We start from the raw sequence: 130,928 nt of genomic DNA, 5'->3' as shown, positions 1-130,928 counted from the left end.
CTGTGTACATTAATGTGATCACAGGGCACCATACACTAGTCTCATAGACCGTTTGACACATTTTCATCACACTGGTTAGCATTGCCTTCCTGGCATTTTCTTAGTTATTGTGCTAAGACATTTACATTCCACGTTTACTAAGTTTCACATATACCCTTGTAAGATGCACCAAGCAAACACTAGTGTAAAAGTTCTGGAGACCAAAGTATTATATAAAATCTTGCCCTGAAGGAGCATACTAACATCATAAAGATAAAACTCAAAAGGCAGTAAATAGGCAAAGATGTATGTAATAAAATAGAATTTCAGAAAAGTTTCTTCAGAGATTGTCTTTTCCTCACTCTCAGAAATAGGCAGGTTCCTTAGAAGCTCTTAGACAGAACCATGATCTTATTTTAAAATCACAGCACTCTATTTTATAAAGTTAACTGCATAAATGTATAATTAATCAGACAGATGGAAATTTTGAAAATCAAAGATTGATCTTAGAATATTGAGTGCAGAAGAATTTTTATTACTCTCAGCTAGTGATTTTAGTATTTTGTTAATGTGATTCTTTGTTTTAGGTGAGTGTTTTCTTATGGTTTCTCTTACCCAAAGTCTAATGTCTCGGTGTTTAAAGTGTGATCCAGAGACCAGCGGTGGCAGCATTCCCTGAGAACTTATCTGATAGGCAGACTCTCAAGCCCCAGCTCAGACCTACTGAGGGCAAAAAGACCTCAGTGATGTGTTTGCATAGTAGTTTGAAAACCTCTATTGTAATGGTTAGTATTTGTATCATTTATGGAGTATTACCTCAGGGAAGAACTCAATTAATGTTTGTGTTATTTTGTTTTTAAAATTCTCTGGAGTAATTTCTGTAATCCTTTCCAAAGGGTCGGGTTGAGCCACATGAAATTGCTATTTTTGTAAGTCAAAAATATCTCCACATGGTTCAACTTAATATCATATAAAATCTTATTTCAGAAGTATTGAGCTTTCTTGAAATGTTGGTGAAAGAAATGGCACCCTTTCCAACATTATGCCAGCCATAACTGCTGTGGAGCTTGGGGTCTGAAGATTTGGGGTTCCAGAAGACAGCTATTTCCACAGGGTGGAAGGTGCACCTCTGCTCTCACGTCCAGAGGGATGCGTAGAATTCAGAAAGGGAGCCAGGTATGCTTGGCCACAGAATAAAGGACAAGTCCCCAAGCCCAGGCTGGGTGGCCTTCTAGGGAGTGAGGTCTGTAAGAGCTATGCCTAGGGCCAACAGAAAGGTTGACAGTAACTGGTGCGCTAACCTGGCTGTGCGCCATAGACCCCAGACACGGGAACCAGAACGTGAGTGCCCTGGGTGTTTGTGGACACTTGGAGGTAAGAGTCACTAGATTCACTCAAGAAGGGACTGACCACGTGCCACACTGAGGGGTTGAGGTTTTATTGACAGTTGAGGGAGAAATACTGAAGAATACCTGCTGGAGAATGCTGTGAGGACATTAATGTTTTAAAAAGATCCCTTTGGCTACAGCAAAGTGGACTAACTGAAGGACTAGGGGAGCAGTCTGGGTGTGGGGCAGTAAAGCAGATGGGCCCTGAGGGAGAGGCCGATGCTATGGTGGGGAAAGCAGGTAGAGGTAATGGCCTTCAGGGTGATTGTAGGAGGGGTTGTGAGTGAGCCCAGGTGTCTGGTCTGGTCAGAGCTCCAGGAAAGCTTAGATAAGTCAGGTGACAAGAGTGGAATTGGGGTCTTTTCCTGAGGACACTTCTATAAGATATTTAGAAATCTATTAGAAGGTGATTCTCTACACAGTCTTCCCCCCGAAACTAACTTCACAATAGCCTGTAAGAAGTCTCTGAAATAGGGTTACCACCCGTCTAGCCAGGATAAGGTATAATGTAGCTCTTGGAACAGCTTGATAAATTAAAAAACTTTTCTTCAGCCCTATAATATTTTTTCCTTGAAAAACTTGCCAGTCACAATAAGTTTTTTTAATAATAAAATTCTTTATAATTGTAATGAAGTACTGTTATTTATTCTAATAAATTGTATTTTTAGAACCTCTTGTATCTTGCTGATTATTTGAATTCAGTATCTTCAGTATGCTAGTATAGTTCTAGTAAGAACAGCCCGTGGCTTTTAAAACCATTAACCAATCTGTTCATACCAGATACATACATTACCTGAAATTTATTGTGTACTGATAGCCAGTAAGTAGACCCTTGAACAATGTGGGACTGAGGCATTCCAACCCCTCACACAGTTGAAAATCCACGTGTAACTTGACTTCCCCCAAATTTAACTACTAATAGCCTACTACTGACTAGATGCTTTGGTGATACATAAACAGCCCATAGAAACTCTTAGGGTGGGAACTCGTAGCAGCAAGCTGAGAAAGAATTCTTGATACAAATCATTAGGATAGATTTAAAGAAAAAGTTTGTTTTACTTTCCAAGGAGGAAAGGTCATGACATGAAAGAAAGAAGAATTACTGGCTCTGAGGGTAAAAGTTTGGGTTTTGTTTGTTTGTTTGTTTCCCCTGTGTGAGGCTGGCTTTTATTAGACCTCTTGGAATGTGGTTCAAGCAGATGTATGGGAGGATCACGTGACTTCTGTGCTTCTCAAGTGCTGTAAGAACACTTACAGTCAATGAGTAGAGCCACAGCTAGTTCATCTCAAAGTCAAGTTAAGCCATGGATGGTTAATCAAACAAAGGGGCAGTCATGCGCTGTGATTTTTCTTTTTTTTTTCCTTTAGTTTGATTATTAACAATGCCATCCTTTCATTATGCCCTCTCTTTGGTTAGAATGGATATTCTTATCAACAGACTCCAGAATGGGTGTTTGGATGGTTGTCTGTTCTTCTGTAATTGCTTATGGCTATTGCTGAGGTGTCTCCACCTGAGAGTCCAGCTGGGTGTCATTAAAGGGAGCAGATTAAATCAGTCGTCTTAAAAGCCAGAGCAGAGGCAGGATGGGTTTTGTTGGAAGGAAACAGCAAGAGTGTGGATTTGATTTTGTATAAATGTTATTAAATAGCAAAAAACACAGGGTCTAAAAATGAGTGCTAAAAATAGAACTATTAGGGGTCCTAAGAGAGGTGTTAACCAAGAGAACAATGGCCACACACAGTTTGAAATCCCACGTGTCAAATCCACCAGAAGTTCTCTGTTCTGAAGTGCATTAGCCTTTTGCAAAATGTCTTGAAGTTTAGTTTGTGTTTTCTCTTGTTAATAAACAACAATCTTCTTTTAATATGGCACATGTGCCTCCTCTGCTAGCAGATACAGGATCAAAAACTCTTCGTCTATTCTGTAACACAACTCCCTCCAAGGAATTTGTTTGTTATTATAGAATAGTAATTTCTCGGGCTGATTCCATAGCTAATTGACTTGTTTCTAAAGACAGTCTTTGCACAAAAAAGATTAAGTAAGTGAAAACCAACATCCAAGCTATAAGTGTTGAGGTCCTTTTCTATTAAGGAGTTGTTGAGCCAGCTGACTGCTGGTAAGTGCCCAGTGGGAGTGGAGGGCCTGAGGTGAAAGACAGACAACAGAATAGAACACCTATGCATACATTCAAAAACGCAAAGACATAAAGGCCCTCTAGAAGAAATCCAAGTCTGCAGACAGCCTAGGGAAGGAGGTTTACCCAGCTCTGTCCAGTTCTAAGGAAAGCTTTGTAAGCTGAGTGAGCTTTTTCTAGTTTTGTGGAAGAAGGGGGCAATAGGCTGAGTGTAATTTTTAAGAGATACTTAAGGCTTCCAAGACATGAGTGATTTGAGATGTAAAAGTGGTGCTATTATCACTTTGGAGAGAAATTGGAAGTCTAAACTGGAGAATTGTTTCCTGGAGAACTCAGGTGATGTCAGAGGCCCATTCTGTCTTAGGAGGGAAAGGTTCTAAACTTAAAAATATATTTGTTAGGGTTAAAAGTTATTTGTATCTCTTGTGCCTATGTGTAAAGGATAACTGGCAATCTTTTCTAGGGAGATGACCTCAGAGCTGATCAGTAGGAAGAGAAGACGGAGGTTTAAGGTGGATCTGTAGACAAATGGAAGAGTCCTTTTAATTTTTCTTCTAAGTTCTATTAGTAAAGGAGCAAAGACATGAAGGTTTTCAAGGATCAACTTCCTACATGAATTAAGTTATGACTGTAGTGAAGGATGGAGTTTTCATGTTGGGAAGGCAAAATACATTTACCTTTGTAGAAAAGCCAGCGTCTGTTCCAAATAGCCCCTGCTCGTATAAATCGTGTGGTTCCTTTAGCTGAGTGGTTTGGGGACAGTGTTTGAAAGAAACGGGCTTGAGTAGCGGGAAAAGGAGGCAGTGCTGCCTGTTCAGCCTCTTCATCTGCTCTGTTATTTCCTTGGGCACCCAGAGGGCTACTGTGCCTGGCTGTGGACAACAGCTATCTGGGTAATTGAGCTGCCTATGCGCATTGCTTGATGAAGTTGGCAAGTTTGACAGAAGTAACTTGAGCAGTGAGAAGTCCCCACTCTTTTCAAATAGTTGCATGAGAGTATAGGACATGATAGGCATACTGATAGACGCTATAAAAGCTGTGTCTTTGATCTTTAGCTAGGTGTAAGGCCCTAATGAGAGTGATTAGCTCTGCCTTTTGAGTGGAGCTGTCAGATGACAAAGGATTATTCTTAATTGTATAAGTATTTGTAACGATGGAATAATCCTGCTTTTTGGTGGCCACCTCAGATGTAGCTGCTTCCATCAATGTTCCAGTTGTGATCTGAAGGTGATAGGAGAGAATCAAAAAGGTCTGGCCTAACTGCACTGGACTCTTCCAAAATCTCTAAGCAGGAATGTTCTGGGGGTTCAAGAGGAATGGGAAGCTGGGTAGCAGGGTAGCAGGGTTTAAGGCTGAACACGGGCTAAGGGTAATAGATGAGTTATTTATAAGTAAGGTTTGGTTCTGAGTAATTTGGCTGAAAGTTAGGAAGTGATAAGCTCTATTGTTAAAAATGTCAAGAACATCATGAGAGGCTGGCACCTGTGGTATAAAGGAATAGGGCACCAGCCCCATATACCAGAGGTGGTGGGTTCAAACCCGGCCCTGGCCAAAAATTGCAAAAAAAAAAAAAAGAACTTCATGAGAGGTATAAACCTGACTCGGCTGTCCACCAGTTGGTCTGTTAGCTTCTTGGACAAGGAAGGGCTGTAGCTGCAAGGGCTTTTAAACAAGAAGTCTATCCCTTAGCAATGTTATCTAAATGTTTAGAAAAATAATTGACAGCCTTAAAATTGGGGGCTTAATTTTGTCCTAATACTCTAACAGCAACTGTTCCCCATTTGTGAATATGTAAATGGAAAGATTTGTTAAGATTAGGAAGGGTTAGAGCAGGAGCTTCTACTAGTACTGTTTTTAGTAAGAAACCTTGTTAAGAGTGGATTTCTAATCTCAAGGTTCTTGCTCTGGGCCCTCTAGGGCTTCATACAGAGGTTTGTCAATGAACCCATATTGGGGACTCCATATATGGAAGTAGCCTGTCAACCCAATAAGGCTGTATGTTCTTCTTTGGTTGTTGGAGGTTCCATAAAAGAGATTAGTTGTTTGCACTGGATGGTGATCACTTTTCAGGAGACAACAGGAATCTTAGGTAAGTAACTGAGGGTTTATTAATCTGAGTTTTTCCTGGTGAAACCCATATTCCTTATGTGCCAAATGTTTGAGAAGAGTGATAGTGTTGTCGAGTAAAGTAGGATGATCAGGACTGGAGAAGGAAATGCCAGGCAGAGAAAGTGGCAGAAGGTGAGTCCTGTGTTAAAGCCATCCAATGTGACAGGTGCTATCTTGGAACCCCGGGCCAAAAAAGTCCACGCAAGTTGTGAATGATTCATGTTGGGGTTCCTCCAGATAAAAACAAAAAGGTATAGGGAGTCAGGAGAGAAATATGGCCAAGGCATCTTTGAGGTCAAGAACAATGAAACTGTGTATTGGGTGGTATAGTAGTAAACAGAGTATAAGGGTTGGGGACTACTGGATGGAAGGGCCTAAGGGCTTCAGAACCCTTTGACTGCAAAGAGGTCAGAAACCAAAGTTGTTTGCACCAAATGAACAACTTATATGGAAGAACTAAAGGCATCATTTACACCAAACATCTTGTTTGAAGGCCTATAGATGTTGTTTATAGTCAAAAGATTAATAATACATAGGTGTTAGACTAGGCTATAGGAAGTATCAGGAATCCTAACTGGGAGAATGGGGGTGTTATAGGGAGACTTGGTGGGTAAAATATAGTAATGAGGGGCTTGAGTCCCCTTAGTCATCAAGCTTAAGAGAGTATTGAGTTTTTCAAGGAAAATGAATAAGATCTTCACAGGAAATAGAAATGGAGTATATATGTTGTGTTTTTCCTATAGTGCTAGTATCCCCTACCTAAGGGAGTAGCTGCTGAGATACCACAGTAAGAACAGAAATGGGGAGGTCCTGAGAGGGTCCAATAACACCTTTCCTACAAACCAGGGAAGGGAACTTGAGAAGTTAGAGGAAATTGTGTGCTGATCTGACCATAAAGATCTCTTCCCAACAGTGGGAAGGGCAACTGGGAGGCATTAAAAAGGAATGAGCAAAGACCTGATCTCTCAGTGAGCAGAGGATGTGCAGAGTACACGGGAGATCTTGTATTTTTCCTTCCACTACGACAGTGGAGATAGGGGATGGAAGTAGAGGTTTGAAAATTCAGGAAGAACAGAGTAAGTGGCTCCCATCTATTAAAAATCTATTTGCTTACCTGGGACAGAGAGTTACTTTAGGCTTGGCTGTATCAGTGAAGTAAACTGGAGCCAGTTCCGAAGCTGGGGTCTGTCCGTCAGACTGAAGCGGTCTCAGAAGACCTGTGGGCATGGAGAATCCAGCTCAGGGAGGCCCACCAGTTCTGGAAGGTAAATGCAGTCTCCTGTCTTAAAGAGAGGGCAATCCCATTCCAGGGCCCATCCCTTTTGCATGCCTATCCTCCTGGGGCATGTCTTACTCCAGTGACCCACCTGGAAGCAGTGGAGGCAGGGTTGGTTTCCCAGAGAAGAGCATGGTCCTAGTGCCTTCTGCCTGGGCCTTGTGGGTAGCTCTCTCCCTGAAAAGTTCTTCCAATAGCAGTAGCCACCACTGGGAAAACTGTCATGACCACATAAATGATTATGCAAGACATGGATTGAGAGTATAAGCTGCAAGAGCTGGGCTTCCCATAGATGCAGGGTGAGCCCTGAGCACTGCTTACAGAGTCCTTTTATTGAGAAGATACATAATGGGTGGAAAGATTACTAAGCAAAGACATGCAGGGGCTATGTGCTCAGAGAAATGATCTCATAGGTGCCAAGAGAGTATATACTTAAGAATCTCCAAAAAGACTATATGCAATTTTTCTCCACTAATCCTTCAAGGAACTGCCATAAAATGTTTAATGTTTAACATAGGCCTTACCACCACAAGACTGATATTTGCTCCTCTGGGATTGCTGAGTTACTTGGTGGCTTGCCTTCCAAGTGATAAGAGATTTCCAGGCTTGCCAGGAAAGTGTCTTATTCTGAGAAATTCCTCAGATGAGTTATGATTTTGTTACTGTTATAGTAAGTATGAAGTTTAATTCTCTATAGAAACTTTTTTTTTTTTTTTTGCTCCTGGGCCCACTGCAGGTCCCATTCCCTCCTTTCACTCTCCTTTCCCCATTTCAGTTCTTAAAGAACTTGAAGACTAGGTTCAAAGGTTCTACTTGTGGAATCTAAGGCCCCTTTTTTAGTTTTTGGAGTTTATGCTGAATATCAGGAGCTGACTGGGAGATCAAGTGCATTGCAAAGATGGTTTGTTCCTCCTTTGTATCAGGATCCAAATTAGTAAAGAGGCAAATGACTTCAGATAGTCATGAAAGAAAAGACTTGATTTTTTTATCCTGGCTCTGAGTAATTTCTTTAGCTCTATCACAATTAACAGGCCCTTTTCATCCTTTCTGTGAGATGGGAAAGCATATGGTCTCACCACCCCCTGTGAGCAGATCCTTGCTGATAATCCCAATTCAGGTCCTGTTCTGGGACCCCTGTGGAGCCAGCAGCATAAGTGTCAGGTTGTCTTTGATGAGATCATCTGCATATTCCCTAGCCTTGGACCAAATATCGCTCCTCTCCTCAGAAGTAGCACAAGTGGAGAAAATTACATAGATATCTCTCCAACGCAGGACATGGGAGAGAGTGAGATATCAAATTTCTTAGAAAACGTTGAAGGTTCAGCTGAGAAGATTCCCAGGTTAGCTTCTCTTTGAGGTATATCAAACATGGAAAAAGTAACTTGAACTCAGACAATGCCTTCCAAGCCAGAATCCACTGGAATAGGGAGCCAGCGTACAGGTAGGAGGGATTTTGGAATGGCTGGCCAGAGCGGGCGTGGTCAGGCAAGAGGGTTGGAGATGGAGGAGCAGAAGGAGGAGAAAGTGAGCCAGAGAAGATGCAGAGAGGGAACAGGGAGAGCCAAAAGAAAAACGCCATCTGGAAAGTGAAGTCAATGGAAAAGATGCAGCAGTACGAAGCTCCACAAAGCAGCAGAGCAAAGATCATGGTGCTGAGCACATTCAAAGAAAGCCTGAACGGAGAGGAGGACTTGAGATCACTTGCCATGCCAGGGCTGATAAAGGTCAAGTTGTAGAATGGTGCTGTGATTAAGAGATCCATTCTCAAGCCAAGCTTCCCAGTCATCTGATTTATCTGCGGTGGCTGTGTTGCAATAGAAGACTACACTTTTAGGCTAAAGGTTAATAAGTCCCAAAGTTGTTAAATTCTTAAGGAGACATCCCCATGGGCAGTCTTTAGGTGGGGAAAGCTAAAGGATTCCCATGACAATAACTAAGAGAAAGAACAGGAAAGGACTTTCAGAGACTCATACATCAAAACACGCAGAGTCTGAGAGGGGTATCCCAAACTAGATGACCTTCAGAGTGCTATTTGGACATCCAGTATCCCCAAGTTCTGACCCAGGATGAAAACTAGAGATCTTCCTCAAAGCTGGGCATCCCTGGGCCTGGGTGAAAACTGGGAGGGGGTGGTTAGGAGGCATCCCTCCAAGGCACCCCTCTGAAAGTGGCAGCCCCACACCAGGGTTTCCACACTAGACCGAGCCACAAGGTGACCACTCTTTCCTGAATATGTGATCGTATCCAAAACCCTAGAGCAGCGGTTCTCAACCTGTGGCTTGCAACCCCTTTGTAACAATGAAAACACATCTTGCATATCAGATATTTACATTACGATTTGTAACAGTAGCAAAATTACAGTTATGATGTAGCAACGAAAATAATTTCATGATTGGGGGTCACCACAACATGAGGAACTGTATTAAAGGGTCACGGCATTAGGAAGGTTGAGAACCACTGCCCTAGACACTTACTGAGTTCTCAGTAATACAGAGGGCACCAAGAAGGGTGTCCTGAGAGTTGCACAGTATAGGAGGGAGCAGTCTTGAGACAGTGGTAGAAAAGTGAGGTCCCCATAGGGACCATCAAATGTTAGGGTAGGAACTCACAGTGCAGGCTGAGAAGTAATTCTTGACATGAAGATTAGGATAGGTTTAGAGAAAAGGTTTATTTTACTTTCTAAGGAAGAAAGGGCATGGCAGTAATGAAAGAAGTGCCTGCTGAAGGTTTGGGCTTTTTATTGGGGGTTATAAAGGGGAAAAAAAGTTACTGCAGCAAACTGATAACAGGAGGCAGCTGCAAAATGGCTGGGTTTCTTTTTTTCCTCTCTGAGGCTTTATCAGACCCATTGGAAAGTGGTTCAGGCAGATTTGGGGAAGGTCACATTCCTTCTATCTGTTCAATGGTTTTGAAGTGCTATAAAGACAAACTCTTAGAGACAAGGAGTTAAGCCACAGGTAGTTAATCAAACAAAGGGGCAGCTGTGTGCTATGACCTTTCTTTTTTTCTTTCTTCTGTTTGATAGTTTATTAGCAATGTCATCCTTTCTGAGACATTTTCTGTAACATGTATTATATATTATACTGCTGTAATAAAGAAGGCTAGATAAAACATGTTAAGAAAATCACAAGGATTGTACCCTCAATGAATCCCCAACAATAAAAAAAAAGAAAATTATGAATAGAAAAAAAAAAAAAGAAAATCACAAGGAAGAAAAATATGTTGACTACAAAGTGGAAGTAGATCATCATAAATGCCTTTATCTTATTCATGTTCATGTTGAGTGAGCTGAGGAGGAGAAGAAGGAGGAGGGAATGGTCTTGCTGTCCCAGGGGTGCAGAGGCAGATAAGTATAAGTTGATTCAGGTAATTCAAACTGTGTTTTTCAAGGGTCAACTGCAGTTTTAAGATAACATCACAGGGGCGGCACCTGTGCCTCAAAGGAGTAGGGCGCTGGCCCCATATGCTGGAGGTGGTGGGTTCAAACCCAGCCCTGGCCAAAAAAACTGCAAAAGAAAAATAAAAGATAACATCACAGTAGGACTTAATTCTAAATAAGCAGATGCACAAATATTAACATATTTTAATACATTTTTTTTTACTTTAGATCTCTTTTTCCCAAACAGGTCATCTCAACTCACCATTATATATAATAGTTCTCTATTAAAACAATAAAAACAAAAGTTCTGTTTTCCAAATTTAATACATTTTAAGAAATAGTGCTGATTCTTATTTTGTAAAGAGACTTGAAAGCATTTTGGCTGCTTCCTGAGGGGAGAAGATAATTACCAACATTGAAGAGGAAGTGTTAATTATTACTTATAACTTACAAGGCATTATAGTGAACTATAGGATCTTATTTTAACAAGGAATTAAATTTTTACCAGTCTTCATTTAAACTATACTAAATCTTAATAGATAAAAATCTTTTTTTCCAACACACACACTGTGGAGGAAAAAAATGATTGCAATTTACAACATAGATTAGAGATAACCTTTCTTTGGACTTATCAAAGAATCTCTTCTCTATTTTGAATGGTTGATTCTCAGGCTCTCATCCAGACTGAGAATTACTTTTTGGTGTGACAGTGTACTTACCTAAACCTGTCCAGAGTTTATTTAATGAAATTGAAGTCAAACGAAATATCCAAAATAAATCTAATGTAATAAAGATGTTCTGTTGCTGACTCCAGGGCCTGGCCCTTGTGGTCTATATTCATGTGACTGGTACATGTTTTCCTTGAAAGTCTGTACCGTATGACTGATGAACAGGTCTGAGTATGAACGTCCTGGCAAGGCCAGTCTCTGACAGTGGTGAGAATTTTCTTCAGTTACCTTCGAAGTACCTTCACCACGCCGTCTCTTTTGAATCAGTAACACGCTGGACATAAGTGCCATTCAAAATAACTTTCTAGTTAAAGAAAAAGACTTAAACTATTAATAGATGGCTGATAGGAAGAGGCAATTAAGGTGACAAACATAGCAAATGTTTATTAATCAGGTGCAAACTATGTATTGGTAGAAGTCTAAAATTTGATTTTGTGTTAATACACATCTCTGCATAATCTTTAAAAATCATTTGGTAAGACAATGATTGGTGATTAGCATTAACTACTTTTGTTTGGGTTGGCTTAGAAAGGCAGTATTTAATATTTTTAGAGCATACATTATTTTTAAACCCTTTACATGTTTGTTTATACATAGAAAATGAACCAATTAAAACATTTATTCCTCTAATCAAGTCTGTTACACAGTAATACAGTTAGCCTACTTTAAGATATGTGTACTTGAAACTAACAGAATTGAAATTTTTAATACTCTAAAATTTTTAACTTTTCAAGAATCCAGCTATCATAACCCTATTTAGTATAAATGAGTACGGTGACATATAAATATAAAACTTGGAAGTTCTGGAACTTTTCCGTTTTCATGTGATATAGAATTTTCTCCATAAGTGATTAAATAACATGTTTTCATGTGATTTAATATTTAAACTTCTGTAAGAGTTTTCATAGAAATAAGGAAACATTTCCTTTGTTGTTACATATATATACAAAATTTGTTAGCAAGCAGAGTTACCTTGACTGGATGCAAAGGGCCTCATTTAAATTAGAAATTTAGTTACTAGTCATACTTATGTTTCAATAGGAGCCAATGAAATAAAAAGGGGGAAAAACATTTGTATTTTTAATTCAAGATATTTTGTTACAGAAGTGACAATCAGAAAAATCACCATTACTGTGGCCTTCTGTACACTGGTCATATCATTCAGGTGGAATGAGATTTCTGTACCCTACAGTAGGAGGAAATGGATTCCCATGAAACCTCTAAGACACACTGAAAGGTTCTGCAGTCGGTCCTGAATCATTCAAAATAATCCATATGCTGTGTGGACTGAAAATTTGATGATAATCCATTGACAGTAGACAGGTTAACTCTGTACCTAGAAAAACTCATTCCTTGACCATACAGTGAGGAGAATGGACTCCCGGTTCATTGGCTATACTTAGAGGTAGTAAAATAAAATTTTATCTGAAAAATTGCAAAAACAAACAAGAAAGAAAGAAAAACAAAAGGGATCAAAAACAATGTGCCAGCACAACATTAAAGTCTTTGGAAACATCCCATCTGGGTGTTTCACCTGCACATTCCTGTAGTAACTAACCACATCTGAGGGAGTTGGCTAGGTGTGGCATGGGTGACACTGGAGGAATTCAGAAGAAAACTGTCATCTGTCAGGGACAAAGAGCCCTGGGCAGTGCCATACAGCCCAGTGCCGAAACGGGTCTTCTGCTTTCCTTAGCAGGGAGTTGAAGAAAGGGCCTGGTTGAAAAGTGGAATATAACGTAGCAGTTAGAACTTTGCTCTAAAAGTGAAGAACACAAAACAAAGCCCAGATGGCAGTCTGCTCAGAGTCACGAGCTTTCTTGTTCAGGTGCATGAAGGATCAGAACGTGGTGTTCAGGCCTCAGCAGGTAATGCCAACAACAGCTTCTTCATCTGGACAAAGCAATCTCTTTAATCACTCTTTGAAGAATAAAATTTGGTAAGCACTTTGAACTAACAAAATATTATAGTTCTCATAGTTGATTATGAGATGCCAGTTTTAACATAAACATGAGTCCTGGGGCAACCAATGCAAAATGTGCTGAGACATTTTCTATGCTTTTTATATAATTGAACACCCGTGCTCCCAAGTAAAACAGTACACCCCACTATGAAGCTTAGCAAAAGCTGAAAGTTCATCAGGGACATTTGGGGTCATATAGACAAAACACATGCCTTTGAAAGTATCAGACTTTCAAGCCAATTTGTAATTTACTACTTGGCATAACTGTCTGCCACAATCAGCCCTTAGCATTATATATAAAGTAATCAACAAGCCCTGACTCTTATAGGTGGTCCAAATTAAATTTTATTACAACCAACACTGAAGACCTGACCTATCCAAATTCTATAGCCATGTTGGAACTCTGGTTGGATCAAATGTTTGAACAAAGGGAGTCATTTACCAAAGGCTGTGGCTTTCTGTACCACAGAAATTCAGATGTTTATGGAATTTAAAGGGTTTCACCTTCATACCTTCTCCTTCTATGGTAACTAGAATTTAATAATTATAAAAAGAAGAAAGTATAAAAAGTTAAATGATGTCAAATTTATTTTGATTGCCTTTGTCATTCAACAAATAAGAAAAATTTTAAACTGACAATAATTAAGATCAAGTGACTTAGGTGTTGCTTTTCAGAAATTTACACACTGTCATACAATTTCTTTTTGCGACTTTTAATGACTGAAAGCTGAATTTGGTCTACCTAGAAGCGACATAGAATTTTTCACGTTTTCTCCTTCAGTTCCAGAAAGTTAGACTTCTTAAAAATAGTTATTAATATAGGAAACTAGGAAAAAAAATGAGAAAATTTGTTAAGTTCATTTTCAATTTGTATCTTTTCAGATTTCATAAACCATAACTATTCTGAAAATCGACTCAGCATTCTCAAAAATACACATCACATCTCGTAATGAATCATATTTTCATAATAAAACTCTATGTCAGTTTTAATTTACCTTCAGAAGAAATATATATTTTCTATAAACATTTTCATTTATATAAATACTTTCATTTAATTCAAAATTAAGATTTTTGGCACAGAGTCCTAAGCTTGCAGTTTCCAAATTGCATTCTACGCTACTCTCCAAGGATTAAGAAACTGTTCTGAATATGTACCTTATGTAATAGGTCTGTTTTTTGCTCTGTCTCATGCCCAACAATCTAGCAGTAGTCTAATATTTTAGAACTTGAGGAAAAAAGGGTAGGTTTACTTCTCCATGTTGGTGGGGGTGGAGAACCACAGCTGAGGATTTTGTCTTTTTGTTTAATTTATTCATTTTCTCCCAATACTACAGTAGGCAGTTGTAGCCTCTGCTTTATCTCCAATGTGAAACCAAGGCAACTACACGAGAGGCTTCATTTAACATCTATACCTAGAAATTTTGAGTCTTGTTCCAAGGAAATTTTAAGGAGGAATTATTTAGGGGGGAAAATAAAGTCAATAAAATCTACAGTTTCGGAGACAGAGATTCAAATACTAATCTTTACTGATTATGCTCTACTTCTTTCTTTCTGCTGTACTCTGAAAAAATATTCCAATGAGTAGACTCCAATTGTGTAAGAAAATCTGAGTTACTAAATAATTGAAAGAGGAGAGGTAACAAATTATAGACTAGTGCAAAAATAAACAAAAAAAAAATAGGACTCCCACATTCTCCAAAGTGCTTCCTGAATAAAATTCAAAACCTAAAATCGCACCAATTTGTTACACATTGTAATGTTGTTTGTAGAAACTTTCATCTTTGCCTGGAGCCTCTGACCTGGAGCCTCACAGGTCAAAGAATGTTCTACAGAAAGATTCTATCAGAGCAGGTGCACGAAAGGAATCACCTGCACCCTCCTCCAAGTATTGCACAACAGAAAACCCACCAACAAGCTGCAAGCAGGCGCTGCCCCAACTCCCACTCGTGACCTGGGTCCTCACGGGTGGAACTACAACAAAAGCTTCTACCAGGTCTGTGAAACACATGAATCTGGTTTCACCCGAGCAGCATTGGCCTTTGCACCATTTAAACAAGAAGGGGAGATGGAACTTACAGGTCATTCCAAAACACACAGCAGACAGAGGAACAAATTACAAACCAGCTGACTCTCATTATCTCACAGGAGTCCTGGGACCTCCGATCTGGGCTCTGGGAGCCCGGCCACTCTGTGTGCAGAGGTACGCTCACTGTTCCCCCAGTTCCAGTCAGGAGATGTCTCTACTTTGGGCCATCTCTTTACCATCTGGTTCCTCAGCTCAGCACAGGGAAAGGCGCCTGCCCTGAGCGTAGGACCTACCCTCCAGCAACTGGTCTCTACCCCAGACAGATATCCTCCCTCCATTTAATGCCATTCACTTAAAATCTGATTACACATATACATATTTTTTTATAAATAAAATTTAAGACATATATGTAATATATTAAAATTTTTACCAACAAGGATGCATTAAAAATTTCAAGTTCTGTCGTTCAAGTTCAATAAAGGCACACTTTTTTTTTTCTTTACGCCTGCAAAGAATACTATTGCTGGCCACGAGTCACAAAAGACATTTCGTGGGACATTTTTCATTGATTTTCCTTTTCTTAAGATAAGCACGCATGCCACTCATCAGCGGCATGACTCTACCACCCAGGGAAAGTACTTAGATGCACAGAGTTTTAAGTGGATTCCAGGGCTGTGTCAGGCACTGTGCTGGGCCAGTCCATCAGGTCAGCTTCGGTCACTTCCACTAAGGTTTCTCGCTCCCAAATCGGCCTTTGTGGTTTCCAGGTTCCGATGCCCTCCGGACCAGCCTTGGGGGTGGCTTGGGTGGGCTGCCTTCAGTCAAACTGTCTTCCCTTCCAGGGCCAAACTTGTCTTTAGAGAGAAGGGGCTGCCGTAGTACACCTGGCATCTGGCTGCCCCCGTGAGGTGCTTGGGGGGTACAGGGTTGTCCTCGGCTGGAATCAACATCTACTTCATTCTTCCATTCCATTTTATAAGATGGGGGTGCTTTCTTGGAGAACTGTTCTGGCAAAAAGCGTCTGGTTCGGGGCTGCAAATTGAGCACAGTGGTGCCGGCCTCTGCGTCTGAGTCACTGCTATTGCCATCTGTCACGGAGCAAAAAAGAGTAGGTGGGCAAGCATTTTAGAGAAAAGGCATTCCAAGGACTTCCGCACCTTAGTGGGCTAAGCACCCACTATGTCTGTCCTGAGGCAGGGGGCAGAGGGGAGGTCAGAGGACTCGAAGGGGACCATGAGCATCTTGAATAACCTCTGAGAGCATCAAGAGTATGCCCACAAGTGTATATTCGTGATAACTCTGAAGAGCTTACTGTGGGCCAGGCCCTTTCAAATGTATTAGCCTATTTAATCTCCACAGTCACCCATTTTATAGACAGGGTAAGTAGGTTCAGGAGTAAGTGGCAGAGCTGAAGTTTCATCTGAGACCCTCTGGCAGCAGCAGCAGCCATGCTCATCTGCCCCAGAGGAATGAGGCTAGCAGGGCTCAGCTCAGTATCTGGCCCACAGTGAGCATCTGATAATTACCTGCTACAGTCAAGATTCTCACCTTGACCAGAAATCTCATAAGCAGCTTTGCTGACTTCGTCTATATTTTCACAAAAGGGCCAAAACACTTTGCAACAAAGGAAAGAGGCAGGATTAGAACCAGCTTCAGGTGCTGGAGTTCTGTGAGTGGGGCAGGTGGTGGTGTGCTAGCCCAGGAGTTGAGATTCGGGGGGAAATGAGAATGTGTTTGCTGGGTACATGCAATGGTACTATGGACCAATGTTCTAAAGACCCAGTGCTGCCTGGTCTTCCTGTCTTGTTCTCACCTCACCCTGCAATTACCAGCCCCCATTGCACTTCCCTCTTCTCCGTTAATTAAATAAATAAGCGGGAAAAACAAGTGAAGAGAAGGTAAACTATTGGTACATCACACATTCAAATAACATGAAATCCTAACATAGTTCTTCTGGGGTTCACAGAAAATGGCTTGGGTGTCTACATAGATTACCATGATACAAAGAGATATTAGACTTTAGGACAAATCTTTATACATACAGCCAGAAGTAAAATATACATTACTTTTATGAAAATACATTAGAATTATTGTAAAAACTTACACATTTAGAGACTTACAGCTTTCTATTTAATGGCACACTAACCCCATGGTGACAATATTTACTACTGCAATATCAAATAGAATCATTATGGAAAATAATAGATTAGATTATTTATAAGCTGCAGGGAGTGCCATTCTAAAGGGTTGTGGTGCTTAGATCACCCACATATATTTTAGATATGCCAACTACTGAACTTGTCCTTAATGAAGAAAAATATTAGGGTAAATTTTCTATTGTATAAACATTAGTAAAGTTTTCCTGCTCCAGGAGTATTTATTACCTGTATTAGAAATATTCTTTTTCTTTTGTAGCTTTTCTGGAAGCTTTGTATTTTTAGGTAAGGATAAATATCGGGAGGTTGAAGTTGAAGCCTGCAAAAGAAACAGAGAACTGTACATAGACTGCACAAATTGCATTTATTATATAGTAGCGGTTCAACGTTTTATAGCAAAACTTGGTGTCAAAAATCAGAATTTTTAGTTCTTGATTGCAAAATTAATTGTGAGGGGCTATAACTATTAAATTTTAAATAACTAAATCCCTTCCAGAATATAATTGAGATAGGTACCAAGGAAAATCGAAATAAATGGGGCCATTAGAAATAAGATGTGAGAACCACTGGGCCTTCTTAAATAAATAAAATCTAATGAAACATCTATTTGTAAAAGTAGAAAGACTTAGCACCCATATGTATCGGAAAAGAAGACATAAAAAATGTAGCATATTTAACTTTTATTTACTTCAACAAATCTGAAAAATGATAGAGCAGAAAGTGTCATTATAGCTACTTTGCTGACATAGCAAATGCCACAGTCGCTGATGTTTTAAATAAATTTTTAATTGATACTGCTATATTGTACACATAAAAAAGATAATTTCCCTCACACATGACCATTTGATCTCAGATTACCCAATACAGAATATTAGAATGCAGTGTCTGCTTCATGGAATCAATAAATAATAGCATCTTAAGATGGCTCTCTTTGTCTAGTGACCAACTGAAATGCTGACCAAACTGCACTAACATTCACCTTCCCAGCCACTCTGGACTTGCAGTTGCCTTGGCATTGGCTACAACCCCTTCCTGAAAAGGCTTGAATATTCTTTCCAAATGAAGCTTGGCCCAGACATTCAGCTGAAAATTATAACTTGACTGTCTCTCCCCGGTGTTCCCAACCTCCTTCTTTAGCTCTGCTTTTGTTTGTTTTTCTCCACAGCACTTCCTGCCTCCTAACATAACAGATAATTTACATATTCTGCCTATTGCAGATAGCTTTCTCCTCCTAAAGGGTACGAATCCTACAAATATAGGCATCTTTGCCAATCCTGTTCACCAGTGTATTGCAAGTCCTAGAACAGTGCCTGGAACACAGTAGGTGTTCAAGTAACGTCTGATCAGACTTTATAATGAACTCCATCCCAGAAAGCCGGTTGCTCAACTCTCAACAGCTAGTCCATCCCCAGAGCTGATGATGCCATCAGCTGATCAACCCAACAGGTGTCGTCCACCCTCAGAAGCCTTCTGCATCCCTCAGGCACAACCTCCTGTTACCCTGTGCTCTCGGTTCAAGCTGTTGTCTTTCCTGATGCTTTCTCGCAAACTGTGCCGCCGGCGGATCAGAATCTCCTTGGCTTGTCTCTCACTCGTGTCGGCCGTCAAGTTGTGTCTATTGTAGGACAAAGTCTGAAATGAAAACAAGGAAGTGACATTTCGTAACAGGCTGATCATTTCCCCAGGAATTCCAAAATGTTACATTTCTTTGGATTTGTACTTCAGGTAAGCTCTTGTAACTTTTATGCAGACCAAAAAATTAAAAGTATAAAAGTTAATAGTCTTCAGATTTTGAAAGAATTCATCCTTTAATAAAGGTCAGTGCACGTTTTTGAATCAAAAAGTATGATCTTCATAAATGAGAAAACAATTTAACTTATCATGTTATCTGCCTTGAAGTAACTTAGATGTATTTGGCCATTATTTAATAGCTGGAAAGAAATACAAGCGATCTTCATGCCCTTCATTCCCTATTGAATAGAAATTACTAACATAGAAACAAATCACTTTGAGCCACTTGGTGGTGCCATGTCCTTTTGATTAACTTCAAGAACATTTTGTTTTTTCAACTGGGTCGTCACACTGAGAGAACTAGTGCCTACCAGCAGGAATGATCACATCCCAGTATTTGGAGGAGTAAAATTTCTAAACTAGGGCTGCACATGGCATCCATTTTTAATTTTGTAAGCTATGTAAAAATGTTTTTCCTAAAATAAATAATAAGTAATAATTAAGTTCCTTTTCTGATAGAAAAACATGTACCTCTTGGGAACATCCTATGTCCAAAACAATATTAGGCTCTGCAGAGAGATACAAGAGTAACACAGAACAAGGTTCAATTCCTGCCTCGAGGAGTTTACTATCTAGTTGGGCATCTATGGCTAACAGCTTAAGACAAGTTGAGCACACAAAATTGAGTGCTGAATCATATGGTACAGTACAAGTGCTATCCCCGGTAAGCAAAGGACTGAGAATAATGTAGTGGTGGGTGGAGGAACCTCAAAAATTGGAGGCTACGCACCAGCTGATAGGAAGCCAAGAGATGCACTGAAAGGAAAGATAGAGAGTCAACAGGCCAAGGAACAAAGAAACTCTCACTCCCCTAGTGTCGGGGGCCTGGGGGATGGTTAAGGGGAATGTGGAATGTGGTTGGATAAAGTGGAACTGAAACTATCCATATTCAAATAAGGTAGAAGGCCTGGTGGCTCACGCCTATAATCCTAGCACTCCAGGAGGCCTAGGCAAGTTGATTGCTTGAGCTCAGGAGTTCAAGACTGGTGTGAGCAAGAGTGAGACTCCGTCTCTAAAAATAGCCGGGCGTTGTGGTGGGTGTCTGTTGTTCCAGCTACTTGGGAAGCTGAGACAAGAGGATTGCTTGAACCCAAGAGTTTGAGGTTGCTGTGAGCTACAATGCCATGGCACTCTACTCCAGAGAAACTGAGTGAGACTCTGTCTCAAAAATAAATAAATAAATAAATAAGGTAGAGCCATAAGGTATTATAGTAATCAAAGTCTGATTTTGATGGAATTATAGACAGAGCCTTTGTCCTCTAATTACCTGCCATAACTGGTTACTGCTTAATGACACTATTCTCCCTGACAGACAAGATTTGTGACCCTCACCCCCGCCAGGATAGGTAACATTGTTATGGCAAATCCTAAGACTGGTCTTTGAGGTTTTTCAGACTCTGCATTCTGGGGGGACCTACTGACACCAACCAGACCCATAGACAGGCATGGGCATGGATCCATCAACCCTGAAACCCCCATGTCCCCAGGGAATCAACCAACTGAGAGGATAATTTCTGTATCCCGACCCTATGAGTTCATCCCCTGTGAATCGGCAGACCCAATTTCCTAGCCCTTTGTTCACTGAATCACCTTTAAAAACCTGAGCCCCCAAATTTTCAAGGAAACGGACTTGAAAAATTGCTCCCATTTCTTTGCCTGGTGCATTGAGAAATGAAACTCTTTCTCTCTGGGACCCCTGCCATTTCAGGGTAGTAGCCCTCACTGGGCGGTAGGCAAGGGACCTGGTTGGGCTGTAACAGAACTTGGAAATAGTGACCCCAATTCTCAAAGAATAGTTTAGTCTGTAAGCCACAACTCTTATTTTGTTTCATTTTATATCAGAGGATGCCTTCATTGAAAGGTACAGTACTTCAGGGGAAAGCATGGGGGTAAGAATAATGTGGATGGAACAGAGGCACCCTGTGGGGACAACAGCTAGGAAGCTAAGTACAGAAATAGCCCCTGCACAAGGGAGGGGGACTTCTGACCAGATGTGGCCGTGTCACCTTTCACTTCCCTGTGCCTCAATCCCTTCATCTGTGAAATGGAGACATGAGCAGCACGTCCCACTGTGGGAGGATTACATGAGTTAATATAAGCAACGCGGTAGGATTTAGCAAATGGAACACACTCGCTAATCACTAGCTGTATTGTTAGCAAGTTATTAGAGCAGGACGTTAACAATGGAAATGCCATGAAAGAAGTGACTCAGAAGGTACATTAAAAACTATAGCACTTTCTAAATAATAAAGAGGATCAGATCCATTTAAAAAGTCTAAGCTATAAACCTATTTCCTTTAAAAAATAAAATTAAAAATAGCACTCTATCTTCATTATTGGTCAACGTGTGTACTTTTTTATCTTCAAGCCCATAGCAGCAGAACTCCCAGGAGGATCTCAAGGCTTTAGTGTCGTGGTGTCTGGGAGGATGGTGGGGAGTACTGAGGAAGCAGAAAAGATGTCCACTGTGCACCTGCTGAGACCCCCATAATGGCAGTGCATCTAATCACAGCACAAAACCAGAAGGCATATTTTTAGCCACGGGTAAATAAATATTATATTATATTTTAATATAATAAATAAATTAATTATTCTCACTCGCTGCCGTATTTGATAGAGATTCCTTGATAATATTTCTCGAATTTCATCCATTTCACCAGGTGTGAGTTTCCTTATTTTCTCTTCACGACAATCACTGTAAAGGTTTTAAAAAAGAAAGTTTTACCTTTTGACAAGTATTAGAATCATAGGTTTTCTTCCTTAGATATAATACCATTATTTAAGAAGAATCTTCGATTTAAAAATAGCACTTAGAACTTCCTCGGTATTTTTAAATAATGCAAAATTCTAAAACTCTTTAGTTTCAAAATCAATCACAAGTTGAATAATGCACAGATTTTCAGGGTCTATTCGTGCCATTCTTCAAGGAAGAAAAACTATACAATGGCTTTTAATGATAATCATTTATTATGTCCAACACTCCATAAATGAATACAGAATGGTTTTCTTTCAGAGAAACTCAATTATCTATATACTACGATCAAGGCTGTGTTTTAAAGACCTCATTATAAATATCTGCAAACACACCACTGATATTCAGTCAATCCTCAGAATTTGTAGATTCTAAATTTATGAATTTACCTACTTCTAAAATTGACTTGTAAATCAAGTATCAATACTTCCAGCATTTTAATAATCATTCACAAACATGCCAAGAGTGGCAAAATATTCAAGTCGCTCAACTGATGATCCCAGAAGATGTTGAACAAGACGTTGATACTGTAAACAATGTTCCTTTCACAGTCTATTCAGTGACTTGTTTTTCACATTCTTTACTCTGTTGAAATGGCTTCCTAGCTTGGTGCTGAAGTGCTGTCTAGAGTTCTGTGTGCAAGAAGCTTCAATCTACCTTCTGGAGAAAATGCATTAGGTAAGCTTGACTCTCACATGAGACAAAGTGCTGTTAACCAGGAGTTCAATGTCAGTGATTCAATAAAATAAGGTGTCTTTAAACATAATCGTACATAAAACAAAGTTACATATTGATTAACTGAAAATTTTGTGACTAGAGGCTTGCAGGAACCCAAACCTGTATATCTCCTAGGAACAATGGTTTAATGTTTGTTAACTGGTGTTGGAGGCTACTTTACAGAACACAATGACTGCAAATGGTAAGAATTGACTATATGTATACATTTTTACTCTAACACTTTCCAAAAAAGGCCTACAAAAATATAGTATCTAGTACAATAAAATAAAATACATGAGAAAATAAAGTTAAGAAAGAAGATTAAAGCTAGGAAGGTTAATATGCATAAATGCTGATTTCACAGAGTATGCACCAAAGACAGGAATTGAAATGCTTATAGCGTTAAGTGGCCCTGTAGACTCAAAGGGCCATGGAGACATAAGATTAAAACATAAAATAAGGCCAGGTGGCTCACACCTGTAACCCTAGCATTCTGGGAGCCCGAGGCAGGTGGATTGCTTCAGCTTTGGAGTTCAAGATGAACCTGAACAAGAATGAGACCCCTTCTCTTCTAAAAAAACATAGAAAAATTAGCCGAGGGTCATGGCAGACAACTGTAATCCCACCTACTTGGGAGGCTGAGGCAAGAGAACTGCTTGAGCCCAAAAGTTTCAGGTTTCTGTGAGCTATGGTGCTACAGCACTCTACCCAGGGCTACAGAGTGAGACTCTCTCTCTCCAAAAAAAAAAAAAAAAGAATTTAAAGAGCACAATTCTCTTGTATTTTTTAAATGCAAATTTGCCATTACTATAAGTCAGTCAAAATAGTAATTACTGGGGTATGAAAACCTAGTGCCCAAGGGATTAAAAGAATGAACATAGAAATCAGCAAGATAAACTTTACTAGATTTAGATGATTCATGTTTGCTTTTATCTCAGTTGCTCAGATCATTTTCTTAAGAAACATCTTATTAGGAAGAGATCTTATCATTTAGGCAGATGTCCAGTTTTCTAGTCAGGTGTTTTTGATCACAAAATTAAATAACAGAATTTTAGAGTTAGAAGGAACAAGAAAGGTCAATTAAGTGACCTGTTTTGTTTTTCTTGTACAATGTTCCCACCAAGTTCTTACCAGCATACATTTGCATACCTTAAACGACAAGGGCACAACCACCTCCCTGTTTATACTCAAATAATTTTTATTGAAATATAGTACAAAGAAAGAAAAGGGCATGAATCTTATGTGTTCACAAAAGTGAAGACACTTATGCAACCATTGCTCAAGTCAAGGAACAGAATATGAACTAGAACTCCAGAAACCACTGCATGTCCTCTCCAACCAATCACTCCTTCTTTTCCTCCTTCTAATATCATAGATTAGCTGTGCATGAATTTGAACTTTATTTATGTGGAATAATGCAACATGCAGTATTTTGCATTTAGCTTTTTTTGCTTAGCATGATGCTGAAGATTTATCTGTTATTTGCATGTTGCTGTAATTCATTCATTTCCATTGTTATATAATATTCCATTGTATAAACATACTACATTTTATCTATTTTATTATTGATGAATATAGAACTTCATTACAACTTCTGGATGTTGCAGATGGTATTTCTATGAATGTTCTTATCTATGTTTTCTAGAACACATGTGATTATTTGCCATCTGGATATCCTGGTTTGTAAAGTACCTGCACTAGCCTCTTGTCTATTTTTTCACAGGATTATCTTCTTTCTGAACACTTTGTCAGTTTTTTTTTTCTTTCTTTTTTTTTTTTATTAAATCATAGCTGTGTACATTAATGTGATCATGGGGCACCATAGCCTAGTTTCATAGACCATTTGATACATTTTCATCACACTGGTTAGCATAGCCTTCCTGGCATTTTCTTAGTTATTGTGCTAAGACATTTACATTCTACATTTACTAACTTTCACATATACCCTTATAAGATGTACCACAGGTGTAATCTCCCTCCCTCTGCCCACCTCCCCCCTCCCTCCCCTCCCTTTCCCCCTTCCCCCTATTCTTAGGTTGTAACTGGGTTATAGCTTTCATGTGAAAGCCATAAATTAGTTTCATAGTAGGGCTGAGTACATTGGATAATTTTCTTCCATTCTTGAGATACTTTACTAAGAAGAATATGTTCCAGCTCCATCCATGTAAACATGAAAGAGGTAAAGTCTCCATCTTTCTTTAAGGCTGCATAATATTCCATGGTGTACATGTACCACAATTTATTAATCCATTCGTGGATCGATGGGCACTTGGGCTTTTTCCATGACTTAGCAATTATGAATAGGGCTGCAATAAACATTCTGGTACAAATATCTTTGTTATGGTGTGATTTTTGGTCTTCTGGGTATATGCCTAGTAGAGGAATTATAGGATTGAATGGCAGATCTATTTTTAGATCTCTAAGTATTCTCCGAACATCTTTCCAAAAGGGATGTATTAATTTGCATTCCCACCAGCAGTGTAGAAGTGTTCCCTTTTCTCCACATCCATGCCAACATCTCTGGTCTTGGGATTTTGTGATATGGGCTAATCTTACTGGAGTTAGATGATATCTCAAAGTAGTTTTGATTTGCATTTCTCTGATGATTAAAGCTGATGAGCATTTTTTCATATGTCTGTAGGCCGTGTGCCTGTGTTCTTCAGAGAAGTTTCTCTTCAAGTCCCTTGCCCAGCCTGCAATGGGATCACTTGTTCTTTTCTTGCTTATACTTTTGAGTTCTCTGTGGATTCTGGTTATTAAACCTTTGTCGGAGACATAACCTGCAAATATCTTCCCCATTCCGAGGGCTGTTTGCTTGCTTTACTTACTATGTTCTTGGCTGTGCAGAAGCTTTTTAGTTTGATCAGGTCCCAGTAGTGTATTACTTTGTCAGTTTTATATGAGGCAAGTATCTTCTAAAAGTCTGTGGTTTGCCTTTTCACTCTTTCAATGATGCACTAAGATTAAACAAAATCTCATGATTTTAATACAGTTCAATGTATCAATCTTTTCCTTTATGTTGAGTGCTTTGGGGGCTCATTTAAAAAAATCTTTCCCTTTAGGATACAGGATACTGCATCCTCATTAAATAAGTTAATTATGTTTGTAATTTCCCCTTTATAATAATATATATTTTTTAGTTTTAATATCAGGTGTATCCAGATTAAGTAGAATGATTTTTTTTTTTCGTGGTTTTTGGCTGGGGCTAGGTTTGAACCTGCCACCTCTGACATATGGGACCGGCGTCCTACTCCTTGAGCCACAGGCAGCACCCTACTCCTTGAGCCACAGGTGCTGCCCTAAGTAGAATGATTTTAAAGTATTTCTTCTTTTTCTATTGTGTGTAAGATTTGGCATGATCTATTTTTTGAAATTATCTTTTATCTTTATTTATAAATATTCGTTGTCTATTCTTTGATACTTTGGGAAAAAAAATAGTAAGAAGTAGTTAATTGATGACTCCATAGTGAACCTCAGAGTCAAAGCATTCTATAATAGACATACTCTTATTTGACAATGTGAATGTTACTTTCTTAATACTTCATTGCAGCAATCATCTGATTTCTTTTCTGAATGTATTGGTCTTTGTTCCTTCTTTGCGAGGTTTTTGTTTCTGGTCCCTATCTTAAACATTGTTATTGTTAGTAAGTTTTAAGCATTTTTAATTTTGTGAAGGCAAAAAGTGGAAGCCTAATGAATACATGTATATGTGAAAATAAAAATAAAAACAATAAAAAAAATCTTTCCCTATCACGACATTAAGAAGACAGTCTTTTAAAATCTTCAAAAGCCTATTGTTTCATTTCTCACCTTCAGGTCTACAACATAATGTGAGGTAGAGGTAAATCGCACATTATCTCTGTAAGATACCTCATTGACCACAACCATTTTTTCAAAGGTCATATTTTCTCCACTGCTCACATGGTAAACTCTGTCATTAATAAACTGCCCACAGGTGGGTGGGTCTGTGCCAACTTCTCTGTTTCATTTGACTGGTCCACCAGCCCTCGTTTCACAAGTGTTACTAATTGCATAGCTGTATAATAAGTCCTTCTATTTAATACTATAAATCTTCTAATCTTGTTCGTCTTCAAAATTATCTTGGTTGATTTCATTCATTTGCTTTCCATAAAAACTTTAGGACCAATTTGTCTAAACACACAGACACACTCATATACACAGAAACACACACACACATTTTGAATAGCACTGCTTTGAATCCATAAATCAACTTGTGGAGAATTGAAAATTTTACAATATTAAGTCTTTCTCTTCTATTAATATATCTTTATCGGTTTTGCACTGAATGTGTAACATTCTGTATAGATATTTAACCTAAATTTGATATTGTTAGGCATGTTGTTTGATGTTACTGTGTATGGTATTTCATGGTGCTATTCTAAATTAAGTAACTTTCTAAAATATCATCATAGGTTGACACTTATGAAAATACCAATTTTTTCCCTCTGTTTTACCATGTATTCTGAAACCTGGATGTATTTATTACTTAACCCTATTTAATTGTAGTTTCTCTTGGAGTTTCTATGAAACAATCAGGTTGTTTGAGAATAATGACAGCTTTATCTCTTCAACTGCTAGCCTTAATATACTTTACATTTTTCTTTTCTAGTACTTGTAAAATATTACACCTCCAAGGTTCTCTGTCAGATTCTTTTCCTTCTGTCTAAAACTTGTTAAACCAGGGGTGTCCAACCCATGGCCCACAGGCTGCATGCTGGTTTTGTGAGGACATGTTTTGCTTATCTGTGGTGTTGGATATCATGAAAAGTATGCACAGACCTTTTTTTGCTAATCAGTTTTTGTTAGTGTTTGTGTTTTTAAAGTGTGGCTCAAGACAACTCTTGTTCTTCCAATGTATAGCAGAGAGAGACAAAAAACAGGTGGACACTCCTCCTGCTTTAAAAGTTTACTGTGCTGTGGCGATTTTTTTTATTGAAAATCCTTTTAGTCTACTTTTTGAAAGATACTTTAGTAGGGTATGAAAACTCTAGGTTGCTGGTTATTTTCAAGATTTTGAAGACTTCCCCGGTTTCCATTACTTTTGTTGAAAGTTGTCAGGATTTTTATTTCATCTGTGAAAAAAATAGTATGTTTTTTCCTATGGATATGTTTAATACTTTCCCTTGAGGTTTGAATTTTTAGTAGTTTTACTAGTATATACCTGGATTTGGTTATCTTTTTAATGTAATCTCCTGGAGGTTTGCATACTTTTTATCTTTAATCTATTTTGTAAAATTCACAGCCATCATCTCTTAGAATATTACTTCTCCTAATTCATTTCTTTTTTTTTCTACTATGTCTGATATGGTTAGTATTTTCATTTCCATACATTTTTTTCCCTTATGCTTCATTCTAGTTATTTCCTCCTTCTAATTAATCAATTCTTTTTTCAACTGTGCCTAATCCACTGTTACACTATCAAATAATATCCTCCATTCAGTTACTTTATTTTTAGCTTAAGAATTTCCACTTAAATCTTTTTTATATAAATAATCTCCATGATAATGCAAAAATGCCAAAATATCAATATCATTTCCTTTTCTGAAATATGTGTGTGTGTGTGTGTGTGTATACACATGCACATATACATATATATGCAACTTTAAAGTCCCTATCTGGTAACTGGATTGTCTGAATCCCTTTCGTGTCTCTTACAGTAGTTTATTTCTCTTTTTCTCGACATTTTAAGTTGCATTTTCTCATCTCATGCATTTGGTTACCTTTGATTGGTTGCTAGACACTATTTATGTAAAATCATGGATGTAGTTTAAGGCTCTTTATAATTTTGTTTTGATTTAAGTTTGCTTCTCTCAAGCATCTGTGATAGCAGTAATATCAGTCTCAGATGATTTAAATAACCATGGAATGAGGTAATTAATTGGAGAGTGGACTTCTTTCTTTTGAGGGCTAGGGTGTAAGACTTTGAAGGAACAGCCAGCAGCTGGTTACAAGAGCTCCTCCATCCTGGTAGGTCCTGAATTCTAATTTTACTCTCTAAGACAAATTAGTCTGTCAAACATTAGTTCTAGACTCTCAGACACCTTCTCTGTAATTGGCAGATAGCTCTGGGGGGAACTGGCTTCAAATTGTCAGTTCCATATTTTTGGGCTTCCTTCTTCTCTTGTTTTGTAGACAAGCAATTCTTCACCTACTCTCTAGCTTTCAAGTACATTTTTAAAATAGATTTTGTCCTTTTTCTCTAGTTGTTCTCAGAATATGCATTGCTCTTGATATTCAGTCCATTATTGCCAGAAATACAACGTCCTATTAACACCCCATTCCTTCAATTTTCCTCTAGAGCAGTGATTTTCAACTGGTGTGCCATGGCACACTGGTGTGCTATGAGAGGATCTTACGTGCACAGCAAAAATTTTTAAAGAGCATTAATTAAATTATTTTCAAAGGAAGGTCAAAGCAAAGTATATTCTTTTTTTTTTTACGTTTTTTTTTGATCAACATAAAAAATTAAGTGTGCTACAGAAGTTTGGTGTGAGATAAAGTGTGCTGTGAGATTAAAAAAAAAAGGTTGAAAAACACTGCTGTAGAAAAAGCATTTCAGAAATTGAATGATCAGTATGGCACCCATCCATCCAATTTTGCAGGTAGGCATCTTCATCGCCTATGTCCCTAACCCGAAACCTTTGCATTTACTCTGCTTACTACCAGCTTCCAAATGAATGGTAAATAGAGTAAAATTGATGTTTTCCTCCTTGGAGATCACAAACTCAGTGGCTCCCCTTTGAGTAACTCGATAATTGAGTTATATCTTTTGCAACTGTAAACAGAATAGCATAAGAAAGACTATAACACTTTAAAGCTAGAGGGAAACTTAAAGATCACGTCTAGCCCCATTTTCTAGGTGAAGAACCTCAAGCACAGAGAGAGAGATATGGACGGACCAGCCCAGGTGGCACAGCAACTTCCATACAGAGCTGGAACTATAGGTCAGCCATGCTACTGCTCAGCCCACTGCTGTTTTTGCAGAAATATCAAAACACAGCCTGTACTTCTAAGCCATCCTCATCATACTCTTTTCATTCTGCATCCATAATTTTCACAGGACACTTAGAGTCCTAGTAAAAAAAAACTCACAGTTTCTATGGTTGGGTACAATGTGCAGTTAGTTCCCTCCCTCTCGCTTCAACCTTCCTGTAGGTAACACTTTAATTGGGTGACACTGAGTTTAGATGAGCGTCAAGCTCACTGGTGGAAGACAGAATCAGTGGGAACCTGTACTTTCTCTCACTTTTGTGATGGAGAAGGAGTGATGCTTACATGATAAAAATAACCCACATGCTAACCGAGTGTTATAGTACTGATGGTTCTGCTCCTGACCTGTTGTAAAACACTGGGTAAGTCATTTCACCATTCTGGGTCTTCATTTCCTTGTTTCTAAAATTAGGAAGACAGACTAGATCAGTGGATCTCAATCCTAACTGCATGTTAAAAACATCTCAAGAACTTTTAAATATACCTATGCCTGGGCCTCAACACCAGCGTTTCTGATTTAATTGGTCTCAAATGGGGCCTAGGTATCTGTATTATTTAAATGCTTTCAAGGTGTTTCTAATGGGCAGTCTGGGCTGAGAACCACTGCACTAGATGATCACCACTGTTCTTCCCAAGGCTTCAGCTATGATTCTGTGAATAATCTATGAGGAAACAGGTATATGATTACACGCATATTTACGGTACATTCAACACACCTTATAATATTCCATTTCACACTGCTTGCTAAGGGGACTGCAATCTACTTACAATAAGCATCAAATTTCCCAAAGAAAATATAATAAAGGCATAATCATCCTAAACATGACAGAGTATTTTCTGATTAGTCAATTCTAAAATAACATAAAACATAATGTAACGTAACGTGACATAACGTAACATAATATGCACATTTCTAGGCTTTCAAGTTTTAACTAGAATTTTATTCTGCTGTGAGATCATAAGGCATCTTAAGCTGGACACAGTGGTAGGCACCTGTAGTCCCACCTACTTGGGAGGCTGAGGCAGGAGAATTGTGTGAACCCAGGAGTTCAAGACATGCCTGAGCAACACAGACACCCCTCCAAATCTCAAAAAAATAAAATAAAACCTTAAGGCAACTCTCTAGGTCATAAGTCAAAATTTTATTATTATCACTGGTCCCAAAAAACTATCAATGCATATTTACTAATACTATCTTTTAGTATTAGTAAATTTAGTATTAGTGCAAAAGAGTACTTACTTTAAAGATGCAAAAGAAGGAACAGTACTTATCATTCCAGTCTCTGCCATCTCAATGGCATGTTTTATTTCAAGCTTTTTATATAATGATACAATGCTTGACTTGGGTTGGTTTTCCCGAATTAAAAGTTTTCGCAGGTATTTATCATCAAACTTCTTAAACCTGTAAATAAAGAATGCCAAACTTTCAATAAATTGGTATTGCACTGACTTTTAAAAAAGTTTTTTTTTTTTCTTTTTACCAATGAAATCATTTCCACTACTCCCAGGAAAATAACTTAGTAGCAGTATTTAGCTAGTCTGACCATTATATATATTTTATACGTTCATACCTGTGTATATGAACTATACATGCCACATATATGTATATATATGCACACACATATGCATATGTAATACATTCTGGTCCATTTCTGTATATCAGTAATTATAGATTAAAATACATTTATACAGAGGGTGCCAAAATATGTATACACATTTTAAGAAAGGAAAAAAAACTATTAAAATGGTTTTACTTAAGTCATGTTCAATTTCTACAATCACAACAAATACAAGATACAATATACAAGATGACAAACGTTATCAGTATATGTCGAGTGCTAAAGTTTTAAAACAGTTGGTCCATTTTGAAAATGTGTATCCATTTTTTTGGCACCCTCTGTATTTCTTCTTTTACTGTTTATCTAGTTTCCCTTTTGGCAAAATTACTCAGAGGTGTTGTCACTACTTGCAGTGTCCAGTTCCTCTCCTCTTGATGCTCTCTTGTATATTCACAACATTGCTTCCTATACTCCACTGAAGCTACTCTCGCTGAGGTCATCAGTGAACCCCACATCTTAAATCCAGAGGTCATTTAGTTACTAGCTCCAACCTATCCTGCCCTCACCTGCTTAAAACACTGTCTCCATTTGGCTCCCAGGACCCCATCCTCCCCTGAGGTTCTTCCTGGTTCTATCGTCAGCCTGCCTTGTCAGTTCTCTTCTTTCTTTCTTCCCTCTTCCTGTAGGAGTACCCTGGGGCTCAGTCCTAGCAGCTCCTCTTCGCTACCTCCGCACACTTCCCTGGCTGTCTTGCCCCGGCTCATGCTTGGTTTTCAGTAGCATCTCTGCCAATAACTCCCAAACTTGTGTCTCCCTCTCCAACCTCTCTTCCAACACTCACACATGAGTGTGTGGCTGCCCACCCAACATCTAATCTAATACTTGACTTGTTCAAACTGAACTGACCTTCTCCCAGAGCCCTTCCCGTCTTGGCTAATGATGAGTGCACCAGCTCAAAATCCTGGGTGTCATTCTTGATTCTTCTCATGTTCTACATTAGGGGATGAAATATTTCCCTCCTAAAATTCATCTGTTAATGTCCTCCTTCCTAATACGTCAGAGTGTGACCATATGTGGAGATATGGTCTTTGCAGAGTGATTAAGATGAGGTAATTAGGATGACCCTAATCCTAAGGGGCCATTGTGGAGGGTCCCAATCCACAATGACTCTTGTCCTTGTAAGGAGAGGAAATAAGAAGTCAGACACACCCAGAGAGAGGGAAAATGATGAGAAGAGACGGGGAGAAGATGGCTACAGTAGAACAGATCTTTCTCTTGGACCCTCAGAAGGAAACAATCACACTGACATACCTTGCTCTCTGAATTCTAGCCTGTAGAACTGTGAGGCGACCCACTCCTAGTGTCTAAGCCACTCCATCTAGGGCACTTTGTCATGGTACATCTACAGTCTAGCACTCCATACATGCTCCAACAGCAATTTCTGTTGGTTCCACCATCAAAATACATAGAAAATCATGACATACTTTATTGAGAAGAATATGCTCCAGCTCTATCCAGGTATCTCAAGTATCTCAAGAATGGAAGAAAAAGTATCTTTATGGCCAAAAGTATTATGAAACCAATATATAATCACCTACACTTTTATATGAATGATAAAACACAACTATAGTCCAGAAAGAGGGAGGGAAGAGGAGAGAGAATGGAGGGGGCGAGGGAAGCCGGGAGGAGGGAGGGTATTTGGTGAGACCTCACCTAATGTACACAATGGAAGGGTACATGTCAAAACTATTAATAATAAAGCAGAGTATAAATGTCTTATCACAACAAAGAAATAAGGGAGGTGAAGATTATGTTAACCAGTTTGATGTAAGAATTCCAAATTGTATATAAAATCAGCACATTGTACCCCATAAATACATTAATGTACACAGTTATGATTTAATTTAAAAAATCTTATAAACAAAAAACCCCAAAATATATATAAAATCCAGCTATTTATCACCACTTCTCAGGCTATCACCCTGGGCTGAGATGTCAGACTCTCTCACTGGATTCTCATACTGGGCACCTACCTGGTGGCCCTGCTTCCACCATTGTGCTCCTGAAGTCTATTCTCAACACAGAAGCTAAGCACTCCTGGTAAAATGTAAGTCTACTAATATGCGTGTTCTGCATCTCCCTTGAGTACGGTGGCCTATGCTGCCCTACACAGGCTGAGTCTGCACCCCTGAGGACTGTGCTCCTCTTCCAGGGGTGCAGCCTCACTTCCTGTCTTGTTACCATTCTTCCTTCTCCTAGGAATATCCTCCCCCTAGATACCTCCCTGTACGTCTTTCCTTGGCATTCTTTGAAAGGAGGAGTCATGCACTTCTGTTCAGTATTTCCTTGACAAGTTATTTTCTCAAATAACCTTTCCTATTTATCCTTTTAGAATTGCATGCCACTATCTTCCCGAGCACTCCCTATCTCATTTCCAAGACATATTTTTCTCCATAGCAATTATCACTTCCTAGCACGACATATAACTTATTCATTTATCTTACTTTCCGTCTCCTACATTAGAACATGACATCTTTAGGGCCAAAGGTTTCTTCCTGCATCACCAGTGCTTAGAACAATGCCTGGTACACTGAAAGCACGTGTGGCAGAATGGATCCTTTGATCTCAATTCCTCCAAGTATCCACGCCCTGTGACATATTACTTGGCAATGTCCTTTCACCATGGCCTGGGTGACCTGTCCTTCCCTGCTCCTTGCCACTGGGCTCAACAATGTCACTTGCATTGGTCAAATGGCTATCAGAAGACACAGTGATGGAAGAAGAGGCTTAACCTTGGCTTACATCTTGTGCCTCCACAATCACCACAAGGGAGATATCCATAGAGTGGCCCCTTAGTCCCAGGACAAAAGTGAATGTCCCGTGAAACAGAGTCAACTCACCCCAGCCATGCCAGATAAGGCCGGCTGGATTCAGCTGACAGCCAACCAACCCACTGAAGCACGAGCCAGGTCAGCCCAGATCAGCCACGCCCAATCCAGAGCAGCGGGCTCCCAGCCTCTTGACTCATGCACCTGCCTAATAAATGACTGCTGTTCTGAGCGCCTGAGTTTTGGGGGTGCTTTGTTGCACAATATTATTATGTCAATATATAAGTGAAACAATATGCAATAAACATTTATTGAGAAAGAAAGAAATGTACCACAGTGATCACCAAAGAGGTTTACAGGCACACCTGTGGCCATGAAAAGAGTCGATGTTAACCCACATTCTTGGTACAGGTCCTTTGTTCTACACACTGGAGGGCTCTGAATAATCACAGAAGAGCCATCCTGAATATGCTTTCCTAGTGACTGGCTACTAAAGACTGAGTCTACTTTTCTCTACCTTTATTTTGAATTTCATGTTAGGCCTATTGCGCTAGAACTCTTGACAGCAACACAACATCTTTTTAAACTTCTTTTATTAGTCGTACTATTGTTTTTCCTTTTCGCTAGAGATAAGTAAAAGGACGAACAAACACTAAGGACAATGGCAGGCACTATTTTGCATAGGGAATGTGCCTTTTCTCCCTTTGTTTTGTGTCCACGCCTTTCATTTCTCTGCCAAGCTACACATAGGTGTCCACTTTCACTATTATGAGACGGCTTTTGTCTGAGAAATGCTCCTACTGTATTGCCCTTTCATTTCATTCTCGAAGGATCAAATGCCTCAAGAATTCTCTGGCAGGACCACTGGAAATCCATAGCCTAAGGATTTTACAGAAAGGGAAAGACATCCAATATGCCTAAAGCAATCACTTCTTTTGTAACGCCATTTTTAGATGCATCAACAATTAGATGTGATCTGAGCAGAACTGATTTTACCAATGGCCTGTGTCGGCACCCAAGTCCCCCCACACCCACTCCCCTGCTCCACCTACAAACACAGTGCCTGTGACAATCCAGATGACTATATGAAATTTACCTGGCAAAATTTTTGCATGGAAATACATCAGTGCTTATGAAACTATTAAATAAGGCATATCTACCACAGGGAAGATAGTTAGACATATAACACCACTTTTCAGACATGACCCACAGCTGGTTCTGCCACCTTGAGCACTTACAGCCCAATTATCCTAGCAGCCATTACAAGCTTGCCTGGAGCAGATTCATGGACCCAGAGAGTGTCTGGGATGCAGCCAGACCTTCACTGACAATCCTTCACCATCCACACCAAGCCCATGTGACCCCAGTGTCTGCCTTTTCCTCCATATGAGAGTACCTGAACTCCAGGTGACCTGATGACAAGCCAACTCACATCTATTTGCCCCATTTGGGAGACAGGGAAGTGGTAGATCTTGAGCCTAATCCTCACTTTTGGAAGGGAATAAGCTGCTCTGGGTTACACTTCTTGCATATCACTTCAGGGAGGTACTGAGGGAATGCTAAAGAAGGGGAGAAAAGAGGCTGGGTTGAAAAAGAGAAGGCAGGCATTGCTACGACAACAATGGGGGGGACACCAAGATCCATCTCACAGACTTTGCTCAGACAAGGACCCATCTATGTTAGGAAGGTCCCAGGGTAGAGGGTCTTAAGAAAGACTCTCATAGAATTCCTGGTCTACCACTTATCTGCAGAAAAGTGAACACTTCCCAAAAGAAATAGCCATTTAAAAAAAAATTTTATAATGGAGATTTACTTAGCTTAATTTAATTAATTAATTTATTATTTTTTAGAGACAGGGTCTTGCTGTGTCATCCAGCTGAAATGCAGTAATGCAATCATAGTTCACTATAACCACTATCTCCTGGGCTCAAGTGACCTTCTAGCTCAGCCTCCTGGACAGCTAGGACTAAAGGTGTGCACCATACTGATTGTTTTTTTTTAATTTGTTTTTCAGAGACAGGGTCTTGCTATGTTGCCCAGTTTGGTTTCACACTCCTGGCCTCAAATGATCTTCCTATCTCAGCCTCACGAAGTACTGAGATTATAGGCCTGAGCCACCACGCCCAGCCTTTCTCAATTTGATTACCTTGTGCTCCCATGTGGCAGTCTCTCTATACACATAAAATATTTTTCCTTTAGTATGAAGTAAGGCTAAGTCCCAGAGGCTGTTTCTACATTGTAAAAGTTGTTCTACACACTCAAGTCTGAGTAACTCATTGTATACTAGTATTACTTAATGATACTTCCCATTCTCTCTCTCTCTCTCACACACACACAGCACAGTCTGTTCGCTATCTGACTGCTTTCCTGTCTCTATTATGTTGCAGAATTTCAAAGGCCTGAGTCTATGGCTTATGCAGCCCAATATTCTATGAGCATATACTATGGAGAAGCAAACAGGAAGCACTGAAAAATTCTCTTATGTTAACTTACGTAAATTGGTAGGTTGTTCAATTTCCTATAAATTAGCAGCAGAAGGGAAAAATAATCTGCTAGCAAGTTGGGGGGAAAAGTCAAGAGGGATACGCCAAGTATAGGGTAGAATGTGTTCTTCTGCGTTCAGGGAGCAGCTTAAAAGCTGCCTCCTTCCAAAGCCTTGCCCAGCCAGTGAAGCGCTGATAAATGTTTAACCAATTGCTCTAGGAACACAAAAGCCCTGGTTTGTAGCATTTGTCAGGTCTGTGGGATAAACACTCCCAACGTGGCTGATTAAAGTGGACGTCGTAGAAGGTGCCAAAGGTGCAGCCAGGAAGAGACGCACGTGGTCAGTCCCCACGGCTGCTGCCAGCTGGCGCCTGCACCCTGCTGCTCCTCCCTCTGCTGTCAGAATTAATCTGGACCTCTTGACCCCACAACTCTGTTTCTCTCTAGTTCTTCCTGCCTCGTCTACCTTTTCCACTTCAACTATAAGATCCTTGAAGATAGGTTTTGATTATATTTAGACACCACAATCTTTTTAACAGAAAGGTAAACTCTGTGTGTGCATGTGTGTGCTCTTAAATGAATGTATGGACTCTTTCCAATAATTTCAGCCTTCATAAATACATATTTATTTCTGGAGTCTTTTTACATCCTCATGTGCTCTAAATCTCTGATGCAGTGCCCACCACAGGTGCCAAAAGGGATGGTAATGGGATGCCCAGTTTTTAACCAAATAGACTGCATTCCTTGGCCTCCTATATTGTGAGGAATGGCCACATGATTGAGTCCTGGCCTATCCGGTCGAAGTGGAAGAATATTATGGCAGCTTCTGATAGCTTTAGTTAGAAGGTAGCTAGAATGTATCCTTCATATCTTCATTATCTTTCTTTCTCCATGCAGCCACGTGGTCCAAGAAGAAATGGAGTGGGCCCTGGGTGTGGGGGTTCTTGTGGAGCGCAGTTCATCGGTTAAATCTAAACCTCCTACCTCTGGCTACTCACTGAAGAGAGAAACAAACTCCCAGCTTGCTAAACCTTTCTGTTACAGTTGAACCTTATCTTAAAGGACATATTATGGCCCAACAAAGGAAAGATTTGCAACTCTGAAAAATAAGACAAGTCAGTACGCCCTGCTTCCAGAATGGCATAAGACCTTCTTACTTGTCTCTCCAAAAGTTGTGACCCCAATGTCCACAAACATCTTCAATCCCAGTCTTCACATGATCAAAAAACTGAAACAGAAAAAGGCCAATTGATTAGTTCTCACATGAAATCATTAATTTTCACTGTATTTATATTGTGCCTAAATCCTGAAGGCCCTACTAGTTTTTTTTTTTTTGTTTGTTTGTTTGTTTTTGGATTGTTAGTTTTACTAAAAGCAATAACACGATTCATCATCAAACAAATTAAGGAATGTTTGTCATAATAGTATTAGGCCATTTTTATATTATTTTCCTCATCTTAATAGTTTGTTTAGAATTTTGAAAAATATAGAAATATAGCAAGAATTCGCCAGTGGGAACATTTTCATGTTGAAGGAAATCAAAGGAGGAGATTCTTATCCCTCTGTTCATGCACAAGTTTAGCAAACTAACTTGGAGACATGACCCGACCCAGGGGCTGTGTCAGTTTTACACTCCTCTCCCGGCACCTTCCCCAGGCCTCCCTCCTTCCTCTGCCACTCCCCTTTCTTCAGGAAATGTACAACTTGGCATCAAGCTGCTTCATTGATTCAAATATTTTTTGCTTTCATCATTTAAATTGTTACGCTCTATTAATACCTACCCTACAGTGGATCTCTTCACTGACTGCTTGCTGTTTCTTATTAGACCTCTTTACATCGAGAAACTCCACCAGTGGGCGGATGGTTATTCCCTAGACAGGAAAAAAAATGAGTTAATTCTCTTATAAAACAAAATTAAAATAACTTCCCTTCTCCTATGCTTTGATAATCGACAACAAAAGATATTCTGCCCCCAAGATTCAGCATGGTAAATGTCACCTCTTGTTAATTTTTTCTTCTTTTCTAATAGCTGGCATGTTTTCAAAGGTCCATGTCTCAACACAAAACAATGAGAACAAATGAAAGAAATTGAGAAAGTAATTCGAAGAAATAATGAAGCATTACTAAGTTCAGAGAAATCACCTACTTATTGTATCATCCATAGAAAACTTGTCAATTATTCCTTCATTCATTCACTTACCAAAAACTATTTTAACTGAGTTTCTGTTACATACATGCCAGGGCCTTGGGCCTTTGGGATACACAGATGAATGGTTAAGGACCTCAGCTCTAGGACTTTGTAGTCTTGTAAGAAGTCAGATATATCCAGAAACAGTTACAAAGTGGAGCAGAAGAGGAGTGACAGGCATGGACACAGGAAGCAGGTCAAGGCCAGCTTCCTGCACAGCAGACCTGGATAGTGGTCTCCCAAGATGCTGGGAGCAGATTCCAGCAAAGCATCAGCACGAAGAAGGGCTCAGAGTCAGTTTGGGCCTCTTCATGGGTGCATTTGGGAAATGCAGGGTATTGTAAGCTATTCAGTAAAAGATGAAGGGAAAAAAAATCTTAATGTGTTAACAAATATCTACCAGAAATCTCCAGTGCACATCTATTTAATAATGAAACATGAAAGGAATTTCCATTAGACCCTGGAACAACAAAAGGATGCTCTCTATCTTTTATTTGGCACAGTTCTGTCTGTCCTGGTCAAATAAATATGAATAGACAAAGGAAAAGTAGAGGTATAAATACTGAAAGTAAAGGGACAAAATTTTTGTTGCTTATGGATGATCTGGGGTTTCTTTGTCCTCTAAGATAATCTTTTTCCATTTAAAAATAACAAGTTTAGTAAAGTAAGTAACATGAAAGAAACAAATAATTACTTTATTCATAAAGTAATTTAAAGGCTCAGAACCTGTAGTGGTTAGGGCATCAGCCACATACCCCAGACCTGGCGGGTTCAAATCCAGCCCAAGACTGCCAAACAGCAATGACAACTACAATAAAAAAATAGCCAGTGGGCAGCTCCTGTGGCTCAGGGAGTAGGGTGCCAGCCCCATATGCTGAGGGTGCCAGGTTCAAGTCCAGCCCCTGCCAAAGTGAAAAAAATAAAATAAAAATAGCTGGGTGTTGTGGTGGGTGCCTGTAGTCCCAGCTACTTGGGAGGCTGAGACAAGAGAATTGCTTAAGCCCAAAAGCTGGAGGTTGCTGTGAGCTGTGACGCCACAGTACTCTACCATGACATAGTGAGACTGTCTCAAAAAAAAATTAATTTAAAAATGTAACAGAATAAAGACCTACACAATGGCAATAAAAAAATATAAAGAGAGTATATATATATATACACACACACATATACACACTAACATGTTACATATGAATATTAGTTTACTATATATACTACATATTCTCTCTCTATATATATCATAAATGCATAAAACCTTTACAGAGAGAATTATAAAACTTAACTAAAGAACATAAAAATATCTGAGTTTTTAAAAGACACCTTCTATTCCTACATGGGATAACAACATTATTAATGATAATTTTCTCTCAACTAACATGTATATACGATACAATTCCAGTAAAATATCCCAAAAGATTTTTAACAGCACTTGACAGGCTAATTTTAAATTAACCCAGGAGACTAAATCTAACCAGAATATTTTAGAAAAAGAAGAGTGAGGGGAGAATTTATAGGTACAAACTATCAGCTAAGATGCTTCAAAGTACAGAATACCAGCACCAAAGCAGGGCAGGTGAGGAGGGATGCGTGTGAAGGGCGAGGGAAGAGTCCCATGTGTCTTCGTCACTGGGTTGATGGCCACTACTTCCTGGCAAGAGTTAATACATGGGAGGGCTGCTGGGTTTTTTGGGAGAAGGGAGTGGATATGTGGATGGATGTAATTATGTTTCCTGCCATGCATTTGATTTTCATCTCACTTTTCCCCATATCAGGAAGTCTTTAAGAATGTTTTCACACACACACACATACACCTATCAGTCCAACAGCTCTGACATTTTCTGGCTTACCTTTCATTTAAACTTTCTGACATGCAAACTGATTTGGGCCAAATTTGGATAAAACATACATCTTGTGTTCTATTTGTATTTCAGTCTATCACTTTGAAATAACATAGAAGGTAGTAACAGTTTTCCAATCAACACATGTTCTTTAATTTCTAGCTCATGTAAATGAAAATGGGTGTAGATATGTGGTTTTCAGAGATGGGACATTTTCACCGAGCTCCAGATTCTATGAAACTACTAGTTTAAGAATGGCTCAAGGAAAAGTCAACAAAAGCAATGCAACTTTTAAAACTATATACTATGTTCTAAAGATTGCTGTTTAACATGCTTTTTTCCTATCAGCATGCATTTGGTAAATAATAAATGAGCAGTGTTTGTAAATATGGGACATAAGAAAAAACAGGACACAGGGCCTGTCACCATGCCCATGTTGACTCCTTCCTCCTGACAGATAATCTAGAAATGAATGCACTACTACATAAATCATAAGTCATCCACTCCAGGAAGCAAGTACAGCCTACCACCAAGATCAACTCAAGTTTCTAAAAGTACAACACGCTCATGTTTAAAATAATTAAAACTTATAAAAATGTATGTTTTTAATAAGTTTATTTTAATAGTTGGCTCTTTTCTCTTTGAATTATTTACAGTGGTCATGCAGTACTCAACAGCTATTTAATAAAGGCTTCCTCCCTCCCTCCCTTCCTCCCTTCCTCTCTCTTCCTCCTTTCTTTCCTTTGCCAATCAATTATTTGGGGGACAGAACTCATGGTATTGGTGCAGCATTTACCATATTAAACTCTTCAACCTGGATGTTGTATCCGAGGAGTCTCTCTTACAGAGAGAAAGAAAGGAGGAAGGGAAGAGGAAGAGGAAGAAAAGGGAAAATAAATAAGAAGAAAAAAGAAAGAAGAAGGAAGACAAAAAAAGAAAGAGAGGGAAGGAAGGAGGTAGATCACTTTTGGAGAAGGGATCTTATTTTACCACATTGGAAATTTCTAATTTAGGTTACCTACAGAGCAACCTGATAAAGCTTTCTATACATGTGGGATTAAAAAAACAAAATCCTTAGTTTTCTATCAAACTACAGAAAATCATATTTGCAAAGCACAACTTAAATGTCCATCCATCCATGTGGCACCATAAACAGAATGCCTGAGTGTCAGGCCTGACTAAAGGCATCATTTAACAGCAGGTCCAGGAAGGAAAACAGGGACCTGTGATTTGTCTTCCACCTTGTTCCATCTCTGCTTTCCTCCCACTCTGCTCCCACTGCTTCCATTAACATGAAGAGGGTAAAAAATAACCAACTACTCTGGGATTACAAGGAGCATTTTCTTGGTCTGTTCCTTTGCAAGGCAATGAGTTCTTTTGTTTTTGGAATTAACATTTGCAAAGAAAAAAGAAAAGAGGAGAGAGAAACTTCCTAACTTCCTTGCTGTTTTAGCAGGCAATTTCCAGAAAAAAACATGAAGGAACCGTTTGCATTTATTAAAAAAAAAAATCACTGTCATTGCTATGTTGCTCAAGGCCTCACTCACATTACACACTCAATCACAGAGATGGTAAACTGGCTAATGTTCATCTCAGAATGGGGTAAGTGGAATGACAGCCCTAACAGTGTCCCGGGAGATGTCCTGGTCTTCGTCCGTCTTTCACCGCTCCCCAGACTGCACAGTGATGACTCCCTCTATGCTTGTTTCTACCCCTAAACCCGTGTTTTCAACCTTTTAATCTCATGGCACACTTGAATCTCTAATTAAACCTCCACGGCACACTTAAATTACGTTGATCGAAAAAAGGAGTAAAAATAAGAACATACTTGCTGTGTTTTGAACTTCTTTCCTAAATAAATGAATGAATCTCTAAAAGTTTTTGCGCACCCTGGTTGAGCATCACGGCTGACCCATGGCTTTCTCTGTCCTATACCACCAGTCCCCCACTCTTCTGTACCATGAGCGTTCCCCCATCTGCTATGGCTCCCATCTTTAAAAACCAGAAACAAAAGCTGACCTTTGGTACAGTAGGTGTGCTTGCCTGGCCACCAATCTCTTCTCTACCTGACCTCAAGGAATTGCCTGTATCTTCTCTCCCCAATTTCTCTCCTATCAATCAGAGTTCCATCCTCCCCCCGACCAACATGCCCTCATGAGGGGGCCACTCATCACCGTGTGGCTATGCCCAAGGCTCTGTTCTCCAAGTAAGCCTCTCCTGACCTTGCAGCTGCATTTGTCACAACCACTAGGACATGCTTCTTCCTGAATACTCTTCTCTTGACTGCTCCTTTACTATTCACCCTTGTCAGTTTCCAGGGCTGCTTCCTCAATATTTCATTTCTAAATATTGGTATGTTCCAGAGCTCAGTCCTTAGATGCCTTCTTTTCTATATTCTGTCTATACTCACTCTCTGGATAATTTCTCCCAGACTCAGGCCTTAAAAGTCATCTATATACTGATGAATCTCAAATTTATATCTTCTACTCTCACTTCTCCAAATTCTAGATTCAGATGTATATACGGTTGCCCATTCCATATCTCTACTTGGACATGTAACAGGCAAGTGTGTATGTCCAAAATGTGCACATTCAAAACCGTACACTTCATTTCCCACCCTTCAAACTCAATACTTCCTTCATACCCTCCACTAAGTTAAAGGTCACCCAGTTACTTTCACCTTGAAAGCTGGTTGCAAAACACTTAGAAATCTCCTTTACTATTCTTTCTTTCACATCCTACTCACCTACATTTTTCTATCTTGAAAAATTCTAATCATCTTGTTCATTTAGCAGTAGGTCAAGAATAAATTATTCTGTGTTCTATGGAATTCTGCCTAGTAATGGTAAGATGGTGCCGTTATTAAGCTACATAGATAGACAGACAAAACATATGACCATTTATTTGATAAATGAAAGCATATTTGAGGGTCCTCACAATGTCTATAAAATAGTGAGCAACATCCCTCCAGTTTGAGAGGCTAAATTATTGGTTTATTTAACTGTTGGGAAAGGTCGCCCCACCACGGGCCCTGAGTATCACACATGTTCTTGCAGAGGGTGCCAACAATGTAAGGCCTTAACTACCTGGGCCATTTCTCAGGCCTGCAGGCAATGAGGAATCTTCAGAGATGAAGTAACAGATCTCCAAGCTCAGTCTGTCCCTCCTGTAATGCAGTCCACACCATGTGCAGACCCTTGGTGTCACTCCCACAAGATGAGATGGTGTAGAAAACTTACACAAAGCTCTGCCTTTTGCTTTTACCAGGGGCAAGAATGTCCTCTGTTTCTGGCACAGGAGTCTTCTGCCAGCATCCATAAAATAATAACTTGTTAGCTTGCAAGTACAGAAAATCTCATATACTTCCAACTTCTGCACAGTAATTCACAATAAATTCCATCATTAATGTGCAACTGAACCCAAAAGATAAAGCCATCTCGAATCCAGTCAACCTAGCCAACTGATGGACTTCTAGGTGACCACTGAATGGTTTTACAGGATTCTCAGCCTCTGCCATAGAATTACAGGGACTAACTAAATAGCAATTATTATACTTGGACCACTTTTCCTCTCTCCTCTCCCCGCAAAGTATACTGAAAGAATTTAAATTCTTCTTTCGTCACCATTTTCTTAATGTTTTCTATTAAATCATTGACAATAATGAGGTTAAAAATATGCCTCAGGATTTTACTTTATATATCTATTTCCCTGCACTGCCTGAGAAAGGGATACCATTGCCAAGGTTTTAAAACCAAGTAAACTGAGACCTACAGAGGTTTCAAGACGTGTGCCCAGAACATCAGCCCAGAATAGCCTCACTCTAAAGTCTTTGCCTTATATTACCGCTGCTCTCTCTAATTTAGAATGTAAGTCCAATACACAATAAAATTTATATTTTATATAAATAACATAACCAATCTTAATGGAAAGAAAACGAACTCAAACATCCAAGAAATAAGAATTATTTTTCACTCAATATTCCATAACCAAGAATTTATTTTGATAACATATATTTCACAAAAAAAAACAACTTTCTCAAAATAGCAACCTGATCCAAGAAATGTTAAAATTTTCATTATAAGTTATGGTATCAAATAACATATCATGAGATTCTAGTTTTGAAAGTAGGGCTAACTCAAGATTATCATGTTGGAAGAGCTTATGTAGGAAATATTGACATAGGGAAGAAAAGTATATGTAAAGTTTAGTAACAGATCTATCAGCATAAAAGCTGTCGTTTGTAAAAAATACTTACAAGGAAAAACTTCATGCATGGATTTAGAATTAGTTATTCCCACTATATTTGTAGCCTAGTAAGTATTCAGGTTTTTTTCCCACTATATTCCTTAATTACTGATGTAGTCTGGAAAAGATATCCTTTCTGAAGTGAGTGTGCATGTATTCGTGTATGTGTGCATGTGTGTGATCATGGTCTCAAGAGCCAGTGGCAGGTAGGAGAATGGGAGGAAGAGCAAGTGGGCAGAGTCAGGGAACCAGGCAGTAGGTATGCACATCAGTCCCACGCTGTGTACATGGAAGGGCGGGGCAGAGAGCAGGAAAAGGAAGGCATCAGCAGGGCGCAGCTGCAGCGATGTCATCCCCATGGGCATCAAAGTGAACCTGGCCAGACTATCCTTAACCCTAATCAGAGGAAAGACTGCCATCACTACACATGTAGTGTCTGGGCTCTCATCCCCAAATCTCTCCCCCACTGGAGGGTTGGCTTGCTGTGTTCACGGTACAGATGTAGCCGCCATGGCTCACCTCTTCCCTTATGGTCCTTCCCCTCTTCCCTCAGGACCTTCACCCACCTTTACCTCTCTCCCTCCCTGTCAGAGAACAGGTGGAACTTCCTGACTTCCAGCTTCCCCACCACCCCACCTGTCACGAGTCCCTGACTTTCTGCACAACATAAGCCTCACAAGCTGTCCTTGGAGTCATGCTGGACTCTGCACCCCTGTATCCACCCTGGGTCTTGCTGAACTGTCCTCCCCAAAACAGGACTGCATCTACTTTTTTCCATCTCTGCTGTTACCACCCAGGGCTAAATCGCCATCATCTGTGGCCCATGCTACTATGGGAACACCCGAATCAGTCTTGCTGCTTCTATTTCTGTCTCCGATAACCCATTCTCTCACCCAGAAGTCAAAGAGATCTTTTGAAGACATGTCACTGCTTTGAAAATCCTTCTCATCACCCTCCAATTACTGATAAAACCAGGCTCTTTAAGTCATCAAAGCACAGCAATGGGTGGCTTCCTCTGTCTGTATTTCCATTCTCTCCTTACCCACCTAGTTCCTTACTTCTGCTCTGGGAGCTTCCCATGTTAGGACTTCTGCGTCAGTGCTCCCTTCTGTCTGGAATGGATTTTACTCAAATCCTAGCTGACTCCATGTCCTCCATATGTCAGATTAAACATCACCTTCATAGAAAGACCTTTGCTAACTTGACCTACATATGATGGCAATGTTTTCTATCCTCCAGAACAGGAACTCTGCATTTTTACTTACAGTATCATCAACCACTAGGCCCCCGTCCTATGGTCACCTTGTCTGCTGTTTCAGTGACCACTGCAGAGAACCAGCCTTAGAAAGGTGTCACTCACAAAAGCAATAACAAAAACAGTCACCTTAACTTAGCAAAGGGCCTCCCACAAGGTATCCTTCTCCAGGATCCCAGACAAACCGTTGCCCCTTGTGGGAGGCGTGGATGAGTAAAGGATGAACTAACATCTGGATAGCTGAGTAGAAGGAAGGAGAATCATGGTGCGTTACAATATTGAGCACTCACTACCCACCAGGCTCTCTGCCAGGCACCTAATTTAGGGTTAAGAACAAACAGGTTTTCACTACCAAAAGGTACAAAAAAGCTCTACCTTTTACTAGTTGTGTCAACACAGTACAATCATGTGACCTCAGTTTCAGTGCCTCACCTCCCTCCACAAATAGGGATCAAAAGCAGTGGCTCCGCTAAGAATTACGTACCATGGAATTGTTATGAGGGTTAAATGAATTAACATGCAAGGTGCTTAGATCTGAGTCAGGCACCTAGAAAGCATTCTGTGACTATTAAATAAATATGAAAGTTTTTTAGAAGACACACATCTCCTGGTTTTCCTCCTTCCTCACTGATCCCTTGATCTCAGTCTCCATGTCAGCATCCCTCTTCTTCCTAGTATCTTAAAGCTAGGCTGCCCCAGGGCTCAGTGCTTGGTCCTCCTTGTCGGTCTCCTCAGTATGTATTTTAATTCCCTTGACAATCACATCCAGTTTTGTGGCTTCTCCTGCCATCTGTCTGCTGATGACTGATTTCTTCCCTAAATTCCAGACTCCCAGCATCTGCCTATCCCACATCCCCACTGGAGGCAAACAGACACCTCTTACCCAGCACCCCACAACTGCACTGCCCGTCTCCCCCTCCTACCTCCTCCCTGCACAGACTTCCACTTCTCCCTTGAGGACAGGTCCATCCTTCCAGCTGCTCAGACCCAAACCCCTGAGGTCATCTGTGACTCCTCATTCTATACACCCACATCTAACCCACTGGGGACTCCTGTAGGTCCCAGCTCCAGAATATATTCTCTGGTCTTGCTACTTCTCACCAACTCCACTGCCACCAGCCTGGTCCTGCCCCATGACGGAGTGGCCTCTGCACTGAGTCCCCAGCTTCTGCCTTTCCTCCAACAGTCTATTCTCAACACAGCGGCCAGCAGGATCCTCTTACAGGGTAAGTCAGAACACATCACGCAGCTACACGAAACCTTCCGCTGGCCTGCATTCTGGCCTTGCATGACCTAGGGCTCCAGTTCCCCTTGACCCATTCTCCTTCCGCCACACTGGCCAAGAGCACACTGCCTTCAGGACACACTTGTCATTCAGCCACATGCCTGGAAGGTTCCTGGGCTTAGCTAATGCCTTACCTCCTGCAGTGCTCACTTGTCACTTTTCTCCATGTCCACTCTGTTCAGAATTGTAACCGCTCCCTAGCCCCCCCCCCACACACACACACACTACTTTCCCCTTTGTGCAGTTTCTTTCACCTTCAAACATGCTCTATAATTTACTTGTTCACAGTGTTTCTTCCTGGTGCCTGCCCCTCCAGTCCCCGTGAGGTGAGCTCTTCAGGGACAGGGATCTTCTTATGCTCTGTTCACTTATGGATCTTAAGGCTCCTGGAGCACTGCCTCACACATAGCAGGAGTCCAATAAACACTCAATAAATTAGTGTCAGCAAATATAATCTTCTGAGGGCTGGCATATTAACTTAAAAAGATTGATGAACTTCAAGGTGAAGATTTGGACACAGGTCCAGCCCACTTTGTCTCCCAGCATTAAGCTCGTGTTTACCCATTCCTTTGTTTCAGCGGGAGTCGCTGCTAAGCAGTCAACTCAGGTCAAATAGTGGCTGGAAGGTCATCGCACATGACTAGCATTCAACAAGTACACTTACTAGGTCAGAGAGCAAGACAAATGACGAGGATTAGCAACCATCGTTCACAATTTTCTGGTAGTAAGGTTAGATCACTTAGCTGAGCTTCCTTAAATAATAATTCCTCTGTGCAGACCACACGACCACAGTAGACTCTCTTAGGCCCCTGGACAATCATGGGACATGAACCTAGACAGGAAATATTTTCCCTAATAATATAACTACCAAAGCTTCAATAAACCGTTGCCACTTTGCATCCTGTAAATAGATTTCATTACCGCAGACTGAAAGATCTTGTTTCCTTCTGGTACAGAGAGAGACTTTTCTAGGAGAAAGAACTCTACTCACCAGAATGAAAACAGTAAAGAATATGACAACAATGGCAGCTGTAATGAAGAGCTTCTTCCGAGGGAACACGGCAGCGGGAAGCAGGAACACAAGTGCGAAGCAGATGGCGCCTCGGAGTCCTCCGTAGGCAATGATGAACTGATCCTTAAAGGTCAGGGGAATGGTCCGGAACCAGTTAATGACCTGAGTCAGGACAAAGACACCTGCAAAGAAAGATAATCCCCCCCATAAAAGAAACTGTGAGGTCAGAATGTGAAAACACAGGCTCACTTGCTGTGCTTCTGTGACAGGGCAAAGGCTTTAAGAATAAGCTCTGAAGTCTCCTCCTTTTCTGTCTTATTAGTACCAAAGCTCAGATCCTTTGATATTGCAGTTCCAGGATCCTGGGTGAAAACGTGTAATCAGGGGAGGTGAGATGGACTAATGTAACTTAGAGCAAAGGCTTGAAGATAGTCAAGGAAGAAAAAAAGTGCATCAGGAAGGATAGAAAGAGGTGATGAAGGGGAGGAAGAAGAGGAAAAAAAAGAGGAGGGTATGGAGGAGGAGGAGGAAGGAGAAGAGAAAGAAGAAGAAATAGGGTGGTGCTTGTGGCTCACAGGAGTAGGGTGCTGGCCTCATATGACGGAGGTGGTGGGTTCAAACCCAGCCCCGGCCACAAACTGCAAAAAAAGAAGAAGAAGAAGAAATAAAGATGTAAACAGATCCTCAGACAAAGCAAGGGATGGACCCAGGGAGGAAAGGCCCCTTTTGTCAGTGAGTGTCCCTGAATCTTCACGTAGCAAACATGGGCTCATTACCCAGTGCTCGCCAGATGAGGCAGAAGGCCAGTGTGAAGCAGACGAAGGCCCAGTTCCACTCATGGTTCTTCCCAACGGTGGACACGCCCATGAAGATGAAGATCAAGGTCTCGCTGACACTGCTCAGCATCTTCATGAAGTACTTGATGGTCGTGTAGGATTTCTGGGACACGTTTTCTTCCACGTACTTATTCATAGTCATTGCACAAGCAGTGATTCTGAAAAAGCAGATAAGGCTTCTATTTACAGATGACAAGGATCTCAGTCAGGATGCAGGAGTCAGCACTCAAGGGCTAAATTATAGCTCTACCTTTCTGCCCCTGGCCACATTATTATCAATTGATTTTTATAGGTAAGTGTGATTTGCACAGAAGCCTTAGATGAGGTGTAATCCTACCTTCTCATCTCTCAGAGGTTTTCATGCACACCTATGGCTCAAACTAGTCCACACTACCCAGTGTTCCAGTCCCTCAGTCCCTTTCGCCCAGATCTGTGCTCTCAAAGGCCTATAAACAAAAGCACCAGTATTGGCTCTCCTCAGTATTTCAAAAATAAACAAGTCCAAAATAAATTTCAAATTCATTATCTTCCTATAAAACTGATTCTTTCTCCCACATATACTCTAGTCCTCTATTACCTTAAAATCCTAAGCTATTACATAAAATCTTAAGCTTGAAACTAGGGTTGCGTTGAACTTCTCTTTCCATCACCTCTGCCCCTGTCCCACATCCTTGGTCACCAATTGTTTTAAATTCTCCATCTTGAATATCTCTTTGATCTATTGCTTAGTTCTGAGTCTCTTTTCTATTTGCGTGTAACAAATGCTGGGAAATTCAAAATAAGCTCTGAGCATTCCTAAAGGAAAGAAACTCTTTGGTTCATTTTCTGAAACTCTGAAACTACAAAGCCTTTATTTCCACTCCCATGGTATTTATTTTAATATAGCGCCTCTGGAAGAGGAAGGGCTCTGGGATCAAGTCCACACTCCCAAGGTGGAGACCCAGAGTTCTTCACACGAGTGCTTTGGACAATTCCAGCTTCACAGCCCACCCTCTCTCCACTCCGGCACACACCGTATATGCCTCCATGATCTGGAACTTGCCAGACACATGCTTGTTCTCTCCTATCTTCTTGCCTACTGCACACACAGGCTCCCTTCTGTCCGCCACCTCCGACCAACTCAAATGGGGAATTTAGGATGAACTAGGTGACAACCCATCTAAAGAGACACAATTACAATGAAATACCAAAGGACTTCATTACAAAAGGTGCTATAGAATGGAACAGGATGGTGAAATTCAAACAAGATGCCCTGCCTTCCACCCAGGGATAACCATGCTATAAACCAATTACCGGTCATGAGCTGTGAGGTCTCTCAAATTCTCATAACTCTGGCACTACAATGACCCTGCGTGCACACACATCCTCCTCTCCCTATGTGGTGCTCCTTACCCCCAGAAGATTTTTGCTGTCTCAAGAAAACCCTTCTACTGTGAGCACAGGGATTAAGTAGAAGAATGGAAACCTAAGGATACTCTGAGTTAAGACCTAAATATGTAATCACGAACATGCTTCAGTGCAAGAAACAGCCCTGTTCCTCACATAGAAAACATACAGAGGTATATTGATTTTTGAGTCCAATCTTAAAAAAGAACAAAGGCTCCACCAATTTAATGACCACATATTTAACCACAATGTCATTGTCCCACAAAATGAGTAGCAATTATTTTTTTTGTTTTTTAATGACTTTTTATATTTCAGATTAATATAAGGGTACATACATTTAGGTTCAATGTAAAGTACAAGTTGCAATTGAGCCCTTCACCTAGGAGGTGTGCCCCATACCCCTACATTGTGCCAGATAGGTGAAAGCTTATCACAAACCCTTCCTCCCTCTTTCTTGAATTTAAATGTGTTTTTCTCTCATGCAGGCATGTAGTTGTTCATCTATTAGTTTCATATTAATTTTGAGCACATTGGAGACTTGCTTTTCCATTCCTGTGATGGTTTACTTCAGAGGATGTTCTCCAAATCCTTCCAGGTAAATATAAGAGATGTGAAGTCTCCTTCTTTCTTTATGGCTGAACAGTAAGTATCCCATGGTATACATATACTACAGTTTATTTATCCATTCATGGGTTGATGGGCACTTGGGTTGTTTCCACATCTTTGCAATTGTGAACTGACCTGCTAGAAACATTTGAATGCAAACGTCCCTCTGGTAAATGTTTTTATTTTCTTCTGTGTGGATACCTAGTAATGGGATTGTGGGATCAAATAGAAGGTCTATTTTTAGCTTTTTGAGGATTCTCTATACTTCTTTCCAAAAAAGGATGTATTAGTTTTCAACCCCACTAAAACAGTATAGTGTTCCCTTCTTTCTGTACCCCAGCCAGCCTGATCAAGCTAAAAAGCTTCTGCATAGCTAAGGGCACAACAACTAGTAGCACGTTTACAAATCTGACAAAGGCCTAATGACCAGAATCTAATCAACTCAAGAGAACTCAAACTAATCAACAAGAAAAGAGCAAACAACCCTATTTATCATTGGACAAAAGACATGTACAGGACCTTCTCCCAAGAAGACAGATGAATGGCCAGTGCATGAAAAAATGCTGATTGTCCCTAATCATCAGAGAAATGCAAATCAAAACCACCTTGAGATATCACCTAACCCCAGTGAGAATAACCCACATCATAAAGTCCCAGAGCAGGTATTTCTTTTAGATTCATATGATGTGTAATTTTTGTGGTTTCCCAAAGTAAAGAATGGTCTTATTAAGTGTGCTAATAAAATTCAGCAGCCATCAACACATGGCAAGCCCTTTGACTAGCTAAGGGCTTATATTATAATAGCCAATGTTTATAGTCCCTTTACTTTGTGCCAGGTACTGTGCAAACACTTTGAATAGATGATGAAAGTTAAGCCTCATAACAAGTTTCTGAGGTAAGTTTTATTATCATTCCTGTTTTTATACAAGGGAGAACAAAGCCAGACAGAGGTTCAATTACTCAAGATTCCATTGCAAATAAATAGTGGTGCCAGGGTGTAAACTCAGGCACTCTGGCTCAAAGCAAGCACTGTTGAGTACTTAACCCTCACCTTTTCCAAGTTCTTCGTGAGCCCAGTGATCTCTGAAAGAGAGAGGTCTTTCCCTGCCTGCCATGCTGTTGCTCATCATTTCTCAAGCCAAGCCTCTTTGTATTCATTTCCTGGGGCTGCTATATGAAATAATCACAAATGTAGTGGCTTCAAACAATGCAAACTTACAAGCTTATACTTCCAGAGGTCATAAGTCCAATATCACTTTCAGTGGGCTACAATCCAGGTGTCAACAGGGCTCATTCATTCTGGAGGCTCCAGGGGATAAGTCGTTCCTTGCTTTTTCTGGTTCCTAGAAGCTGCTACATTCTTAGGCTTGTGGCCACATACACTCTGATCTCCGCTTCCCCAGTCCCATCTTCTCTGTGTCTAACAATCCTTCTCCCTCTTGTAAGGGTCCTTGTGATGACATCAAGCCCACACAGATAATCCAATGGGATCTCTCCATCTCAATGTCCTGACTTAATTACATCTACCAAGTCCCTTCTGCCATGGAAGGCAACATATTAGCTCATTCTAGGGATTAGAATGTGGATATCTCTGGAACTATTATTCAGCCCACTACCAGGTGCTTGCATTCCCCTCCATGGCGTGGTGTCCCAAACCAGGGGCATGCCCAAATAAACATGTTTTGTACCGCTCACATGCACTTGGCAACAAAAGCTAGTGGGAGCTCACTCACACTGGCTTGACATGAAATAGGAAAACCTCCTCCAGCAGGCAACAGAGACTCGGGAGAAGAGGCTGGTGAGTGGCATCCTCCTAGTGAGCCAACCTGGGCATCTTGCCAGTGCCCACCTGAATATAAACTATTTCTCAAAATATTCATCTTTCACATTTTGGCTTAATTTTTCTTACCAGACTTTAAACTGTAAGATTTACCCAATACAAAATAATGAAGGCAACAGCCAAATTATGCTAATTAAGAATCTGAATCATAACGCATCTTATAAAGACAAGACATACAGCAATATAATAAACTAATGAGCCTTTCGAAAATGTCACCAAGTGGAAAATTCATAATAAAAGTAACTTTAATGTCCATATTGTTTTCTGTAATTCTCAATTCCCATGCAGAAGATGATTCTAATGAGTCTATTATAAAGTATTTGAACTTAGGGATAATATGTTAAATAATGAACACCAAACTACCTGCTACCCAGCTTTTTATAGTCACTTTCACTTTTTCTTATAAAACATCAGCTATATAATCGAAACCTCACAGTTCCTCACAGTTCCTCACACTAACCCCACCTTCCTCTCCCTCACAGATTTGGATTTATTTTTATCATTCAGAACAAGATTTTTAGAAGAGTGAAGAATAGCTGTTTTTGTAAATGTTCTACACATTTCCCTCTGAAATCATATTCACATGATTCATTGGGCAAAAAGTAAACTATACAGGCAAAAAAAATAATCTTCAGTTCATTACTCAAGCAATTTAAAATTTTTTTCTATTGAGGAACAATTGAACATACAGCTTTGGATTAAAAATGAATTAACTTTACCTGAATTTTTACAGCATCATTTTCCTTAGCTTTATATTGCTTTATATCCTTAGCATGACACATGGCTGGACGTGTTACTGTAACTTCATGCAGTTTCTGGCAGCCTCAGTGAGACACTGAGTGTGGATGTGCACCCCAGGTGGGAACCGGAGTTCCCCGTGTCCAGTAGCGTCCTGTTTGGAAGTGTGTGCAAGTTTACCATACCGAGGCATTCTAGGGGCTGGGCGCGAATGTTCCAAATGTTCCCTTTCTGGTCTGTCACATACAACTGATGCACCTGGCCTCTCAAACAAAGCCAGGAGGTGTTTTCATTGCAAACAGATTTTTCTATTGACTATACTCTGACCTGAAGTCAAACCACCTCACCTTCAATAACATCATAAGTACACAAAATACGAGTCTCCCTCTCATTAGGGAGGTGCAGACAAAACAACCTTTCAGAAACAGAAAGAATAAAACCTTCTCTGTCCACTTCAGCAGGTCATCTTCTAGAGTTGGTAGTCATCACCATCACAGTAAATTTGAGTCTCCTTCTTTTTTATTAAATACACACACACACACACACAAGAAACTTATAAAGCTGGCAAATTGTGCAGGCTACTTCCAGACTGTCCTTGGCCTTGCTGAGTTTAGAGTATGGGACCTGGAGCATCCTTGGGTACAGTATCAAGTCACAGCATCTCCCAGTAGCATACATGCTATTGAAAGGGGAGATGTACTCCTCCATCATCATGTGAACACGGGAAGCTTTCATGCCTGAAGTCCACAGCCTTGTGGCATCATACTGTGACATCAATGTGACACTGTCTATATCAAAATAACAGACTAAATGTACTCTTTATATTATAGAAAATTCTGGTTAAATTTCTTAATTTCAAAGCTTCAAAATGAAAACTATTGGTCTTTAATATCCCAAGTACAATTTATTTTAATTGTTTCATGTCACTGAATTCCCCCCCCCATTTCCGTGCATGTCTCTCTTTCCTTATCTCCATATCTAGTTAGCACGATTGCAGAAAGCAATTAATTATCAACCAACGTGCTCTGAGCATGTACTCTGAGCCAAATTGTGTGCTGGGGTCTGGGAAGATGAAATCAAGTAAGACCCAATTTCTACCTTTAAGAATTCGTAGTCTAAGAGAAGAAACAGTCATCTAGGGATCACTACATCACAACACGGCAAATGCAAGAATTAAGGAAGGGGAAGATCCTTTGGAAATGCAGGAAACTAAATGGCTACGTCTGCCACAAAAGAGAACAAAGGAGGATATTTGAATAAAATCTTTATGGATAAGCTCACCAAGCAGGAAAAAGAGGAGGAGAATGCTTCAAGGAAAAGAAGCAGTCATGATAGAAATAAACAGGTGGCATATTCACAGAACTGCCAATGATTCTGTTAGCTGGAGAAGATGTGATCCTAAGGGATAAGGATAGAAAAAATTAGGGGTAGGACAATGACACCATTATACATAATGCTTAAAAGTTTAAATTTTATTCTATAGGTTAGGAAGAAAAGGGAGAAATTATATTTTTAATCATATAACTAATCTCTATCTCCCCAACTCAAGTAGAAAGTATGTGAATAAAGGTATCATCCATGCTTATCATAGCACCTGATGTGTCATTAACGTATTCTGAATCAATGACTACATGGATGAATCATTACTAGTAATGGTGGTGCAATACGAGCAGATTTATATGTTAAAAAGAAAACTCTGAAGGACATGGGGAGGATAGATTTGAAGGGGCATGAACCTGGAGATTGGAGACGATTCATTTCCTGCAATGGTCTGTCATTTTATCTTCAAACCCACTGCCTATATAACATCTCAAAACGTGCCCATGTTTTGACAGGTGTTAGGTTCCATTCTGTGGGACCACGTAGAGGTAAATCATGCCCAGAATTTCCTGGTGCATCCTGCTTTGTTATTATCTTGCTTCACTTCAACATAAATATATGGTGATTATCACTAATTTAGAGACATAAAAGTGAAAGCACTGTAATTAGTGGCTTTTTACCCACACCAGCAATTAAGGTTTTCTTCATCACTCTATCACTCAAAATACAGCATAGGCAAAATTCAAGCCAGCTAATATAAAACTACCTTAACAGAGCCTTTCAGGGGAAAAACAGACTGTCTTTTCTACTTTGATGATTTGTCATTTGACTATTTTCTGAATAGAAAATTCCAAAAAAATACTTTTTTCTATAATAGTCCATGACTCCCATTAGAGGATTCACTGAAGGCTACCTTTTACAGATATTCATTTCCTTTCTACCAGGATGTGTGCTTCGAGAGAACAGGGGTTAGCATTCACCTATACTTAGCATGAGTCTATGCCTGTAATGGTGCCAAGTACATACCCAATTACTGCTGGTTGAGTCTAGTTTAAAAATAAAATAAATTCAAACTATCCTAAATGATAGGTTAATCGTGTAGCCTTACCCATTTCATGGATTCTCCACAACTATTTTCTCCTTTATAAATGCTTTTAATTCAATTCAACTAATGTTTGTAGATCACTTACTGGCATCTAAACCAGCCATAGTTTTGTGGAGGGAGAACACACACATAATCTCAAAAGCATAATAAAGCACAAGTCATCAGAGCATGTGTCTACCCACTGTAGTTGGGGAATGTTGAGAAAGGCCTCAGAGAGGCAGGAAAATTTGACCAAGATTATGATGATGGAAGTAAGGTTTCACAAGTGAAAAATTCATGGGGTATGTTGAAGGCAGGTTACAAGTAGGACTTGGCAATGAGAAACGTCCATGCAACAACCCTGCATGAGATGTGTATGCAGTGTTATCTTCAGGGTCTCACATTAGCCTTGAGAACTGAGCAGGAGTCGATTCTCTGGAAGTTCTGGAAGTTCCCAGCAAGTATATTACAGCCATAGGTCTATAGGCCATATAATTACTTGAAATCCATAGAAAAATGTAAATGCCTGTGCCCCATCCAAGACCTGTGGAGAATCAGGATCTCCGGATGTGGCCTGTATATGCAACTATCTTTCCAGATGATTCCCAAACACATTGATGTTTGAGGAAGGAATGTGGGCGTGTCGGTAGAGGTCTCACAGAAGGAAGCAAAAATAAGAAAAAGAGTTAAAATGTGAATCATTTCATTTAAAAACATTCTGGAAGGTGAACATACTCATAAGAGCTAATGTGGCATTTGAGGACCGTGAGCATTTAATTACACTTAGCCAACTATTTTACCTTTACTCCTCTCAATTTTTATGACTTGGTTCTAGGTGTAGGTTTCTCTTCTCTGGCCTAAACAAGGTGGTGTGCAGGCATCTTCACACATTTCTGCCTGGCAAGAGTGTGCACCCTGCTGCCAGCAGCATTTCCTAATCCTCCTCCCCACTCAAGAATTCCTCAGCCTGAGGGCAGCCAGTCAAGGGCCAAGACTTATAGCTTTTGCTCAGGTACCAATAAGATGTATAAAAAAGTCAAGGAAGCTCTCTGATCACGTATTTACCATAAGACAGAAATACAACTGGTCGCTTCTCTGCTTAAAGATTCCAAAGGCTCCCAACTTCTTGTAGAACAAACACATGGAAACTAAGTGCTTCCCCTTTCACTACTATGGAGTTCAGGTCCTCAGATACAGTAGAGCATTGATTGAAGCTTTTGATTACAGTTCTCCCTCCACCTGGAACTGTCTTTCTCTTCATCATTCAAGTCTCAATTCAAGCACTATCATCAACCCTCATACACTATATTTTGCTAAAAAGGGTTGAGCTTTCTTGATAACATGTAGTCAATACAGATTGGGATGATGGTCTCACTCAAAGTTAATTTAAGTTCACTGCTTTCTTCTGACTGCAGATTCTACCTCTCACAGCACAAGGTTGGTCATGTGACACACTTTATGATGCAGTCACAGTTCTCCAAAACAATCACAGTCCTTCCTCTGAATTTTTTTCTAACAGAACCTGGTAAAGTAGATCTTACTTTGTTCTTCAGTGACAGTGTTGCAGAGATATGTAAAATTGTTCAATCAAGTTTATGAACTCTTTCTAGAAAAAGTGCTACATACCCCATTGCTGAATATCATTATGGTAACCAGATGGCCAAGGGCAGTATTTCAAAGGTGACAATAGTGGTATTTAGCAATGAGGTATATAATATTTTTTTCTAGATGAGTTCACAAACTTCATTGTCAGATCTTGTACAATGTCAGCTCTGATGGTCATTACAAAAGAAGAGTTCCAAAACTGCTTTGAAGGGTGTACTAGGCACTGATATAGGTGCATAGCTTCCCAAAGGAAGTACCTCAAAGGTGATCAGGGTGATATTTGGCAATGAGGTATGTAGCACTCTTTCTAGGATGAGTTCAAAAACTTAATTGCCGGACCTCACAAAGTCCAACTTGTCTGCGACCCTGGTTTCATGCTTTGAAGATGGCTAATCTAAGGGAAGAAAGCCATCTTACAAAGGAAGATAAAGTTGATGAAGAGTAAAAGTTCAGCAGACATGAGAGTTCCTCATCCCATGACATGAAGGTCAAATCTCACCTGCCCTCTTCAAGAATTTCTTCATTGGGCCAGGCGCAGTGGCTCACACCTGGAATCCTACTGCTGATAGGAGGTCCCGGTAGGTGGATAGCCCAAGCTCAGGAGTTCCAGACCAGCCTGAGCAAAAGCAAGACCCCGTCTCTAAAAATTACTGGGTGTCATGTTGGGTGCCTGTAGTCCCAGCTACTTGGGAGGCTGAGGCAAAAAGATCACTTGAGCCCAAGAGTTGGAGGTTGCTGTGAGCTATGACACCACAGGACTCTACCAAGGGCAACAAAGTGAGACTGTCTCAAAAAAAAGAAAAGAAAAAGGTTAATTTACATGAGCCAGTAAATCCCCCCATTATGGCGTTACCTTGTCTGAATCAGGTTTCCCTCACTGACATGGAGCCTCTCTCTACTGTTTGAGCTGGGCTCCTGGCTACAAGGACATGAGGTGACTCAAGTTACCGCAAATAGCCAGAGATTAACTGAGGACACATGTGAAAAGACTAAATCATGGCCACTTGACCAGTTTCCCCAGGAACACTGAAGAAGTCAGAGCTCATCTTTGACTAATGCAAGAGAAAATGCCACAAGGAGAAAGTGCCCGCAGACAAATGCTATAACTTAAAGAGGGGCTACCGACAGCCTCTCCTTGCTGGGAAATGCAGCAACATGCCAACTTCCTCTCCTATGTGGAGAACTGCAGAAAAGTAAACCAAGGTTTGCAAAATCAGGTTAAGGAATAAGAGGTTCTCCTTAGGCAACCTGCCATGTCTTTGGAGAAGCGAGCCTTGGTCCCCGGAGCTGAAGGAAGGGGCTGAAAAATTGATTTAAATCATGTGTCCAAATGTGTCCTACCCAGAAGTGCTAGCTGGATGGTAATTGTACACCTCATTTCACTATCAGTTTTCTGGGAAAAAAATTTTTGTTGAAAAAGAAAAGTTTTTCTTTTCTTTTTTTTTAATTAAATCATAGCTGTGTACATTAATGCAATCATGGGGTACAATATGCTGGTTTTATATACAATTTGAAATGTTTTCATCAAACTGGTTAACATAGCCTTCACGACGTTTTCTTAGTTAATTGTGTTAAGACATTTATATTCTACACCGAGTAAATTTCACATGTACCCTTGTAAGATGCACCGTGGGTGTGGTCCCCCCTCCCTTCCCCCCTCCCTTCTCCCCTCCCTTCCCCTCCTTTTCCCCTGAAAAAGAAAAGGTAATTATTTCTCAGCAATTATCCACCATATTTCTAATTTATTTTCTCAATTTATATTTTTGCCTACATACTACTAGGAAGTGATATTATTTTCTACAATATTCTTGAAACATAGGCCAGCAGTATCATAATTTTTTAATAAACATAAAGAACAGTCAGTCAAGGAAGAGTTCAAAAAGCAAAGTGATGGCAACATTATCCAGCTATGCAAAAATCTCCATTCTTCAATTAGATCTTGGAGAATCACTTCTTAATTTGGGAGTAAATTGTTAAAGTTTTACATAATTTAAATTTAGCAGCAAGTGTTTTCTTGTCTGAAGAATTCCCAACCCACCCTTAAACTCTACTTGATTAGCTACACTGAAGGAGAAGTGCCATAGTATGATTAGTTCTAACAAGAAAAACAGTATTAATAGTCTATCATTTTAAACATCATTCTGAGGAAGTAATGAACTGATTTTCATAAGCCAGTCAAATACAGAATTTATTGGGTTTATTATGCATTGTATCAATTTTTCCCACAAAAATTAACTTCTTTGTTTGCATTTCACTTAAACTAAAATTATTGTTCCTTTAGTATCTTAACTACTTGATAAACACCAGAAGAGACTCAGACTCAGAAACATTCTGGGGAAATACGGAGTAACTTTAAAATCTAACCCTGATAATGTTCAACAATGGAATATATAATTTCACTCAGGATCCTTTTTTTGTTTTGTTTTTTTGGTTTGGTTTGGTTTTATTTTTTGACTCCATCAAAACTTAAGTACCAGGAAGCGCCTGTGGCTCAGTGAGTAAGGTGCCAGCCCCATAGACCAAGGGTGGCGGGTTCAAACACAGCCCTGGCCAAACTACAACAACAAAAAAATAGCCGGGTGTTGTGGTGGGCACCTGTAGTCCCAGCTACTTGGGAGGCTGAGGCAAGAGAATGGCCTAAGCCCAGGATTTGGAGGTTGCTGTAAGCTGTGTGACGCCACAGCCCTCTACGGAGGGCGATAACAAAAAAAAAAAAAAAAAAACAACTTAAGTACCTTTTGAGACTACCTTGAATAAAGACCTAGAGATTGTAAGATACAGGCTCTATCAATCTTCTTCAGCCAGTCTGCAGAGTAAATACAGGAAAAAAAAAAAAAAAGAAAGGTTTTTAATGTTTTACCTCTAAGAAGGTGAAGTAAGAAAATACATAATTTTGAATATTGGTTTAAGTTTGTGACTTCGATTTGCAAAATATATAAATACCTCAACCTAGGGAATGTATTTTAAAGTACTCTGCTCATTCCTAAGGGAGATAAGTTTCCCTTTGGGGGAGAACCACATTTTGAAGATGTTTATATAAAAACTCCTGAATGTGAGCCGTGGGAAATATTTTTCCTTTTCTGAAGGTGGCTTATCCTTTTTTTTTTTTTTTAATTTATTAAGTCATTTGTACATAGATCATGAATGCATTTATGCCATTATGAGATTCAATGTGTTGATTATTTGTACAAATTGGAGTGCTTATATCCTACTAATTAACATAACCTTCACCTCATTTACCCAATTACAGAATTAAGACATTTGTGTTCTACACCTGATAGATCCAACTTGTACTTGCAATATGCTCCATAGGTGTGGTCCCCCTATTAACCCTCCCTCTATCGACCCACCACCCTCCCTTCCCCTCCCCCTCCCCTTTCCTCTGAGGTGGCTTTATCTTGACATCTTTTTTTTTTTTTTTTTATTGTTGGGGATTCATTGATTATCTTGACATCTTAACGATCATAAGCCACCTCGCAATTTGTTTTCAGTCTCTCTTTCCTTATTTTCTTTCCATTGTCCCCATTTCTCAAAGAAAAGTTCTTTAGAAAGAGGATGATTACTCTCAGTGGAGGGAAAGTGTTTCTCTTCTATTTCCTCTATTTTTATGCCCTTATTTTGTTTTTACTTCACCTACAGGAATAAAACACATGTTACCAAGTCTTTAAATATTCAGGCAGCATCCTCTTGCCTCAGGTATTCTATTTCAGTAGAAACTGGTCTCGCTCTTGCTCAGGCTAGTCTTGAACTCCTGAGCTCAGGCAATCCACCCACCTCAGCTTGCCAGAGTGAGGATTATAGATGTGAGCCACCGTGCCCAACTGCTACAAAAGTTTTGAGACAGACTATGTTATGGTTCATTATTTTACTTCCAAGAAACATAGTCGTCAGCCTCCTTCCTTATTCACCTATGCATGTTTCAACTTGCTTGGCTTATCAGCATTGCAAGAAGAGCTTCATTTGTTTCCATCTGCACAGATTTTAGATTTCTTGATTTTTGTGTATCTCAAAACTTTCATAATGACCCATAAATTCGCTACCTGCTCTTCTTCACACATCAAGAGGTTGGTACGGAATTTCTGTTTGGCTGAACACATGGAGATTCCTGGAGGATGGGATGCCCAGAGGCTCTGCACCCCTTCTTCATTCCCCACCTAAGCATTTTTCATCTATTCTTCATAATATTTTTAAAACAAATCGGTAATTGCAGCAAACTTCTAACTGCAAATAGATGAGAATCTTCCCAGCTCGAAATCCCCCTTAGAGTAGCAAGAGATGGCTTACCAGAAGCACTTCATGTGTGCCTTATCCTAGAAAAACCAAGAAAGTGTGTAGACAATCACACTTTGAATATATGATCAAAAAGGGAACATGGTAATTCCACAGAACAGCCTGCATTGTTGGAACCAGCCAGGTGCCAGAACAATCCTAAATACAGGAGAAGGTTAGTGAATGTTTTTCTGCAGTCCTGTTTTCCACTGGGGAATCATATAGTCCAGGTCACATCATAGGAGAGCACCTTCACTCTCCCAAGTCATGAATCTAACCTAAGGAGCAGCCAGGGGACTGTGGGAAGAAACTGATCCAGGCAAAGAACATGCCCAAGACCCCAGGCCTTTTCTTGAAACCTAAGGGGCCACAGCAAGATATCATTTTTGGTCTTAGACTTTAACAGACTATGTGTGGTCCTTGGAACCAGCAGGCTGCTGCATATGGAACCAGGGCATGACAGTGGGGTAGCGTGAGAAGCAGGGACTACGCCCAGGATGTGAGGAGAATGAGTTACCATGGAGGCTTGGTCTTGAGCTGGACAGGGCTATTACAGTCTAGGCTGAGTTGCAGACTAGATATGAGTTTCAGGGTCTGATGGAACAACAAGTCCTGCCATGAGTGGGGTGTGAGAGAGATGCAAGTCTCCAACTCACACCTAAGCTGTGGTTGCTGGAAGAACACTCACCCTCCACATGGGAGGAACCCAGCAGAGGAGCAGCCACTCTTCACCCAACCATTCTCCCAGGGACCTGAGGATTACCCTGCCCCCAGCCATCACAGCTGGCACATGCACTAACCATTGGGGGAGGTGGAACACAACTCTGCCTGGTCTGGCTCTGCCCAGCTTCACCCCAGCCCATGAGACAGAATGTGAAATCCAGGTCACTAGGTGTTCCACAACTCAGTCCACCACCTGGGACACCTGAGCACTCCCCCCATGGGAATGAGGTTGGGCATTAATATCCATCCTACTAGACCACAACCTCATTCAGTTCCAACCTGCAAACACCACCTCTGGCCTGGAGCCTGGCCTGCACAGCCATTGCAACTACTACCAACACAAATTCACATCACTTTGGACCTGGAAGGACATCTTACAAGCACCATTACCACATCATCCACTCCATGCAGCTGCCCAGGGGCTCAATAGTGCAGTCACCTGCTTAGTCCACTGCTATTACAACAAGTATCTGAAAAAGCCACCCAGAAGCCCAAGAACTGGCCTACCTATAACTGCTAACACAGGTGTCAGCATAAGTCTCATGAGGGCACATGGAGAGACATGCTTGGCCCACAGTCACTGCCACTAAAACCTCAAGATGGGTCCATCTAGTATTCCAGTCCCCAGCACAACTTCACCACAGCCTCCACCAATAACCACACTCTAACACACTGAGGAAAACACAGATGCCACTAACACTATTTATAGCCAAAGAAATCATACAGAGTCTTCATTACTGCAGCCACTTGGAATCAAAACAAAAGGCATCTACCCAACCAACATCATACTCAATTCCTCAGGAAAAGTCACCCACCCCCAACAAAAGTAAATTCAAAAATAAGAAACTGCTATTTTCTTATTTCAATGACTGCTAAACTATTGTGTTCAGAAATTAACATAAAGATAGAGGAAACATGAAAAAGAACGGTAATGTTACCCCCAAAAGGAACACAATATAATTCTTCAGCAGTAACTCTTAACCAAAAAGAAACTTTGAAATCACAGATCAATAATTTAAAATAAATTAAACTCAAGAAGGAGGCAAGGAAGAGGAGATTCAGTAAGTTCCCACCCAATAGATACCAGGCACAGGTACATGGCATGCTTCCTCGGTAAAGGACACAAATACAACTCAGACTTTACCTTCAAATGCAAACACTGTAAACTAATCTTACATACCCTCATATTAATCTAAAATTAAAAAAAGAGACATTAAAATACTATAAATGGACAAACTCAAACATTGGGGTTAAATATAGCTTCCTCCTTCTTTATCAAAGGATTACTTTTTTTCATGGAGCTTGATTTTATTTGTTTATTTTTATTTCCGGTTTATATCAGGGTATAAATGTTTACATTACATTGTTTTTAATTCTAAGGTTAAGTTCAAGTTGTAGTTGAGCTCTTAACCCAAAGGGTGTACTGAACACACTCACATTGTGCAAATTAAGTAAGATCCCTCCAATCACCTTCCCTTCTCCCTCCTCCCTCTTCTCTTTCCTCTCCCCTCCACCTTGCTAGACTATACTTGTGTTTTATTCTTACATGTGGGCATGTAGTTATTTATATATTGGTTTCATATTAGTATTGAAATACTGGATACTTTTTTTCCCATTCTTGAGATACTTTACTAAGAAGAATGTGTTTCAACTTCATCCAGGTAAACACGAAAGACGTAAAATCTCCATCTTTTCTTATGGCTGCATAGTGCTTCGTGTTATATATATATATACCACAGTCTGTTAATCCATTTATGAGTTGATTAGCACTTTGGTTGCTTCCATGTCTTGGCAATTGTGTATCCCTGCGAGACTAGATAGTATATAAAAATGAATAGTGAATAAGGCACAAAAACCATGCTAGGAAACTCAAGTCTAGCAGAGCAGAATAGGTAGGTAGACTATTCAACATTAACAAATTTTTAAAAAGAGATCATCAGAGACTATCAAGAACAATTATATGTTCACAAACTAGAAAAGCTAAAAGAAATAGATAAATTCCTGGAAACCTACATATTCCCATGACTGAATCAGGAAACAAATAGACAGTCTGAACAGACCAATAATGAGTAATGAGATTTACTTGTAATAAAAAAAAAACTTCCAAAAAATAAAAGCCCAGAACCAGAAGTATTCACAGCTTAATTCTACCAAACATACAAAGAAGAACTAATACAAAACGAATGCTCCTGAAGCTACTTCAATCAAAGAAAGAGGGGATTTTCTCAAATTCATTCTACAAGGCCAGTTATCACTCTGATACCAATACCAAATAAGAACTCAACAACAACAAAAAGAAAAAGAGACTTAAAAAAAAAAGAAAACTATAAACCAACATCCCTAATAAACATAGACACAAAAATCTTCAACAAAATACTAATGAAGGAAACCCAACAGCACATGAAAAAGATAATACACCATGATCAAATGGGCTTTATACCAGGGATGCAAGGATGGCTCAACATACACAAATCAATAAATATGATATAACACATTAACAGAAACAAGCACAAAAGCTACATATCACCTCAATAGATGTAGAAAGAATGTCTGATTAAATTCATCATCCCTTCATGAAAGAAAACATAAAAAAACTCTTAATAGAATGAACATATGTCAAAATAATGAATTCCATTTAAGACAAGCCCACAGCTAACATCCTTGAACCAAACAACAAAGCTATCAAAATCTATGGCATTCAGCAAGAAAATTCATAGCCTGTAATGCCTACACCAAAAAGACAGAAAGATCACAAATTAACTAATGATACATCTCAAGGGACAAGTAAAGAAAGAGACCCCAAACCAGCAGAACTAAATCAGAGCAAAGCTAAATGAAATGAAAAAGAAAAAAAAATACAAAGGATAAATGAAACAAAAAGTTGGTTTTTTAAAAAGATAAATAAAATTGATACACCTCTTGCTTCATTAAGTAGGAATAGAAAAGACCCAAAACAACTCAATTAGAAATGAAAAGGAGATATTACAACTGATACCACAGAAATACAAAGTATCAGCCATGAATACTACAAAATCTCTATGCTCATACAACTATAAAGAACTGAGGAAACTGATATATTTCTAGAAACACACAACCTCCTAAAACTCAATCAGAAGGAAAGAATTCCTGAACAAACTAATAATGAGCAGCGAGATCAAAACATTAATTAAAAAAAAAATCTTTTTCTTTTTATTGAGACAGAGTCTCACTTTCTTACCCCTGGTAGAGTACTCTGGCATCACAGCTCACAGCAACTCAAACTCTTAGGCTCAAGCGATCCTCCTGCCTCAGCCTCCTGAATAGTTGGGACCAGCCACAACACCTGGCTATTCTTTTCTTTTTTTAGAGACAGGGTCTCGCTCTTGCTCAGACTGGTCTGGAACTCCTGAGATCAGGCAATTCACCTGCCTGGGCCTCCCAGAGTGCTGGGATTACAGACATGAGCCACCATGCCCTAAAAAATATTATAACAAAAAACAGCCCCAGACTAGATGGATTCACAGACTAATTCTATCATAACAAGGAATCCTTGACACATATGCTGCAGAAATTATTCTATAACATCCAAGAAAACAGAAATTCTCCCCACTCATTCTATGAAGCCAATATTACCTTGATACCAAAACCAGGAAAGGACAAAACAAAAAAGAAAGGAAAACTACAGACCAATATCCCTTCAGAATACAGACCCAAAATTTTTCAGTAAAATACTAGCAAACCAAATCCAACCACACATCAAATAAATAGTCCACCATGACTAAGTGGGCTTAATCCCAAGGATGCAAGAATGGCTCAACATATGTAAATCAATAAATGTGATTAGCCACATAAAGAAAGGCATAAACCAAGACCATATGATCATCTCAGTAGAAGCAGAAAAAAGCATTCAACAAAATCCAGTACACTTTCACAAAAAAAAAAAAAAAAAACTTAAGAAATTAAGCATAGACTGAATATATCTTAAAATTATAAAGGCCATATATGACAAATCTACAGACAACATCATACTGAATGAGGAAAATCTGAAAGCATTCCCCCTAAGAACTGTAACAAGACAAGGTTGTCCACTGTTATTACTTCTATTCAACATACTACTTTAAGTCCTAATTAGAGCAATCAGGTAAGATAAATAAAGAAAGGGCATTCAAACCAGGAAAGAGGGGCTCAAACTCTCACTTTATCCTGATATGATCTTACATCTAGAAAACCCCCAAGACTCCACCAAGAGATTTTTGGAACTGACAAGTAAGTTCAGCAAAGTCTCATATTACAAAATCAAGGTACACAAATCATGAGCATTTCTATCCCCCAGCAGTAGTCAAGCCGAAAGTCAAATTAAAGACTCAAAGATATTTACAAAAGATAACAAAGGAAATAAAATACCTATGAACATATTTAACATATGTTCCAAAGAGTTAACATATTTGGTTAACATATTTATTTAACCAAAGAGTTAACATATTGGTTAACATATTTAACCAAAGAGTTGAAAGATCTGCATGAGGACAACTACAAAACATTGAGGAAAGAAATCTCAGATGACACAATAAATGGAAAAACCTATCGTGCTCATGGATTAAGAGAATCAATATTATTAAAATGTCCATACTACTCAAAGTGATTTACAAATTCAGTGCAATCTCCATCAAAATACCAATGTCATATGTCACAGATCCAGAAAAAAATTATTCTATGCTTCATTTGGAACCAGAAAACAGCTGGAATAGCCAAAGCAATCTTAAGCAAAAAAAAAAAAAAAAAAAAAAAAACACCACAAAGCTGAAGGCATCACATTACCAGACTTCAAAAACTATACCACAGGGTGTAGTAACCAGAACAACTTGGTATTGGCACAAAAATAGAGGCATACATCAATGGAACAGAACAGAGAACCCAGATAAAAACTATTTACCTATAGCCAACTAATGGACAAATGTTAAAAAACATTTCCTCTAAGAACCAGAACAAGACAAGGATGTCCACTTTCACTTCTACTCAACATGTACTAGATATTCTACCAAGAGGAATCAGGCAAAGACTTCCAAATTGCAAAAGAGAATTTCAAAATATCCCTGTTTTTAGATGATATAATCTTATATCTAGAAAACACTAAAGACTCCACCAAAAAGCTTTCCGGTTCAATAAACAAATTCAGTAAAACAGCAGGATACAAAGTCAACATCCAAACCTCAGTAGCATTTCTGTACATTAATAACAATCAAGTTAAGAAGAAATGAAGAAGGCAATCCCATTTATAACAACTACAAAAAAAAAAAAATACCCAGGAGCATACTTATCCAAGGAGGTGTAAATTTCTACACGGAAAACTATAAAACACTGATGAGGAAAATGGTAGATGACAGAAACAAGTGTGAAAACATCCCATGTTCATGGATTAAAAAAAATAATATCATTAAAATGACTATACTACCTGAAGAGATCTAAAAATTCAATGTAATCTGTATCAAACCAAAGATACAACCAAAAAAGAAAACTATGACCTAATATCTCTAATGAATATAAACATAAATATCCTCAATGAAATGCTAGCAAACTGAATCCAAAAATACACTAAAAAGACGATTCATCATGATCAAGTGGAATTCATCCCAGGGGTGCAAGGGTGACTCAACATATACAAACCAATCAATGTGATAAACCATATCAACAGAACAAAGGACAAAAACCATACATTAATTTCAATTGATGATGAAAAAGCTTTTGACAAAAAGAAAATCCCTTTATGATAAAAACTTTCAAAAAACTAGGTATAGAAGGAATTTACCTTAACATGATAAAAGCCATATAGGGCATACCCACAGCTAGTATGATATACTGAATGTGGGAAACACTGAAAATCTTTCCTTTAAGGAAGGGATGCCGAGTTTCACCACAGTTATTAAACATAGCATTGGAAGTTCTAGCTAGAGAAATCAGACAAGAGAAAGAAATAAAGGGCATCCAATCTGGAAAGAAAGAAGTAAAATTATCCTTATTGCAAACAACATGATCTTTATACCTAGAGAAAACTAAAGGAAACAAAAAACATTAGAACTGATAAATTCAGTAAAGTTGAAAAATACAAAATCAACATACAAAAATTCGCATTTCTAAATCCCAAAAGTAAACAATGTGAAAGAAAAAAAAAAAAAAAAGTAACCCCATATACAATAGCTACAAAGAAAATAAGGTACCTAGACATAAAACTGACCAGAAAAGTGAAAGATTTCTATAATAAAAACTATAAAACACTGATGAAAATATTTGTAAATTAAATAAATAAATGGAAACATATTCCATGCTCCTGGATTGGAAGAATCCATATTACTAAAATGTCCAAACTACCCAAAGCAATCTACAGATTCAATGCAATCCCCATGAATGTATCAATGAGATTCTTCACAGAAATAGAAAAAAAAATCCTAAAATTTCTATGGAACTTCAAAATGACCCATAATAGCCATAGCCATCTTGAGCAAAAAGGACAAAACAGAGTAATCACATTACCTGACTTCAAATTATATTATCAAACTGTAGTAACTGAAACAAAATAATATAGCGTGTCCACAAAGTCTGTGTGCAATTTACTTTGTTAAACTATTTTAAATTGTACACAAACTTTATGGACACCCTGTATAAAGTACTCAAACAATTCAATAATAAAAAACAAATAGGGCGGCTCCTATGGCTCAGTTGGTAGGGCGCCGGCCCCATATACTGAGGATGGCGGGTTCAAACCTGGCCCCGGCCAAACTGCAACCAAAAAAACCCAGGCGTTGTGGCGGGCGCCTGTAGTCCCAGCTGCTCCGGAGGCTGAGGCAAGAGAATCGCTTAAGCCCAGGAGTTGGAGGTTGTTGTGAGCTGTGTGAGGCCACGGCACTCTACTGAGGGCCATAAAGTGAGACTCTGTCTCTACAAAAAAAAATAAAATAAAATAAAAAACAAATAATCGGGCAGCGCCTGTGGTTCAGTGAGTAGGGCGCCGGCCCCATATGCCGAGGGTGGCGGGTTCAAACCCAGCCCCGGCCAAACTGCAACAAAAAAATAGCTGGGTGCTGTGGTGGGCACCCGTAGTCCCAGCTACTTAGGAGGCTGAGGCAAGAGAATCGCTTAAGCCCAGGAGCTGGAAGTTGCTGTGAGCTGTGTGATGCCACGGCACTCTACCAAGGGCCATAAAGTGAGACTCTGTCTCTACAAAAAAAAAAAAATTAAATAAATAAATAAATAAATAAAAGTAAAAAACAAATAATCTCATTAAAAAATGTGGGCAAAGGGCATGAATAGACAGTTTGCTGAAGGAGAGATACAGGCCAGATACAGTGGCTCACACCTGGAATTATAACACTCTGGGAGGCTGAGACAGGTGGATTGCTTGAACTCAGGAATTAGAGACCAGCCTGAGCAAAAGTGAGACTCCATCTCCACTAAAAAAAATATAGAAAAATAAAACTATCCGGGCATTGTGATGCATGCCTGTAGGATTGCTTGAGCCCAAGTGTTTGAGGTTGCTGTAAGCTATGACAGCATAGCACTCTACCCAGGGCATGAAGTGAGACTCTGTTTCAATTAAAAAAAAGAAGACATACAAATGGCCAACAGGTATACAAAAAAATGTTCAATATCATTAGAGAAATGCAAATTAAAACTAAAATCAGTTATATCATTTTACCCCAGTCAGAATGGCTATTATTAAAAATATTTTTTAAAATGTTGGTGAGGATGCAGAGAAAAGGGAACTCTTCCACTGTTGGTAGGAATGTAAATTAGTGCAACCTCTATGGAAAACAGTATGAAGATCTCTCAAAGAACTTAAAATAGAACTACCATTCAACCCAGCGATCCTACTACTAGGTATTTACCCAAAGACTAGAAACCAATACATCAGAAAGATATTGGCACTCATATGTTTATCACACATGGCACTATTTACAATAGTAAAGACGGACTCACCGAAGTATCTATGAACTAATATGATGCCAATATGCATGTATACAATGGAATACTATTCATCCATACAAAAGAATGAAATAATGGCTCTGCAGCAACATGAACAGAACTGGTGGTCCTTATCTTAGGTGAAACAACCCAGGCACAGAAGGTCAAATACCACATGATCTCATAAGCGAGTGCTGAAATGTGTACATAGCCAGGGAAATGACTGACAATGGAGACTCAGATAGAGAAGGGATGAAAGATGAAAAAATTGGTTAATGGGTACAATGTATGTCATTCAGGTGATGGATACCCTAAAAGTTCTCACCTGATCACTAAGTAAAATTTATAAAATCTATAAATTTTTACAAACCAAAAAAAAATAGATTGATATGAACGTCAGGAGGCATCATGTGCTTGAAGGCATAATATAAATATGATGCTTTGTATAATGTTTTATGAACCTCCTCTAATGTCATGTGTCGATTTTTTTAATATTTTTTTGAGAACATCAGTAGACATGTACTAGTTATTCTAGCTGCTAGCACATAGGGCTATGATTTCAAACCTCCCAAATTTTGTTAAGTATGGGCAAACCAAGAGGAATTAGGATAGAAGCTACAGAATGGCAAATGAAGACATGCTTTCCCATTTTTCTCAAGGTTTCAAACACATGGTAATTGTCAACTCCCATAAAGAAAACCAGGAAGAAGAGAGAATCTGACCTTCACACACCCTCAGTGGTGACTACCTCGGTCCAATGAGTTGGACCTGCTCCTGGATTTCGTTCCTGAACCTGCCATTCTAGAAATGTCTACTAAATTCTCATGTTAAAAATTTCATTGAAATGCACTGGTTTTGTTTTTAAAGGGGACACAGGGACATAAACAGTGCTTGCCTGGTATCTGGAGACCCAGGTTCCAGCTCTAACTCTCTACTCAGTCACCTGCCATCACATTTTGCCCTCAATTTCCTCATTTGTGAAATGAGACTAAAAAATCACCATTTCCTACTTTCTCTGCAATAAAGGCTGCTAGAGTAACTGAGACAATAAATAGTAAATACTTTAAAAGTACCCTTGAGGGAAGGAAGGCTAAGAAATTACTAATTTGTTAAAACAAAACTAAGAAATATTGGGCACCCATTCTTCTATCTGAAAGAATCAGCCATTTTGAAATTTCCGGAGCATATCAAAGAGAAATCAGCATTTCCTCACAGGCTGCTAGCTGCTGTGGAAGCCAAGCACACTCCTCTTCAGACAGTGCGTTTTCAGGCGCCCATTAATTAGAGCCCAGAGGACTATGTAGGGTGCCAAGTGAGGCCAAAGAAAGGTACCTGATGTCCAAAATGGGGGAACAAACCTCCCCTTCCATTCATTTGTGTATGGATCTAACTATTATTTGATCAGTTTAGGCATCTGTTAGTGTCCTTGAGAAAAGAAAGTAAAATGGGATAAATACCCTATTGTCAACAGGGGACAGGGCTTTCATTCTGAACATAGCCCTGAATATAAAGTTCAAAACACATGAACCAAGACAAGAATGTCTAAAATCAGTAACTATTAGTCACCCCTCAATCCCCTATTTTAGTGTTGGATACTCAAAGATGTCCAGTGCTATTGACACGTGAAGTTTCTTGTTTAATGGACTATGGAAGCTTCTTCTTAACTTTAGTTCTGGTGCTGTGGAAACTCACTCAAAAACACACACACACTTACTTTTCCCTATTGCAATAATTTATTCCAGTATGGAAATGAGCAGAATAATATTAGAAAACAGAGTATTTCATCTACCCTCTTAGGATTGGCTTCTAAACCTCTCCTGAATACACAGTGAAACAGGAGCATAATTCCTTAGCACCAAATTAGGTTTTGAAATATTAGGAAGGCCCATGAAGGGGAAAACAATTCTAAGAAATATCCAGAAGACATCTTTCTAAATAGCTTATAAAACAGGGGAGATGACAGATACAACTTCACCTCAGATTAGGTGAAGCACATGTCAAAAGCACATGTGTAAAACAGTCTCTTGGTAAAAATAAACAGCAGCAGCAGCGGGCTATGTAAACACCAGGATGCGCTGCTTCCAGCATCTCCCCAAAGACATCAAGCTAGTGAAATCCTGCCTAGTGCTTTCCTACCTAAAAGACTGGTTCCATTTTGAACCCCAACGCAGGTCTCTTCTGTTACACAGGAAGATGTTTCTTTCTAATCAGATTCTTTTATTAACTACCTGTTTATTAAATAAGTGATGTCATTCTGGAACAGGCTGGTCCACCTAAGACACAGCTGGTGTACAGGAGGCTACAGAATCTGAAAGGCAAAAAGAAGAAGAAGGGAGAAGGAGAGATGGATAGAAGCAGTGGAGGAGAGAGAAAAGGGAGGATAGTAGGGAAAAGTTAGGTAGGCCAAGTTTCACAACTGTTTTACAAATCATGAGAGTGGGGGGTTTAACCTTTCGGCTCCCCAGCTGCCTATCCTCTCTGCCCCTTTTCCTTTCTATGTGCCTGCCCATTTCTCTTAAGCAAACAAGGAAGGCACTGAGCATGCTCAGCAAAGCCTGTGCCTTCACTCCCATTAACCTTAAAATCTGTTTTCAAATGGCAAAAAAAAAAAAAGAGTGCAATTAGCATGAAGTATGATAGGAATTTCTAAGCTCAGTACAATTTAAGCCCAGAAAAAATTACTACTTTTATAAAAGAGGTGCATAGAGATGTGTAATTTTAATTGCATCATTATACTGTATCCCCTGGACTAACATAAGTACAGTAATTACAACGTGGAAGTGACACAATGCACTTCAAAGGGGCGGGTGGGTACGCATATCTGTGATCTACACCACACAGAAGAAAGCATTAGACATGGTCAGGGTTTGAATAGCATATAAATTATCCTGCATTAGAAAACGGATGTCACTTCTGAGAACAAACACGCCAATGTGGATCTATCCCTTCCTTTGCTATCATAGGATAATGGGCGCACATGGTAACTTTAGATGCCAAAAATGTTTATTATCTTGTAATGTCTTATTTAAGGGTCTACTGATGGTTCTGGTAAACTATGCGCAATAACAATATGAGTTTAAATGTAATAAAGGAACTTCCTCTACCCTAAGTTGTCAAATAAATGTTCACTTTGAAGTTGGAAATAAACGCAATGTTTTTCATCTGTCCAAAAACTACAGCAGAGAATAGCCAGGGCTATTTATCATAAGCAAGTAGCCCTAGTTGTCTCTGATTTCCAAATTCCAAGAACAAATAGTCCCGTGATCCTGTCTTCACCAGAGGCCAGTGACATGATGCAGCTGAGGCCTTCGAACCCCACAGACTCTAGGCCTCACTAACATTTTGGACACACCAGGATTTTATCCCCATCCAATTTTTCAACCGTCCCCTCAAATGCTAGATCTTATAAGAACTCCAATTCCTGCCTGTGAACATCAGGCAAATTAACAAATTTAGATGGCTACTTTGTGAGTGTTCTAGAAAATTTACACATGTCCATGGGCAGGAGCATCTGTGTACGAGACACTGAGACCTGCAATACAGTTCAAGGTCCTCACCCATAGTGTTGCTAGAACAACACTCCTGCGAAACTAGACACTAAGTCCCACCTCCACACTCTTTTTAGAGACCTTCTAACTAGCTGATCACACATTTTCAATGACACTGGTCACAGAACAGTGAGGAAACTGGAAGTCATACAAAGGATATGAATAGCAACCTGGAACATTTCATTACTAGGTCAAACTGGATTAATATGTTGCTTTATTTAGGTTCTTTGGGAAACAGAAAACCAGCCAACCTTTAACACATGGCTTTTCCAACAAGGGGTTCTACTTGTCTCGCCCTGGTGGCTTTAGCGTCTTCCACCACAGGCCTAATCTGCTCCTGATGCAAAAGTGCTGGTAGGAGGTAAAAAACGAAATAGTCTGTATTCAAAAGATCACTTCAGTCAGTTGGGAGAGAAAACTTCAGGGAAAACTACGCGGATGGTTATAGCAACAAAACTTTAATTATGTGTAACAGGTCCTAACATATAACCTAGTGCATGTTTGTATCAAATACAAATATTTGATAAGCATTTGTCAAGTATAAAAAAATGTAAAGCCATTCCATTACTAAGTAATTCTCACTGACCATACACAGGGTGTGCCCATAATGTAACAGGCTTATTTTCAGTAGCTACAAAAACATCCACACCTAATGAATAGCCTCCTTCAAAGCAAACTTCCAGAGGCTAACATGGGAGCCAAACACTACCATTTTTTTAGCCCAGTTGTGTAGCTTCTCAAGAACATACTTCAGAATCAGTAGAATGCGATACTGAGTCTTTACTAAATAGATAATTCCTTGGTTTATACATTTCTTGCTTTATAATCATACTGATGCTTTAAAAGCTAAGCTAAAATTACAAGATTAAATCCCCATTCATTGAATTGTGCTTTAAATGACCTTAAGTCATTATCCCAAATCAAATCTATCATACAAAGCATTTCTATGATTAAGATTATTTAAATGAGCATACATAAGTAACTCCAGAACTCCCAGAGTAGTTTGGGCTACAACCTTATTGGCATAATCCTACAGCCTGCCACACGGACAACTCCAAATGGGTATCAAACTAATAAAATTCTTGGTATCTGACCAAAATCAACAGTTTACTGTCAACTTCAGATGAGACTCCAAATAATGTTTAAGCAGTTTTCCATCTTAGTATCTGATCATCTTAGTATAAATTTGGCCGATAGACATTTTCATTTCTTCATAACAAAATGTAAGAAAAAAATCTATTTTCAATTTTTCTTAAAAGAATAAGAAAACCTAGTCTTTTACACAACTTATTTAACTTTAATAACTTAGCTAAGAATATGTGAATTCAAGGAAATGTAATTCATTGAGTGCTTTTAACGAAGAAATACTTACGCCATGATGCCAGAGAGGTGAAACATTTCGGCTGTTATGTAGGACAAATAACTGTACAGGAAAACAAAGAGTGGCTCAATCACTCGGATATTATGTGTGAATCGAGTAGTAAATGCTGCTATAAATCCCAGGAAGATGCCAATCAACACCCCACCGATTCCCACAACAAAGAAGTTAGCAATTCCTGCAAACACATCAATGGTCTCAATGGTTTTCATCTGGCAAAAGGACTTGAATAGGTTGTACAGGACCTGCGGAAGAAAAAAAACACGTTGTCAGGATGCTTTCCAATTTCCCCATTATCATTCTGGTCACGAACTCATCTACTGGTCTTCTAAAGTGAGGACATTGCTTCTGTGTACCCATGTGGATGATAAGTGACAATGTTGTGTATTCGTTTATCTCACATTTTAGTGTTATGGCTTTAAACAAAATTTCTTAGAAAAATGAGTTCTCAGAATTATTATTTCTAGAAGTAAGGGAAAGGAGATTTCAAAGTTATAACTGCTCCTAAAACATTAGTTTTTCTGGATATCATCTGAAAGATTATTCTAAACTATTTGTTTGCTATCCAGCACACCCACTGGGTATTATCAATGGTTTGGAAAACAGCATGTCACAGAGAAAGGCTGTCGGTGCCGCTGTGAGTGTATTTACCTTACAGGGTCCTCCTGTGGAGTCACACCATAGACGCACCCACCCGTCAGTACAGGTACCCAACCTGAAGCAGTCCTCCTCCCAGATCACCAAGTTCTCCTTCCATACCCTGCCTCGTTTAACAAAAAGACCCAAGGAGATTTTCTTCAAGCAAAGAGGATGCAAAGTTGTGTCTGCTTGTGTGTTTGTGTGTGTCTCTGTGTGTGTCTGCTGTAAATTCAAGCATACCATGTGCCTCTAGGGCAGCGGTTCTCAACCTGTGGGTCGTGACCCCTTTGTAACAATGAAAATACATCGAGGCATTAGGAAGGTTGAGAACCACGTAAATGAGACTATCTCTTATTGGGTGTCTTTACATAGCCTTGATTTAAGGAAGGCTTCAGGAATACTTGGTTACTTCAGGTCTCCTGGGCAATATGTTTTCCAGCATACGACTGGGGTCCCCTGCTGCTGAGCCAACTGAATGGAGAGTGATGGCTTCAGCCTTACCACATTTTTCACAAAACCAGCGAGCCCAGTACAAGGCAAGGAGATGGGCTGCTCCTTTTCACTGTGCCATGTACAACTCTAGAGCATCCGGAATCTCCAGGAGACCCAGCTGACAAGGACATCGGGGACAGAGGCTGTGCTATACCCTCACTTTCGTTCTGAGAAACTCAAAGTTGTTCCCAGTTGTCCAAGGTCAAATGAAAAAAATGTCAGAGGCATTAGCATTAGCATCCAGGCCTCCTGACCTTCTGGTTAAGTTGTTCAAGGTTCAGCCATGAGAGAGTGAGTCAGAGCCCTCTGCTAGCCAGTGTGTGGCCCAGAAAATGCCATTTCACACTTTTTCCACCTCACTGTGGTCATTTATGTAGCCTGTTACAGGTTTTACATGTCTCTTTTTTTCCTCTTTTCTGCAGAATTATAAACTCCTTTTGCTTACCCAACTCATTACAATATATATCTTCCATGTTGCCTCGTAAATGACAGTAAGAGTCTGCTGGTTTTGAAAAAATAGAATAGAAAGCAGTGAGATTTTCTTCTCTCCTAATTGTTGGTACAGCACTCAAGGGCATTTGGTATTTCTTGAACCAATAAGTAACTTTCAAAAATTAATTTTAAATAAAATAAAATAACTCACTCCCCTTGAGGACTTAAATATTTTGAAGGCATCATCATTTGCCAGACAGAACAGAAACTAAGCAGCATCCGCTTCCCACATTCAACAGGCGGCTTGCTGCAGGCATCAGATTTCATCAGCATCAACATGGCACAAGTGCTTCTCCAGAGAGGATCGGAGATGCGCTATATATATCCCTAAAGAGCCAAAGCCAAGGGGACAGTCACAGGCATCCTGGAGTAGCAGAGCATTTCCTAGCCCTCTGCTTCTCAGTGGACAGCCTCCCTCCAGGGTTCTGTCCCCAGCCTCCAGCCTGCATTGCACCCAGGGGCTCATCCCTTCCTTGCCTTAATCTCCTCCAGCCACCAAAGGATTTACTTCCTTTAAAGGTTGCCATTCCATTGACCATGCCCATGATTAAATTCTGTGACTGCCTGACTTTAGGAAGGCCTAACTGTCTCAGTCCACCTGATGTCCAATACACTTCAGTCTGTTGCTCCACAAAACACACCATGTATTTATTCATTCCTGCCCCTGCTTTTCTTTCATGTCATCTCTCTTGGCAGAAACCCAATCACTACACCCAGGGAAATTCTATCTATCTTCCAAGCTGCTGTTCCTCCCAGGAGCCCTCCTGGACTCCCATAGCCCTTTCCTCTGACCTCCTGCAACACGGATGACCTCCCAGACCATTCAGCATCCTGTGGAGTTGGTGCTGCCTCCTGAGTGCCTCACTCTACCGACAAAATCAGAAATCTATTCTGCACAGAGCTGAGTCTCCTCTTCCCCACTCAGCTCCCCATCCTATCCTGTAGGGCTCGTGGACGAGCTTTCCCAGGGGAGCTCAGGTATTCTTTCCCGCAGACTAACTGGCATCAGCAGATGGGTCGGACATTCCTAATCATTTCAAAACCATTTTCCTGGCAGCTCAATCCATCAGATCTCTCAGAGGTCTTTTTGGTTTTAAATATCCCTTCAGATTTTACATTGAGAAAAGCTAAGTCACTTTGCTCTCAGCATACTTGGCAGAAGCTCTATTTTGATCATCCCACTGCCTGAGATGCCACAGCACTGTTAGGGAAAACAAGCATTACCGTGACAACCAGAAAGCTTTCCATCACCTACCTGCTTTCCACCTAACCTGACACCTAGAGATCTGCAGGAGATAGCATTCCTTTAGTTACAACTGGCCATAACCACATACTTACTCACTCCAGTTAAATCCTTGAATTTTATCACAGGGGACCCTATGCAGGAAAGTGCATTGGATTTTAATTTAAATGTGTGTATATATTTTGTATGTGGGTGTGTGCATATGTGCATATAAGGTATGTGGGCTACAAATACACATATGTGTCTACTGAGTCTATGCGAAGTTGGCCTCAACTTGACACTTGTGTTTTTAGATTATAATACCAGTGATGCCTATTTACTAAAGCCAGGAATGGGCTAATTTGACAGCTGATTGCTTTGAAATCATTCAAATGATCCAAGGTATACTTTTTATGATTATTTTTAAATAGATAGATACAAATGTAAGAATTATATATTTTGAACTATGGTTTAAAATGTATACAAATTCTATGACTTCATGTAAAGCAGGGATGCAAACTATATAAATACCGTTGTTTATCAGAATGACTCCGTTCTAGAAAAATAGCGTTCAGATAACTTTTTCTCATATGAAACATGAAGGATAATCACTTTTTGCATAAGGAATTTTAGATCTATTCTGCTGTTTGCAAAATCAAATTCCAAATCATCACTGTTTTCTCTTCACCTTGCTAAAGTTAAATTCTAGTCCAGAACAGAACACACAGTGACTGGGCCACCGTAGTTTATCATTAGCTTTTTTCTACAAAGCCAATTCTCTTTAACCAAGACTGGTTGTGGGCAGATCAAAGAACTGTTTAAGTCTTCTTGGAAAACTTATTAGAATACTCAGTGGTTGCATCCACATGTTCTAGAAATGATGTTGGAAATTACCGTATGAATACAAATCATTTGATTATTGACTATGGAAATAGTAGGACTTCTCAGATAACTGGAACCTGAACAATCTGGAAATCTGGAAAAGTTTTCCTAAAGCATGTGTTATAAGGAAAAGCACAAACTTCCTATTTCAAAATCACACCTTCCCACAGTTTGCTATTTCTCCAGTTAACTCTAATCCACTGTAGCCTTGGACAACAGCATGAAGAATTTTGATCTGCAACATATATATTATCAATTTCTCTGGCTTTGGGACATTTTTATGATAGGTTTTCTTCCCTTCAGCTTTTTTAGCTCAGCACTGAATTTATCATGATTTTGGAAAGTAGTTAATTCTTCTAACCTACAATTTTGCCCATCCTCCAGACTATAGTTTTAATGTGAATTCTCTCTCATTAACTTCCATCCTTCTATCTGCAAGTCCTAGTGACCCACTCTTTTTAATACCCTTCCCTAGTCTATGAGTTCCTTAAACCTTTCCTAGGGATAAGACCAAATGAACAAATCAAAGAATCTTCACATCTGTAAATAATCTCCATCTCTGTTCTCAAGGTAGCTGACTAGGAGGCAAAGTTATGATTTTTTACATCACTGTTCCAATTATTACTGACACATGCTCAATTCTGTACACTACTTAGCCAATTCAATTAGAGAAACATCTAGTAGTTCATTCTTCGGCATTAGGTAGACAATCCCCTGGGCATATTCTGATGTCCTGAGGGTCTAAGGACACATAACTTATTGACAGAGGCTCTTTCAGATGAAACCACTACAGACCTTCTGACCTACAGGCTCTAGCCATGGACAAAAAGGCCTCCACCTCTAAACTCCAGCCATGGCCATTCTCTATCCTTGCCCTCCTTCCCTGTGGGAATGGCAGGTCTCACTTTGGCCACTGTCCCCCTCTCACCCCAGGGGTGAAGATCAGGCTCCCTCTCTATCAACCGTCTAAGAGCACAGTTGATAGCTTCATAGTTCACTCCCCTTGACAGGAAGCACAGCATACACCTCTGGATTGCCTGCTGCCTTGGCACACCCCATACAGTGACTTAGCCAGACCGTTTCCCGACATCTGATTCTAGACAAACTCAAAGAACAGACCACGGAGATGGCTGACTAAAATTTCATAAGGGGCAGAAAAGCAACATGAGGGTACAATGTGTCAATCCGAAACGGACCTAACTTTGCTGAGCTGACCTAAAAGGCAGGCAGCAAGGTGTTCTTATTTTCACCAGCAGTTCCCTTGACAATAAATAGATTCCCTCCAGAACTCCACATTCAAATGTCTGCAATCTCCCTCAACAAGGGTAAAATGTACATATCCAACATAAGCCACAATGGAAAACTTGATGGTTCCAGAAATTAGAACGAGTTATAAAATGTCTTTACTATTATGGCAGTTTCCCAGTTAAAATTTAATATTGGTGAGTTAATGACTAATCAATCAGTTAATGAGCAACGGAACATATGAAGTGGATTTTGTTACGTGAGGCCACAGCCTTAAAATAGCTGTCTTAGCAGCTATTCTAAAAATTGTGATCAATAAATCATCAAAAAATTATTTTCTAGATAATGTTCACCTGGAGTTAATGGACATCCCTTAGAGATGATATTTTATTCAGTTCAGTGAACTGCTTTTATAGTCAAATATAGACTAACCAAAAATAATATTGGTTTCTATGTAGACTTATTTTAAATGAGTGAGGAACAACATTTTAATGATAGCAAATGGAGAGAGTTTTAAAAATTAAATTATGGGCGGTGCCTGTGGCTCAGTGGGTAGAGCACTGGCTCCATATACTAAGGATGGCGGGTTTGAACCTGACCCCAGCCAGCTAAAACAGCAATGAGAATTGCAACAAAAAACAGCTGGGTGTTGTGGTGGGCACCTGTAGTCCCAGCTACTTGGGAGGGTGAGGCAAGAGAATCATTTAAGCCCAAGAGTTGGAGTTTACTCTACCAAGAGCAAAAGGGTGAGATTCTGTCTCAAAAAAAAAAATAATAATAAGTTATTTAAGCACACCTTACCTAATCTTTCTCTGCTTTATACAGGCACCTGCCACAACACCCAGCTATTTTTTGGTTGCAGTCGTCATTGTTGTTTGGCAGGCCCGGGCTGGATTTGAACCACCAGCTCAGGTGTATGTGGCTAGTGCCTTAGCCACGTGAGCCACAGTCACCGAACCTCTGCTTTATTTTTTTACCCTATTCCTATAGGAAAAACAACTGTTTCATAAGCTGTCATATAGACCTGAGAACATGAGAAGGACCCACCAAATGTTATGGGCTGTCACTGCCTCACCTTCACTACTGCAGAACTGTGGCTAACATAACACAGTACCACGCATGCCAACTAATTGACTTATCTAGCCAGCATCACTTGGGTGTCTTTAACTGGTAGAGGTCAAGCTCTTTGTAAGATTTGTGGCTGGGTGGGGAGGCTCCTTCAACCCTCTGTCCATCCTTGCCTACATTCAGAAGACAGAGTAGATATAAATTCTGCTATCAATAAGATCATAAAAGCTCCTGACTCTAGTTATATAATTAAAAATAATTTGCATTTCCTGAATAAATACCTATTTATGAGAAAATGACAAGGACCAGAAATGTGCTAGTTGAGCAGTCACAGAAAGTGAGCAGTGAGCGTGTGACAAATAATTTCCCGAAATTTTCCTAATTTCCCTAAAACCATTAACATAATAAATGAACCCCAGAAAGAGAATGGCCCTGAGCAGGAATTATCATTTCACCTGCCTTATAACACACCGTGTACTGGCAGCATTATTTCTCACAAAGAACACTTTGGAAAGTGCCAAAAATATAAATCTGCCGAGGTACCAAGGTCCTAATCACGTATATGTTCTTCTGGCATAAATAGGGGCTGGTAAGTGGGGCCAGCTACATACTTGCGAGGGGAGTGCAATGTGAAAATGAAGGTCCAATAATGAATAAAAAAAAAATGGATTGAGAATTTTGAGATAGTAACATCACGGCACTAAAAAAGCCCCATACGACTAAGTAAGGGTCCTGCGCAGCTGCTGCTGACGCCGTCCCCTGAACCACTGCAGCCACCCGGGTGGCCCCACGCGCCCCTGCGACGCAGCGCCCAGCAGGTGCCACTCACCACTGTGACCGCGTCATTCAGCAGGGACTCTCCGAACACCAGGATGTAGAGCTGCTCGTTGACGTGAATGTTTTCGAAGACAGCGAGCACAGCCACAGGATCCACTGCTGAGATGAGGCTGCCGAAGAGCAGGTTCTGGAGCAACGTGATGTCGCTGAGGCCGAACGCTTCGATCTGGCAGATGGCGAACAGAGACACCCCGATGCCAATGGAGTTCCACAGGGTCCCTACCACAGCGTACCAGAAAATGGTGCCAATGTTCTCAAAGAACGGCCGAGTGGGCATGAAATAGCCGGCATCGAGCACGATGGGCGGGAGGAGATACAAAAAAAACACATCCGTCTTCATCGCGGGGGGAGACTTCTCGTCCACACCAAAAATAATCCCGCCCAGCAGCAGGCCAACCATGATGAGAAGGCAGCTCTCGGGCACTATGGTGGGCAGCTTGTGATAAAGATGGAAGCCTGTTGAGTGAAAGATAAAGACACCCAATTTGGATTATATTATATAGCAATTTTGGAGATGGGAAATTGATTCCCTTTGATTGAATCAGTGGGTCCCATTTTCCCATCTCCCAGGTCAGTATGACTGGTTGGAGACTGGCTTTGCAGGCTACCATGTAAGCCAGAGGATTCCTTTAAAACTGTTCATAAAATACACTTAGGTACAAATTTAACTTTAAATTGGAGTTAGAATGGTATAGTTACACCTTACCTATATAGTATACGATTGTTATTTTTTTTAAATGCCTATTGAGTTTTTTGTAAATAGTGGGGCTGTGGAAATGATATAATAATGCAATTTTATGTTGCAAATGATTTAGTGATTTCCAAAACCTTTTCAGTCATAACATCTCATTTAATTTTCACAAAAAACCCTAAGAAGCATATCAGGCAGTTATTGTCACACTTTTTTTAAATGTCAGATTAATATGAGGGTACAAATGATTAGGTTACAATGTTTGCATTGGTTAGGTAAGGACCCTGTTGTAGTTGTGTCTTGTACCCAGGAGGTGTGTCATATACCCTTACATTGTGCCCATTAGGTGAGAGCACACCAATCCCCCTCCCTTCTTCCCTCTACCTCTCCACTCTCACCCTCTCCTGTCCCCTCGGCCCCCAACTTGAATTGAGTCGAGTTTTTCTCTTGGGTAGGCGGGCACAAGCTGATATACTGGCTTCATATTAGTATTGAGTACACTGGATACTTGCTTTTCCGTTCTTGTGATACATTACTGAGAAGGTGTTTCAACTCCACTCAGGTTACTATAAAACATGTAAAGTCTCCATCTTTTTATGGCTGAACGGTATTCCATGTATACACATAATACAGTTTGTTAATCCATTCACGGGCTGATGGGCACTTGGGTTGTTTCCACATCTTGGTGATTATAAATTGAGCTGTGATAAACAGTCTAGTGCAAATGTCTTCAACTTTCTTTAAGTGTAAGAGAAGAGAGCCAGGGTCTCAGAAAGGTGATTACCTCCCAAGCCAGTTTTTGGATGACTATTTTCATCTTTGGCATTCAGGAACATTTGTAACTTATTTATTTTAATTTCAGATTCTTATAGTTGGAATTTTGAATGTGTTTAGTTTGGAGATATGTGCTCCTTGAGAGACAACCAAATCAAGATGCCCTGAGTAATCACTGTATGAGGGACATGAACATACCATGACCTCTATTCTCAAAGGGTTCCCTCCCAATAAAGTTCCTAAAGTATGTTTAGAATTAACTCTTAATACAAGGCCAGGTGTGAGGCATGAAGAGTGTTGGAGGAAATGGAAACATGAAGGAAAACACCGCTGTTCTAATTCACAGTAGAGCCCAGTGTGGCTTTAATACAGAGAACATGTTAGGGAGAGGCTTTTAGCCAGAAAAGAGGGAAATGTATGTTGGGCCAATACATGGGGACAACATGGGAAAGTGACTTAACCCATGCTGGACACGGCGTAAGTGCTTACTTGCAAGGCAGCAGCGAGTCACCCCAAAGGTATTTAATAGATTTTAGGATCGAAGCTGAATACAAGAATGCTATGGTTTAACTGTGTCCCCTCCAAAGTATAGGTATTGCCAATGTGATAGTATTAAAAAGGAGAACTTTTCAGTGGTGACTAGACCATGAGGGCTCCTTCGCATTAATAGGATTAAGGCTCTTAGAAAACAGGCTTCCAGATGGTTAGTTGATCAGCTTGCTTGTCTGCTCTTGCTTGTCCTTCTGCATTCTACCTTTTGAGGATGTGACAAGAAGGTCCTTACCAGACACCCAAGGCCTTAATCTTAGACAGTGAGAAAATAACTATCTCTTCTTTAAATTACCTAGTTTATGGTATTTTGTTACAGCAGCAAAACCAGACTAAGACTGGGGGTTCCATAAGATTATAATGGAGCCCCAGGATTCCTCTTACCTAGTGACATCTTAATGATCCTGACCCTGGGTAGACCTGGGCTAAAGTGTGGGTTTATATCTTCATTTATAACAAAAAATTTAAAAAGTAAAAAAAAATTAGAGTGAAGAGAATAAGGACATAAAATATTTTTGTACATTTGTATGATAGTTTGTTTTTTAAGCTAAATGGTATTACTACAAAAGAGTCAAAAAGTTAAGAAAATTTAAAAATTCATAAAGTAAGAAGTTCTGACAAGCCTAGGCTAATTTATTATTGAAGAAAAAAACTAATTTTTAATAAATTTAGTGTAGTCTAAATGTACAGTGTGTATAAAGTCTACAATACTACACGGTAATGTCCTTGGCCTTCACATTCACTCATCCCTCACTCTCTGACTCACTCAGAGCAATTTCCAGTCCTGCAAGCTCTACTCATGGGAATTGCCCTACTCAGGTGTACCATTTTTATCATTTATACCAGTTTTTTACTGTACTTTTTCTATGTTGAGGTATATTTAGATATACAAATATTTGCTATTGTGTTATACAGCTGCCTACAGTATTCAGTACAGTTACATGCTATACAGGTTGTGACTTTACTGCGTACTAATCATAGTAGACTATACCGTATACCCTAGGAGTGCAGCAGACTATGTGTGAGTGAACTCTACAGTGCTCAAAAAACAAAATTGCCTAAGGATGCTTTTCTCAGGACGTGTTCCTGTTGTTAACCAGTACATGACTATTAAAATGATAGACTAATTCCTAGAAACTTAAAATCACAGAAGTTATAATAAGTAAATCCTTAAGAAGATATAAACCAGACTAAAACCATAGCATTAAACATCTTCTGAGCCAAAGCTATATAATTGGAATAATGTGATGAAGTTTAAAGAACTAATGTCTGGATAGTAAACTGATCATCTGTATGTTGGGCTTTCAAATCTGGTTTTGATTTTTTTATTACTAATATTACAGCTTACTCCAGCAATTGGTGGGGACTAAATGTATTCAACTGGTACAGGACTTCCTACCCATGATCTCTGTCTGTTGTGGCTTCACAGGGAGCCTCAATATGCTAGGCTAGGAATTTTCCAAGCAGGGCCTTTTCTGACTGCGTGGGGTCTGGGAGAGAGACAGAGATGGAATGAGAAATTTAGGTGCAAAGTTTTTATCTAGAGACCCGGGGAAATGGACATCTATTGGCCTGTAGTGAGACCGATAAGGCACCACTCTGAACTGAATTCTTACGAACTTTTTATTAGGATTTTAGGGGCATGAATATACAAAATAATAAAATGAGAAGTTCACAGTCTCATGACTTAATTAACTAGTTGGTCTTTTGTATAAAGAACATTTATACATTTTATAGTATATGATGTATAGTAAATGTATAGTTATGTATACATTTATGTATACATATTAACTATACATTTAACTAACTAATGTATAGTTAATTATACATTTACTATAAAGAAGGATAGTAAAGAGTAAAGCATTAAATCACAGATTACACAACACTGTGTTCTCACTATTAAACAGAAAAGTAAAAAGGACCCCTAAAAACCACATTCTTATTCCCTCATGCTGATTCCTGCTTCTATGCACATCTGTTGGGTTCGCCAATAGTAGCATTTCCAGTGCCCCAGGATCTGAGTGCAATCACCTCTTTCTGTAATGAGCTCCAACCTGAAGGTTTTTTGCTGTGGACCAGCAGGACTGCTATCTGAAGACTTCTCCCTGCCTCTCACTCTCTGCCTGTGACTGTGAACAGGTTACCAACACACCCAGGCTCCAGCTGCTCATCTGTCACATAGGGACAAATCCACCTGCCAAGTAAGAACCGTAATGACAATTGAGTTGTGGGACTCACCAGTGTGTAGTGTCAAAAGTGTCCCACATCCTTTGTTAGATAAATTCCCAAATATTTCATCTTTTTTGGCACTACTGTGAATGGGATAGAGTCCTTAATTGTTTTTTCAACGTGACTATTGTTGGTATATATAAAGGCTACCGATTTATGAATGTTGATTTTGTAACCTGAGACACTGCTGTATTCCTTGATCACTTCTAAGAGTTTTGTAGTAGAGTCCCTAGTGTTTTCCAGATATATGATCATATCATCTGCAAAGAGCGAAAGTTGGATCTCTTCTGACCCTACATGGATACCCTTGATCACCTTTTCTTCCCTAATTGCAGTGGCTAAAACTTCCATTACAATGTTAAAAAGCAATGGAGACACTGGGCAGCCTTGTCTGGTTCCTGATCTGAGTGGAAATGATTCCAGTTTAACTCCATTCAATATGATGTTGGGTGTGGGTTTGCTGTAGATGGAATCTATCAGATTAAGAAATGTCCCTTCTATACCAATTTTCTTAAGTGTTCTGATCATGAAGGGATGCTGGATATTATCAAAGGCTTTTTCTGCATCAATTGAGAGAATCATATGGTCTTTGTTTTTTAATTTGTTTATGTGCTGAATTACATTTATAGATTTAAGTATATTGAACCAGCCTTGAGACTCTGGGATAAAACCAACTTGGTCATGATGTATAATTTGTTTGATGTGTTGCTGGATTCTGTTTGTTAGGATCTTGTTGAATATTTTTGCATCTATATTCATTAGTGATAATTGGTCTATAGTTTTCTTTTCTTGTTGGGTCTTTTCCTGGTTTGGGGATCAGGGTGATGTTTGCTTCATAGAACGTGTTGGGTAGTATTCCTTCTTTTTCTATATTTTGGAACAGGTTGAGTAATATAGGTACTAGTTCCTCTTTAAAGGTTTGGCAGAACGTGTAGTCTTCCTTCTTTTTCTACCTTTTGGAACAGGTTGAGTAATATAGGTACTAATCCCTCTTTAAAGGTTTGGTAGAATTCTGATGTGAAACCATCTGGTCCCGGGCTTTTCTTTTTAGGGAGGTTTTGTATGGTTGATGCTATTTCCGAACTTGATGTGGGCTTGTTCAACATTTCCACTTGATTCTAGCTAAGTCTTGGAAGGTGACGTGCTTCTAAGTATCAGTCAATTTCCTTCAGATTTTCATATTTCTGATGTGAAAGATTTCTATAAAGAGAACTATGAAACTCTAAGAAAAGAAATAGCTGAAAATGTTAACAAATGGAAAAACATACCTATGCTCATGGCTGGGAAGAATCAACATTGTTAAAATGTCCATACTACCCAAAGCAATATATAATTTCAATGCAATCCTCATTAAAGCTCCACTGTCATACTTTAATGATCTCGAGAAAACAATACTTTGTTTTATATGGAATCAGAAAAAACCTCATATAGCCAAGACATTACTCAGAAATAAAAACAAAGCTGGAGGAATCACGCTACCAGACCTCAGTCTATACTACAAATCGATAGTGATCAAAACAGCATGGTATTGGCACAAAAATAGAGAAGTAGATGTCTGGAACAGAATAGAGAACCAAGAGATGAATCCAGCTACTTAACGTTATTTGATCTTTGACAAGCCAATTAAAAACATTCAGTGGGGAAAAGATTCCCTATTGAACAAATGGCACTGGGTGAACTGGCTGGCAACCTGTAGAAGACTAAAACTGGACCCACACCTTTCACCATTAACTAAGATAGACTCTTACTGTACAAAAGATTTAAACCTAAGACATGAAACTATAAAAATACTAGAGGAGAGGGCAGGGAAAACCCATGAAGAAATTGGTCTGGGTGACTATTTTATGAGGAGGATCCCCTGGGCAATTGAAGCAGCTTCAAAAATACACTACTGGGATTTGATCAAACTAAAAAGCTTCTGCACAGCCAAGAACACAGTAAGTAAAGCAAGCAAACAGCCCTCAGAATGGGAGAAGATATTTGCAGGTTATATCTCTGACAAAGGTTTAATAACCAGAATCCACAGAGAACTCAAACGCATTAGCAAGAAAAGAACAAGGGATCCCATCGCAGGCTGATTAAGGGATTTGAAGAGGAACTTCTCTGAAGAAGACAGGCACAGGGCCTTCAGACATATGAAAAAATGCTCATCATCTTTAATCATCAGAGAAATGCAAATCAAAACTACTTTGAGATATCATCTAACTCCAGTGAGACTAGCCTATATCCCAAGACCAGAGATGTTGGCCTGGATACGGAGAAAAGGGAACACTTCTACACTGCTGGTGGGAATGCAAATTATTACATTCATTTTGGAAAGATATATGGAGAACACTTAGAGATCTAAAATAGAACTGCCATTCAATCCTGTAATTCCTGTACTGGGCATATACCCAGAAGACCAAAAATCAGATCATAACAAAGACATTTGTACCAGAATGTTTATTGCAGCCCTATTCATAATTGCTAAGTCATGGAAAAAGCCCAAGTGCCCATCCATCCACAAATGGATTAATAAATTGTGGTATATGTACACCATGGAATATTATGCAGCCTTAAAGAAAGATGGAGACTTCACCTCTTTCATGTTTACATGGATGGAACTGGAAAATATTCTTCTTAGTAAAGTGTCTCAAGAATGGGAAAAAAAGTACCCAGTGTACTCACCCCTACTATGAAACTAATTTAGGGCTTTCACATGAAAACTATAACCCAGTTACAACCTAAGAATAGGGGGAAGGGAGAAAGGGAGAGGAGGGCGGGGGGAGGTGGGTAGAGGGAGGGTGATTGGTGGGATTACACCTGCGGTGCATCTTACAAGGATATATGTGAAACTTAGTAAATGTAGAATGTAAATGTCTTAGCACAATAACTAAAAAAACGCCAGGAGGCTGTGTCAACCAGTGTGATGAAAATGTGTCAAACGGTTTATGAAGCTAATGTATGATGCCCCATGGTCATATCAATGTACACAGCTATGATTTAATAAAAAAGTGCCCCACATTTTAGTTCCCTCTTCCTATTCTAAAAGACAAAGCAAGAGAAAACAGTTTTAAAGAAATGCACAGAAGCACGGGCTCCATGGAAGCAAACTGGAAAATGAGTGAGGCCTGTTTTTGAAGGCCCCCATTTTCTCTTCCTGCCTTTTACTTTCCTTTCACTGACACAGCCTCGGTGGCCAGCACACTCACGTGTGGGTGCTGCTCCTCTCACTATGTTGGAAGAACATTCTTAATCCCAAACCTGGAAGGTAGGAAACCATATAGATGGGAGAAAGGAAGGAACAGAGATTGCTTTAATGCATCATAGAGGCAACGTCCGCCATGCTCACACAGTACCACTGACCCTGAGCAGGAACTGGAGCAAGCTGAAACAAACCAAGTAAAATGCTGAAGAATAAATACAGGTTAGAATGAAGGGCCAGTGAGACAGAGGGCCAAAGGAGGCGTGGAGGAAGTGAGGAGAAAGAAATTCTGGTAGTAGCAAAATCAGAAAAGAACAGAAACCAATACAGGAACATTTGTTGATGAAATTATACCTTCTCATTTTTAAAAATCTGCCCTCCTTTATTTTATGAATGCTTAGGCCATTCAGAATTGATCTGAACAATCCTTTCTTGAAGTTGACGGTAGTTACTAAATCCACTGAATTGTTTCCTGGCCAAGAAGAGATGAAATGAAGGACAATCACACGTGATCTTAGTCTAGTGTTTTCTGCTGAACGTAGGCAGAAAAACAGTTTGGTGCAACGTGTTCTCTGTTGGTATGAAAAGCTTTGCGTGTAGGTGACTGTGCTTTGATGAACTACCAGAGTAAACTTCATCAGCAAAGTAATTGGTGACAACAAACATAAAATTCTTTGTAAAGTCCATTTTTCACAGAACAAACCAATTAAATCAAAAATTATAAATATGCATTCATTTATGGCTTCCCCTCAAAAAAATATTTCTTGAAAAGAAAATGACCTTGGGTAGATGAAATCTGTTTTCCCAGAATCATCATCCTGCTTAATAGTATCAAGAAATGTATGCATTAGCTTTGGGGAAAATAAATCAAATAAACTTTTAGACAACTTTGACAAGGCTGAACACAAGCTGCTGCAGGTACAATCTACTGTGTACTCCAGAGGTGGCTAACTTTTTTATGAATTTATTATATATTCTCATATTGTCCAGACAGTAATATTTTCTACTTGTAGACTTTTGAAGTCATAGACAATACTGAAATGAATGAGTGTGGCTGTATCCCAATGAAACTTTATCCATGGACATAGAAACTAGAATTTCATACAATTTTATAGGTCACATAGTATTTTCTTTGATTTGGTTAACCATTTAAAAAGGTAAACGTCATTCTTAGCCTACAAAGCCAGGCTAACAAGCTGTGTTTGGCACCAAGGCTGTAATTGACCTAGTCTTTCTGCATTTCCTGCTAACTTCTGATTATAATACACCTTGTGTCATTCAACTTTTATTACTAGGACATAAAAGTCTATGAAAATAGACATTTATAAAATTTGTTATTTTTAGTTGCAATAGAAATTCATTTAGTAGGAAGGGAAAGAGGACTGGGGGTCTCAAAATATAGAGTGAAGGCATTCCTCTCCTACAGTGAATCTAGAAAAGTGTTGAAATTAACTGGACTTAAATATAAAGATGTGCACAACTGAGAGCACTGAAATTAATTTATTATATATTCTCATTCTATAATATACATTTTTCTCATTATTTCTATAACCCATTAAATTCTGGGAGGAAAGCAAAGTGAAAAACAACACAGAAAACTTCCAGACAGCAGGACCCACCAAAGAGCAACAATGTAGAAATACAAATCATAGAACCCTACCACCACCAACAAAAACACAAAACATATCTTCAAAGAGGGCGGCGCCTGTGGCTCAGTTGGTAAGGCGCCGGCCCCATATACCGGGGGTGGCAGGTTCAAACCTGGCCCCGGCTGAACTGCAACCAAAAAATAGCTGGGCGTTGTGGCGGGCGCCTGTAGTACCAGCTACTTGGGAGGCTGAGGCAAGAGAATCGCTTAAGCCCAGGAGTTGGAGATTGCTGTGAGCTGTGTGATGCCATGGCACTCTACCGAGGGCCATAAAGTTAGACTCTGTCTCTACAAAAAAAAAAAAAATCTTCAAAGAAAAAAGTTCTCATTAACAAATAGCAAGATCAGAAATGAAAAGAGAAATTAGCAGACAGTAGTAACAAAGCCCTTAGGGTAGAAGGTACTAGCTTTAGTACTAGACAAACACAGTTTTCTAATAAATGCTCTACTTCAGAAGGGCTTGGAGAAAAAAATGATGACATTTATTGGATCAACAAATACTTGCTAAGCCCAAGTCAAGTATAGGACAAGGCCTTAAGGGTACCAAGCAAGCCTAGACAGCCGTCGTGGCTGCCTGACCCACCACTGGGTTCTGGGCTGGGCATCTTCCAAGCACGCCCTGCAAAACACTGCATTTTAAAGTAAAAAAGGTCCACAGTAAGTCATGCCTATCTGGTTAAGGACAAATAAGGTGAATATTTGTAGAATTCATTAAATTCGTGTTTGAATATTAAGAAAAATAAGCTCATTTAAGCCTAAAAATGCTGATGATAGGCATCCCAATTCACATAGCAACCAAATATAGTTTAAAACCAAATTGCCATAAGCCAGAGACAGAAACTTAAAGAAAACAATAAGAAGTGCCATTTTAATCAGATGCATCAAATTGTTATCAATACATGATAACTCCAGTGGACAAAGACTGAATAATAGAATTTATTTTTGATAATAGAATAGTATTGAGTTGTAAGGAGAGGCAGAGGGGGCCAAAACCTACCTACCTGGTACAATGAACACTATTTCCTGACTCAAGCAATATAAAAGCTATCTATGTAACAAAAACATTGTACTCCCTCAACATTTTGAAATCAAATTTTTAAAAGTAAAAGTTAAAAGGAAATATTGAGTAAATAAACAGTATAAATAAGTAGGCAAAAAATAATAAAATAAATAGAATTCAATAAATACAGCAGAATTAAATGGTATACAAAAGAACATATTAACATGTGAATATAGATTTTTCATAACATTTAATTATATGTTGGAATGGAAAGGTACACTTAACAATCACCCCACCAAAAATAGTACAGCTAAGAATGTAAAGTTTAAAAAACTCTTCCACATAATAGGTTTACAAAGAAATTAAAATAATTTTAAAAATAAAAATAAAACATTAAAAATTGTTGGGATTATTCCAAAACAGAACTTACAAGGTAATTTTTACAAATGACTTGGCAACTTGCAAAAGAATAAGAAAAACATAATAAGTTCAGTCCACCCATCCAATCTTTGAAAAGGAACAAACACAGTATTGAGCCCGTAATTGGATATTTGCTGAGTAACTTCCGTGCACAAGGCTCTGAGGGATTTGGAGTTGAACCCTGAATGGAAGCTGTCTCCAAGGAGCTTATATATCAGGTACAGAAGATAAGACAAGAGTGCGTACAAGACAGAGTGTGATAAATGCTATCAAAAAGGAGAAGAGAGTCAGGGAGTTAACTCAGACGAGGAGACTCAAGAAGAAACTGTGGAGGAGGCGGCATTAAGGTTGCTGGGCATGGATTTTTTGATTCTAAAGGGAAGGAATCACACAAGAAAGTTTGAGGAAAGGCTGGTGCCATGGGAAGGGGTGGTCTGTGTGGTTTGATTACAAGATGCATGGGCTACAGGAGGGAAGGACTAAGCAAGCAGAAAGGAGCCACAACTCTGAAGCGCTGTCTCTGCTCTGTGGGCAAGTATGAGCTGTAGACTAAGCCTCAGGGCCACCCTGGCTTCTGCACTGGAATGACAGGGATAAGCCCCTCCCAAAAGACAAGACACCAGAGACTGGGTTAGGAAATAAGGATATCAAGGCCACCCAGTGAAAGACTTCAATCAAAGGGATGTAATTAAACATCAGTGAAAATAAGAAGTTGTCTACAAACATGTGACTAAAAGGTTTAAGAACAGTCCGAATGTCAAAGGGACCTATGCACGATCCCATAAAGGAGGATTTGGAAACAGATCCATTCATCACAAGGAGAGGGGTATGACAGAATGGCAACTGACAACACCTAAAGAGAGCAAAAGAAAGAACTACATTCTTCGGCAGATGGTACACTTGGATAATTAGAAAATCCAAGAAAATCTTTGTCCATCAAGAATATTGGTTGTGAACCAATGGCTCACACCTGTATCCCTAGCATTTTGAGGTGGGTAAAATGCTTGAGCTCCAGAGTTCAAGACCAGTCTGAGCAAGAGCAAGACCCTGTTTCTACTAAAAATAGAAAAACCACCAGGGCATTGGGTGGGCGCCTGTAGTCCCAGCTACTTGGGAGGCTGAGGCAAGATGATCTCTTGAGCCCAAGAGCCTGAGATTGCTGTGAGCTATAACAACACAGCACTTGACCCAGGATGACAGAGCAAGGCTATCTTTAAGAATTAAAAAATATATAAAAGAAGATTTGTTCTGGCATTTGACAGGGAAAAAGCAGAGCAATAAAAATGATGACCCTCATTCAGTCATTTTCTTCATTCAGGATGCATTTATTTAAACCCTGCTGTGTTCTAGATCCCATATCAGGTCCAAGGGATGCAGCAGTGAATTAAGCAAAGCCTCTGCACTGGAGAGCAATCTAGTGAAGGGAAACAGAAAAGAAATCAGGCAACCAATAAATGTACAGTAGCAGATGGTGAAGGGCACCACAAAGAAAACCAAAGGGGGTGGTGAGCAGGGTGAGAGAATCCTTTCGGTTAATATTTTACATTGAGGTGGTCAAGGAAGCTTCTTTGTTGGATGACACCTGAACAAAACCCCAAATGAAGTGAAGTGTGAAACATGGCAGACGAACTTCCCAAACAAGGAAGGAAAGAACGAGAATGGAGGCCCTGAGCTGGAGCTAGGAGGCCACACTGGCTGGAGCTGAGTGTAGGAAGTAAGAGCGGAGGGAGAGGGAAATGTGAGAGCCTCCAGAGACTGTGACCACAAGACAGAGTTTGGGTATTTTTCTGAAATCAAGAAGGAGCCACTGGAGGATTCTGAGCAGAGGAATGTCATGACAAGGTGCCCAGTTTTAAAGGGTCATTCTGGCTGAGTTTAATAAATGGGAGCGGGCAGACCCAACAGGAGTCATTCTCAGTAATCCAGGAGAGGGAAAACAGTGGCTTTCATTAAGGTGGGGGATGGGAGACAGATGATCCACGATAAATCCATAGTGTTGGGCTTAAAAAGGGGTATGGAGTGGAGTTGTTTACTGAGATGGAAAGCAATAGAAAGAAAGAAAATGTCAGGGGAAAAACTAAAGATAGCAAACGCCAATTGGAATCTCCTTGAAAAATATCATGGGGCTTAACAAATGGACTGTAAGATTTAGCTAAAAGAAATGGCAGAAAATTTCTACAGAACACTAGAGTAGAGCTAAGTTCCCAACACCACTGCCAAACATAGTGCCCTATGTTGTCATTCAACCTGTGATGGAGCTCAGGGAGGAAACAGTGAATCCAGATAACAGTGTGCAGAGGTACAGGAATGTTGCATAAAGGAAGACGCTGCCCAACAATGGGCAAAGAAAGCATAATTTAACCAGTGTTACTGAAGCAGAGAGAAAAAGAGAAAGAACAAACACACACATAAGTTTCTTTACTTCTACAATTATAGAAAATTCCACAAAGGTCAAAGAGTTTAATGAGAGAGGGAAAAAAAAAAAAAAAAAAAGCCCAGAATCTACCAAAATGGAAAGTAGTAATAGTTGAAGTAAGAAGTGATGTAATCAATGAGAAAAGTAAATGCTATTAAGATAGAAGATAGGTATGTCTAAATTCCCCTTTTAAAAGTCTGTGGGGGGGGGAAGAAAGGTAAGAAAAGAAAGATATAAAGATTAACAAAAAAAGGGAACAGACTTCTGCTTCTGGGAAGGTAAGGGAGATGTTATTTTTCCTCTATTCTTCTACTTACTATGCTTTAAAAGTCTATAAAATAAACATAAGGTGACTCTGAAAGGTGAAGAGATGAATGAAAACTGGCTAGAGATCCCCAGACCTGAACAATAGCACAGCAGTGAGTTTCTAGGTCGTCTTTTAGCCTCTAATAGCTCACATTGGGAGCTGAAGGAGCCAGCATCCTGGAAACACCAGTGGGAGTGCTGTGGCTTACAGCTCACAGCAACCTCAAACTCTTGGGCTCAGGCAATTCTCTTGTCTCAGCCTCTTCCAGAGTAGCTGGGACTACAGGCGCCCGCCATAGTGCCAGCCTATTTTTAGAGACCGGTCTCACTCTTGCTCAGGCGGGTCTCCAACCTCTGAGCTCAAGCAATCCACCTGCCTCAGCCTCCCACAGTGCTAGGATTACAGGCATGAGCCACCACGCCCAGCAAAACAAAAAAGTTTTAAACAATACTTCTCTGCTCCAGTCAAAAAACACAGAAGACACTGGGTCCCAACCTCAGCAAAGTGTGAATGGGGTGTCTAGATTCTACCCTCACCACAGGGTAAGGAACACCATGCCTACAGGGGTGTGTGAGAAGGAAAAGCAAAGAGGTGGGACTTTCTTCACCAAAAGGCAACCCACTCTTGATCCCTGACTGACAAAAAGAGAAAAGACACAAATTATGAACATTGGGAATGAAATGGGAGCCATCATTACAGACCCTATAGACATCAAAAGGTCAGTAAGGGAAGACTATGAACAAACTAGGCACACGGCGCATGCACACACAACACCATAGCTGAAACGGACCCATTCCTCAAAACATACAAACTACAACAACTCATTCAATACAGAGGAAATAACTGACTAACTCTCTAACTAATAAAAATAGTTAAAAATTAAAGTTGTAATTTAAAAACTCCCCCCAAAAGAAATCTCTAGGTCCAGATGGTTTCACTAGTGAATTCTAAAAATTAACATCAATTGTACACAAATATTTTCCATACAATAGAAGAGGAAGGAACACTTCATGGTTTCACTAGTGAATTCTAAAAAATAAATCAATTGTACACAATCTTTTCCATAAAATAGAAGAGGCAAGAACACTTCCCAATTCATTTTATGAAGCTAGTACTGTCCTGATACAAAAACTAGTAAAAGACAGCAGAACAACTAAAATAGAACAATATCCTTTAGCAAGAAATATAGGTACAAAAATTCATATCAGGATATTAGCAAAGAATTCAGCAATATATAAAAAGAATATATCCTGGCCAAATGAAATTTATTCTAGGGACACAAGGCTGGTCCAATATTCAAAAATTAATTAATGCAGCCTATCATATCAACAAAGCAAAGAAGAAAAATTGCATTGTTAACATCAATCAATGAAGGAAAACCATTTGAAAAAAATCAACATCCCTTCATGATAAAAACTCTTGGGGAACTAGGAAGAGAAAGGAACTTCAACTTGACAAAAATCATCTGCAAGAACTTGACTGATTCCAAATGTAAAGTTATAACAACCACAATGAAAGACAGCCGTAAAAAGTTCAAGGACATGCTGGTGACAGCATGTGGAAGAAATGATTAAACAGCCTGCAAATTACTAGGTGGGACTCATGTACATTATGGAAAATCATTACAAAGAAAAGATCTGTCCTTTCCAGTGACGTGTAATAATGATCCATTCATGACCCTAATGTCTCAAGGCAGCCGCCTACATTAAGTAGCATTAAGCCCACGGGGAATGTTCCCTCCTCAAAGTAAAAGTGAGAAATGTATGGACAACAGACTAAACAGGTGACGAGATAACACCTGCTGTGACATGGTACCACCCAGGACCCAGACCAAAGTGGTAGAAAACAGAGCCAGAAGGTGGCTGAGATAATGGACACACCTGTGGAGAATTATAAAAACAGCAAGAAGCTGACACTGTTCAAGGTGCCTTTAGAATCTCTGCCACTGAGAACTCTGTGACCTGATGATTGTTGCCTGGAGGCTTTGTCCAAGGCGAGCAGCCACTCTCCCACTGATCAGCAGCCCAGGGACTTCCAGACACGGTTGGCCCTCTATCAGTGCACTGGCCTTCCATCTAGCCTTTAATTCAGTGGTTCTCAACCTTCCTAATGCCGTGACCCTTTAATACAGTTCTTCATGTTGTGGTGTTTTGTTGCTACTAAGCAAAAATAATTTTATGGTTGGGGGTCACCACAACATGAAGAACTGTATTAAGGGATCACAGCATTAGGAAGGTTGAGAACCATCGCTCTAAATATTGCCTTTAACAATTGCATTGTGAATGTGTGCTTGACTGTGTACATGAATTTCCCCACAAACTGTGAATTTGAGTATTGCTAATTGTCCACCCAGTCACTGTGAAACCCTCCAGCTTCTGTCAAAGGTAGCACACGGGCCCTGCAAACCTGATTAAAATGTCAATTGAGAGTAATATAATACCTAGCAATTGATAAATAACTTAGGTCTCTTACACTTTCATTCACTGACTCACAAGCACTGGGCATCATGAAAGGTGCCAACCATTAAGGGCATAGCAATGACCAAGACAGACATGGCTTCTGTCCTCAAGGACTTTACAGAATACAAGGACAAAGGAAGTCAAATGGGGCATGACATGCATCTTGCTTGTTATAGAGAGGGAAGAGTGAGTTACAATGGAACCAGGATACAGGGTCCCTAATCTAGTCTGCCCTGTGGGGTAGGGGCTCCATGCTGGGTGAGGAAATGATAGTTTAGCTGAGATGTGAAGAGGAGTGGGAATTGTTAAAGACAAGAGGGGTCCGAGGGGGAGAAATAGAACATGCAAAACTCACTGGAGTGGGTACAAAGTGAGACCTATAAGTCAGGCTGTAAGAAATCCAAGAAAGGACAAGGGTGTCCCGGGCCCTGTCAGTACAGTCTGGATTTACCCTAACACTGCCTCCCACGGGAGGCTCTGTTGCACCCTCTGGAACACATGCACAGGGCTGGGGTGGGGGTGGCGGTCAAGTTTTACTCACCTTTGCACTTGCAGTGTCTCGCCGAGTATGCAGTAAGTGTAACATAGTAAGAAATATGCATTTGGTCTCTGCCCCAAGTTCTTAGCATAAAGTTTCTAAAACCCTTGTGATCTGAGCAATAGTGTAATAAAATTTTGTCATAAGATTTGTCTTGGTCCTGTCCCTCTACACAAGAGCCTCCAAGAGCCTGGGAATCCTTGGAGTGATGAATGTCTGGTGGCAGAAGGCCCTAAAGTGTTTGGGGTAGGGTAGAGGAGTTGCCAGAAAGACAAAGGTAGGATTTGAAGTTGAGACTTTCAGGCCCACCAGCCAAACTCCAAGGAGTGGAGAGGGGCTTTAGGTTAAGTTCAGTCACCAATGGCCAATGGTGTCATCAAAAGGGAACCGCCATCAAAACCGTAAATGATGAGGCCTAAAAGAGCTTCCGGGCTTGTGAATGCACAGAGGTGCTGGGAGGGTGTCGTGCCCTCACCAGGCTTGGAAGCTCTGTACCCTTTCCTCTGCCTGCCCTAGGTATCTCTTCATCTAGCTGTTCATCTGTATCCTTTATAATGAACCAGTAAGTTGAAGTGTTTTCCTGAGTTCTGTGAGCCATTCTAGCAAATCATCACATCTGAAGATGAAGTCATGGGAATCCCCAATTTACAGCCAGGTGATCACAAGTACAGGAAGCCCAGACTTTCCATTAGCATATAAAGTGGGGGGTAGGTTGGTGGGATTGAGTCCTCCTTAGCTTGTGGGGTCTGCACCAATGTAGGGTAGTTAGTGTCAGATTTGAACGGAATTGCAGGACACCCACTTGGTGTCTGAAAAGTTGAGGAATTGGCCATCCATGTAAGGAAAAGCCACATACATTTGGTGTCAGAAGTATTACAAGAGAGTAGAGAAACACGTGTTTGGATTTTTTTTTCCTAGAACGGGTGGACAAAAATGACAAGAAAAAATTCTTAACCTATGCCCTGATCTGGCTGTTCTCCTTGAAGGATTACACGTAGGCCCAGCTCAATGAGATACCCAAACGCACATGATGAAAATGCACCAGATGTGCAATTTACAACTAGAGACGCCTGAAAGTTAAAGATCTTATATCTCACCTTGAATCATAAGCCTCACAATGCCACTTCTAACCTTTCTGTTTTTTGTTATCTTTAATTTTGTTCTTTCATTTCCCAGCAAAATGAACCGCCAACTGGCTGTATCTGATTACACTGAGGTTTATGCTTTTATGACTACTGGTCATTTCCACATTTGTCTCAATTTCATTAAGCTTTTAAGAGCTATATTGCTCCTCCTTAGAATCTTCACTTTCACCAGACACAGAGAACAAATACTGTATGATCGCATTTACACAAGGGACCGGGTAGAGAGAAAGTAGGACAGAGTTTACCAGGGGTTGCAGGTAGGAGGCCACAGGGTGGAGGACACAGGGAAGAGGCCATAAAGAGTTAATGTTTAATGAGCGCAGGTTTTCAGTTTGGGAAGATGAAAAAGTCCTGGAGAGGGATGGTGGTGATGGTGGCACAACACCAAACGCCATTGAATTATACACTCAAAAATGGTTAAAGAAAGATTATGTTGTGTATATAGGATGTCCATAAAGTTTTCTTTTTTTTTTTTCTTTTTGAGACAGTCTTACTATGTCTCCCTCAGTAAAGTGCTGTACCATCACAGCTCACAGCAACCTCAAACTCCTAGGCTCAAGCAATTCTCTTGTCTCAGCCTCCCAAGTAGCTGGGACTACAGGCACCCACCACAATGCCCAGCTATTTTTGTTGCAGTTGTCATTGTTGTTTTAGCTGGCCCGGGCCAGGTTTGAACCCGCCATTCTCGGTGCATGTGGCCAGTGCCCTACCCACTAAGCTACGGGTGCCACCACAGGGTGTCCATAAAGTTAATATGCAATTTAAAATAGGCAAACATTTTAAATCGCACAGGAACTCTATGGACACTGTATTTTACCAAAATGAAAAAAGTCTCCACTTTCCTTTTTCTCTTTCTCACTCATTCTTATAAAATAATTAGGGCAGAGCACAATGAAATATTAACATCAACTGCATAAAAATTGCAAAACAGGCAAAAAAAGATAATGCTGGTAAAGCAGATTTCTGCTGGTAGGCACAGCTGCCATGCGGTGGAGCCCCAAACTCTGACTTACTCTATGCTGCAGGGTCTGAACTGGGCCTTCCAAAGGCATGCTGAGGTGCAAAAGATAATACCCCAAATGAAGGTCCAAAAGCAACAGTTTATTTTGATCATCTTTTGCCTTCTTGTCTGTCAGTTCTATCCTTCCCCAAAGCTAGCCATAGAAACCAGAACTCCTCTTTCCCCAAAGCCAGCCATAAAACCTAAACATATTACTCCATCCCTCCACCTTCCTGTGTAAAAACTGGCCATAAAGAAATTATATGACTACTTTGTCTGACTGTAGGTCACAAGGACTTCATTCCAGAGAGGGCCCTGCCCCACATCCAGAAGGAAGGAATGCTACCCAGAGAGGCCAAGAAGAAGCTAGAAAGGCAGGCCTCGCTGGGTTTCTGCACTCAGCATTAACTCAAATTCTTTTTTGTACAACCCTATTTCCATATGGCTGTCCATACTTCGTTAGACCTAAGCATAAAAATGAACACTTTCCCCTGTATCTCTGGGTCTGAGGGATCCTGTGCACACACATCAAATACATTCATATGCCTTTTCCTGGGTTAATTTGCTATTTGTGAGTTGATTTTCAGGGAACCTTCAGAGGGTGAAGGGGAACTTTTCCCTTGATCCCTACAGGCAACTCTAGCAAATATTGATACAAAATCATAAACTGCAAAATAGTGGAATTCAAAAAGTAAAATAGTATTTCACAAAAATGTTCACAGCAAAATGTCAAAGAACAGGGAAATGGTTGACCAAATAATAATATATTAATATGATATTATGTAATAATTTAGTACCGCATGCATGTTTATTATTTCAGTTCTTCTAAGGGTTTATTTGGAATAATGCTCAGTGAAAGAGTACAAGAATAGTTAGAATATTGAATCTTGGCAAGGCAAATAGCTCACTCCTGTAATCCCAGCATTCTGGGAGGCTGAGGCGGGTAGATCGCCTGAGCTAACAGGTTCGAGACCAGCCTAAGCCAGAGCCAGACACCGTCTCTAGAAATAGCCGGGCATTGTGGCAGGCACCTGCAGTCCCAGCTACTTGGGAGGCTGAGGCAAAAGGATCACTTGAGCCCAAGAGTTGGTGGTTGCTGTGGAGCACTCTATGGAGAGGGACCAAGTGAGACTCTGTCTCAAAAAAAAAAAAAAAAAAAAGAATATTGAGTCTTTACTTTCTTTAAAACTGTTCAATTCATTGATTTTAGTCACATATTTTGAAAGAAAAAGTCTCTGTTTAGTAAGAATAAGTAACACTTACGTTTAGGATATCAGTAATACCGATGCATCCGTAGAGTTAAACTTTCCTAGATGGCAAGATCGATGCACAGTAAACAATACCTCCTGAGCACCTCCCCATGGTGGCTTCCCGAGGGCTCTGCACCCCATTCAAGGTGAAATATGAACACCTTTCCCTCAAATATTCCATAACAGCCTTCTCATTTTCATCAATGGTCATTTGTATTTATTTCTCTTTCTGTAACATGTTCACTTTCTGACAGTGGTACTCATTTTGATCACTGTTAATTTGACTATAAAATAAATTCCTACTGATTCTGAGTGCCTAAGTATCCTGCATAATAGTCTCAGCTCCTTTAAATACAACCAGGCATGAATACCAGAAGCAAAATTTCATGCAAGAAGAAAGTAGAGTCAGCAAACGGCCTGCAGGCCTCTTACGTCTCAACCTATCTAGTCTTTTGAAATATTGAACACATCTTTAGAAATGGAAACAATACACATATAAATTCTACCAACTGATCATAAAAAATCAGCAGAACTGGGCCTTCTGTCACCCACTTTATGCTACTTTCTGCAAAGTGGCAATCAGCACAGGTGGGCAGGGCCTTCATCTGGGCAGGAGCTTCCCAGTTCGCCAGCTGGCTACACCCACCCTGAACCCTCCAGTCTCACACTGACAGGGCTCATGCTGGCTGCCATGTGTCTGGACCTCAGGATCAAAAAGCCAAGGGTCAGAAAAATATTTTGCTAAGATTTCTCCAACATTTTTCAAGTCCACAGTGGAGATCCGGGAAGGGCGAATCCTTCCATTCTATTCCTACCTGCCATTCTTTTTAGACTCCAGACATCAAGTCTCAACCTCAGCAAGGAGAACTCAGCTTAGACATTGAAATCCCATGAACTGTAGCACAGGCCTCCAATCCTTTAAGGGAGCAGACAAAGGTTCAACCCCTCAGCTATCCCTGCTGAGGCCCTATAGCTGATTTCTATCAACGCACAAAGTTTCTTGCAGGTCCAGGGTGCCACACACAGCTGGTGAAATTCCTTTCTGTAAGTTGAGAGAACTTGCAGGGTCCTACAAGTCTCTCCACTGGCTTCCAGCTGAACACTACTCTGATCCCCAAGCCAGGGATGGACACAGGATTTGACTCATGCCCTGGCCACCTCACTACCTGCATTAAATTCTTTCTTTCTTCATTTCCAGTCTCATTAGTCACAGTCCTGGGCTGCCAGCAAACAAGATTGATTACAATATTATATTTTCCTCTGTACATTAGGTTGAACCCAATGAATTGGGCTACACGTAATGAATTAGAAAAGTGTTTTTCTAAGATTCCTCAAACAATCAGAACCAGACATTTCATGGTTAGTACCCTTACAATGACTCTTGAGAGACTTGAAAGTTGTTGAGTGTGTGTGGAGGTGTGCATAGTCCAAGGTGTGCACACACACCCACAGTGTCATCCACAAACCACAGACCCTTCTAGGTAGTTTTGCTTCACGGAAGACATTGTATCCGATGCTGACAGAGAGCTTCCTGTCACACAAAAGGAAGCATCCACATGGGCCAAAAGCAAAGGCAGCTGGAGACGCTGCTTTCAGTAATTTGACATGGAAACAAAAGACACTATACCTTTCTGGATTTTAAGAAAAGTCAGAAATCGATAAAAGAATGAATATACTCTTGATGTACAAGCAAGGTGATCTGGAAGAACTACCCTCTGAGCAGAAATAGGGTGGTCCAGATAGATGCTCCTGGAACTGAATCCTTCGGTTTACAGGGACCTTGAGGGTTGGACAAATAGCACCAGAGTCTCTCTGCGCTTCAGCTTCCAAAGTGGTTCTGGGCAGGCAAGTCACAGGTGAAGGCCCCCGGGCTGCCAGGGAGGCACACATCCAAAGCGTATTGTAAAATGAACATCTCCATTGATGCAGCTCCCCATCTTAAGGCCTTACAGCATTTCTATGCCTCCCTCCCTAACATCTCCCTGAAATCTGTTCCAATGGTGACAGTCATGGGCCGTGGCTTCTAGACAGCTGCTTGCTTCTGTGGTACAAAATCCCACTATTTTCCCTCAGAAATTGAGGAAAGAGATTGACATGCAAGAGATGGGCTAGTCAGCAACTTTGTAAAGTATAGGTAGTGAATTATTTTATGCATTGATCTTGTACAAAGCAAATCACCTTCTTCCTTTTCAAGATAAGAAAGAAACTGAGCTTATAGTTTTAGGCAAGAAATGTAAAGAAATAGATAAATAAGCAGTGTACTTTTCTGTAAATATTAGGTCTCTCTTTTTATTTATGCTTATCCATGGTTTTGACTTCTATATTCCATTGTTTACCACTAAATGGTTTTCAAAAATCCAAAACTAATTGCCTCCTTTTCTTCCTGGGCTGATTCTGCTGAAGGAGAGCATCTTAGATTACTCTGTTAATGAGGCCCATTCTCCACCAAGCTCGGTGGCTCACTCCTGTAATGCTACCATCTGGGGAGGCTGAGGCAGGAGGAGCCCTTGAGCTTAGCAGTGCAAGACCAGCCTAAGCAAGAGCAGGCTACATCTCTACTAAAAATAGAAAAATTAGCCAGGTGTGGTGGCAGGCACCTATGGTCCCAGCTACTCGGGAGCCTGAGGGAGGAATTGCTTAAACCCAGGCGTGTGAGGTTGGGGTGAACTAGTCTGATGAGAGGGCACTCTAGCCTTGGACAAGTGAGTGAGACTATCTCAAAAAAAAGAATAATAATAATTAAAAAATAAAAAAGAAAAAGAAGAAGGAGACAAAGAAGAAACGAGGCCCATTCTCCTGTTTGAAGGCCAGAGGGTTAGGAATAAGAGACACCTTCTGCTTCTGAAGATGTTCCATTTTTGCCATTGGCATGCTCAGATTCCCTGGCATTCAAGAGAAGAACAATGCTGGGTTTGTGTCATGTGCATTCTTCGAAATGCTCCATGAGCAGAGGGCAGTGAAGATGAAATACACACACCGCACCCTCTAGACAGCTCAGAAATCCTGGTCGGCTTAGCTGTGCCAGCAGTGCGACTTAGCCCCAGGAAGTAATAATGATGACACTAGACAGTTTTCAATTTGTTTCCGTATGTATCATATCTGGGTGTGAAAGGTGTGTCTCCTCAAGCCAAGAAAAGTTATCCAGAGATGCCAAAGAAATTTCTAATATAGCCAGGTGAGAAACAAGATCCTGCTAGTTAAATACTGAGAGGTGCCCTTGGACACACAGACTGTTCTTATTTAGAAAAGTCCTGGGCTCGTGTTTCCTGTGAGGTACAGCAGAGTCCCCACAGAACTTGCTCTCAATCTGGTAGGACTGCAGGTTTAGGTTTTAGAGCTTTGAAACAGATTTAACAGCTCTTCTATGATTCAGACATCTTTACCTTAACTGAGTTTCATCTCCTTGTGGCTCAAGGCCCTCTACTTTCTTATTGTTCTCTTTCTTCCTTCCTCCCTAACCCCTCCCCCCCATTTTAGAATAACCCCCCATTTAGAATAACCATCTCATGAAGAAGTTTGACCAAAAGGATGAGATTGGAAGAGCTCCTGATGAGGGTAAAAATTTGCAGGGTGTAGGTGTTATTTAAAAAAATTATAGGCTCAGCGGCTAGGGCACCAGCCACATACACAGGAGCTGGTGGGTTCAAACCAGGTCCGGTCCTGCCAAACAAGGATAACAACTACAACTACAACAATAAAAAAATAGCAAGGTGTTGTGATAGGCACCTGTAGTACCAGCTACTTGGGAGGCTGAGGCAAGAGAATCATTTAAGCTGAAGAGTTGGAGATTGCTATGAGCTGTGACACCACAGCACTCTACCAAGGGCAACATAATGAGACCCTGTATGAATGAATAAATAAATAAATAAATAAAAGAATTAAAGAATCCAAGGTGACTATATCTGAATAGACCGTTTGCACAGTCAAACGGAGGGAAGGAGCACTGTGATCACCCAGTGGTGATAAGGGCTCTGGTATACTGTAACCTCGATTCAAAACTTTCCATGTTGGCCAAGGGTTGAAAGCAATTTTTACTCTATTGCCCCAGGCTAAATGTTAAATCCTAGGATTTGTTATCCTTTCAACCCATGCTGTTAGTAAATGATTTATGCGCATTTGGGCTTTGTTGTTTGCACACTGCTATCATTAAGTCGTATGAGGTTTTCCAGGGCTTCTACCGCACCCACCTTACCATCTTGGGTGGGAGCTTGATTTTCTCCTGGGTTTTTATTCCTTCGAGTGCTCGCCTTCTAAACAAATTTACCACTTGCTTAAAATAAATAGATCAAAGTATAGTAAAGGAACCCACAACTGTCAGTAATTGCTACCTAATTTCATTTTTCAATTAAGTGGTTGCTAACACTCATCTGCAGTCACCAATTAGTTATGTACATGGTAGGGGAAATATGGGTGGCTCAAGCTAAACTAAGAAACCACCTTATTTGGTACGTTACACTGTTTCCTGAACCTCCTAGAATTCTATCCTTTGCCTCCTCCCTGACTTCTGTTACCAACTCAGTGGGCTTTGCACATCTACACACTTTTCCATTTGCTTATGGTTGCAATTAGGAACCATGGAGTTTCTTATAGTTACATGGTTACCATAATTACTACGTCCCATTAAAATAACAGGTAAACCTACCAACACATTCAGTGGAAAATGGAGAGTTGGAGACTTGCCAATTGTGGACATTTGTTCTGAGATTTAGAAACAGTAACAGCTCTCTTCCTTTCAGTGGCCTCAAAACACAAAATTGAAACATCAAGACCAAATAAAAAGATTTTATAAAAAAAATCACTGCAGAGGGAGTCAAGCCATTAAGTACATAAATTAGCTATTTTATCAAGTAAATCCCTTTAGCAAAACCATTAGCACTCATGAGCGCAACTCAGAATGTGAGGGCATGAATGTCGGCAGTCACAAAACAAAATACAGACTCATGAGGTTTAAAGTAGAATGCAATGTTACACTGATTGCATTTGTAAGGTAACATCCCTCTTGCAATCGTGTCTTGCCCCCAAAAGGTGTGGCACACACCAAGGCTCCACCCCCCCTCCCCCTTTCCCTCTGTCTGCTTATTGTACCCTCAATGAATCCCCAACAACGACGAAAAAATACACATACATGAACACTCATATATATGAATCCTTTACACTTACATGTATGAATCCTTTATAGTTATACACATAAATAAATCATTTCTTCAATTAAAAAAAGTAGAATGCAATCTGAAACTATTGAAAACATAAAACAATGTTACTGGGGAGGCAGGTTTTATTAGCTGTAACTATACACATTATAAACAGACCAAAAAAAAAACAGAGTCTGATGGCTCTGGAGCTTCCCTTAGGAGGAATGAACAGGAGTGAACAGCCAACTCTTAAATAAATAATCACATGTCAGACAGTGATAAAAGCTCAGAAAAAAGTAAGCCTGGGTGGGAGGATGTAGAGCGCTCAGGACCAGACTATTTTGCACAGGTGCTTATGCCTTCTGATTTCCCTTAAAAACATGAGCTCCTACAACCAGACTTAGCATCTCCAGCACCTTTCCAGAAATTCACAATGATGCCATTCTCCTAAGTAAGCAAACCAGGGAGTGTTGACACAATGTATCCTTCCCAACCCTGAAGAATAGGACTTGCAATCACATAGAAAAGAGAGTAAAAGCTGTAATTTCTCAATTTCTCCTCACTCTTCTAGTGTGTGTTTTGTTGTTGTTGTTGTTTGTTTGTTAGTTTGCAGTTTTTGGCCAGGGCTGGGTTTGAACCTGCCACCTCTGGTATATGGGGCCGGTGCCCTACCCCTTTGAACCACAGGCACTGCCCACCCTTCTAGTGTTTTTCAGAAAAAATATACAGTTGATTTATGATTCTGCCTTAGAACACTCGTGATGAAGAGCTGTGGTTGACAGATTTAAAATACCAATAATTACTTTAGACAGCACTTTGCTTTAAAATGTTTTCCAATCCGGCCCCTTCGATAGCTCAGTTGGTAGAGCCGAGGACTGTAAAATGTTTTCCAATCTAGATTCCTAAAGAATTGTCGTTTGGGCGCCTGTGGCTCAGTCGGTAGGGCGCCGGCCCCATATACCGAGGGTGGCGGGTTCAAACCCGGCCCCAGCCGAACTGCAACCAAAAAATAGCCGGGCGTTGTGGTGGGCGCCTGTAGTCCCAGCTACTCGGGAGGCTGAGGCAAGAGAATCGCTGAAGCCCAGGAGTTGGAGGTTGCTGTGAGCCGTGTGAGGCCACGGCACTCTACCGAGGGCAATAAAGTGAGACTCTGTCTCTACAAAAAAAAAAAAAGAATTGTCGTTTGTACAAAAAGCTCAAGAGGACTTAGAAAGCATCCACTGAAAAATATGTATCCCCATGTGTGCGTGACTTGACAAGTCTGTGGACCCTGAAGACACGAGAAGACCCAGGGTCTCTGGGCTTCCCCGGAAATGTCAGGAGAAAGGTGCAGAGAGCCTGCTGCTACCGGGAAGGTCTCACCTGCCTGCCGAGTCAGTTTTCTGCCTTCCACCTACTATGCCTGGCTGTTCACCCTTTAGTTTCTAAGATAGGAACCTGAGCTAAAACAAAGCTTGTGCATTGCCTTTCTTTTCCATTGTGAACTAACTTAGTGAAAGCAGAAAAAAATGATTTTTTTAATTATGCAAAATTGGAAGCTGAAATATGTATGATTTAGAAAGAAACCTGTTCATAACACAAACAGCAAGAGATCAGACGATCTAACAACTTGTTATGGAAGAAATGGGTAAAATAGACTTTCATACTGTTATACTTTGGGGAAGGAAGCAAAACATCTGTTCTTAACCAAGGCTATCCAAATTTCTAAAGTCTATAAGATGGCAAATACTGTATCCTCATTGGTAACAACCTAATGAAGAAGCTACTACAATTTGCCCATTGTGCAGATGAAATAACAGGTGAAATAAATTAAACAATTCACCCAAAATCCACAGCTACTTTTTAGCAGGATTGAGATTTTAGACACCAGAATTTAAGTTATTGCTCAAAGTATGTTCTATGTTGTACGTTCTATAACAGCATATGCCTTTTTTTTCTTTTTGAGACACAGTCACAGCAACCTCAAACGCTTGGGCTTAAGCGATTCTCTTGCCTTAGCCTCCCAATCCCAGAGGGTCCTAGCGAGGTAAGAAGAGCCTAGCATGAGACGCAAATGCAGGACCAGAGTTCCAGGGGAAGACAGCCGTAATATATAAACAGCCACAATGCCCAGCTATTTTTTAGAGACAGGGTCTGCTCTTACTCAAGCTGGTCTCAAACTCCTGACCTCAAGCAGTCCACCCGCTTCAGCCTCCCAGAGTGCTGGGATTACAGGCATGAGCCACTGTGCCTGGCAGTATACACCTTCTAAGTAAACATCATCCAAACTAGAATATTTTAAAGGGCACAATAATTTTCTATGTGCCAGGACAACCAAAGTACACCATGAGTATCATGGATAAACAAGGAGGAGTGGTTATTTTAATTACTACCTGAAACAAGAAGTTTCTCTAAGTATGATTTATTTATTAATTTACTCAGTAATTACTTATCCAGTACCTACTATGTACCAGGCACTGTTCTAGATTGTGAATCAAATGGACAAGTTCCCTCCCCTCATGGGCCTCACATCCTAATGAATGTCATTTGTGTGTGCATGTTTCTGCCTGTGCATATTTGCATATGCTATGCAATATACATTGGTGTGTGTGCAACAATGAAACACATTTAATATCTTTTCTCTTGTAAATCTGTAGGGGTTAAACTTTGGCCTGTTGGAATCTGCATGGTAGCACAAGTTCTTATGGGTTGATCCTTTCTTTCACCTACAAATCTTTAACATGTTAGAGGTGTATTTCAGAAGCATTAAAATTCTACATTCCCTAAGTCAGGGATGGTAAGAAGGGCTAGACCAAGATTCTGAAGGTCTAGACCAGTGGTTCTCTATCTTCCTAATGCCACGGCCCTTTAATACATTTCCTATGGGTCGCCACCCACAGGTTGAGAACTGCTGGTCTAGACTGATGTTGCAGATCTGGCACTACTAACAAGTTCCACCAGCTTGCCTTTTTATTAGCTCATTCTGTGCTATGCAACTTTTTACAACGACAATCTCAGAGGGTCCTACTGAGGTAAGAAGAGTCTAGCATGAGATGCAAATCCAGGTCCAGGGTTCCAGGGGAAGAACGGGTAAGGTTGAACTCTGGGAGGTGCTCTGGGTTGGAAGGAAGCCTGATGCTTTAATATTCGTTTCCATGAGTGATGGGGGAAGTGCGAGATGCATCGCTGTTAAAGAACTAGCTATTCTACCCCTGCCACTTGATAACTGTGATGCCTTAGACAGTTACCAAAATAGTTCCTAGACCTATTTCCTCATCTACTTTTTAAAACTTGGGTTAATAATGGTGCCAACCTTAGAGGACTGAATAAGAGAATGAATATGAAGAATTTGGCCCAAGCATCTAGCAGAGAATAATCTTCTATCCTTGTTAACAATTATTATTTTACTAAAAAAATTGTGATAGAGAGATTCCCTAGTCTCAGCCCCCTGCACCATCCTATGCCATAAGAAAACATGACACTGGTTGCATTACACTGCTCAAGTTTCCCAGCTGCTGGATCCTTAGAAAACAGGCCCAGGAATTGGAAGTAGCTGAATGACCAGTCACAGAACTACAGCGTTCCCTTGCCCTGTGACTTCCTAAGGACCTTTCTGTGGACAACAAGACCCTTAAGCCCCTTTTGAGTGCTTGTCCATGCAGGGCAGGCATACATGATCTGATTCATTTGTAAATGAAAATTCTAAATGTGAGTTTGATTTTTCTCTTCTGTCTTTCCCTTGTGAGCCTTTGTATGCCAACACAAAGCAATAACATGGAATTCATCTGTAAGGTATGTTTCTGGGGCAGCCACACAGAGGAACTCCCTGCCCTACCTATTGGACTTAATAGAGAGGAAAAGGAATACGAGTCATCTTCATACAAGGGATGAACTTGACAAATCAAGAGTTGAATGCCTGTGTATAACCATGAACAATGTACAAGACTACTGCAGGAAGTACATCAATTATGATTCATTACATTTAACAGAGGTAATTGCAAGACAGCAACCTGTAATTGTACGTATGTCATTGAGAGGCACAATATGCTGATGTCTACACATCACTTTCATATAATAAACACATGTTTCTCTTGGCTTAAGTTTCATTTGCTATAAAAGTAAAAGCTTTGTTATAAATGATTTCTTTTCCTACAGAGAATCGCTTCTTATCTATATGGAAACACTAAACAGATACACAACCTTACTTCTATTAATTTAATGGGAGAACCAAGAAGGTGAAGACTGGCCAGGGTCATAGGTTCAAGTGAATGACAGAACTGGAATTACAACAGCATCTTCCTACTTCTAATCTGGAAGCACGTTTTCTAAAACTTAGGTCCAATGCCTCCACAACTTCGGAGTTTTCCTCTTCTATCCAAGCATGAAAATATACAAGACAAAACAAAGGCACTTTAGTCACAGCCCCACATCCTTCAAATAGAAGAACTAGGAAAGTGCACATTATTTTTGCTTGATGTTAAAGAGAAGCCATACAATCGTCTATGACAGTCATTCTCAACCTTCCTAACGCCGCAGCCCTTTAATATAGTTCCTGTGGGTCGTGACCCACTGGTTGAGAACCGCTGGTCTATGAGAAGAATACAACCATGGACGTCAAACACTGTACAGCAAGCACTTCTTTAACGGTTGTAAACCAATGGGGATAATCAAGGATGTGTGAAAACAAACGGTCCCTGACCTCCCCCTTGGTATGCAACTCTTCAAAGTACTATGTATTATGTCATTGAAATATCCAACAAATAGAGCCTCCTCCCACTACAAATGTCTTAATATCTAGCCAAGTTCAAAATAAAGAAAAGTGGGGCGGCGCCTATGGCTCAGTGGGCAGGGCGCCGGCCCCATATACCGAGGGTGGCGGGTTCAAACCCAGCCCCGGCCAAACTGCAACAAAAAAATAGCCGGGCGTTGTGGCGGGCGCCTATAGTCCCAGCTGCTCGGGAGGCTGAGGCAGGAGAATCGCCTAAGCCCAGGAGTTGGAGGTTGCTGTGAGCTGTGTGACGCCACGGCACTCTACCGAGGGCAATAAAGTGAAACTCTGTCTCTACAAAAAAAAAATAATAATAATAAAGAAAAGTGGTTGGAGGTCAGAAATAAAAGAAATCAAAGTAAGAGATGTCTGTAGGATTTCAAGCCCCAGGAAAATTCCAGACATCTATGCATGCCCTATGTGCTAGGACCTGGCATTTTAACACTACAAATGTCTTAATATCTAGCCAAGTTCAAAATAAAGAAAAGTGGTTGGAGGTCAGAAATAAAAGAAATCAAAGTAAGAGATGTCTGTAGGATTTCAAGCCCCAGGAAAATTCCAGACATCTATGCATGCCCTATGTGCTAGGACCTGGCATTTTAACACCCTACGTGAAGAGAATCTGACTTCAGACTACTAAAGGATGGACCCTTGCATAAATTTCTGGGTTTTCAAGGGCTACTTTGTCCTAAATAAGTAAAGAGAGAGAGAGATAAATGTTTGTAGCCTAGGAGAAAGAGAAGAAAATGTATCAACTCTTGATGGTCTTGAGCCAGGGGAAATTAACCTGTGATTATAAAACTCAAGTCTAGGGCACGCCTGTGGCTCAAAGGAATAGGGTGCCAGCCCCACATACTGGAGGTGGTGAGTTCAAACCTGGCCACAGCCAAAAGCTGCAAAAAAAAAAAACAAACTTCAAGTCTATATCATACCACATACAAGTATAAGGTCTATACACGTATCTATAGTACTTGAATCACATAGGGAAACCATGTTAAAGAAATAATCATTGAAATCCGAGATCTCAGCAAGAAGCATATTTAAAACCATTTTGTAATAAATATCCCTTTCTAAATTTAAGCTTACAATCCTCATAACGAAATAAATATCCAAAAGGAAATTCAGAAATGATAATATATATTAACATCCCAAGACCAATCTGAAAGACTATAAAGTGACAGTTTAAATGAATAAAGAAATGAAAGGAGGAAAATCAAAACTATAATTATACAGCACAGTTATATGAACAAAACACAAATAGACTTGGAAAAGGACCTGAAAAGTTAAAGGAAAATACAATTAAAATTTAAAATCCAATGAGTAGGTTAACCCCAGATTAGAAACAAACTGAGAATAATATGGTAAATTGGAAAAATTATCTCATAAAATAGCCAAGAAATAGCATAAAAATGTAAAGAGATTTAAAAAAAAACAAAAACATGAAACAACAATCAAGAGACATAGAAGCAAAAAACGTTTCAAGGAAGAAAAATAAAGTAAATCCATACCCAGAAAGCTTGAGAAATAGCAGAGTATCAGAAATAACCAATCAATACTACAAATCAATATCATACCTTTGTGATGTGATGTTCACATATTCAATATCTATTCTATTAGAATACAATAGAATACACATAAGATAAAAAATAACCACAAGTTCCCACATGTTTACTAATTAAAAAATAAAATACTAAATAATTTTCGAGTTAGGATAAAATACCAGTGGGAATTTAAAAATACTAAGAGCTGAATGACAATGAAAACTCTACATATCAAAACAATGCAATGCAACTAAAGTAAAACAGAAAGGTAGATTTCTAGCCTTAAATGCAAATACTACCATGCTTTCCAAATATACTCATTTGGACCATGAGAATTCATTTTCAAGGAGAGTTTCATTTAATAATCCTATTTGGTTCATGAGGTATTGACTTATCTCCGTGAAGTCCAAATTGATTTTATGGCCTTTAATTTGGTGGCTGAGCACCCTGAGAGGACAGCCACCAAGCAGCCATCATTCCATCTTTATCACTGGTGTATTATATTAAGTTCTCCTCCCAGAGCATCCATGGTTTGCTACTTTATAGCCATGATAACATCATTCAATTTATTCAGAAAGTGTTATTGAATTTGCATCATTCCCCGGAAATCTTTTTGTTCCTCACCATGTTCCATATTGTTACAATTATTTGCAATAAATGCAAATATACATAAATTTTGAGTACTGTGAATATGCTTAATGTAAGACATGACATCGTCTTAAGTATATGGTGTTCACAACTTTGTGATGAGAATTAGTAAATACTCATCTTTTGGAGAAATTGATAATGGTAAAATGACTTATTAGGAATTTTAATAACTAGGTAAACTATTAAAGTAATGTCCATTTTAATAAGACTGATGTCATTTTAGTATAAGTGTATGTCAATTCTGGAGCTCAAGGGTTCATGAAAATACTTTGTTAGGGCTATTAAAAGTAGTATGTTTTCAACAATTAGTGTTTTTGGGGGGGGATCAATTACCCTTGTGAGGTGGGAATAGACATAGGAGAGACAAGTAAGTTCAACAATTAATGAGCTAAACGTTTTTTGTTTCATTGTAAATCAGGCCCAGGTGAGGTTTGAACTCACCCGTCCCTAGAGTGTGAGACCAGAGTGCTAATCACTGAACTACAGCAGTCAACTAAGGAGCTAAACTTTCTATTCAAGAATTAAATAAACAAACTAAAATAATAGAAGTAAATCATAAATGTAAGAGCAGAAGCTGATGAATCAGAAACCAACCCCCCAAAAAGTATAAAATAGATAAACTTCAGAGAATTTGGACCAAAGTAAAGAAAGACAAAACTGACAATATTGGGAGTAAAAAGGAGAACATAAATGCAGATAGTTGGAGATTTATTTTAATCATAAAAATGATTAAAGGAATCTAATTCCAATAGATTTAAAATTCAATGAAATAATGATTTTCTAGAAAAATATAAATTACCAAAATCCAAGAAGATATAGATAAACCATATAGACATTAAGGCAATAGAATCATTGGTCAAAATCCACCTATCTACAAAAGACCATCAAATTTACTTGATTTTACAAGTTCGTATTTTATACATACAAGGAACAGGGTTTTTTTTGTTTGTTTGTTTGTTTGTTTTTTGCAGTTTTTGGCCAGGGGCTGAGTTTGAACCCACCACCTCCGACATACAGGGCCAGCACCCTATTCCTTTGAGTCACAGGCGCCACCCATACAAGGAAAAGTTTTATACAAAATGTTTTTTAGGGCTTCAAGATATATTTAAGAATTCCGTAAAAAGTAAGGCATCTCATTAATGATAGCATTTTCATTGTTAGAGTTAATACAGAGTAACAACTTCATTTTATGAAGAAGTTATCTATAAAGGGCACAAAAACACTATGGCGGAGAGTATAGTGACAAAATTTTAGAAGACACTTAAATTGGTCTTTAGGGGAAACATGAGAAAGCTATGAGTCAGAAAAACAGTAGACGAAGAGAGGAATCAGAACTCTTTTTTTCCACTCCATTAGGAACCGACACATGCATGTTCACAGACAGATGTGGTTCAAACAACGGGTAAAGACCATGAACTCCATCCACCAACCAACACACTGGTGAATATACTTCAAGAAAACCAAAGAGGACAAAGAGAAACTGACTTAGAGCAAAGATAAGGTTTTTCAGAGATTCATATCTCTGTAATTTAGAGAGTTATCAAACTCTTGGGTTTCATATTTCAAATACAGGACAGCCTGGGGCCCTAAAGAGTCATCTTTATGAGCCAAACTGCTTTCTACCTTTCCCTTAAAATAGTAAGAATACAGGTTATTTAATTTCAAGATAGCTGGATGGAGAGAAGTGAAAACTCTGTATCCTAATCCCAAATTTAGGGGCAAAGGAAATGGAAAGAGCACAGTGACTGGTGCCACTTAGAAGGAAAGGCAAACAGGCCAGCTCCACATGACCACAAGATAGGGGAAAGGGTATTAGGCAGACCCCAGGACAAGGAAGGAAACTCTGCTACTTTAGGCAGCAAGGGAACCAGTGCTCTGTCCTTGAACTTTGAGAAGAGACAGAGTGCATGCCCAAGTTCACCCAGGTTAGCACAAACCCTACTGACCCACTTCATGGGCAAGAAAATCAGAGGAGACACGCTTACAACACATCAAGATAGTCTTCTCTTCTTAATACTTTGACTACTTGTTATTTCACGCTAATGAACTTCATCCTTGTATTCAGGAGTGACGAAGCAACGTGTGTATTTCTAATTGTAAAAAGAAAAAATAATCAGCGGTTGCTCAAATATAAACATTCAGAGTCAAAGAATAATAAAAGTTCACATATGTGAGGAGCTAAGTAAAAAACAAATTAAGAAATGTTTTTTGCCAAATTGTTCAAGCTTTCCCAAGATGTACTAACTTTGCTATTATTTTTGTTTATTTTTCTTAAATCTACTTCACATACACATAGACATCATCACCAGCATACTTTTAATAAATATTATAACTACAGAACCACTTTTTTTTTGGACAAAATAATTAGAAAGTTGATTTCTCCCTGATAAGCAGATAAAACCATGAAAAGTTAAGCTGAATCATTCGCCACTTTGCCAAAATGTGTTCTCTTACTTCTGAATATAATTATTTCTACTTTTATATTGTACTGCAAAGAAAAAAAAAACACATTCTAAATTCACCATCAGGCATTATTGAAACCTCCACAAATATTATCAGGAGTCTCCACTTCGGACAACCTGTTATCTTTGTTTAATCACTAGCAATGTTTCTCTATGTTCTGTGGAGCAGGTAAGTTCAGGTAAAGCAGATATGTGGAATAAAGGTGCCCAAACAGAAACCATGGTATTTTTCAGGAAATTAGCGTTTGTGTTCCCTCATAGCCTCATTCCTCCTACATAGCTCAATTCATCCTTTTTCCCAAGTATTGGCAACTTAAATCATATAAGCCACCCTCAAATAATAGCTTCTCCAGTGCAAAACTTGAAACAGAATTTGAATGTCTATATGACTATTTAATGGGCTGTAAAAGAGTCCCACAGTACCAGGACAGTTTTCCCTAAGCCAAACAGATAGTTCAGGGCCCAGGAGGTGGGAAAAGGGGTTACGGATTTCTGATCCTGTCTAGGCTCCTTGGGGGAACACAGTGGAAGCAGCAGGCTGAGCTCTACATAGGAAGAACCTAGAGAAAAGACCCTGACTTTGTGCACTATAAAACTGTATACTTGGTTCAGTGCCCATAGTACAGTGGTTAGGGTGCCTTCCACATACACCCAAGCTGGCAGGTTTGAACCTGGCCTGGGCTAGCTAAACAATGACAACTGCAACAAAAAATAGCCAGGCGTCGTGGCGGGCACCTGTAATCCCAGCTACTTGGGAGGCTGAGGCAAGAGACTTGCTTAAGCCCAAGAGTTTGAGGTTGCTGTGAGCTGTGACGCTATGGCACTCTACCAAGGGCAACATTGTGACACTCTGTCTGGAAAAAGACAAAAACAAAAACAAACAACAAACAAAACTATTTACTTTCTACCTGGAGAACCATACCCTTTCACTCCACTCATGGCAGTTTCCATTTGGCTGCTCAGATCCCTCTCTGGATAGGAGACGTGAACTATCTGTGTTACCAACTCCTGGACATACAGATATAAAAAGGAAAGATAAAATAGTAGCCGGTGAAGGACTTCAGAATTGGTGGGGGGCAAATGCAGTGTGCGATGATTTCCACAGTGACCCGCGATACAGAGCAGACACTGTGGCAAGGAGAACAGAAGTGGGCCAGGGCATATAAACACATCTGGGCCGAGAAACCAAGCTAAATACACCTGTGAACTCTTACACGAGCAAGCATAAACACTTGTTAACAAAATGCCACACAATGAAAGTGAGAAAGTCCAATAAAATGAATGGAACAGGATGGGAAGAAAGCAAGTACAAAAAGGCAACCCACAGAATCAGAACATCTGACTAGGGCTGAGGCTAAGACAGAGTAGGAAAACATAGGAGGCAGCCCAGGACAGTGGAAAAGGCACTGTCCTGCCAGAACCAGGACAATGACTGCTTTACTCTGACCACACCGCCACTACCCCTGCTACTAATGATGACAGTGTGGACGGGGCACTTGTGACCTGCCCAGCGCTGTTCTAAGGATGGTAGACATATTATGTGCTCCCATTTCATCCCCACAACAGAACAAGCCTCCAGGACAAACACAAAGAAGTGACATCAGACACAGACCTGTACAGAATTCTGGCTCACCACCCACAAGCCAACCTCCCCATTTCTCCGTTTCCTCCTATATCAAACAGGGAGTCATACATATCAGAGATGGTGGCTGTGAAAATTAGAGACAATAAACTTTTGTGCCTACTAGCGGCTATTATTAGTGTAATGAACCTGATTAAAATAATCAGGGGTGAAGAACACAGGAAAGAGCTGTAGCAGAAATGGCAACAGAGAACCAGTAAAGCAAACAGCACAAAAGCAGTCCTCAAGGGATGGAGGATGAGACAGAGGAAGAATGAACAGAGCCCTGCCTTTGGCTCACCACCTCTATGCGCTCCAATTTCCACCTCTGGCAAGTGTGAGTATCAAAACCGGCGCTCCACACAGAGCAGGGCTGTTGTGTGAAGCCCATATGAAGAGACGGCATCTAAATGAATTATTAGAAGCAACATGTTATATAAATGTGCTTATCTGCTTGATAGATGGAGAAGCCCATTTCCCTTCATAGACCTTTCTCAGGTGAAATTAACACACTCAACTGGTAGAACCATGTCAAAGCCAGGAAATGGCTGCAAAGTCATGAGAAAGCATGGGGCTGCTCCAGTCACCACTGACAGAAGTCATCGGTTGAATCTGACACTGAAGGTTGGCTTCAGGCTTACCTACCCCCACTTCTCTCCTTTGATAAACTATCCCTCCTACCTGCTCTTTATACTTCTCTGCAAAGTTGTCCCCTTTCCTCTCCAATTGACCAGATCCTGGTCATTGTTGAAAACCCAGTTTTCATGCTTTCTCTGCATCAAGAGAAACTGATCTCTGCCACTCTACCCTGCCATATTATCTTTTCTGAACTTGTCACTCTACTCAGCGCCTTCCTGATACAACCAGTAGGTTCCTTGAGGATGGCAGGCCAGATGTCTTCATCCTTTACAGAAACCGGCCTCCACCTCCCTGGGTGAAGGCATAGAACACATGGAAAGCATGCATTCTTCTCACCTAACAGCTTCTTTGAGTCATTACAACAGTAGTGATATGGAGTAGTCCAACATCTTTAAAAGTCTTTAAAATATAAAATAAGAATAATATTGTCTTATTAGAAAGCACCACAATCGTAACATAAAAGTTTGTGTGGAGGGGGTAATGAAGACGAGATAATACATTTCGATGTTTCTTCATTCCAAAGGGAAGTTAAAGGTGGTGTGAAAACTGGGTTAATTACTTTTAAATATCCATCTCTCCTCACTGGCCTCAGTCACCTCTAAAGCAAAAGCTTCCTGACAGCCTCAGCCCCAAAGAGGGAGGAGACTGGGCGCTCCTGCTGTAATTGCAGGTGCTCAGGTGTCCCTGGGCCCCTTTCCTGCACCTCAGCAGTCAGCACACGGCAGGACGCATCCCTGCCTCCTCCATCCAGAGCTTCAGCCACATTAGCTTCAACGCTGGCCTGCGCCTCCCTCCCTGCAGGTGACACTGATACACATCAGCCCACTCCCTCTGTAAACACGTCTCACTCAACTTTGGCAAAGGACTGTCAAACTTGGCATTCCACGCAGAAGCAAGCGGCAATTTCTCAGGTTTCTACAGGCTAAGACGTTGGAGCCATTGCCAAGGCCGATGTCCACTTACAAACTAAAGCAGGAACCTGCTCTTCCTGGGGTCCTTTCAATCGCAAACTGCTCTAATCTGTCGGTCCTGACCTGGTCCCGGGGAAGGCGGCCACGATCTAAAGGTCACCTCGCCAACCCATGCACCCTCCGGGGGGTCCCCCTTTCGATCACCCTCTCGCACACCCCGCGGGTCCAGTCGGCTCACCTATCTTGGCCAGAGAGGCCAGCAAGATCCATAGGGTGATCTCGAAGGGAATCTGCACGTGGGGGTAATCCAGGGTAAACACCGGCAGCCGGCTTTCCTCGAACGGCGTCGTTCCGGGAGCCACCACGCTCGCGGGGCTGGGCGGGCTGGAGCTGGTGCCCACGGCCTTCGGAGCGTCCAGCAGGGTCTCCGCCAGGGCGCCCGCCGGCCCCGCCACCTGCAGGAGCAGCAGCAGCAGCAGCGGAGGCAGCCGCGCCCGCAGGCTCCGCCCGGCGCCCACCGCTTCCATGGGGTCGGCTCCGGGTGCTGCCCACCAGCCCTCCGCGTGCTCAACGCATCGCGCCGCGGCAGCGCCGCCCGCCCGGCCGGGCGCAGAGCGGGACCGCGAGAACCACCAGCCGCCGCTGCCTCCGCGGGGCCGGGTCTTTGAGGACAGGGGGCTCGGTGCCCGCTGCAGGCAGGAGCACCGTCCGGCGGAGCGTGCGCGGCGACGGGAGGCCACGGCGCGGACCCTCGGCAGTCCTCAGCCGCCCTCCGCCGCCGGCCGCCAGCCCATGCCCGGTCGCGGCTCTCCGGCCGCAGCTGCAGGCCCTGCCCCGGGCTGCCCGCGGGCGGGGACGGGGGCGGGGCGGGCGCGCCGCCCGGCACCCGGCGGGAGGACGCGAGGACCCGGCCAGCACGGCGCGCACCTGCGGGAGCCGCGGGGCCCCAGCGGCCGCGGGGGCGACCCCTGTGCTTCCTACGCGCCAACGCCGCCTGCCAAGACCCGCCGCCCACTGAGCCGGCCAGCGGTGGGTGGAATCGCCGCGCCGGGTGCACGGTGGCCAGAGCAGTCTCCGCCCCGGAGGCAGCGTCGGGCGCCCTTCCAGGAAAGGGACCAGCGCGACCCACGCGTCGCGCTTCCCCCCTACCCACTGCGGGCCCCTGCGAGTGGACATCCCGGTGTGCTGGCCTCGCGGGCAGCCACCGGCGGCTGGGAGTCAGGAAGAGAAGCCCGGCCCTGAGAAGTAGGGGTGCTGTCACCCCAGCCCCAGCCCCTGCCCCGGCGCTGCTGAGGCCGAGACACGCGACGGCGCTCCCTGGGTGTACAGAAAGTTAGAAAAGCCTCATTTTATTCCCCTTCCGAGAGTTATCAGACTACGTGCAAGGTACTGTGTGTGCCTGCAACGCGCAGTGCGGAGCTCGGCGCAGTCGGAGCTCGACGCCCCCGCGGAATCCTTCCCTCTTCCACACTGTACTGGTTCGCTCCCGGTAACGCCGTCGCTTCCACTTGTCTTCTTCTAACCCCCAACTCACGAGAAAGAAAAATATCTTTCTCTGTTTTTGGGCTTTAGAGGTGTACATGTCCGAGAGCATAAGAAATGTAATTATTTCATGGAAAACCAGTGATTGCCTAGCTCAGATTGACTGGCTCCCCTAATTACAGGATGGGCTGCGGTTGAGGAAGGAAAGGAAGCGCCATCCTCCTCCTGGATCTCGGAGCTTTCCCTTCCAGCCTCGACCCTTCTCCTGCCAGGAACGCAGCCTTCCTGCCGCCTCAGCGTGGTTATCCCCAGACACCCAAAAGATGAGTACAAAAGCAGACGAGGTGCCACTCAATTAACTGAAACGGTTTTCCCTTTGATATGTAGGACATAAAATCCTCCTTTTTTCTTAATGTATTATGTGTCAAATCATGTGGTGTTCTTGAACAAACACCAGGCAATTCAGCCTTCCAGGGAGATTTCTGTTCTGTGTTGTAAGGTAGGAGATGAAGTGTCAGCAGAAGATACAAGAAAAAGAAATCCATCTGAATAGATGGAAATAAGTAACGGTCCTTTTTGCTCCTCGAAAGTAACTCAAGGACAAGTCCAGGCTGAAATTGGAGAAAGATTCTAAGAGATGACACAGAGAACTAATTTAGTTAATATTTCATCAAGCTTAAGTTTTTCAACAAAAGTGCAACAGAATTGACTCTAAGGGCATTATCTTCTTTAAAACAATTACTGAGCTGTCCAAAACTCAGCCTCCCCGTCTTTCTTCCCTGGAAACATTTGTTAAAGGTACGTACCTAACATACCCAATGTGAGAAAACAGCAGCAAATCAGAGTTTTTAATTTATTTACTTTGAATTCAGTATCTCTCTATGGGAAGCTCTGGGCAAGGTACTTGACTTGTATTTTTTGTTAATCATAATAACCCAAAGAGAGACGGACATTCTCGTACACCCATGTTACAGAGCGAAGAAATACAGTGCAGAAGTGTTTAAAAATAAACAGACTTACTCAGGTTTACAAATCAAATAAGGGTCTGGAAGGAATTCACACCCAGGCCTGCCCACACTAAGGCTAGTTTCACCCTCCACTCTATGACTAGTTGCCCATAAACAGCAGGTTATTTCCTCAGATGCTTTAAAATAAACAGTGGGGAATATTTTAGGGATTGCTTTAAAAAGTCAGAGCTGAATAAAGTTTAACTTGTAGTAAGCAAATCAGGCCAGTTCTACAAGCTTAGTGAAATAAGAGAGCAAAGGCACCTTCAGAAACTAATTTCTAGGAGTTTGAGTCACACGACACTTTTTGGAATGCTTGTGCATCATAAATGAATGACAAATCAGTGTTTCTGGGACTTAACCACCCACAGTAACTGTAGAGATTAGAGACTCTATATAGTATCACTTTACCTTTATAAACCTATACTATTGCAGTTAAAAGCTGTCAATTTTTCCTTACATTTGAAAGAAAATGTCCTTTTATTTATTGTTATAAGTGGGAGGTGAAGGACTTAATTTTAAGAACACTTTTCTTCTTTCCTTAAAGCAAATGAAAAAAGAGTTGAATTATGGCCATACGCTGACAATGTCCTGACTAGGCCATTTCTCCAAAGTACCCTATGACTAAGCGCTCACCCCTTGAGAATGATAACACCACCCACTTCTGTACCCATAGACTGAAGCTAGGAATCAAATAACGTCTCTACCAGTTGAAAATCCTTTAGTGGTTTTTTAGTGCCATTTGGAAAGACGAGAATTCTCTAGTAAGTTACCTGATTTGCACTACCCCACTCCCTGCCTTCCCTAATCCCCATCCCATGCTCTGTAAACTCTGACCAATGTTCCAGGCTCCCTCTTACCTCAGGGCCTTTGCACATTCTGTTCCCTGAGCAGAAAGCATTTTTTGCTTACTTTTCTTGGGGTCTCAGCTCAAAGGTCAAATCTTACCTGGTACCTGCCTTTCTGGAGTAATTAGAGTCCATAATTCTTTTATGCCCTTTGGTCTCTCCCATTCCCTCCGTTCTCAGCACTTACCATTTTACTTTTCTCCTGCTGAAAAGCTCAGTGAATATGAGGACAGTCTGTTGGTCTATTTGACTCGTTCTTTTATCCTTAGCTTTTAGAATAGTGCCTGGAACACAAAGAGTACCCACTCCATATGAGTTGGATGAGTAAATGTGTGATTTGACCAGAAATCAACAGTTCTCATGCCGTAGGGATCTGGGCTGCAGCCCTTTCTCACACGTACGTCAGTTTCGGGATAGACCTGAATGCTCCCTAGTTCCATGGGAAAGGATTTCCTCCAGCAATCCCTGATTCATATTTTGGGATCTCTAATGTCTATTTTTCCAAATCATATGACAATCCAATCACATTACAGAATTTCTAAATATTTTTAGAAATAACAATTTCTTGATTTAAGATTGACCTTCACAAAGCATGGAAGTGTTTCCTAGGAACTTATGAATCTTCTCAGGGTAACTCATAAATCTTTTGCCTGCCCTTTGATCTAAAGGGATCCATTAGAATATTAGTGTATTTAGCGAAGCCCTTAAATAGAAATAGCTCTCCAGAATCATGCAGCCATCAAGCAGGACAGTATTGCAGGCATCACAAAGAATCACGAAGGATCTTGGAATACTCTCTGGGTATGAGGGAAAGAAACTAGGAAAATAAAGCTGAGTTTGCTTTAGAGGACATGCCCCATAAAAAATACCAAAGTTAACCCTGCAGTGGAGATTAGGATCATCGCTTAATGCAGGACTAGTTTTAAATCCTCCCTCTGCACTGAGGGACCTGGAGGTTAACTTTGTGTCCCTTGCCATAAAGAGCTACAAGCTCAGTGAAGAGTTGGAGAATGTGGAACCCTAGGAACTTCTGCATAAAGGAGCAGACAGAGCTCTCCAACGCCAGCAAACATGTTCTCTGCAACAAGGCCAGGTTTAATGTGTCATCCCTCTTTTTTAGATGCACTGCTGAGGCTGACAGAGGAAGTGCTCATTAGTGGCAGTGGCCAAGCTGCACCACCGCGGGGCGCCAGCACTCTCTCCAGGAGCCTGGCACTTCCCTGAACTCCTACTGCTTGGTCAGGAGAAAAGGCACTTTCTGCAAATTCAAGCTCAAAAACTTTTGATATTGAATTATCCTAGAATATTTAAGCTAAGATTTAGTTTTAAAATATTCAACCATTACATTCTTTAGAGCTTCAGTTTCCTCCATATAAAAAAGGACTTTAAAATAAAAAACTTTGTGTTTATGAAAGGTTTTTAAAATCTAGGGTGTGACTTCAACAGATCTGTGTAAAAGAGACACACAACTACATCATGCGTCATCCTGTTCTAAGTCCTGTGATATCATATGTGATAGGAGAGATCCTCTGTCCTTTAAACTCTGCCGTGTACCACCCAAATTCTGACATGCAATGCAATCAGACAACAGATAGACAATCCACGGGCACTTCTGAATAGAATCCCACTATTGCATAGAAGGCTCGTTCATTCATCAATTCCACAAATATTTATAGAGCTTTTATAGTTGCTAGGCACCTGCAACTAAAAGTCTCTTGTTGCCTTTGGAGACCCAATAAGTGAGAGTTCTTTCAGGGCCCATGGCAAAGATATTGCTAGAAACAAGAGTGGGAAAAAAGGAGTACCTTTGCAAACATATATTTGCTTACTATTCTCGAATTTAATCAACTGCTACCATGCTAAAAATAGACAGAAATCTGACCAAAGCTGATCCTGGTACTATAGGAAACAGAGTCGAAAATATCACTTCTCACTCAAGCACCTTTATCCACTTCCCATCACTCTTCTATCTTTAGTAATTCCTTAAATATTTTTGAGTTTTCATTTATCCATCTGAAGCTCACTCTAAAAACCATGTTTGTTATCTTATTTAATAAGAGTTCATGCTGAGAAAAATCTCATGGTGTTTCCAGTGGCAACAAGGCCCAGACTTTTCACCAAGAACTATTTCTGTGGTTTTGTAATAGTTCCCCAATGGGGAGAAAACACTAGTAAATGTATCTCTGAATATCCATGCTTCATATAGCCTCCGAGCACCTAGTATTCATATTATCAGCCTTAAAAATTAAAATTTGAAAGTGTCTAAAAAGAGGCAGCATTATTTTAAAAATTATTGTGTGCTACATGATTGCCTTGCCTGTCTTCTGCCTGTTTTTCATCCGTTCATCCATTCATCTATCCAGCCAGCCATCTATTTATTCAGACAACCCATAATTATTTCTTTACCATCTTGAGAATCTACAGAGTGCTAAGCATTCATTCCTGCAGGAGGTACAAAGCTGAATCATGTGACTCTTGCCCTTGAGAATTATAGAGGATGAAAAAAGATAGAATAATAGCAGTAGCTAACATTTCCTGAGCACTCACAATGAGATTGCTCTTTTTCAAACACTATCTACCATTTTGTTAAATATTCATGATACCTTAAAATTACAGATATTAACGATATACCCATTTCACAACTGAGGAAACTAAAGACAGAAAAATTATCTAACTTCCTCAAGGTCATATAGCTAGTCACAGTATCAATTTAGGTTATTCAATCCCAAAAGTTACGCTCTTAAACACTACGCTATAGAATAGGGATGATGATGGTGACAGCTGTGATGGTGATGATGAAGATACTAGGATGGTGATGATGGTGGTGGTGGTAACTGTGATGTCATCAAGAATTTAGAGCTTCTAGTATTTTCTTTTTTTACTTACTAGTAATCAACAGACGTAGGTGATGAGTATCATTTCTCTAGTTTAGGAAATAAAAATGTGAGACTCGGGAAAGTTGATAAAATGGGATTCAGCCTCAGGTGACAGAAACAAAAGTCTCTCTCCAATCTTCTGGGCTGTGCAATACACAGCCATGAGAACACCTAGAATGTGACTGAAGCAACAAGAGAAATAAATATCAAAAGTTGTTGGAATTAATGAGGAAAGAGGTGCCTTAAGCACACAGAGCTCTGCAGGCCCAAGGACAGTGGCATTTACACTAAGATGGGAAATTCTGGGAAGATTAGAACAGAATCAAATGAGATTATCTGACTTTTTTAAACACATTTTTTATTATTATTTTTTATTATTATTACATATACATGTGTTTATTAGGTTTCCATTTTTTTTGCCTTCACAAAATTAAAAAGGCTTAAAATTTAATAACAATAACAATATTTAAGATAAAGACTAGAAACAAAAATCTCGTAAAGAATGAACAAACATAAATACATTCAGAAAAGGAATCAGACAGTTGCTACATCAAAATATTAAGCGATAATAATGCAAAGAAAGTAACATTCACATTGTCAAATAAGAGTACATCTATTATAGAATGCTTTGACTCTAAGAGTCAGTATGGAGTCATCAGTTAATGTCTTCTTATTTTTTTTTAAGTCTCAAAAAATAGACAACTAATATTTATAAATGAAAGTAAAAGATAATTTCAAAAAAACAAATCATGCCAAATCTTATAGACAATAGAAAAAGAAGAAATACTTCAAAATCATTCTACTTGATTTGGGTACACTAACTTTTTTTTAACAGGATTCCATCAGTTCTTGCATTGAGAATGGATTTTAAAGGTACATGGGCAAAAACAGAGATGCAAGTTAAAAGACTTTTGTTAGGAGTTAGTGGCTCAGTTGGCCAGGAACTCTGCAGTCCTTGAAGCTAAAGGTTAACAGAAAGGACTTCCAAAGGCACTCTATTAAAAACACATCTCCAAGCAAGAGATGCTGTTAGTTTGACTCCATATTGGTAGCAACAGGAGTGGTGAGAAGCGGTTGGATTCTAAAGATATTTAGATTCTTTATACATTTTGAAGGTACAGCTGACATTATCACCTGAAGGATCAGATTTGGAGGGTGACAGAAAGACAGGAAACTTTCAGGTTAAATGTAGGCTTTTTTTGGTTCTGAGCAACTGGAAAAATGAAGTTGTTTTTTAACAGAGATAAGGAAGGTTAAGGAGGACCTGGTTTGGGGAGATGTTTCTCAAGAACTTTGGTGATGGTAAGTTTAAAGTGCTTATTATACCTCCAAGTGGAAATGTCATAGATAGTTGAATATTCGGGTTTAAAGTTTATATTATAAATCTAAGGTTTATAATATATATATTATAAATCACTGAGTCATCAGCTAATAGATTGGTATATTAATTATGGAAGTACTGGTACAATTACAGAAAAACACAACCCCTAAATGACAAGAGTTGAAACCAAACTTCAAGCCACATTGACTTAAATGAATAGAAATTTTTCATTCCTGTAGAGTCCAATTCACCGTAGAGAAAAGGGATACGATTGCAGGTGGAGTTCTGCTCCACGTTGTCATTCAGGGATCTAGCCTAATAGAGGCTTGCCAGTTAGCCTCTTTACCCTACTTGCATGAAGGTAAAAGAAATAATCACATAGGAAATTACAGGGAATAGAGGTTACTTACACTCACATATTGCTGGAAATAAGTGGACAAGTGGTCACAGTTATATGTGAGAAGAATTTGAAAATATAGTTTCTGACTGAGCAGTTTTTTTCTGAGCAAAAACTCTGTACCAGGGATAGGGGAGTACTGGTCTTTGGGAGTTACCTGGCCACCTCTTCCTCAGGTAGGTCACCTGTAAAGGACCACCTATGAAGTGAGTGTACAAGGCCCAAGGGCTGAGCCACAGGATACACCAACATTAGGAGGTCAAGGAGCTGATGAAAAACAGGTAAGAGTTTGAGAAAGAACATTGGGAAAATAAGAAATTCAGATGAGTGTTGTCTCCTAGAAATCAAATGAAGAGAGTATTTCACAGACAGGAGAGTGAATAACAGTATTAAAGGCCACTGATAGGGCAAGTAAGATGAGAACTAAGACGAGGCCTTTGACTTAAAAACATGGAAATGTGGCAACAGCAGTAGATGTAAAATCTTGACATGAGTGGGTTCAAGAGAGATAGCAGGAGATAGTATCAACATCTATGTTTAGGGATATTATTGTGTAAGAAAGGAAGTAAATGGGCCAGTAGCTAGAAGGAAACACAAAGTTAAAGAAAAAATTGTGAAAACTGGAAAAATAATAGTGTATGAGCATAGCGATGGGAATGAGCCAATAAAAAGAGAAAGAATGACTTAGAAGAAAAAAAGGAAATTGCTACATCACTGTTTTATGAGATGAAAAAGATGATGTCTAGTGCACTGGTAGAGAGACTGGGCTCAGCTAGGGGCAAATTTAACCACAGCAGCTCAAAAAGACCGACACAGATATAGCAGATGTCATGAAGAGAGCGTGATAAAGCTCTGGTCCCATTGCTTCAATTTTCAAGTGACAATGGGGTTGAGAAAAGTGGCATTGAAGTCTTGAGGAGAAAGATGAAAGTATGAAATATTTAGAGTGTGGAATGTTTAAAATCCAATTTGATTATTTTAATGTATAATTTATGATAAAAGGGCCGCAAAACCTCAATCTGATTTGTGGGATGTATTCATCTATTGATTTATTTAATCAACAAATGATTAGTCAACTGCTTTGTTTTTACACTTTGTAATCAACATCCATAACTGGACCACATGAGTTGTTTTTCACTAGCGAAGATCATTTTTTCATGGACTCCCAAACATCTTACATGGTAGCACAAGCCTAAAGAAATTTCTAACTCTAAAAGCAATTCAGCAGCCTGTAAGATACTGACCTTGTAAGCTCAAATTTATCAACTGAAGATGTCGATCAAAATGGATTTTGCACAGGGCCACAGTCTGGGATTTCTTCGGAATTCTGTACTTGAGCAAAATGTGTGTTAAAAATGATCGTCCCTAGGAAGGGTGCCATATGGACACTTCAACATAAGATTCCAGTTAACCGAATTCAAGGAAATAATAGAATCACTTTATATGAAAACCTCAATGGAGCATATGAAAGCAATTGACACACCCATCTGGGTGAATACCAATTCCCTCACTCTTTCTTATATGCCGCCCTTTCCAGCAAAGACATTGCAAAGCTTCCTTCATAAAACGAAACATTTTCCATTCAAAATAGAACATCTCCTGTCCTTCTAAACTGAAACCTCAACTGCAATCAACCCTGTGTCAACTGCCTCAGTTCCACGTCTCTGTGTTGCTGGTCTCAGTGACCAGGACTGTGCCTCTGGAGCGGCAGGGACTCATTAAACGTTTCCAGATGAGTTAAATCCTTCTATCTTAATTCACAAGTGTATTAAAATTAGATCTCAAATATATTCTGAAAGTGGGAGAGACAAAATGGATGAACTTGATAAATAGGAAATCAGAATCATGCGAAACCAGGACAAAGACATTTTCTAACCCCTCACCTAAAAGTTCTAAGTGCTTTCCTTGGAAAGAAAAATTGGAAGTTAACACAGAAAACATTGCTTATAACTCAGTAAGTAATACTGTTTATGTTCTTTTTACTATTTACAGTTTTAAGTTTTTAGAAAGTGGCACCTATTTCCTATTTACGTTCTCTCACATAGAGAAAATATTTTGCTTATCCTGGCTTTAGAAATTTGAGATAATTCAAATACATTGTTTGCAAAGACACCTCCTCAACTTCCACACAAATGATGTTTCAAATATCAGGGAAGTTTTGGTCTTTAAGATTAATTTTAAATTGCCAAGTATGGTGGTTCACACCTGTAATCCTCGCACTCTGGGAGGCCCAGGTGGGCAGATCACCTGGGCTCAGGAGTTCAAGACCAGCAAGAACGTGACCTGTCTCTGAAAATAGCCAGGGGTTGTGGTGGGTGCCTTTAGTCCCAGCTACTCAGGAGTCTGAGGCAAGAGAATGGCTTAAGCCCAAGAGTTTGAGGTTGCTGTGAGCTATGATGCAACAGCACTCTACCAAAGGTGACAAAGTGAGACTCTGTCTCAAAGATTAATTTTAAATGCACATTTCATGACACGAATTCTGTGATATAATATGAATGATACATTCAATGCTCTGCTGGAATACATGTTTAATTTTATGAAAATTATTATAATGGCTCAGAAGAGAAAACCTTGACTTAGGCCTGCAAACAGGTATAGTTTTCATGTTAAACCTAGTGATAATAACAATAATACTCTCCAATTAGATCACAAAAGTATGTGTTCAATAAAATGGATAAAAAAAATTACCAATATCCAAAAACAGATTCGCTTGTGAAGGCAATAGGACATAATCAAAATAAATGACTCAACTATGCGAAGTCACCAGCTTTGAGAATGAAATGTCACATTATAGCGAAAGTCACTCAGAATTATATTGAAGAATTAAATCGTCCTTCTTTAAATAATCCCTTTTCTGGAATAATTGACCAAGTAGTAGACTTGGTTGTTCATCAGCTCTCATTAAATTTATCATTCATTCCTTGATGATTAAATATAAACTTCATACTTTATCAGATTTTGTCTTGAATGATTCTTCAACTTTACATATTTGAATATTTTTTCTCCTAGAATGAGTTGAGGAAAAAGTCACACACACATACACATGAATGAATGGTAAACAAAAACTAATAGTTATGAATGTGCATGATACATGTATTGCCACAATGACTCACAATATGGGCACATTTCTACAGCTTCTTAGACTCTGATTTCTTTATTTTTTCATTTATAAAATCAAAGTGGTAAAATCATTTCATTTATAAAATCAGAGCTACCTTTAGACAGCCGCCATCACAGTTGACTGTGGAAATGTATGTTTAAGTACCTAACATGGTTGGCACAGAGTTTACACTGAATAAATATTACCTGTCTGCCCAGTATCGTCCTGGCAGCTCCCTGCTAGGCCAAGATTCTCTGTGTCACGTGATGCAGGGCCTGATGTCCATCAATATTGGTCAATATCACTTGGCTCCCATATGTATACGAGAGAATTGTAAGAA

The 130,928-nt window shown here is 40.1% G+C and overlaps 1 protein-coding gene across 1 annotated transcript; it reads right to left on the bottom strand.

Moving 5' to 3' along the window:
- Nucleotides 1–10,513: 10,513 nt before the first annotated feature.
- SLC9A2 (solute carrier family 9 member A2) lies at nt 10,514–120,445 on the bottom strand. Its single transcript, XM_053589892.1, has 12 exons — nt 119,796–120,445; nt 82,239–82,702; nt 75,364–75,614; nt 48,878–49,095; nt 48,081–48,283; nt 38,063–38,152; nt 37,439–37,509; nt 30,651–30,812; nt 21,529–21,625; nt 18,640–18,771; nt 17,368–17,458; nt 10,514–16,071 (listed from the first exon to the last, which is right to left on the bottom strand). The coding sequence occupies exons 1-12, from the start codon at nt 120,082–120,084 to the stop codon at nt 15,710–15,712; spliced, it is 2,430 nt and encodes an 809-aa protein (XP_053445867.1). The 5' UTR covers nt 120,085–120,445; the 3' UTR covers nt 10,514–15,709.
- Nucleotides 120,446–130,928: the final 10,483 nt, after the last annotated feature.

Source organism: Nycticebus coucang, chromosome 4 (genome assembly GCF_027406575.1).
Source record: "Nycticebus coucang isolate mNycCou1 chromosome 4, mNycCou1.pri, whole genome shotgun sequence".
NCBI classification, from domain to species: Eukaryota; Metazoa; Chordata; class Mammalia; order Primates; family Lorisidae; genus Nycticebus; species Nycticebus coucang.
This window is presented reverse-complemented; position numbering and strand designations above follow the sequence as displayed.

What these genes read in the sequence shown, in the direction of transcription:
- SLC9A2 (XM_053589892.1), bottom strand. Translation starts at nt 120,084, where the DNA reads ATGGAAGCGGTGGGCGCCGGGCGGAGCCTGCGGGCGCGGCTGCCTCCG. An exon ending in CCTCATCTGGCGAGCACTGG is followed by an intron (nt 48,284 to 48,877) that starts GTAATGAGCCCA and finishes CTTTCTTTGCAG; the next exon opens with GTGTCTTTGTCCTGACTCAG. An exon ending in TCTATCAAATACGGCAGCGA is followed by an intron (nt 18,772 to 21,528) that starts GTGAGAATAATT and finishes TTTTCATTTCAG; the next exon opens with ACTTTGTCCTACAATAGACA.